The sequence below is a fragment of the Pristis pectinata genome, chromosome 8, assembly GCF_009764475.1.
Source record: "Pristis pectinata isolate sPriPec2 chromosome 8, sPriPec2.1.pri, whole genome shotgun sequence".
In the NCBI taxonomy this organism is placed as follows: Eukaryota; Metazoa; Chordata; class Chondrichthyes; order Rhinopristiformes; family Pristidae; genus Pristis; species Pristis pectinata.
The window spans coordinates 26542552-26662200 of record NC_067412.1 but is presented as its reverse complement, the minus strand read 5'-3'; the positions used below and the strand labels follow the sequence as shown (position 1 = coordinate 26662200).

Here is a 119649-nt window from a genome sequence, read left to right as displayed (position 1 = left end):
CATGTGTTTGCTCCCCGATGTACTTGATGATCCAAACCCTTTACTCTGACCTTACTGCAACATATCCCTTCCCACTCCAACTTAACTGCAGAGGTACATATCTGTCCATCATTGTGCCTGTTTGTATTTCCATCTGAGCATCAATGCTGACATTGTGCCTCTCCCTCGTTGCTGTCACCAGTAAAAGCTGCTCTTCTGTCCAATATATGCTGTACACTCATTAGTCTCTTTTTCTCTTTGCAGAAAAATGTGTAGAGCACCAGGGAGAGTCAGAGCTGGTCATGGCCCTCCAGCCATCTAATAATTGTTGAGCCTGAAAAATACCAGGTAATCAGAATGCATAGCTATTAGGAAATGGGGGATTTCTCACAGCCTACCTAGTGACAAGTGCTATCTCATCTGGACAGCTAATACACAACACATGCCCGAAGTAGATATTGGAAGTGAAAAGTGATCAATTCAACTGTTATAACCTCAAGCATTCATGCTTTCATATAATTCTAAGTGTCCCATTGCACTTGCAACCATACTTGAAGGCAGTGATTACTTTTTAGGGAAATCACTGACTGAGGGTGTATCATTCAGGCTTCCCATCCCTGGGCTGGTATTTGCACTTTGGAACAGTATTGTTTCACATGCTAGAGCCAATGATGGGGCCAGGAATAGCAGAGGAAAAGCCTAAATGAGGGATACTCCAAACTCTAGTCAGTGGGCCACAAGTGCTACATCTCTGGAGCTATCAAACAAAATGATACTTCTGGAACACTGGAGAAAGAAAGTATGAGGCATTTGCATCTGTCCCAGCCATTGTGTTCTTCTAGCAGAGGGAAAAGAAGTCTTTCACAAGCATGAAGGCACGATGTCTTGGGTCTCTGTAGTGATCCCTGGCCTGTGCTGGTTGCATGGCGCATTACCTGCTGCAACCATTTGATGTGTTGCAAGTTATAAATGTTACCTTGAATGGAATGACAAATAATCTTCCCTTGGTTGATTGGCATCAAAGTCACCTGCAGTAGAATGTAAAGCAATTCACTGGTTTTACAGAATGTGGAAGGGATATAAGAGGGATGTTGATAGGCTTCAGAAGTTGGGACTCTGATCAAAGCACTTCTTATCTGGTTTCCCCTATTGTCAGAGCCCTATGTTTTCCAGTGTCCTTATTGCTGAGGCTGCCTCTGTACAACCATAGACGTCATCGGTCAATAGAATTGATCTGAATATCCCAGTTCTGTCTCTGTTGGAGCTTTGAGGAAAAAAGTAAAGAATCGTAATGGTACATTGGATGTAGGAGTTTTACACAATATTAAAGTGCAGAATTTTCCACAATGTGTACACATTAAAAAAACGACACCATTTTCTGGTCTCTGGTAATTGTATCTATTTGAAAAACCATGAGCTTTTATCGTTATGGAATAGGGAGCTCGCGAGCTGATTGTGAGCAATAAGTGTTAAACAAGGTACTTGGATTAACATGAAACTGCTTTTGTTGGTGAAAAGGGACAAGGCACAGAAGAGTTTTCATCCAGTTGTCAACTGCTGCATCCAAATTGAACCTGTCAGCATCACTGTGTGCACTTCAAAAGTGAGTTATACTGAAATCATTCACTCTTCCTCCTCCTCGTTCTGTCACTCTTCATCAGACCAAGTATTTCTGAATATTTGTTGTAAACACTCACTGCAGTGTTCATCAGCATTCTTGATACTTATGCAAACTGAAAGGGCCAGATGGCCTTCAGCTTCCTAATGCTTAAGTCCTTATGTGGATTGGAAGGGGTGAAGTGGCATATGATAATAGTGATGTTGAGGCAAAATATTAACAAACAGAATTGACAAGGCCACTGAAGTACAGAGATGCTGAACAGTAACTGATAAATATCAAAAAGTTGATCTCAATAGGGCTACAACATTTTTTTAAAAAATGTCACCGCTTAGATGTTCTGCATTTTGGAGGTTACTGAAGATGTGGCAGAGGTACTAACTAATTTTACTGTCCCTTGAAAACTTGTGTTTCATTAATGAAAGGGGATGCCAAATGTTATACCCCTATTCAATAAGCAAGAAAACAATAATCTAAATACCTTACAGGCTAACTGCTATAAAATTAAAAGTATTGGTATTAATAATTTAAAATCATAAAATTTGGATGGATGACCAAGAAAAGAATATAAGAAATTCTTGTGCTGGGAAATGTGCATGGAAATGGCCCACACCAGATTCCTGCATGAAGCCCAAGATAAGTATGTAATAGAACGGGTTTTATCCCAGAAGTTCATGCAAAGACCTTCCTCCACTGGTTCCACTATTGTAAATGAATTGGGGAATGAAAAGATGCACCATGGAAGTGGCCAGAGTCAAACAAGCCATCGGGTCATGTTTGGGGGTGATGGGGTTAGTTGGACCGGTAAGCAGAGGTCCTAATGGCATTACTAAGAAATATGTTTCAAGGAGAACTCACTTGCAAGACAACATATACTTTGGGCTTCACAGGAATAGCATTAGTAAGGTTGATCCTTTTTAATGCCAAAGTAGTTAAATAAAATTTAGTCATATAGTGCACAAAAATGTTGAACTGCTCAAAAACAGGGAAATAGTCTGAGGTGATATTTTGTTCTATGCAATAAGGTACTGTCTGAATTAAATGAGGAACCTCATACAATTATGTTCTGAATTGCAATGGCTGTAACATTATAGCCATATGTTTCATAGGTTGAATTGAGGTAATTTCAAAAGCAGTCTGCAAATAGACTTAAGGTAGATTATAAGTTTTTAAAATCATACAAATTAATCTTTGCAAATAACAATTTGTACCATTACTTTTGTATACACAAACAGCAAAAGTGACATTTCTCCTCTTTTGATCTGGCAAATTTTATTAGCTTATTCCTTCTGTGAAGTTGGGGACTTCCCCAAACAAATTCCCCAAATGTGTACAAAACTGTACTCAAGACAGCAAAAATATGGACATTTCACTAACACAGCCAAACTTTCTTTCGTGATTCTCTTCTACAGAATGACTTTTCTCCAAGGGTATAAAACATCTGAGAATCCAGTTTCTCGACAGTGACACTGCATTGGCTGTGCACTTGGATAAAATCCAGATCTTGACCTGGACAAAAGCATGGATTTCATCAGCAGGTTGATTTAAAAGACTGTCCTTCTCTCACACATTTCTGCTGCGACTCTTCCAGAGATCCATTACTACATACATTAAGGAGGAAACATTTCAATTATTTAAGAGATTGTTAGATAAGCATATGGAGGAATTTAAAATAGGGGGATATGTGGGAGGAAGGGGTTAGATGGTCTTAAGTGAGGTTTAAAGGTCGGCACAACATGGTGGGCCAAGGGGCCTGTATTGTTCTATGGTATTCTCTAAAATGTAAAACATGATTTTCACAAGAATATTTGTTGAATTACATACCCATGCAAGTATCTTGTCTTGCAAAGTGGAAATCTTTTAAAGCTGGATTTTAAATGTAATGTTCACAATTGATAATTATTGTTTCTTTAAGAAGTATTTAGGAGGAACAAAACCAGCTAAAGGAGGGAATTGTAATGTCATATGGATTAATGTATTTAACCCTTAACATTTTGTTTGCTTTTGTCACTCCCCACTAAGCAACTTGTTTGCAGAAAATACTTTGCAGACCTTGGCAGCAGAAAAAGTTGTGCAACCTGAACCACAAGACCAATCTGGCATTGGGTTCTGGGATGAAGAGGAAACACGCCTGTGACATTCCTGAAGTATGACCAAGCATAACATGAAATCTGTGTCTGTGTTTCAGCAGAGGAATGTGAACCACAGGGTGTAGGCAGGTTTCAAAACTCAGCAGAACCCTACTGTACTGAATCTTGATCAATGCCTCAACAGCTAGTTATTAAGATAGCCATCAATCCAAATTCCTAAACACTTTGATGACTTTTTCTTTTTTTTCCCCCCTGTGCTGTGCTGGAAAGATAAATAGGACTTTTGTTTATTTTTTGACTGTCAAACCATTTTAACAGTACTCCCTTTAATTAGGAGGAAACACTGAGAAAACTTTGACTGAGTGAAATAAAGTAAAAGGAGCATAGATTCATGCAGTCCTGACTCCTTTTTGTTGGACTTGTGTGGATGAGAAGATTAAAGTCAAGGAAGATGCTTTTTCATCTTTGCACTACCCCACTCTCTCAAAAACAAAAGGAGTTTTCTTTATGTCCCTTTCATTAGTCCCCAAAACCTGAGCAGTGGCAGTGAGAAATTCCATCTGAAATGTATAGGAAACCAACTGTGGATCAGTAACTTACACCTTTTGTAAGAAGTTACAAGAATTCTGGTGTCGCACTCAGCTGCTCTGCCAGTTGAGCAGCCAAAGCAGTGGTTCTGGTCAATAGAAACCTTCCAACCAACTCATTAGCATCCTGCCTGCAGTTTGTTCCCCTCTTTCCCCCTTGGTTTTGCTTCCAGCTCAACTCTATAGAGGAGCCACTGTATTTCTCACATGCATCAAGTGCTGGCAACCCATCAGTAAAACTAAAGCTGAAAAAGGTTTGAGCCTTTTGCTGGTACAACCAGACAGTATGATCAGGCAATCATAGTGTCTTTTTCCTGTAAATTCAATGTAATGTAATTTAGAACACTACAGGCCCTTCAGCCCACCATGTTATGCTGACATATTATTCTGCTCTAAGATCTATCTAACCCTTCCCTCCCACATAGCCCTCCATTTTTCTGTCATTCATGTGTCTATCTAAGAGTCTCTTAAATGTCCCTAATGTATCTGCACCCACAACCTCTGCTGGCAGTGCATTCCACGCACCCACCACTCTGTGTAGAAAAAAACTTGCCTCTAACATCCCCCTTATACTTTCCTCCAATCACCTTAAAATTATGCCCCCTCGTGTAAGCCATTTTCACACTGTGGAAAAAGTCTGACTGTCCACTCGATCTATGCCTCTAATCTTGTACACCTCTATCAAATCACCTCTCATCTCTCCAAAGAGAAAAGCCCTAGCTCACTCTACCTATCCTCATAAGACATGCTCTCCAATCCAGGCAGCATCCAGGTACGTCTCCTCTGCACCGTCTCTAAAGCTTCCACATCCTTCCTATAATAAGGCGACCAGAACGGAACACAATACTCTACAAGTCTGGTCTAACCAGAGTTTTATAGAGCTGCAATGTTACCTCACGGCTCTTGAACTCAATACCCTGACTAATGAAGGCCAACACACCATATGCCTTCTTAACAACCCTATCGACCTATGCAGCAACCTTGAGGGATCTATGGATGTGGACCCCAAGATCCCTCTGTTCCTCCACACTGCTAAGAGCCATGCCATTAACCTTGTATTCTGTCTTCAAATTCGATCTCCTGAAGTGTATCACTTCACACTTTTCTGGGTTGAATGCCATCTGCCACTTCTCAGCCCAGGTCTGCATCCTATCAATGTCCTGTTGTAATCTATAACAACCTTCTACATTATCCACAACACCACCAACCTTTGTATCACCAGCAAACTTACAAACCCACCCTTCCACATCCTTATCCAAGTCATTTATAAAAATCACAAAGACCAGGGGTCCCAGAACAGATCCCTGCAGAACACCACTGGTCACTGACCTCCAGGCAGAATATGCTCCATCTACCACCACCCTCTGTCTTCTATGAGCAAGCCAATTCTGAATCTACACAGCCAAGTTTCCCTGGATTCCATGCCTCCTGACTTTCTGCATGAGCCTTCCACGAGGAACCTTATCAAACACCTTACAAAAATCCATGTACACCACATCCACTGCTCTACCTTCATCGATGTGCTTTGTCACATCCTCAAAGAATTCAATCAGGCTTATGAGGCACGACCTGCCCCTCACAAAGCCATGCTGACTGTCCCTAATCAGCCTATGCTTCTCCAAATGCTCATAAAACCTGTCTCTAAGAATCTTCTCCAGTAATTTGCCCACCACTGAAGTAAGACTCACTGGTCTCCAATTCCCAGGGTTATCCCTACTCCCTTTCTTAAACAAAGGAACAACATTTGCCACTCTCCAATCATCTGGCACTACTCCTGTGGCCAGTGAGGACGCAAAGATCATCGCCAAAGACGCAGAAATCTCTTCTCTCACTTTCCGTAATAACCTTGCATATTATTTAGTTTAAAACTGAATTGAATTCAAGTTATTAAAGGTGAAGTTTGTAATGTGGCCATGAAGCATTTAGGTGGCACGTTGCTATAATAAGATACAACTGTGTAGAAATACAAACAAGAAGGAACAGGGCTACTTGTTTTGCACACAAGTACTTAGCTAAGTTTCAAGTCTTGAACCTTCCCTGTTACATTACCAAAAATCACCTGCTTCCATCTCAGCTCCATTGGGGTGTTTCCCCACCTTATGTTTACAGCCGCAAAAATGATGCAGGGTTTCGACCCAAAAATGTCAACAATTCCTTTGCCACCCCATTCCCACCACCACCCCCACCCCCATGCATCCCTTCATTATCACATGGTTTGAAATCTCACTGGCAGACCAAGCTTCACCCTACGCAAGTTCAAATACATTTAAAATAAGCTGTTCATTGAATCTACCAACATATCCTTGCTGGCTTTCATTGTCTCCCTATCTCTTAAGTCCTCCCTGGAATCTCTCAAATCCATCTTTGAAATGACTGTTCCTTCTGCCCTGACTCCTGCAATATAAATTTCTCTTAAATGCTGCCACTAAGGCTGTTATGTGTCCATCTTCAAAATTCATAAATCTGTGTCATCAATTCCACCTTCACCTAATCCTGTAAATTCTCTCCAGCTTCCTGTTTGTGCTCTTCTGCTGATCTCTTGTAACAATCTTCATGATCCTTCATGATATGAAAGGAACTGTGAACCACGTACAATCTTTGAAAGGGGCAATATGCAGAGTGTAGTCTTCACTAAATGCTCCCTAGAATATTGAGATTATGTGGAAACCTTTCAGATCCAATCGTTCAGATTCACTCTGTAACATTACTCTTTCCTGAAGGCATTTGGGAACAATTCTATATAAAAGAAAAACATTTGCATTTATACATTTTCAAAACCACAAGACTTCTCAACGCTTTACAGCAAATTAAGAATTTTTGAAGTTCTGTCCACGTTTAAATGTAAGGAGTGTGGTGGCCAAATTGCAGCAAGTTTCCATAATGTGATACTAACCAGCTAATCTCTCTTTAAATAATGGTTAAATCTTTGGCAGCCCATTAGGAAAAATGCCCTTGCCCTCTTCCAAAAGAGTACTCTGGAATCTTCTACATTTATCTGAGTGATGCGATCTCATCTAACTGCACAAAGACATCCTCCAGCAGTACAGTTCAGTTTCATGTCAGGAGTGGAGTTTGAACTAACGAGGTAATTGCCAGTTTTACATTAGACATAAATAATTCTCATGTTTATCCAAAACACACTTTTATTCATAAAACTTACATATGTACATTGCATTTATGCCATTATTTTGCTTTGCATACATTTCTTGAGCCAAGGACCCATCTGGGGGTTGTCTTTCACAAATTCCTAGTTTAGTTATGTGCAATGGTGTCAGGGCCTTAAACTGTGGCCTTACCCAATTGACCCTTTCTGCCAGCTGCCCCAAGTTTGAATGCTTTCTTCAACATGTCATCCAGGATCGTGGATGTTTGGGTCTGTAACATTCGGTTGTAGACAGCTCCCTGCATGGGTAGGCCAACAAGTTACAGCTAGACCAAAAAGGATCTTCCACTGTTGATGATCTTCCAGCAGTTGACCTTTGTCTCAGGTGTGTAATAATCAAAACGACCCATAGAGTACAATGTTAGTCTTGTTGGGAGGGACCTTGACATAGGCTACTGTGTCTCTTTCCAGATTTCATTGGCAAATGGATACTTCAGATAGAAGGGATGAAGTCTCATCCCCAGTGCACCCACCATGAGAGGTACAAAATTTTAACATTTAATCAGCTGTAAAGAAACCATTTCATTCAAAAACCATTCCTTTCCTCGACCATTGATTGCAGATTCACATTTACAAGAGGATTACAAGAGAAAAATTGAGCTTGAGAATTCACCTCCTATCCATCACACCATCCGCCTCTCTTTAGTCTGACGTTGGTGAAATGCTTCACTTGTATCTGACTAAGGTCATAGCTATGGATTGGATCTGCGACTGGACTCCTGGGCTGTTAGATTCTACAGAATCTCTTTCAAAAAACCATTACGGGAACGATGGGTTGAATGGCCTCTGACCTGTAAGATTCAATGGAACTTGAGAAATATGCAAAACCAGAACAAGTTTTCAGATTACTCATTACTGACAGGTTTAAATGAATCCATTATAGTTTAGATAACCTGTTCTGCAGCCCACAGAGGGTTAATCTATTTACCACAGCTGAACTGCAGACCGGGTCTCCGAAGAGTGGCTGTTGCAGTTGTGTAAAACAAGGAGGGAGGGAGGGAACTCGCAGAGCTTACTGCTGCAGTTAGAGCACTAGCGTGAACGCAGCTGTTGAAAGAGTCAACCGCCCACATCAGGAAGTGGTCGGATCTCTGCGAGAGGAAGGGGAAGTAGGAGAGGGTGAATCAGGCTCTCAGCCTTTTTTTCTCTTACAACTGCACTGCCGTTCATGTTGACGGAACAGAGTCCATGAACAGGGGCAACTCTTCTTCAAAAAGGAAAATTTGAACTTTTTTTTACTGCATCTTTCTACTTTTTTGCAGGTAGGTTCAATTTTTTGGATGTTTCCTTTTTAAAAATAAGTATAACTGGTTACTTTTGTGAATATTTCCGTCAGTGGAGCCTCTCGGTGCTGACTAATAGGGCAGAGCTCGCAATGGGTCATTACAACTTTTTAAACTAATGATGTAATTTGTTCCAAGAAATCACCCCAAATTATCTCAGTAGAAACAATATCTTGCTTAGTTCAGTCCTTGGAAAATGCCATATCACGAGAGAAAATGAGGCAGTTTTCGGGAGCTCTCTGTACAATTGGTATTGTAGGAATCTAATTAGATGCAAGAGAGCATGATATTGTCCTCCATAACCAGGACAGTGTCTCATAGAAACCCTTGAATCAATAATGGGTGAGGAACACACAATCATCTGAAGCACAATGACCCATTGACAATTGATAATCTTTTACTTTGTTCTGCTCAATGTGCTGTGCTCAACCAGCTGAGAAATATGCCTGTCCTAACTCATTGTATGCTGAGTGCGATATCAGCCCCAGATTTCGTATGGAAGTTCCAGAAAGGTAGTTAAATCTATCATTGTGACTTTATTTTTTGGTTAAAGCCATTTTATTTTTGAGCTCATCTTTGGGCAGGTGAATGTTGAGTTTCAATGACATGCCAGTGCAGGATGATTAACCAGTATTATCAACCTGGCGAAGATTTCTTTGAAAAATACGGTAGAAAGTGGAATGAAGAAGGAACAAGGTTTAATTTGCTGTAACAAGATGTTTTAGAAATGCTATTTATGGTGAGCAGTGGGTGATGCAAGTAGAAAATATTAGTCAGCAAGTAAATTTTCTGTTCCTAATGTGTGTTTCTGTTCAACATTACTTTGCAGTACAGTCAGTTGGTAACATATTTACCACTCAAGTCGGAAGGCTGTGGGTTCTGATTGCACGCCAGAGACTAAAACATTAAACCTAGGCTGACACTAAGGGAATGCTGGACTCCTGGCGCCCCTGTCTCTTTTTGAAAGCTTGTACTTCTCCTCTCAAAAGATTCTGTGGCACCATTTCAAAGAAAAGCAAGGGACTTGTCTTGGTTATCTTCCTCTTTGGGGACTAGTGGGGAATTTTAACTGACCTATTATTAAGTTGGGTTACAGTGTAAAAGGTATGCAGGGCTTAGAATACATAAATTACATTTGGGAGAAAGCGCTACCCAGAATGTAACAAGCCCAGGAAGGTGGCAGGATGTTGGGCGGGGGTGGGGGCTGCAGTACAGGATTTGGTTTTGGAGAATGGGGCTGGACAAGTGGAAAGAGTACCAGTGGAGATACAAGAAGTAGTTGCCAGATCAGTGGCAATCAGAGAACATTTTTGAGTGATGATCATAATTCAGTCAGATTTAGCATATTTTGGGAAAAGACAAAGTTAAAATGGGTGTAAAAAAATTCTAAATTGTGATAAGGCCAAGTTTACTCAGCAGAGAAGTAATTTAGTTAAAGTGATTGGAGTTGGCTATTAGATGGTAAATTAGTCAAGGAGGAATGAAAGGCATTCCAGAGATGGATCCATGAAATTAATGGTAACCATGTTCCCACAACGATGAAGGGCAACATTCCCAAATCTAGACGGAGGGTAGAGCAAGGCAACGAAGTAAAGTTTGTATCAGATACTGAGAACTTAATTCCACAGAAAGCCTAGAGGAATATAGAAAGTGAAGAGATGAAATTAGAAGGGAGATTTATAAATGCACAGAGAGGGTATGGAAAAATACTAGCTGGTAAAAATCAAAGAAAAATAAACTAAGCATATTTTTTGTAATACAGAAGAAGGTAACTAAGCAAAGCAAGTGAGGCCCATTAAGTGTCAAAAGGGTACCCTGTATATGGAGGCAGAAGAAGTGGATAAGGTTTTAATGAAGATTCTGCTGCTTTCTTTACAGACTCGGGGATGATCCCAGTGTTCTAATTAAAGAGCAAGTGTGTGAAATATTAAACAGAATAAGCATAGTTTAAAAAAGAGTTTAGAATCTTTGTAAGTGAATAGATTTCTGGACTCAAATGAAATGCACTCTCAACTGTTAAATGAAGCAAAGAAGGAAATTGCAAAGTCTTTGACCATCATGCTTCAATTATCTCTGGCTACAGAATGGGCTGCAGTTAGATGAGAGGATGACTAATCTTGTACCCTTTGTTTAAAAAGGCAGGAAGGGATAAACTGAATAATTATAAACCAGTTAGTTTAACTTCAGCCATACCCAAAAAATTCTGGAGGAACTCAGCAGGTCAGGCAGCATCCATGGAGGAAAATAAACAGTTGACATTTTGGGCTGAGACCCTTCATCAGGACCAGAAAGGAAGAGGGCAGAAGCCAGAACAAGAAGGTGGGGGGAGGGGGAGGAGCACACGCAGGAAGGTGATAGGCGAGTCCAGGTGAGAGGGGGAAGGTAGGTAGGTGGGGGTGGGGGAGAAGATGTAATAAGCTGAGGGGAAGGGAGCCATAGGAATAAGGGAAGGCATGAGTTAGTGGGGGGGGAGGGGGGTGGAAAGGGAAGAAAAAGAAGGGGTGGAGTTACCGGAAGTTAGAGAAGTCGATGTTGAGGCCATCAAGTTGGAGACTCCCAAGGCGGAATATGAGGTGTTGTTCCTCCAACCCGCATCTGGCCTCAATGTGGCAGTAGAGAAGGCCATGGATAGACATGTCAGTATGGGAGTGGGATGTGGAATCGAAGTGGTTGGCCACCGGGAGGTCCTGGCTGTTGCAGCGGATGGAGTGAAGGTGTTCAATGAAACGCTGTCTCACCTGGAAGGATTGTCTGGGACCCTGAATGGTGGTGAGGGAGGTGGTGTAGGGACAGGTGTTGCACTTGGTGCAGCTGCAGGCATAAGTGCCAGGGGGTTTATCAGTGGGGAGGGATGAGTGGACAAAGGAGTCACGGAGAGAGAAATGTCGACTGTTTATTTCCCTCCATGGATGCTGCCTCACCTGCTGAGTTCCTCCAGCACTTTTTGTGTATTGCTCCAGATTCCAGCATCTGCAGAACTTTTTGTCTCCAGTTTAACTTCAGCAGTGGCCAAATTATTGAAATCAATTTTGAGCAACAGTAAAAGCCCTCATCTGGAAAGACATGGATTAATCAATGACAGTCAGCAAGAATTTATTAAGGGAACATTATGTCTGACCAACTTGATTAAATTTTTAAGGAGGTAACAAAGGTTGATGAGAATGGTGCCTTTGATATCTTAACCCTTTGGCACAGAGAAGAAAAGCTTTAGACCCAAGAAAGATATGGCTGGTTTGGTCAGCTGGGCACATAAGTGTGAGGTATTCCTTTTGAGGAAGTGTGGCAAAGCAAGTGTGTGAGAACAGATGGAACTTGAAGTGTACATCCACAGATCCTTTCACTTTTACCCTACGCTGATGAACTTGGTTTGTGGGAAAAATGACACACTTTTTATATATTTTAAAAAAAAGGTACATTCGGTAGAAGTGGGTATCACCAGCATGGACAGCATTTATTATAATCCCTAATTGTCCTTGAATATTGGTGAGCAGCCATCTTTTTGAATACTGCAGTCCATTTGGTGAAAGTCTCCCTCAGTGCCTTTGGATCAAAAAATCCTGGAACACCACACCCTGATGTAATGCTAGAGCGACAATATCCAAGTCAAATGTCAGTGACATTCTTGGAAATTTGAAGGTGTTAATACTCCTGTGTACCTCATAGAGGTATTGGGAGGTATTGTCATTGAAGCCATGGACTTTAATTGGAATTCAAGCTCAAACCTTCACTCAAATACCAAGTATACTTTTTTTTTTGAAACTGTTGAACGACCTACTGCATTTTTAAATTAAATATAACTCTTGCGTAGAATAGCATTCAATTCAATTTTTGCAAAGTATGCCCTACTATACTTCAATGAGGAGGTTTCATTCTGTTTTTAACACAGGAGTAGGAGTAGGCCATTTGTAGCTTGATGTGAAAACGTAGTATTTTATTTTGTGCTAGTCAAGTGTAGCAGGCTTCAGAGAACTGATCTACATTCTCTGGTAATTATGTGGAAGGTGTTTTGTTTCTTTGTTATCTACTAGGTATTATGAATCCAAACCAGCTGAGATTTTAATTCTCAAATTGTCAGGCCAACCTGGTCAACAGAGGAGAGTGGCATCTAAAGCAGTAACAAATAGCATAACTTGCGCGCCTGAGCAATTCATAAATTCCATTTAACTGAACTAGTGGCTGCAACATACTCTCACAAAATGTCAAAGTCTCCAGCAGGAAATTGGTGCAAAATATTTATAGTACTTGTCTATGGGGGCCATGGTGAAAGAACAATGAAATAAGAATAATTAGACATCTTTCTCGAAGAGCATGTTCACATATGAGTGTAATAGCCCTGTGTCTGTGCAATGATGCATAAAAATTAGTGAAATATTAATATGTAGTAGTGAATCCATTTATCCCTGCAAGCTCACTAGAGATTGATGATTGATGCAGATGTAAATGCTGAAGTAGCTTTCAAGTCTAAAATACTATGTTCAGTTTAGCTCACTGTTGAGGTGAGACTAATACAGGATACAACCACTAGTACGGAAAATAACATCTGAGGTAACAACGGTCTAGATGGCATAAAAGGGAAGACTATGGCTGCCATTGTCCAATGCAAGACCAGTGTTATTATACACTCTCACTCTTTACACATTGTTCTATTTGAATTCAACATCTAGAATCAGAATGAGTTCTCTTGGAATCACCAGCTTGTAAAATATTCACTCATGGCTCATTGAAGGTGTGGGTCAAAGACATCATAGGCAGAGGATTAAGCATGGGAGGAATGAAAATAAAAGATTAACCCGTGGTAAATGTTAACTAAACATGTCACATATTTGTAACCAGAAGCTTATGAAAAATGCTTGAGAAATTTTAGGAGGTGAAGTGAATTTTCTGTGGGTGTTCAGAGGCTGCAGTCCTTCCCTGCTCCCCATGTGCTCTTATTAGCAGGATACAGTGATTTTTTTAAATATAATTATATAAGCTGGATATAAATGTGTTTTCTCTGATGCTGTGAGAAGGCCATCAGTACATGCGTCAGATGTGCAGCAACCAATTGTTTCAAGCTGCTCTGCATCTGTATCAGTGGTTGACTCTGCTGGCAGTTAATTGTCTCCATTTGCTTTAGTTCCAGAAAAACCGCCATGTCTTACCACAGTTTCCTGCTTGAACCAATCAGCTGTCATGCGTGGAATAAAGACAGGACCCGTGAGTACTTCAAACACAAAGCAGATCAAATAGTCCTACCTCCCCAGAAGTTTAGCAATTGCAGGCAAATGGTCTTCGTGTCAACTGATAACCAACTTCAGAGATTTTTAAGTTGATGCACATCTTTGGAACTTAATAACGTAATGCCTTTTATTGAGTTTCCACAGAAGGTACTTGTAAAGGAATATGTCTAACTGTGTTGGAAAGGCAGAGTGTAATCATACCCAATCTAAAAGAGACTGGGTGATGGATAATTAGTGATAAAGATGTTAACTTGGGTACTATTTTGCCAGAGGAAGTGGGTGAGGCAGGTACAATAACAACACTGGGGCAGGTCCATGGATGGGAAAGGCTTAGAGGGATATGGGCCAAACACAGGCAAATGGGACCACCGTGGATGGGCATCTTGGTCGGCATGGACCAGTTGGGCCGAAGGGCCTGTTTCCCTGATGTGTGACTCTATGACTCTATTTCCCCACAGACCACAAATAAGAAATCAGTTTGCCTGTCTCAAAACTTGAAAATTTTACCAAATCCATTAGCCTAGGAATTTGATCACATAGTGTATGTTTTCTATGAGCTGTGGATCCCAACACAAGTACAAAATTGATTGTGCTTTATGATTAGTAGATTACAGTGCTCCTTGCACATGCTGAAAGATTTGATTTGATGGTCTCATGTTATGTGTACATCTTCAAGGCAAGTGGTATATGCCAGCACGTTAATCAAAGTTGATCACTAAGCAACATACGTTGGACACTTGTCTTGTAAAATCAGTTTGTGTAAGCAGCCAACATACAGTGTGCCTATTCACAGGAAGTCAGATCTGAACAGCAGAAAACAGTCTGTGCTATTTAAAAGGATTATGAATAACTTGCAGGTTTATTGAGGACTTAGCTGGAAAAGAGCTCATTGGGGTTAGCTGGGCTATAATTTGTAATTGTTGTCTCTCTGCTGAGATGGAACCTGTTTTATTTCCCTTAAGTGTGTGCCTTAGTAATGGTCCCAGTGAGTTTCCACCAAAGACGACTACCTCTTCAATATGGTGAAATGGCACACAGGCCACTTAAAACAAAACAGAGAATGATCTAATCAACTTTGTGGAATGGACATGTTCTGGTCATATGGAAGAGAAGGGAGGTTCTGTCAGTGCCAAGGGCATTGCTGTGGGATTGATTTAACTTCAAACAATAAATTTCAATATGCACTATTGTGAGTTTGCAAATAACAGTTTGTTATTTTCCTCAAGCTCTGCGTCACTTGTTAAATCTGGCGAGGTGAAAGCAGGTACTCAAATAGCCAGGTTCCTGATCCTGGTGATGAGCAGTCAAGGTCAGGCAGCAGGAACCTTTCTGCCAAGTGACCAACTTGGCACTGCAGCACACAATCAAAGTAGATGGGACAGCCTTACCAAGGGGGAAGTCAGCTGGACTGAGGTGGGTGAATGATGGATCACTGGCCTCCATCTATATTGATGCTTCCATTCCTCTGCTGCTGCTCCCACCATGAGACTGCTGCTGCCTTGAAGTGTTGCCCACCATAGGGTTGGGTAGGGATGGTCTAGATCAAATAGTAATGTGTGATTATTCACTTCTGTTAGTCAGAGCAAATAATGAGAGTGTCCTCTGATGCTGTTCTGTATAGAACTTTGTTTCCTAATGAACTCACTTGAGTTTTCCTGGTATGATTGTCCAAAGCTCTGCAGGCAAGATTACAATCAGGGTTGAGGAAAAGGGGAATATCAACAGTTACAGATAGTTGGAATTGAGAGGTTTGGAGAAATCAGCAGAGTTTTGGATTTTCATGCATGGAGTTGAGTATATCAGTGCTAATTATTGGTTTGGCAAGTGGTGAGGTGTGTTCAGAGGACTGGAGCCTCAGACTTGGGAACAATCAGGCAGTAGATTGACGGTTAGAGGCCATGAAAATGGATTGTGGAGCAGCAGATTTTGGGGCTGGAGCCTTGGGTTTGGGGAATCATGGGGCAGTGGATCAGAAGGATTGTGTTGTAGAGCTCAAGAGATTAAGATCTTGGGAACTGTGTGGCGTAAGATCGAGGGATCGGGACATTGAACTCGGCACTGTGCAGCAGCAGATTAGCATTTAACTAGGCTTGAGATAGGGCTGCGGTCAGGCGGGTGATCCAAAGAGTGGATCTAATTATTGACTGTCCTGGCATGTCTCCCAATCTGCCCCTGTGCTGACCAGATTGTCCTAGGAATGCCCAACAATGTCACTGTCAGGACTAGATGATCCACATTTCTCTGCATGTTCCAGAACAGGAATGATGTCATTCCATGCAGTCAAGATAGAATAGTATCAGGGTTGCAAGGATAGCTGACATTCAGAAGCACCCAGTTGAATTTTCAGAGTAACACAAACTATCCAGAAATGGGTATTATCAACTTTCACTCAGGGAGGGGGGAAGAATTGATTTATAATTGTGTAAGGCTGGAAATAGCATTTGGCAGTTTAGTTTCTAGGCACAAATGTATAATAGATAACCATTTACATTCAATCTTTCCCTTCCTACAACACTGCATAAAATATTTATGAATCTCAACATATCCACTGCAGCCTGTTTGAAAAAGTGTTCTTGTTGGCTTCCTGCTGTACATTCCAACATAATAAGAACAGCACTGACTAATCAAGTGTCCTCGTGGGATTGTAACTGACTCTGTCAATACCAGTGCCCTGAATTGGTGATTTATACATTATAGTGCAGCAGCTTGCACTGTTTTCAAAGACCTGCTTTGTTCAATTACTGGCGACTATTTGACAAGTCCTAACAAAAAGAACCTATAGAGGAAGCCAGTTATAATTCACAGACCTAGGAATGTATGTATTTAGCTAAAATTCATTGAAACTGACTGCACAGTGATGTAGAATCCAGATGGGCAAAAGATGAGAGAGGTTTTACAGAGCATCAGTGAATCAAATACAGATGGATCAAGGTCCACTTTGGCACTCAATGTTATTCACTGTTTGTACCATCAAATTCTGCTTCCTCTTAGTCCAGAATGACTTATTTCAGCAGTTGCACAAAACCTAAAACTTTTACCTTTTCCAGTCCACAAACCTTGATGAATCCCATGTCCTTGATTGCAGAGATCACTGCAGCATTTCTAATTAGTGTGGTGAGGCACCCTTCATGTGGACAAGGGAAGATACCATGTTGCTTTCCAAGCATCTTTGGTGAACATCTTTTCAAAGTGATATATAAATAAAGAACATAAAAAATATAAGGACGTGCAGACTAGTTGGTTCCTCATGCCTGCACCACCATTAAAGAAGATAATGGCTGATATTCTAGAACAGGAACAGGGCCTTTGGCTTACAATGTTGTGCCAAACTAATTAAACTAGCCCCTTCTGCCTACGTGCCCATATCCCCCCATTTTCTGCATATTCACGTGCCTATCTAAGAGCCTCTTAAACAGCTCTATCATATTTGCTTCAACTACCACCCCTGGCAGGGCTTGCTGGGCACCCACTCTCTGTGGTGGGGGGGGGGGGGCAGAAATCACCCCGCACTGCTCCTTTGAATTTACCCCCTCTCGCCTTTATTAAAAAAACTACATCATTCTCTTGTCCTATCCTCATATCCATTGATTCCTCCAATATCCAGAAATCTTTCACTCTCTGTGATGAATGCAATCAATGACTGAACTCCATGCCTTCTGAGGTAGAGAATTTTGAAAATTCATCACTGAGTAAAGAGATTTCTTCTCATTTCAATCCTAAGTGGTTGACCCTTTATTTTGAGGTACTGACCCCTAGTTTGAGATTCCTTGGCAAAGATAATACTTTGATACAAGAGTGTGTTCATAATTTTAATAAAAAACTTGTCTCAATATGGCTTTTAAAGAGAAATGAAAAGAAACATCGTCAAGGTCTTCTACACTGGGTTGTTTTATTCTACACATTCCATCATTTCAATGCAAATTGACTTAAAAATTGGTGTTGTTGGGGCTTGTTTGGAAGCAGACTGCTGTTCAAGGCACTGGTATGGCCTAAAGGATTGTTCAATTACTAGCACTTGTTCTAGCCTAGTCTTGTATGGCTTATGCAATGCTGTTTCACAAGAACAAATATTTGGCAGTTAGTTTGGGCATGTTCAGATCGGGATCATTTAAAGTTCCATTCTGATCCTCCTTTTCTCTTTTCCCCACCCTTAATGTTTTACTTTCTTATCTTTCACTTTTCATAATGTAAACAACATAGACTGGACTACCTAATATTAGCATTGCAACTGTGGTTGAGTGCATTCCTGTAAGTTTCATCACATGACCACCTGTCTACAACAACCAATATAGATCCGAGTGTAACAAATCTTTATCTCCCTTCAGTGCTTTTGTAACTCAATAATAAATAAAGCGGTCAAAGAAAATAGTAAAAACACTGTTAGTGGCCCCAAGGATTCTCTTCTGGGTTACTTTCAGCAGTGTCAGAGAATATGATTATCCAGAATCTTTACAAAGTAATAATCCTGGAGAGAAAGCAACTCTATTTTAATAGAGTTGATGCAGCTGTATAAAACTTTGGTTAGGCCACATTTGGAGTGGTTCTGGTCACTCTATTATAGGAAGGATGTGGAGGCTTTGGAGAGGGTGCAGAAGGGATTCACCAGGATATTGCTTGGATTGGACTGTATTGGCTACAAAGAGAGGTTGAACAAGCTTGGATTGTTTTCTCTGGAACATCAGAGGCTGAGGGGCAACCTGATAGAAGTACATAAAATTAAGAGTGCCATAGATAGAATAGAGTATTTTTTCCCAGGGTGGAAATGTTAAATACTGGAGAGCATAGGTGTGAGGTGATCAGGGGAAAGTTTCAAGGAGATTTGCGAGGCAATTTTTTTTTTAAAGCACATAGAATGGTAGGTAGCTGGAACATGCTGCCAAGGGAGATGATAGAAGCAGCTATGATTGCAATGTCTGAGGCAATTAGGTAGACACAAGAACATGCAGGGAATAGAGGGGTATGTATAATGTGCAGGAAAATGGGATTAATTAGATTGACATCATGGTTGGTGCAGACATGGTGGGCTGAAGGGCCTGTTCCTGTGCTTTTCTGTGTTCTGTATTTTTGTTCTATTAGTATGTTTCATGTATGCCACCCGTATTGCAAGTGTAGACAGCAAATCAGCCACCTATTTTAACTTCCTTGCACTCTTCCTCAACAGAGAGCAAGAGATCAGGAGATTATCTCTGAGGGTAGCAACAAATGTGCAAGCCTTCATTTCTCCTGGTGGGAAGCGGTGCCTCACTTTGTTTTGTTACATCATCAGCTTTCATATTATAATTGGACGTAATCATCAATTAATTTGCCAGGGTTGGCCCAAAAAATGTTTCATAGGTGTGAGTGGCATTATTATTGTTAGTGAATATATATGCATTATCATCTCTCACTATAGTGTTAGTGAGAGATGATAATGCATATGTATGAAATTCTACTGAAACATGTTGCAAATTACTAAAATACATTTCTATGTTGTTTTTCATGACCTTGGAATGTTCAGTGTGCTTTATAATAATTGTATGCACTGCTGTAATGCAGGAAGTCAATTAGTACACAGGAAATCCCCACAAACAACAATGTGATCATAACCAAGTAATCAATTTTTATGATGTTGATTAAGGAAAAAGTATTGGCAACCTCAACCATTCTTCTTTACATCAGGGCCAGAGGGTCTTTTCCATCCACCCTGAGATTGGGTGAACACCTTTTCCAAATGATTAAAGTAGTACATGTGCCATTTTTTAAAAAAAAAAACAGGATGTAACCTGGCCAGCTTTTGTGGGTGGTCTGGTTAAGGCCCCAGCCATCTGATGGTTTATGGCGTAGGAAGCCCTGTCGATGCCCACGACTTTGTCACAAGATATTGAGCTGGCTCCTGACTGTCACTCTTTTAGAAAGTACTACTTTTTATTTTTACAGAGAACTTCTTGTTTTTCTCTCCATGTTGTTTGAAGCTGGTGGGTGTGGAAGGAATTGGCGGCATGGGTAGGTCCTGCTGACCTTCTCCCACTCTATTTTGCTCCACCACTATAAATACACTATTACAGCCTGCTTCCACTACTGTTAGTTCTGACCATAACCAACCCATAGCCAACTATATATACTCCCAAATATCTACTTGTATTTCTTATCTCTACTCACATATAGTGAGAAAATATCTGTTGTGCTGTAGATAAGACCACAATTATGACTTTAATTTGTATCTGTTTTAAACATATGCAAAATATATACTGTGGCTGCTGTATCTGATACACCTATTGCAATGTTAATTTGGGTTGACTGAACTTGCTGAACACATATGGGAGGCCCAGCCAGTCCCTATATTGGATTTAGAGAGTCTGAAATTGACAATGAGTGTTTCAGCAGACAAGCTCACATGGGCCATGTTAGAGGCAGACGTGTATGGTCTTTATGGTGGAAAGGATATATGATTGGAAACACAGTTTGGAGTTACAAGCAGAAAGTTATCTCCACCGGAGAGGCAGACAAACAAGATTCTTGTGTCTTGCATTCAGTTATGGTGTTGACATACAGCTTCTACTTGCCTTAAAATTTCTCTATTTCAACATTAAATCCAAAACAATTTAAAAGAAAATTACACTAATGTTGTTGGGGCAGCTGATTACAATATAAATCCTTTACAGCAAAATGTTATTTTGGAAGTAACCACAGCATTGTCTCCACTAACCACTGCATTTGTTGATTTTCTTTATAGATTGTAACTGTTTCATTGAATTTAAATGGTTGTGTGCAAAATTGAAAATGGTCATTTAAATATCTGTCCGTGGAGTTTATCAGTTGATTCAATGCAACGGCTAAATGAGGTAATACTAAGCTATTAGAGAGCTGTGTCATCCATTGCTAAGTCACTGGTAGTCCCCATATCCTGGATCACCAGTGATACCTCAACACAGTCTATTATTTCCAGATCGTGATGAGAAGTGCAAAGTAATCTCCAACAGCCCCCATTCCTCTCCACAAATGATCTCATTCACGATTCTGTTCTCCTGTCCTGAAGTACATCCTATTGTTCATCATTCACCCCTGTGATGGTTGATCAATATTGGTTCCTGGATTGAAAAAGCCTCTTTTTTTTTTCTTCTTCTTCCTTACACTTCCATTGGTCCCCATCCCCATCTCTAACCTCCTCCAAACATAAAACACTGAGATATCTCTACTCCTCCAATTCTGGCCTCGGGTGCATTCAGTTTTCACTGCTCTGCTACCATCTGACCCAAAGTTCTGGAATTTCTCTTCATCACCCTCTTTACCCTTCCTTCCTTCCTTCTAAAATGTTCCTTAAAACCTACTTGTCTTCCTATCACCTTCTGTGCCTCAGCATCAAATTTTATTTGATAACTCTCCTGGTGAAGCATCTTAGTGAGAAGATTTTACTTTTTATAGGTACTGGTCAGAGAGCTGAGGAAGTAACTGCAGTCAATCTTAACATGTAGTAGTCTAAAAATAAACTCTTGAGTGTGGAACACTATCTGCAGTCCATCTGGAGAATGATATGATGTGTGCATCTTTTGTCTTTTGTTTCTGGCCAGTTATACTTGAACATGAACCAAACTAAACACACAGAAGGTTTCCCTTCAGAGGGGATCAGCTGTGGCTCAGTTACAATCCTGTGACTGATTCAGAGGCTATTGATTCAACTCTCACACCAGGAAACGATCCACGCTCTTTTTTTATTTCTTCCTTGCACTTCCATTCTTCCATTGGCCCCATTCCTTCCCATTTGCAGCCTCCTCCAATCATAAAACCCTTGAGATAACTCCACTCCTCCAATTCTGGCCTCTGGTGCATTCAGTTTTCATTGCTCTGCTGTAACTGACCAGAGTTCTGGAATTTCTCTTCATCAATCTGTCTTTCCTTCCTTCCTTTTAAAGATGTGACGTGCTGGGGTTACAGTGTCTGAAATGGTGTCTATTGTCTTTGGGATGTTGAACTAAGATTCAGTCTGTCTCCTCAAGCAGAAGGGAAGAATCACAAGGAACAATTCAGAATATTTATTCAATCAACATCACGATGACACTAGTAGAGCTGCTGCCCCACCAGACCAGAGACGCAGATTCAATCCTGACCTTTGGTTCTATATGCATGGAGTTTGCCTGTTCTCCTGGTGACTGTGTAGGTTTCTTCTCAGTGCTCCAGTTTGCTCCCACATCTCAAAGACAGGAATTGGTAGGTTAATTGCCCAGTGCAAGTTGCCCCTAGTGTGTAGGTGAGTTGTAGAATCTCTGGGGAGAATTTAAAAATAATGAGGTTAGTGTTAATGGGTTGGTTGGTGGTCAGCACAAACTTTTTGGGCCAAATTGCCTGTTTCCATGCTACAGTCTATGACTAAAACCAATTACCTGCTCAGTTGTCTTATTGTTGTTTGTGGGACTTTGCTGTGACCATCTTTAGCAATGTTTCCTGTAATAAGAACCGTGCCTATAGGCCTCTGCAGACAGCAGGTTGCAGCAGTTAAGAGGATGTTGAGCAAATTTTGTTTCTGCTGAAACCACAGAATGATGATATACGGCAACGGTCTAGGTCTCGGGGCTGCCTGGCTAGGGCAGAGGAAGCTGCAGAGCCAGCTTTCTGCATGCATAAGTTTGCTGAGCCAACACAACTATTTTTATTCTAGTTAGAGCTTTGCACAAATCAGAAAGATCTCATTGTGATGAGCTGCCTTTTACTTGAAATGACTTTACTTTTCCTCTTGGTTTCTAGCCTATCATCCACTCTGGGATTTAATATATCCTACCACTGTTTTCAAATGGCTCCACACTGTTGCCCCTTCGTGCCTCCATAAATCCAACCAGCCACAGAGCCACTTAGATCTCTACAATGGTTTAGTAATTTGCCAATTATTTCATCAGTTCAAATGGCTTTCTCTGGTTTGGACCGATGTTCCACAATCAGGCTAAAAGTTGATAAAACTGCTGGTGTTATTTCAGCATTAAATCTTTTGCTTGTGATAATTTTCTTTGAAGTTTCATTTATCAGAAGAGATGATAACCAAGGTACTGTCCAAGCAAATGTAAATAGTTTGATGGCACTGTTTAGTAGAGCAGGCAAGTTAGCTCTTGTGTCTTGGCCAATATACATTGCTCAATCAAAATCTTTAAGAGGCAGATTATTTAGTTAATTATGTTAGAGGGAGCTTGCTGTGTGGAAAATTGGCTGTATATTTGCTGCATTACAACTGGGGCTACATTTCAAAAAGTGCAATGTTTTGGGATATCTATAAGTTATGAAAATCATTAGATAAATTCAAGTCCTTTTTTTTAAAATAGCCTTGCTGTTTAATCTTTCCTCTCTGCTCAGGCATGCATTCTCCTTTTAGGGTTAATTATTTGGCTGTATTGGAAATGATCGACTGAATTTCCAGTTCTCTTTCGAAGATGACATCACAATCATATCCACCGCTTTTTACATGTTCCTTTATTTGTTTTCTCTCACTTTAACTTTCCGCAGTAAGTTATCAATCAAGTGGTTTCATCAACGATTTTTCACCTCCACAACCCAGGCCTCGCCCTTTCAGAGATGTTCCCTTTGTCTCAATTTATCGCTTCCCCACCCTCTCTGCAATTTAAAACTAACCTGTCTTTTCTATTTCCTAGTTCTGACAAACGGTCTTTGACCTGAAACATTAACTCTTTCTTTTCACAGATGCTGCCTGACCTGCTGAGTGTTTCCAGCAATTTTTGTTTTTATTTCAGATTTCCAATACCTGCAATTATTTGATTTTCATTCTTAATTATATTGTTCCATACTGTTCTTGTGTAACACACTAAATGAGTTTTCGAAGATGAAGAGTGCTTGCTAGATAGGACAGCCACTTTCTTTCTTGCTATATAGCTGCCAATGTACCCAAGCAATAAATGGAAACACCAAGGTCATAAGTCCAAGCTAACGCTCAATGACAAAAATCGGGCAGATAGACATCTTGTTTCACTTCCTTTGAATGAACTTTGCAATAGAGACATACAGCACGGAAACAGGCCCTTTGGCCCAACTGGTCCATGCCGACCAAGGTGCCCCATCCAAGCTAGTCCCATTTTCCAGCACTTGGCCCATAACCTTCTAAACCTTTCCAGTCCATGTACCTGTCCAATTGTGTTTTAAAAGTTGTTATTGTACCTGCCTCAACCACTTCCTTTGGCAGCTCATTCCACGTAGATACCACCCTTTTCTACTAGTGCAATGCAATCCAATGGCTTTCAGCATTGCCCTTGGCTAGAATGAACTGAGTAAAACAAAACTGAAGTGACATTCAAAATCGCACTGATGTACAGTTGTGGAAGTTGTTCATTCCTAATACCTCCTTCCACAGAAATCTATGACTCATTCAACACAGCGTAGGTTAATCTTGCACTGAATTATACCTGACCTTTTGCTTGCGCTATCCTCATCCTGAAAGAATCACTGCGTGAAGAAGTAGTGTGTAAAATTAATCTTGAACTTCCCTTTAGCAGTTGCACCTGAATCCTGCTGTGTGGTTCAGTTTATAAACCTGGAGGCAACAACTTTAATCTGAAGCAGGTTCTGCACAGACCAGGTGTTATAACTTATTTAACTTCATTTAGCTGCTGCTGGTGTAGTTCCACCTGGAGCAGTGTGAAGATTTGGTCTCCCACATTTTCCAGCTATTTATAATTCTCAGTTTAATTTTAACGCTACTTTCTCTTTGGCCTACACCAAAGCATGGCAGCCAAAGCAGCAGCGACGGTTTCAATCAAATGCGGGGCTGAGGGTGTGAAGTGGCAGACAGGTTGTCCGCCATGACCCAGCCACAGGGTGAGAAGAAAACAAACAAAGGTAGAGAAAAACCATAGAACCATACAACACAAAACAGGCCCTTCGGCCCACCATGTTATGCCGTCCATCAAACCACCCTCACACTATCTAACCCTTTCCTCCCACGTATCCCTCTATCCCACATTCCTCCATATGCCTATCCAACAAACTCTTGAACCTGTCCAATGTATCTGCCTCCACTACCACCCCAGGCAATGCATTCCATGCACCAACCACTCTCTGGGTGAAAAACATCCCCCTGACATCTCCCCTGAACCTCCCATCCATAACCTTAAAGCCATGCCCTCTTGTCTTGAGCACTGGTGCCCTGGGAAGGAGGTGCTGACTGTCAGAGTAGACAGTCTATATCTATATTTTATATACCTCTATCATATCTCCACTTATCCTCCTCCTTTCCAGTGAATAAAGCCCTAGCACCTTAAGCCTCTCCTCATATTCCATATGCTGTAATCCAGGCAGCATCCTGGTAAATCTCCTCTGCACCCTCTCCAACGCCTCCACATCCTTCCTATAATGCGGCGACCAGAACTGAACACAGTACTCTAAGTGTGGCCTAACTAGAGTTTTGTAAAGCCGCATCATCACTTTGCGGCTCTTAAACTCAATCCCACGATTTATGAAAGCTAACATCCCATAGGCCTTCTTAACTGCTCTATCCACCTGTGAGGCAACTTTCAGTGAATTGTGAATATGAACCCCCAGATCCCTCTGCTCCTCTACACTGCCAAGTACTTTGCCATTTACCGTGTACTCTGCCCTGGAGTTTGTCCTTCCAAAGTGTACCACCTCACACTTCTCCAGATTGAACTCCATCTGCCACTTGTCAGCCCAGCTCTGCATCCTATCAATATCCCTCTGTAAGCTCCGACAGCCCTCCACACTATCCACAACACTGCCGATCTTAGTGTCGTCTGCAAACTTACTAACCCAGCCTTCCACCCCCTCATCTAAGTCATTTATAAATATCACAAAAAGTAGAGGTCCCAGAACCAATTCCTGCGGGACACCACTAGTCACTGCCCTCCAATCTGAGGGCACTCCCTCCACCACAACCCTCTGCTTTCTACAGGCAAGCCAATTCCTAATCCACACAGCCAAGCTTCCCTGGATCCCTTGGCCTCTGACCTTCTGAAGAAGCCTACCATGAGGAACCTTATCAAACGCCTTACTAAAATCCATATAGACCACATCCACCGCACTACCCTCATCAATCTTCCTCGTTACCTCCTCAAAGAACTCTATCAGGCTTGTGAGGCAAGATCTTCCCTTCACAAAGGCATGCCGGCTGTCCCTAATCAGTCCATGATTCTCTAGGTGTTCATAGATCCTATCCCTTAGAATCCTTTCTAACAGCTTACCCACCACAGACGTGAGACTCACCTGTCTGTAATTCCCTGGACTATCCCTACTACCTTTTTTGAACAAGGGGACAACATTCGCCACCCTCCAATCCTCCGGCACCATCCCCATGGACAACGAGGACTCAAAGATCCTTACCAGCGGTTCAACAATCTCCTCCCTTACCTCAATAAAGCATTCTCAATTTTTGGGAGAGAATAAATGTATTTAAAAAGTAAAAAGCAGAATCCATGGGAAGAGGAGGGGTGTTAGGGTGGAGTTGATGACTTTCCTTGCTGGGAGTAGACAAGCTCTCCTGCTCCTTCTGTCCCCATTGAGGAAGTCGTACACTTACCATGGAGGACTTCTTCTGCCTGCAGAGTTTTCTCTGGTTAAGCCCCATTAAAACACAATAGTTATTATTGATATTACAAGTTGTGAAGCCCGCACCTATTATAAGTGGGATCCCCATCCCTCCCTGTAGGTTAAGTGCGGATCCAGGCCAGAAAGGTTGTGTTCCAAGTGGGTAGATAAGCAGCTGATTTTTTTTTAATTAACTATCCAACCAGTTTCTGACAGACAGCAAGGTTTGCAGTCAATGTCATGTTCTCAGTTGACCATTGCATATTCTGCTGTTGTATTTATCTCGGGAAGATCTTCTCTTATTCTCCTCCTTTAAGCACTAAGCAATACTTTCCTTCATAACTTGGTCACTGGGATCAGCCCTGAGGTCTCGGATCTTTCCCTCGTACATCACAAGGCCAACGAGGTAGTGATACACTCCAGTCTTTGGTTGGAATAGGAATGTCAGTATTGTACATGATTTGTCTAATTGCAACTGCATTCGGATTCAAATTCCTTCATTCTGGTCCTTTGCCAGTTTAGCACTCTCTAAAACTGGCTTTGGCTATCATTGAAGAACGGTTGTTATAAATACAAACTGGTCTTCTGCTGCCAAGTTTGTACAATGTAAAATGTTTCTGTGGGTGCATACTTTGAACTTGAGAGTTCCACTAAGTGCTTGCTCGCAACACAGAAGGAGGCCATTTGGCCCATTGTGTCCGGTGCAGCTTTCAGCAGAGAAATACCATAAGCCCCATTCCCCTTTTACCTTATTTCCCTATAACTTGTTCTGTCTCTCATGCCCAACACTCCCTTTTACTGTGAGACACAGAGACTACAGATGCAGGAATCTGGAGCAACAATTTGCTGCAGGAATAACACGGCTTGACCTGTTGAGTTCCTGCAGCAGATTGTTTGTTATTCCCCTTTAATTCTTTTGCCAGTTGCCAATACTGAGGGGTAATTTACAGTAGTCAGTTAATCAACTCAGATGTTTTGTGAGGAAAACAATGCAACCAGCAGAAATTTGTGCAGTCACGGGAAGAACATGCAAACTCCACACAGACAGCACCTGAAGTCAGAATCAAACCTGGGTTCCTGGAGTTGAGGCAATGTTTCAGAACGCTGTGTAATGAGAAAGACAGGGATACAATATACACTGGGTGTGGGAACAGGGCAGAGATATGGGATGATTAATGGGACGGGAAGGGACTTCGGGAGGAGTAAAAGGAGAAGTGACAAGTGAGTATAGTAGGAACTGGGTTGAGTCCTGCAGTGTGCAGGAGCAGATAAAGAAAAGAAACATTGTGCTAAAAGCAGAGGGTGTGTGCAGAGTCACATGGCCAGAAGACATCACCTCATTCAGATTGTAAAAAGCTAGGGGAATATTTCAAAATGACAAGAGTTCTGAAATCAATAAATCAGCAAAAAAAGGGAGCAGATGATGTAAAAGGAATGAATAATGAATGAGGACATAACACAGAACCAATCTAGCACTGACGCCCTGGAATTCTCTCTCCATATAGTCTGGTGTTGTGTTGGTTCCTAGAGGATAAACCTTCAGTATTGCTCTTGGAGTTGGTTTTTGCTGCTTTTTTTTTCCATTTCTCCTGCAAATAATGACCCATTGCATGGCTCCTCCAAGCCTTCATGTAGCTTGGCTGAATGGTGGCTCTTTGCACCAGACCAGGCTGTGGCGGTCACAGGGCAAGTGATCAGGGGAGGGAACCGTCCTTATCCAAAGGACGTTGTGGCCATGTAGTCTCATCACTGCCACACATCTCCGTATCGGCTACTTTTTGGGATTGAGTTTAGAATGAAACAAAATAGTACTGGAAATGAACAGCAAACTTTGGGACACTTCTATAAAGAAAGTTTCGGTTCATATTTTGGATGTACACACAATTAGAGGTTGGGATTGTTCTCTGTTTTGTAGCTATGATGGTGCATGAACTCATTGTAAAATGCATGTTCACTTCCAACACGAGTCACTCGATAGTCGTTGGTTTGGGAAGACTGATTGCCTTCTGTTATTCCAACATAAACCCTCCATCCCTGATTTGAAGATCAGAGTCTAATTCCTGCAGTCCTTCATTTACCCCGGCTTGCACAATTTATTTTCAGGAAATCTGATAAGAAACTAACATTGCTGAACACATCACAGAATTTTCCACAGCATAAGCTGTTAGCAAAATTATTGTAATACTTGTAAGTTTTTACATGTTCTGTAGAATAAAGTAAACACTCAACATTTTTAAGCCTAGTATCAAAATTGTATTGTACTGTTCTAATAAATCATTACTCAGCACTCATTGGGATGTTAGATTGGGGAAAAACAGGACAGACTCCCGTCACTGGTCATTATCTAGAATGGACAGTGCTGCATCTTGACTTTTGATCACCTGTGATCCTTTCCACACATGATGATAAGAAACCTTGTGCTTCCAGTGACATTGAAAATCTTTAAGTATTTAAATATCCAGTTCCCCACTTGGGAGGTGAAAAATTAAATTCTATTCTGGATCCAGATGTTTATGTACCTGATGATGTCTGTTAGATCATGATAGCATCAGCATTCTCTTGTCCATGGAAACTTTTGATGTTTAATAATATTTGTTAGATGTAGAATAACATAAAGTAACACTCCCAACCAACGCAGAGGGCATGGAATTGTTTTGGGAAGGCTGTTTGAACCTGCCTTCTAACTCAAAATTAGGGACAGCACTATTTACAATAAGTGCATTTTATTTGTAATTGGAGGGTGATTAATGAAGAGTCCAAGATGGTACAACTCGTATCATCAGCCAACAACTATGAATGCATTACTTAACACCTGCACTTACCTTAGCACCTTCAGAAGTGAAACACTGTCAGTTCTTTGGAGAAGTAACAGGTGCTGTAGATAGAGATGAAGTGGATGTACTAAGATTTCCAGAAGGCACATGATAAGTTGCTGCATCAAAGCTGATCGTTAAAATTGAAAACCTGTGTAGAAGATTGGCTGGTTAATGCAAAATAGTTGCCATAAATGGATCTTTTTTTCTAGTCGGCAAATTATAACAAAATGGCGTGCCACAGGGATCAGTGCTTGGGGCCTCAACTTTTTACATGGGTGAAGGCACTAAAGCTATGGTTGCTAAATGTGCTGATGACACAAAAATAAGTAGGAAATTAAATTGTGAAGAGGAACTTGTCCAAATCACGTTGGAGCTTCTCTGCATCCTCCTCACAGCTCACACTCCCCACCCAGCTTTGTGTCAACTGTGAACTTGGTGATATTAATATCATTAATATATATTGTCAATGTCAAATATATATCACAGAACTGTCAGTACCCCACCACTCATTGCCTGCCACTGGAAAAGGATCTGTTTATTCCTACCCATTGTTTCCTGTCTGCCAACCAGTTTTCTATCCATGTCAGTACCTTACCCCCAATCCCACGCGCTTCCATTTTGTACATTAATCTCTTATGTGGGACCGTTTGGAATTCCAAATACCCAACCTCACAATCTACCTCGTTATGACCTTGCACCTTATTGTCTACCTGCACTGCACTTTCTCTGTAACTGTAACACTTTATTCTGCATTCTGTTATTGTTTTACCTTATATCTCCATGCACTGTTGTAATGAATTGATCTGTATGAACGGTATACAAGACAAGTTTTTCACTGTACCTTGTCACATGTGACAATAATAAGCCAATTACCAATTTACATCTGGTTCATCCCCATCCACTTTTCCAGTTACATCCTCCAAAAAAAAATTATTTCCTTTTTATAAATCCATGCTGACTTGACTAACCATTCACTATTTTCCTATTTTCCAATTTTCCAAATATCTTTAATGCATTTTCCCCACCATGCTAACAGAAGATTGACAGATTACTAGATTAATAGGTATAAGATCTGAGGAATCTCGACAGGGCGGATGTGGAGGGGATGTTTCCTGTTGTGGGAGCATCTAGAATTAGGATTCATTGTTTAACAATAGAGGATTGTCCATTTAAGATGGAAATAAGGTGATTTTTTTTCTCTCCAAGGGTTGACATTCTTTGGAATTCTCTTTCTCCATGGACAGTAGAAGCTGAATCCTTGTACCGTGGTAGATAGATTCTTGAGAAGCAAGGGAATGTGGACCTATGGTTACAATCAGATCAACCAGGTTCTTATTAAACATGGAGCGGCCTACTCCAGTTCTTAATCCGTATGTTTTATGTAAAATCCTTCTCTCCATTACAGTGAATGAAGAGTGTGTGCAAACTAATGGACTGTGCACCACGTTGTTGCACCTGAGAACTTTTTTCTACCGTTAACTGACCCTGAGATTTTTTCAGCCAACTTGGTGCACACATGTGGCTCTGGGGGTGACCATGACCCAGAGTTTGTTCCAATATCTTCAGCGCCCTGGTAATTTTACTAAGTTACTGGAGATGTCTTACCAACTCTGGAGAGTTCCCCAGCTTCCACATTGTATTTCAAACAGGTGGAAATCATTAGTACTATTGCCAGAGAAAAGGTTATTCCAAATTTGTGCATTGGCATAAAAAACATTAATGACAGCAATAGAAGAGGAAGTTGTCTGGCTGAATAGGCTGAGTTAATGTGCCTGAGAGTGCACTTTCTTCTTATTGAAGGCTGGTTATGAATCTTTATCTACAAATGCGGTGCACAGGGGAATGTATAACAGGAAATGAAGAACAGCAAAACCACATCCTCTGCTCAGAGTTAAGATCACGTAATTTCTTCTTTAAAATGGAAGAATGCCTGATTCCTTGACCATTAACAACTAATTAATGGCATCAAACTAACACAGGGATTTAAAAATATATTTTGTTTAGCAGGTCATTATATACAGTCAAAATGGAATGTTGCATTAAGGAGGTTTATTCATATCCTTTTTTTTTATCCACTTAGAATCCTGGGTCCTTTCCAATTTTTTTTCTAAGAAAGCGATTAACTGCCAGTATTTTATATATAAAAAAAATCAGCAAGGTTTTTACATGGTTGTGTGTTGTCTGGTGGGGGGGGGGGGGAGCGGGTGGGGAAGCCGCGAATCACTGAAATTTTCAAAACTGCATTGAGGTAATGCCCTGTAGTCTCTAGGGATTGAAGGTGAATCCCTTGTACACCCCTTATACACCCCTGTGCTTAGAAGACAAACCTTTGGACAACTGAGAGGGTATTTTTCATTTCATCTGAATACAATTACTTTTAGTTGTAAAATATTGCAGATGGAGCCAACAGGTAGTTTGACTGGCTGGAGCATTTGGGTGTGGGTAATCATGTGATAAAACCTCCTGAAATATGTCCAGCTACAGCTGGCAACCCTACATTGAGGGAGCTGGTGCTTTGAATTTAGGTGTTTTAACCCTCTTTGCCATTTGTTGCTTAATTTCATTCATATTTGTTTGTGAAGAAATAAGTAATACAGTGAAAAATATCAAAGCTAGGTCTGAAATCTTGCTGCCTCAAAATTTCCAAATTCCCTACTGTTCTTCCATTTCCCTATTCCTCAAATGTCTCCATTCCACAAATCCCTGTTCCTCACAATTTCCCCCATTCTTCACCATGCCCTCTTCCTCACTAATAATCTAATTCTCCATTCCTCAGCATTGCTCGTCCTTCATGCCCTCTATTATGAAGGGTTTTACGCTTAACAAGCTGGGCCCATTTTGGAACATTAAGCAACAGTCTCATCGCACAGTTTCTTTTTCAGAAGTAGATATTTTGATGAATCTTTTGATCCCACGATTTGTATTCTACGCCCTTTCCTGTTAACTTGTCACCTTTTGTGTAATAAATATTCTCTTCTCACTTTAACTTCCTGGTTTTTGAGCAGTTTGCCCATGTTTTTAAACTCTTCGTGTATGGTTCCTGAATTTGGTTTCTAGCTTAGTCATGCGGTTTATACATTCTAATTGTTTCCTCAGAAATTGCGCTATGTCCCAACAACCACGAGGTTCACATTTACAAGAAAGAAGGATCCAAGTGGACTAGGATTCATGAGCTGAAGGAGCATAGTGGACATGTGACAGGTGAGAGACAATGCATGTTACTTTGTATGCCAAGAAATGGTGCATGAGCGTGACGCTCTCTATTTTGGGGGCAGAAACACATCTTAATAGATCATCATGTATAAAGTATGTTCCTATGGAGACATACATTTCCAGATGCAAAAGGCATCGTGGGGTATCTGGAGAGGGTGGAAATGTGGTTTGTGATAAATGATCAGCCATGATAGCATTGAATGTCAGAAGGTCCAAATAGTCTACTCCTGTTCCTATCTTCTGTATAAATGCCAACTAAGTCCATTGCAAGTGGCTTTCTTGCGGCTATGATGACTTAAAAATATTTATTAAAGTAAATTATGTACAGTTTTATCCAGTAAGAATGAACATGCATATGCAGAGTCTTGTTCACAGCCTCAGGATGTGCTATAGCATCTCACTTCTTGTGTGTAGTTATTGGTTGGAATGGTAGAAAAGAAAGAAAATACCAAAGTACAAAATATGTTTTTAGGATAATTTTCTGAAGTCTGGCAATAAGCAGAGAATTTTGGTCAGCAATTCTACCTACTCCAGCCTTTATTTTAGATAAAGCATATCAGTGTTTTTGAATCATTACTGCCAATACTTGTGTTCAATAATTCTTTAATTTAGTGCTTGCATAGAATAAATATGTACCAGAGATATACAGCAATGTAATATATATGCAGGGATCCTCTGGTATAATATACTCCAATGCAGCACACACTTGACAAGGCATAACAAGTGCAAGTTTAACAAGTGCAGAACTTACTTCAAGATGAAGGAATTTACTACAACAAACAGACAATTCTTTATTATAAAGGTACATACACAAATGTATAATGTGCAGAGTAAACTGCAAAATGTAGCAGATTTTCAATAGGCACTTTCTGATTATACTACAGTGAACCATGTAAATATAATACAATAGCTTCAATAAACCGCAAAGTCAGGGGGCTCAGTAATCTAACTTGAGTCTAGCTACATACTTATTGGATATAGATTGAGAACATGCTCTTCTTTTCAGGTGCTCAGGATTATGCAGAATTGTATTTTCACCATAAAGTCAATTAGTTGTCCAAACTGTGGTGGTTTTATGTTCCACACAAGATAATTGACAAACCTTTGTATTTCGATCTAGCTTCACCTTGAAGGTATATGTGCAACTTGTCTTAACCACTCCTTGTAGTAGCATGTTCTGCAGTGTCATCACTGTTTGATGAAGAAATTTCTCCTGAATTTGTTACTGGATTTATTGGTGGCTTTCTTATTTGTACAGCCATTATTGTCATTGTCTGCAGGAGGCTCTGGTTACAGTTTACAAATTCCCCTTGGTTGCAGATATTAGGAAGTACTATGAGACACTTTGAAGATTCTCGTATTCTTTCTAAATTATGGTCAATTCAGTCCATTGACCTTGCTCTTGATTTAGGGATTAGCTGGGCCCCGGAGAGCAATCGAATCGTGACCTGTGGAACTGATCGTAATGCCTACGTCTGGTCCCTGAAGGGCAATGTTTGGAAGCCAACTCTTGTCATCCTAAGAATCAATCGTGCTGCCAGATGTGTGAAGTGGTCACCAAAGGAGAATAAGTTTGCGGTGGGCAGTGGGTCCCGGCTGATTTCAATCTGCTACTTTGAGAAGGAGAATGACTGGTGAGTCTGCAGTGAGAGGAGTAGGAAGCGCACCCAGAAATGCAGTCGGGTAGCCCATGGTACATAATATAAAACAGTTCACATTGACAGTAAATTAACAGTACTGAGAAATTAGAGAATGATGGATGTGTAAAATGGATAATATTACACCCAAGACCAGTATTTATTTAACATTTTTCACTCCCCCATTATGCCCTAATAGATTTCACTAACGATGTAGGCACTTCTGATTTGTAGACACTGATGTAATGCAGCAAAATCTGCACTTGTTTTTTCTACGGCAAGGTCCCACATCAACAAGAAGAATCAAATGGCCAAGATATTCTAGTGCACGCAGATGGCGAAGGGTGCAAATAACCATTTCTGTCATGATTCTCCTGCTGGAAACTTCAGTTACTCCTATGGGATGTGGTCCATTAGGATGCACTGGAATTTCCAAGACATTATCTCTGACAGAGCAACTCTCCTTTCAGCGCGAGGAAAATATGCCAAAGTTTCTGGAGTGATCCCTTTCCCTGAGCCAATTCTCCCTGATTCTGGATTATTTTGTCTCAAAATCAACCACTTGACATCTACTTTGTCAATCCATCCCAAAATCGTGCATGTTCAAATGAGATTCCCCTCTCGTATTTCTCATCTCCAGTGAGTACAGGCCAATCTTTCTTGATCTCCCTTCACATGACAATCCCTCACCCCAGGTAAAAACCTGAAACTGCAGCACACTACCTCCAGGGCCAGTTTATCATTCTTTAAGTACAGAGACCAAAGTGCACCAAGTACTCCAGGTGGATTCTCATAAAAAAGAAAACCTGTACAATTGCTGCAAGACTCCCTTTCTTCAACCCCCTTGCAATAAAGGCCGACATGGAATGTGGTTTCCTGACTGCTTACGTTGTTTACTTTATGAATTTCAGGAACCAGCACACACACATCTGCTCACCAACATTTACTACTTCCTCACCATTTAAAACAAAATATTTTTTTCTATTTCTCCAAAAGCTAAAGATCCTAATGTCTTTAGATGTTATAGGCCACTTGCCAACTTCTCACCCACTTATTTAGATTTCCATTGCTACTTTAATTCCTTATACCACCCTTTCCTACCCGGCTCTGATACATTACACCATCTATCTAATTCATGAATGTGAATTGCTAAAGGAAATATAGAGCAGAAAAGTGGAATTGCTTATATAGATTCAGCCAGGATTTTACTAAATGGTGGGATAGGCTGAACAACCTGCTTCTATTTCTTATAATCTTGTGTCTCACTCAGAACAGCCACAGTGATGCCTGGTGGGTAAAATGGAAAACAACACAGTGCTTCAGTAATTGGTATTGAGTCACCTTGAAGAGGCAGAGGAGGAGGAACCTCATCTAGCATCATGCTCCACCAAACCAAACCTGGCAATGATTGCTGAAATAGAAAACGCTCCATTTTGTTGATGAACAGAAGATATTTTTACAACCTAAAATACATTGATCCTGACTGTGAGAGTTTGTATTAAGGCAAAGCCTATAAACCCATACAGATTTCACTTTGAGGTGTAGTCAGGAAGGGAAGCAGAGAATTACATGTGAAAAGTTAGACTGCATAGCACATCACCACGGTTTAATCTTGCATATGTATTTTGTAGGTGGGTTTGCAAACATATTAAGAAACCCATTCGCTCCACTATACTGAGTCTGGACTGGCATCCCAATAACATCCTGCTAGCTGCTGGATCTTCTGACTTCAAGTGCAGGTAAGATGCACAGGATTTGATCAATTGATCATTTCTGATGTGCAAAAATTAACTTTGTCCCCACAAATTGATTTCTAATTGTAACTCAATTGTTTGTTTAATGCTTTTCACTGCACAGACTCAATATTACCACATCTCCTTTCATGTTATGTACATGGGGATTATGCACCTGCATCAGTGATACCCGTAAACTTGTACATATCTACTTATTATTACACACTAGGCAATTCCACCCATTAAGTCCATGGCAGTTCCCAGCAGAGCAATCTTATCAGTCCCATTCCCCCTCTCATTTCCTGTATCTCTGCAACTTATTCTCTCATATGCTCATCATCTCCCCTTTGATTTTTATTTTGCCACTTACCCATACTAAGGGTAATTTGTCCTCTGGAGAGTTGTTTTGTGAGACATGCCTTCAATCCCATGATATCTATAGTTTCATCCAAGGCATTGTTGGTGTCATTAAATTTGGTTTAAGAGGCTTTAGAGTAAGTTGATGGGTGACAAGGCCAGTCCAGGTTACCCACTCCTGATCAGGCCTTCAATGATTTCTGCTGGCCAATAACATACCTGCATGCCTTTGGGATGTGTGGGAGGAACTGGAGCACCCAGATGAAATCCACACAGTCACAGGGAGAACAATGCAAACTCCACACAGACAGTACCTGAAGTCAAGCTCAAACCCCAGGTCACTGTGACGCTGCAACACTGCTGTGCACCATGCCACTCCCTACCAGGCACAGCTGGTTAACTTGAAACACAGATGTAGCTAATCCATTTATGATTGGTGGTAAAATTAACAGACTCTCTCTCACTGCACATCTGATCTCATACTCACATGGTGCAGGGATGTGGCCTGTAAACCTTGTGTTTGGTGGTAAAGTAGTGAGGCAGAAAATATTATGCCAGTGTTTTTAATTTTTTTTGTATGTTTTACTGCCAATTATTGAGCAGATGTACACATTGAATGTTTGCAAACTGATCTCTACTATAATTTGTGGATATAGCTTATAGATTCACTTGTGATCATGATTTCTGTTTGACAACATTGCCCTACTTTCTTTGTATGTACCTTTGTATTTTGAATGAAAAAAAACAACTCTATAAACATGCTGGAGTGTGATGTCTGTGCACAAGGCAGGCATTCTGTAACTCCATTATAGTGGTACTTGCACAGAGAAGGGAGTACTGACTGATCTAGATGCAGAGGTATACTCTAGATTTGCTTTCTGGGCTTCTTTTCCTCTGCTCTCTAACTCCTGGTTTCCAGTTTTCCCCTTTCCCTGCCTTCTAGTGTCAACTCACCTCTTGTCAGATCTTTTTCTCCCAAGCATCTGGTCATTCAGTTACATCACCCTCCCTTCAATATACCTTTTTTTCCCTCGGGCTGCAACCTGTTGTAGACAAGTTTTGTTGATTAAAAATTACAACATAGTCAATGACCAGCAGCTGCACTGAAACAGCATGCTTCATGTTTTGACCAAGTTAATATTGTTTCATCAAGGCATAATTAGCATCACAGAAATGGTTGCCTAAATCAGTCAAGGTTGCCTGCTCCTGATTAGGCCTGCAATTCTTTCAATGTCAATTGTAGATGTCCCTGGATGGGTTTTCGCTATTTCACGTTACTTGCTAAAAGCGTCTGATTCAGTATTGTTTTGTTGGGTCTGCAAGCTCCTGTGAATCTGTGGTCAAGCCCAATATTAGCAAAGGGTAAGAGAAGTTGAGAAAAAGTACTTCCCTTTCACTTTAGGCAAGATGTGAGTAATACTGTCCTCCTGGCCTGAGCTTGGGTTTAAGGACTAGAAAGTTAGAATCTCACAAAATGCCTGGTTCAAGTGTGCAGCTTTTCTGTTAAGATGGTTTAATTGTAAGTGGTCTAATTGTACCTTTGCACTCTCGTTGCCAGGGTTTTCTCTGCCTACATCAAGGAAGTGGAGGAGAAACCCTCACCCACCCCATGGGGCTCGAAGATGCCATTTGGAGAGCTGATGTTTGAGTCGAGTGGGACTGGAGGTTGGGTTCATGGGGTCTGTTTCTCTGACAGTGGGGACCGTGTGGGCTGGGTCAGCCATGACAGCACTGTGTGTGTCACTGACGCCAACAAGAAGACAGTGTAAGTGTCCACTCTACCTCACCTGAATTTTCAGTTGTTAAATGGACAAGTAAATTTGCATTCACACTATTCCTTTCATAACCTCAATATCTTAAAGCACTTGACTGCCAAAGAAATACTTGAAGTGTGATCACTGTTATTATATAGCAGTAAATTGGCACACAAGATTCCCACAAACAGCAATGTGAAAATGAACCAATATTCTGTTTTAGTGATGTTGAGGAATAAATATGGCCCTGGAGCCACACAGAATCTCCCAGTGCCCCTTAAAAATAACCTGTAAGAGGTTTTTTTATGCCTATGAGTGTGCAGACAGGGCCTTTGTTTGATGTCTCACCTGTAATACCCCCAAACGTGCAGCATTCTCACACTGTGGCCTAGATTTTTAAACCAGCATAGGACTTGTACTCCTAGGTCTCTGTTCCATTGCACTCCCTAGTCCCCTACCATACATAGTGCATAGTTCATTGAAAGCAGTGTCACGGGTAGACACGGTGGTGAAAAAGGCATTTAGCACTCTAGCCTTCATCAGTCAGGGCAGTGAGTTGCAGTTGTACAAGTTGTTGTTGAGGCCGCACTTGGAATACTGTGTACAGTTTTGGTCACCCTGTTATAGGAAAGATGTGGTTAAACTGGAAAAAGTGCAGAAAAGATTTACATGGACTTCAGTAAGGGTCCCATGTGAGAAACTGGTCCAAAAGGTTAGAGCCCATGGGATCCACGACAAGTTGGATCCAAAATTGGTTTCGTGATGGGAGTCAGAGGGTGATGGTGGAGGCTTGCTTTTGTGGTTGGAAGCCTGTGACCAATAGTGTTTCACAGGGATTTGTGCTGGGACTCATACTGTCTGTCATATAGATATTAGGATTAGGGTGTGAAATTGGTAAATTAGCAGAGTTGTTGGGTACTTGCAGAGTTGCAAATTCATTAGGGGCTTTTAAGAGGGGCTTGGATGGGCGCATGAATGAGAGGAAAATAGAGGAATATGGGCAATCTGTAGGTAGGAGGGAATAGCTATGTCGGCACAACATTGTGGGCCGGAGGGCCTGTTCTGTGCTATACTGTTCTATGAGGAAGTTGGTCTTGATAAATTGCTAAGATAGACAGAGCAATGGCAGATAGAATTCAGTTCTGGTAAGTGTGAGGTGATGTTGTTTGGGAGGACTAAAAGATTAGAACAGACACAATGAATGGTGGCACCCAACAGAGAATTGAGGAACAGAGGGACCTTGCTGCACAAATAGAAGGATCGCTGAAGGTGGCAACACAGAGACATAGTGGTGAAAAGGCATATGGGATCCTTGTCTTCATAAGCTGTGACCAATAGTGGTCATGGTACAACTTCATAAAACATTGTTCAGGCCACAACCAAGTACTATGTGCAGTTGTGGTCACTGCACCATAGGAAGGACATAATTGCACTGGATAGGGTATGGAGAAGATGTTACCTGGGTGGACTACTTCAGTTGTGAGGAGAGATTAGGTTTGTTTTCCTTGGAGTGGAGGAGGCTGATTGATTGAGGTATACAAAATTGTAAGGGGCATAGACTTTCCCCATAACGGGGTGTCCAAAACTAAAGGGCACAGGTTTCAAGGTCAGGCAGGTGGTGTAGTGAGGATCAGAGGAAGATATTTTTCACCCAAAGATGGTTGGAATCTGGGACAGACTGCCCAAGGGCTGGTGGAGGCAGAGACTCTCACAACATTTAAGCAGTATCTGGAAGAGCTCTTGAAATCAGCAAGGCATTGAAGTCTATGGACCAAGTGCTGGTAAATAGAATGAGTACTTGATGGTCAGCATGGCCAAGGTGAGCTTGTTACCGAGCTGTATGGCTCTAATTCAGTCTTTAAACCTGTTAACAGGATCCTTGGGTGTTTTGTGGAGCTATGCTGTATGTAACTAGAGGGTTTCAAGTTTGATTTTTTTTTCCCAAAAAAAATTGCTTCCAGTTTAGATCCATATCACCATTTTCAATCTAAGTGGAAACTCAGCAGTTTATTTTCAAGGGAACAGGGTGTGGTCGGAGCAGAGAAAAATCTCTCTTAAGAACGCAGCATTGTATCACCTAGAAGTTCCTAGAAATTTCAGCCTTTCTATTGACAAAAGTTTTTTTTTCCCCCTCTTGCTTTTTTCCTTACAGGACTGCTTCCCTCAACACAGAGTCTCTACCTCTCCTGACTGTTACCTTTATCACAGAGAACAGTTTAGTGGCAGCGGTGAGTAAGCTAATAGAAAGACACTGCTATCCCTTAGCCAGTACCTGATCCTGTGTCTCTGTGCTTACTTGTCAGGAGTTTGAAGAAAAGTGCCTTTCACAGAAGAAAAGGTTCTTTATAAGCTTTGTGCCAAAATCCTGTACATAAGAATGTATTAGAACTAAACCAGAGATGAGGATATTAAGTGATGCGGGAAAATGAGAAGCTGGAATTCTTCTCCTTGGAGCAGAGAGGGTTGAGCAAGATTTAATAAAGACTTTCAAAATTGTGTTGAGTTTTGACAGAGCAAATAAATTGTGACTGGCAATCAGAAACAGATAGGCAATAGAGAAAACTCTTTGAAGCAAGTTATACTGGTCTGGAAAACACCTGAAAAGTTGATAGAAGCAGATTTAATATCAATGTTAAAAGAAATTGACAAAAAAATTGAAGGGCAGTGGAGAAATCAGAGTGGGACTAACTCATTCAGAGAGCCAGCAGAGCACGCTGATCAGAAAGGCCTCTTATTCTGTAAGATTTTATGAATCTACAGTCAGTTCTGCTGGATCTGCCTCCTAATTTCACGCTTCCCAAGGCTGCTAAAGACAGATGTGCATAGCACCAGCACTCAGCAGGAATAAGTGCATCTTGTGCTAACTAATACCAGTGTTCTATCTGTGCGGAGTTAAATGGAACAGGAGCTCAGCTGGGGAAGAGGGTAATATCAATCAGACTGCTCACTCTCTGGCTGTCTGGTGATTCCAGCTGTACATGTGATCATCAAATTTCACTGGCAGGCATGGCTGCTCATGAACTACTAAAGGTTTGTAGAACCCTGGGAGCCCCAACACAGCTTGAAGCAATGACTTTATAAGGAGGAGAAATCTTGTTTCAATTTTTATATTGGATTTTGAAAATGCACAACAGCGATCTATAATGCTATAAAGTATTTCCCTACTACCTAGATAAAAGTAAATAGCAATTTTAGGGGACAGAGAATTTATGCCTATCTTGTTCTCACAGGGTCATGACTGTTACCCAGCACTGTTTACTTATGACAGTACTCAAGACAAGGTAACATTTAGCAAGAAGCTGGATGTTCCCAAGCAGAATGTGCAACGCGGAATGACAGCTCTGGCAAAGTTCAGGAACTTGGATAAAAATGCCATGGCTGATGACAACAATGCCACCCTGGATACTCTCCACAAGAATAGCATCAGGTACAGAGTTTGGCACCCATCCCTCAAGTGTGTCCTCACCAAATACAGCAAAGTGTCGTAGTGTTTCAGAGAATGGTGCTCAGTGTCACAAGGTGGGAACCTCTTCAGCATCATCAAGCAATTGAAGCCAATCCAGGAGGCACTTGCCTTCTGCTTGATGTGACCCTCTCCCTATCAAGAACCAGTGCAGCAGCTTCTTGAGGGGCTTTACAGTTAACACCCACTACATCATGTGGCAATGCATTCCCAAGACTCGCTCTTCCCTGGGAAAGAACAACAACAAAAAAAATTCTCTTTATTCCATTGTAGGCAAAAGTTTAGATTTTCATCCACTGGCCCTTCCAACTTGCCTCAGATAATCAATCTAAGACCAAAGAATGAGAGAGGGGTCTTCCTTTCCCCCTCCTGTTAATTAACTACGAAGGAAGTTGCAGCTGACATTTCTCAGTTGCTGAAATCATAATCTTTCTGGATCTTTGAAATAATGGTCATGCTTGGTCCCACAGCCCCATTTTTTTTATTTGTCTGTAACCCACCAGGTTGTTCATCTTCAATACCTGTCCAAATTCATTTTAATATGATTTATGTCTTTCCAGGTAGTGCAGTCTTGGTCTTGACAAGTTGTGGGATGAAAATTTTCTCAGTCCTCTCTATTGTGCTATTGTTCTTGAATCCATGATCTTCAGTTGTTTTTATTCACTCCCATAGGGAATTTTCCTTGATCTACTCAAACCCTTCATCATAAACCACCATTAGATTTCCTCTCAACCATCCTACCACAAAGAGCAAATATTAACTTTTCCACCCTCTACTCAAATGAATTACCCAATTCCTGGTTAAAAAAAATCCTCGTAAGTGTCATCTTTATCCTTTCTAATGCAAATATGATGCTATCAAATTCCAGTTGTGGTCCAACCAGCAATTAGCATGATTTTTTTTAGTATTCTACTTGTTAATCTAAGTAGCCTATATTTACCTTAATTATATTTCATCATATTGCCCTGTATTCTTTAAGGATCTCCCTCTAGACACCATGGTTTGTCTATTCATTTATACTTTGAGATTGCACCATTATAACATTGCTATTTATTTATTTCAGTCCTCCAGAGTCCATCACATCATTTTTTTTTCACCACCTCATGCCACACTTCTGCTCATTTCACCATCCTGTCCTTGAATTCCTGAAAGCCATTATTATCCTCATCACTTTCTGCTACTTTGCCAAACACCACCTAACTATACAGAGTTCCTCCAGGTGCTCAGGTTATAAAATTTACCAGTTGAAGTGGACTGCAAACTAACCCTTTGGGAGTGGTTTAGGTGAAAGGCATGGATGCAGAGTGAAGAAAAAAATTTGCTTACAATCTTCTCTCAATGAAAAGCATGCGGGCTCCCAAACTTGAATTCCAACACAAGATCACAAGACAAAGGAGCAGAAGTAGGCCATTCAGCCCATTGAGTCTGCTCCATGAGCTAAACTAAAACTATTCCTATCTAGCCCCAATTTCCAGCCTTATCCCCATATCCCTTGATACCTTGACTAATTAGATACCGATCAATCTCCTCCTTAAACGCCCCCAATGATTGGGCCTCCATAGCTGTATGTGGCAAAGAATTCCATAAATTCACTACCTTCTGGCTAAGGAAATTTCTCCTCATTTCTGTTTCAAACCAGTACCCTCTAATTCTAAGACAGTGCCCTCTCTCTAGTCCTGGACTCACCCACCAAGGGAAACAGCTTAGCCACATCTACTCTGTCCAGTCCTTTCAACATTCTAAATATTTCTGAGGTCCCCTCTCAGTCTTCTGTACTCCAGTGAGTACAGTCCAAGTGCTGACAAACGCTCATCATATGTAAGCCCTTTCATTCCAGGAATCATCCTCGTAAATCTTTTCTGAACCCTCTCCAACATCAGTACATCCTTCCTAAGATAAGGGGCCCAAAACTGCACACACTATTCCAAATGAGGCCTCACCAGTGCCTCATAGAGCCTCATCAACACTTCCTTACTTTTATACGTTATATCTCTCAAAATGAATGCCAACGTAGCATTCACTTTCTTTTTTACCACCGATCCAACCTGGTGGTTAACCTTTAGGGTATCCTGCACAAGGACCCCCAAGTCCCTTGGCACTTCTGTACTTTGTTATCTAGACGGGAAGAAAATTCAATCTGCCCGTTTATTTCTTTTTCCAAAGTGTACAACCACACATTTCTCAACATTGAATCTCATCTGCCATTTCTTTGCCCATGCTCCTAAAATGTCTAAGTCTCTCTGCAACATTCCTGCTTCTTCAAAACTCCCTACTCTTCCACCTATCTTGGTATCGTCTGCAAACTTAGCCACAAAACCATTAACTCCATAATCCAAATCATTGATGTACAATGTAAAAAGAAGTGGCCCCAACAACAACCCCTGTGGAGCACCACTGGTAACTGGTAGCCAACCAGAACAGGATCCCTTTATTCCCACTCTTTCCTTTCTGCCTTCCAGCCAATGTTCCAGCCATTCTAATATCCTACCTGTAATTCCATGAGCTCTCATCTTATTAATCAGCCTCTTGTGCAGCACTTTGTTGAAGGCCTTTTGAAAGTCTAAATACACAACATCCACAGCCTCTCCCTTATCCACCCTACCTGAGATTTCATCAAAAAAACTCCAATAGGTTGGTCAAGCAGGATCTTCCCTTCATGAAACCTTGCTGGCTTGGACCTATCTTGCCTTGCACCTCTAGGTATTCCATAACCTCATCCTTGAGGATCAATTCCAATAACCTTCCCACCACCGATGTCAGACTAATAGGTCTGTAATTTCCTTTATGCTGCCTCCCACCTTTCTTATACAGCGGAACTACATTTGCGACCCTCCAGTCCTCTGGAACCATGCCGGAGTCTATTGATACCTGGAAAATTATCACCAATGCCTCCGCTATCTCTAAAGCCACCTCCTTCAGAACCCGAGGGTGCACTTCATCCGGTCCGGGAGACTTATCTGTCTTTAGTCCATTTAGCTTCCCGAGCACCTTCTCTCTAGTAATCTTGACTGAACTCAGTTCTATCCCGAGACCCCTGACTTTCAGGTATATTGCTGATGTCCTCCACAGTGAAGACCGATGGAAAATACTCATTTAGTTCCTCTGCCATCTCTTTGTTGTCCATTATAATCTCTCCCGCACTGTTTTCAATTGGTCCTATATCAACCCGTGTCTCTCTTTTACTCTTCATATATTTTAAAAAAAACTCTTAGTATCCTTTTGAATGTTATCTGCCAACTTTCTTTAATAATTCATCTTTTCTTTCCTAATGACCTTTAGTTTCTTTCTGTAAGTTTTTAAAAGTTTCCCAGTCTTCTGTTTTCCTACTAATTTTTGCTTCCTTGTATGCCCTCCCTTTTGTTTTTATTTTAGCCTTCACTTCTCTCGTTATCCACATTTGTGCCATTTTTCCTCATTCATAACCTTTTTTCTTGGAATACATCTATCCTGCATTTTCCTTATTTCTTGTAGGAATTCCATCCAGTTCTGCTCTGCCATCCCTCCAACTAGCTTACTTTTCCAAACAATTTGGGCCAGTTCCTCTCTCATGTCACTGTAATTTCCTATAATATTGAAGCACCTGCTATCAGCTTCTCCTTTTCAAATTTGAAACTGAACTCTATCGTATTGTGATCGCTAGTTCCTAATGGTTCCTTTACCTTTAGTTCCCTAATCACCTCCGGTTCGTTACACAGCATCCAATCCAAAACAGCCGATCCCCTGGTGGACCCATAAAGTTGCTCCAAAAAGCCATCCCATAGACATTCCACAAACTCACTCTCCTGAGATCCACTGCCTTCCTGGCTTTCCCAATCCACCTTCATGTTTAAAATCCCCCATAATTATCTTGATGTTGTCTCTCTGACACACTTTTTCTATTTCTAACTGTAAGCTGCTGTTAGGGGGCCTATATATAACTGATATTATTTGTCCTTTTACCCTTGCCATTTCTTAGCTCCACCCATAAGGATTCCACTTCTGACCCTATGTCCCTTCTTTCTATTGATTTTGTATCATTAGTAATCATCAGGACCACACCACCTCCTCTGCCTTACCTGCCTATCTTTCCTATACACTGTGTACCCCTGGACATTCAGTTCCCAATCACATCCATCATTAAGCCATGACTCGGTGATTGCCACAATGTCATATTTTTTAATCTGTAGCTGTGCCACTAGGTCATCCACTTTATTTCTAATGCTACATGCATTTAAATATAGCACATTTAAATACAGTACATTGTTCAGCAAATTATCCTGTCTTTTCACCTGCCTGTCCTTCTCACCATCTTCACTGCACACTGTCTTGGACTTGTTCCTATATACCCCTTCCTCTATCCTAAGATTCTGGTTTCCTTCCCCCTGCCAAATTAGTTTAAACCCTCCCCAACAGCTATATTAAACATTCCCACCAGGATACTGGATGCCTTGGAGTTCAGGTGTAACCCATCCTTTGTTAATAGGTCATACCTCTCCCAAAAAAGGTCCTAATGATCCAAGAATTTGAAGCCCTGCTCCCTGCACCAGTTACTCAGCTATGCATTCATCTGCCTGATCTTGCCATTCTTGCTTTCATTAGCACGTGGCACAGGTAGTAATCCTGAGATTCCTACCCTGGAGGTCCTGCTTCTCAACCTTTTTCCTAGCTCCTTGTACTCTTCCTTCAGGACCTCCTCTCTTTCTACCTATGTCATTGGTATCTACATGTACCAAGACTTCTGGCTTATCACCCTCTCTCCTCAGAATATTCTGGACCCGGTCCGAGACATCCTGTACCCTGGCACCAGGGAGGCAACACACCATCCGGGTATTGTTGTCAGGTTCACAGAATCTCTTATCTGTTCCCCTCACTATAGAATCCCCAATAACCTCTGCATTTCTCCTTACCCGCTGGACCACAGCACCAGGCAGGGTGCCAAAGTCCTGTTTGCCGTGGTCTTCCTCTGCCAGGTCATCCTCTCCAACAGAATCTAAAATGAGATACCGATTTTTGAGGGGGACTGCTGCAGGGGTATTCTCTACAAATTCTTTATAGCTTCTGTCTATCTCTTCCTCACTCTTCCTAATCACCTGGCCTGGAATAGCAACTCACTGAAAGAGCTTCCTTCAATCACCCTTTGTCCCCATACTTTTAACTGTTCCCCTATGGGGGTGGGGGGGGAGCTGAATATCAATGGGATTGACTAGTTCTGGATACTGCAGCTATCCTGTGATGGGAGAGAAGGATGCTAGTGATAGCTGTCTATTACCATAAGTAGTTCTGAGGAAAATTTCAGCTGCCTTTTGAGCTGTGTGGTGTTATCTTCTATTCTAAATGGTCATGAAAAGCAAAGACCATTGCAATTTGCACATAATATTTGGATCTGGACACCCTTCTGTGTAAGCCCAAAACTTGATCCAGTAATGATGCAGCCTGTGCACTATTCTATACCAGAACAATGTTCTGCATTGCTTTTGCACTCACTCCCAGCTTCCAAAGAATATCAACTGAAGGAAACCTGCCCTTCTCTGCTTTAAAAGGTGTCGGTGGTATAAAACTTCCAGTATTGGTAGTTTTTACTTTTGAATTTTAACACACATTGTGTAGGAAGTATAGCCTTCATGACCAGCTACAATACTGATGCAGTTCACCCACTTGTCTGCATAAATGGGTAAGTTTCTAGCTTTCAGTTCAGAGCCATCAGAACTACCTACAATGTCTTAGGTCCTACAACTGGTGCACAAATCTAATCCCTGGACTCCTCCCTTTAGTCCTCCGCTAGATTTATTTCATCACTGCTGGGTGCACTGATTTACCAGCCACAGCTGGTGTTACAGCCAGTGAGTGCTTGAACAAAATCAGACCCAAAACCTTACTTGAATCCTGCTATCCTTCACACTCAATCCATCCTGGAACCAGTTGTTAGTAATGTGACCAGGAATCTTCTAATGTGCAAGATCTGGATCAAGTGATTTGGTATCACTTGGCTATCCTTTGGAGTGGACTGTTTCATTCACTTTGCACAAGTTGCAATGTTTGCGCTGCATGAGCACTGAACAACACTGGCGGTTTGTAGTTTCAGAAATGGAAGAGGAAAATACAGATTTTCCATAACTCTCTTTTCATTACAGCCAAATATCCAATCTTGAGGGTGGAAAGAAGAATTGCACTAAGTTTTGTACCACTGGCATGGATGGCGGAATGGCAATCTGGGATTTAAAGGTAAAACCAAGCGCTTCTAATAGTTACACGGAACTTTCTAAACCCATGCCCCTCTCCACTTCCATCTTCCCCAATAGATGAAGTTCAAGAACACCTTCCTTACTGTAAAATCATTGCAGCAAATTGCAAGTGCACTCCCCAGCGTGGCAGTAGGACAAGTTGACCAGCAGGTTCTTAATGCAGGGGAAGGACAACCCAAGGCAGTAGCTCTCATCTAAGGAAACTGTTGGTGTTCGCTATTAATTGCTTCACCAGCAATAGTCTAGAAAGATGGAAGAACATAAAGGCAGAATGAGCACACGTGAATGTAGGTGGAGGACACTAAGTACATATCGTAAATTGTTGATTGTTATGCCGGCTATATATTTAATTTTCTAGTTCATTTACGGTAGGTTTAGTTGAGGGAAATCCATATGATTCATTTCTCCCGAATACCAACCCTGCAACCTCCCAATTAAGGCACAGCTATTCTTTCCAGAGTACTGATTTCAGCCATCTGGTCACCAGGAGGTGTCAAGAGACTTTCATCCTTCCAACAGAAAGCAAAATCTCCACCCACTATCAGTTTTAATGGCTCCATCTGGCATAGATTAATTATTGGGAATGAATCCACACCTCAAACTTATGAATTAGGAGCCGGCTACTTGGCCCTTCAAGTATGCTCCACCATTCACCAAGATTGTGGCAAATCTGATTATAATCTCAACTCTGTATTCCTACCTACCCCTGGTAACTAGCCTTTTGCCAATAGCTTGCTGAAATCAAAGACCAAAAATGTTAATGTGAATACAAAGTACAGAAAAATGTATGTTGCTTTGGAGTTGAAGCATTTCCTCACTGGGGTTGGCTTCATTCAGTGACATCCTTCATTACAAAAACCTCACAACAGATCTTTGTTTTTAAACATTTACCAACGTGTTTGTTTTTCCATAGACCCTGGAGGCTGATCTGAAAGGTTTGAAGATTGCCTGAATCATGGGACCAGTCTCTTTGAAATCTGCAACTCCTTTAATTGCCCTGCCAATCTTTGCCACACATTCGCTTAAAGCAATATGATTTCAACTAATCTCAGTTATGGCAAATGTTGAAATGATTATCATACTTTTATAATAATCATGTACCTAACAATATTACATAGTACTGCCTGGTACTCTTATAAAGGTACAGGAGCCTCACATTCAGCAAATTGCTTTGCAATGACTCCGTGCTCTAGTATTTGAATGCTGCATAAGGTGCCTTGGGCAAGTCCCAGTTCCTATCCTCAGGGGTTTGTCAGTTTCAACTCAAGATTATTCTTTTAACTGAAAAACAAAAAATGAAGCAAGAATATGCGCTATTTAGTCATTTTCAAGCTATCTTTGCTGGTCATAAGATGAAACCTGTTTCAAAGCTCTTGGAATAATAAAATGAACTGTTAAACAAAAATTTAGTTTTTTTCTTTTAAGTAGGATCGTTACATACCAGCAACAATAGAAACACAACGAGCCAAGTGTTAGAAACTATTTTATTAATAACTACTTGTGATAATAAGAAAAGTAAAAATGTTAGATATCAAACATGATCCCCAAAACTAATAAATTCAAAGTGTGTGTGTGGCAAATTCCCAAACTCCAAGTCTAGGAATAGTTCTCAAAGTTCAGTTCAGCAAGTCATAAGATGAAACATGAGCAAAGGCTTTTGCAAAACCACCATTGACTGAAGAAAATATGTAAAGAGAATTTATGAAATCCACATGTTCCACAATGGAACCCAGACGACACCTCAATCTCAGATGATCTCCATTGCTTTGTTCTTAAGTATCTGCCACCCCGAAGGCATTTGATACATGGCCGCCCACAGAAATACCAGTTTCCCACTACAGGTTAAACGACAAAGTGGACTCTACTTGTTTGCTCCAAAAATCCATACATGGATTGTAGTGACAGAGACAGCTATTGTTCTTCATCCATTGTTACAGAGACCAGCAGTCAATGTCCCTCTCTCTCTCGCTCCTCAGAGCAAAACAGAGACCAGCAGTCAATATCCCTCTCTCTCTCGCTCCTCAGAGCAAAACAGCCAACACATTGTTATTAGTCTTGCTGTCTTGATGACACCACACACACACACTACTACTCAACTGTCCAGGTGCCGTAAAAGGGACATTCACCAAATAGTAACCTGACTCGTAACAGGATTTAAAAACATTTGACCAATCATGACTTTCAGATTAGACAAAAGCAAAATATCACATTATCTGTGGTGAGAACTGGAAATTAAGTACGACCAAGTACCAAGAACACTTAAGTCTATTTTCTGTGGTGTCAGCCCAGCCCACCCCACTGAGGGTTAACAGTACCTTCGGACTAATTCACACAGCTTTGAAGGCTTTTTGATTGTGGAAACTGTTGTTTTTTCATTAAACATTTTTAAACACTCTCCCAACATTAGAGAAAGACATCTATCCATAGGCAGAATGTACAAAGACAGTGGGACATTTAATAGAAGAGAATTTTCTTAATGTAATGACTATTATCTGGAATGCATTGTCCAGAGCAGTGGAAGCAGATTCAGCAGTAAAGTACTTTGTTTCCCCACAGAGAAACTGCAGGTCCATGGGGGAAAAAAAAACAAGGGTTTGGATTAGTTGTCTAGTTCACTCAAAGAACAACCAATGTTCTATTGAGTCTATTAGCCCCCCTGCTGATTTTCTTGTCAGACCTTTTAGAGTTATTTATTGATCCTACCTAGTAGGTTTCACTAATTTTCTTTTCATTCATTAGCAAATTGTAATTATGCATAACCTATGGCTTTTAGTGCCACCTCGTGGTGTTAGTGAGAACTGTAATGTACAGAGGAAAGCAACACAGAAACACACTGCTTTGGCCCACTGAGTCTGTATCAACCACCAAGCACCCATTTATGCTTAATCCTAGATTTATCCCATTTTATCCCATAAACTTCCCCCAAATTCTGCCACTCACCTACATGCTAGGGGCAATTTACAATGGCTGTACATCTTTGAAACCAGAGCAGCTGGAGAAAACTGTCACAGGGAGGATGTGCAAAGTTCACAAAGTATCAGAAGTCATGATGGAACCTGGGTTGTGAGGCAGCAGCGCTGCTAGCTGTGCCTCTCCTAATCCATTAAATAAAGCACTTTTCATGTTATCCATAACATCAGATAGCCTAGAGACTGTAGTGTGCCCTAAAATTTCCTTTTCATCATTGCAATGATAGAGGACCATTTGCAAACAAACCTTAAGGATGAGAATGTGCCAGCCTTGACTGAGGCTTGCTGGGCAGCGAGGCAGGTGAAGATGGGGGTTCAAACAGCAAGGGAGAAACAGTGGTCCCGAGTCCAAATGAGTGCTTTGGGATCTGGAGTCAGATATTTGTATGGGGGTTGGCTACTGGGAATGTGCAAGGGCAACAAAATATTAAGTGACAGTTGCTGAACAGGTGAGTGGCTGGAGATGGATCATAGAATTGTACAGCACTAAGATGGGGCCCTTCAGCCCACCACATCCATGCCACATTATACCCATCTACACTAATCCCAATTACTCACATTAGGTCTGGAGCCTTTCATGCCAGCAGTTCAGATACTTGTCTAGATGTTTCTTAAAATGTCGTAAGATTATCTGCTAATATCACCTTTTCCAGACATTGCATTTGGACTCCACTCACATCAAAGTTATTAATGTACATCACAAACATCAAAGGTCCCAAAACTGATCCTTATGGTATGTCACTGGTCACAGACTTCCGATCAGAAAAACAACCCTCCACCACCACCCTCTGCCTCCCAATACCAAGCCAATTTTGGATCCAATTTGCCAGCCTGTCTTGGATCCCATGGGCTCCAACTTTCTGGACCAGCCCATCATGCATGACCTTGTCAACGGCCTCACCAAAGTCAATGTAGGTCCACGATCTACTACACTCCCATCATCAATTAAGTACCACCACAAAAAACTTCAATCAAATTTGTTAGACAAGATTTCCCATAAACAAACCCCTGCTGGCTATCCCTAAACAATCCCTGTGTTTGCAAAGCAACGTAAATCCTGTCCCTTAGAACCCTCTCCCTTCTCCTCCCCTACTCCCATAGTTTCCCTACCAACAATACAAGAAGATGGTGCTACATTGGGCCTGCCACTGGAATCATATGTGCCCTCCTCCTCCCATCAAATGCACACACTTACTCAGGAAGCTGATGTCTGACCTCACTACATCCAGGAACCAGACAACAAAAGTCAAGCTGGCAACCAGATATCAGGTGGTTTACTGCTGAGGTATCAGTCTCAAAATACCTGGACAGAAAAGTCAGAGGCAATTAAAAACAAAAATTATTGAAAGAATATTAAAAAAACATTAAAATTAAATCAAAAATTCCCTTGCATAATGCTGGAATCGCTGGCCCCAGCCAGCAAAATTTAACCCAATGTCAGTGAACCAATTTGTTTCCAATTGTTTTGAAGGGGCTGGTATCTGACAGTCACAACAATTTCTATGCAATCCAAAGTACCAGGTTAAATTCATGGTTGCTCTCACTGTAGCTGAAGGAATTCTGCCATCTTTCCCAATACCCCAGACCCACCAATATGATTGACTCTTACCTGTGCTCTGAAGGCCCGAGTCCAATAAATGCTGCCTTTGGCATCCTCATCCTGGGAATGAACAAATAAAAAGTTAGGAGCATGTGTATTATCATAGTGGAGAAAAAAAAAGCACCAGAATTGGCAACATGCATTATTTTTCCACCGCAACCGTCAATCCTCTTGGATGAAGCAATGCAAGATGTGAAGTAGTATCATTTTAATTAAAAAATGTAGAACTTTCAGAGCCCAATACACTTATCTTCCAGCCTATGAAGGGTGCTCCTTAACCACTTCTGTTGCTCTGTTGCACAGCCTTATTGCTTTCATCTGTATGTGACAGTCAAACAAAGGTGCCCGCAAACTTCAGATTCAGGAACTTGACAGAATGAGGGATTCCAGTGTGTGCCGTTGTAAAAGGAGGGAAGCACATACGTACAAGCAATTTTTACCAGCTGTTTTAATGATAGGTAGATAAATTCTACTGCCATCTCAATCTTCGTTCCCACCCATCAACAAAACACTCAAGTGAAAGTGTCACTTTCTGGGTTGTTTTCTGGAATGCTGGCCTTCCAACCCACACACAGAGGCAAGTATTCAGACTACTCGTTGCATCACAACCTTGGCCCCAAATAAAGAACCTTAGAAAATTAAGGATCAGTCACTGGCTCCAAGTGCTGGTCATTTGAAAATCGATATGGGCATTCACATATACAAATCCCTCCTGCCTATCGTGGAGTTGCCAAGTTATTGTTCACTGTCCGTGCCCTGGAGATGTGTTGCTTGAAAATACTTTCAAGTTCAGCAGCAGGTACTTTGTTTCAATTATCACTGTGTAAAATTGGATAGAAAAAGGTTTGATACAGTAACAAAGTAGGCCATTCAACCCCTCAAGCCTGTTCTTCCCTTCTATAAATCATGTTTGATCAGAACATCAGCTCCATTTAATTACCTTTGTTGCAATCCCCTTGACCCTCAACAAAAATAATTTATTTTAACAATCTATTTTGTTCCATTGACTAAAGGCAACATTGTTAATTCCAAGAATCCTTTATCGTCTTGATGGAATATTATACAAGGGGAAAGATAAAACATTCAAAACTTCCTGATGAATTTTATTTCCTTATCACCAGTTGGGATCTCCTGAACCAGCTTCACTAACTGCTGAAGTATTTGTGGCAGGCGCTCGTTCAGGATGGTTTGGAAACCTTCAGGTCACCAGTTCCAATGAGTGCATATACAGCCTGCCAATGTCATGAGCACTCTTACCAACTGGAAACTGCAACTCGGAAGGCTCAATTTTGGGCATGGGCCTCAGTGCAAGACCAAGAATTCACGACATCTCAAGAGATCTGGAAATTTTCAAATCCAGAAATCTTCCCAATTCATTATGTTACTGTCTTCCACTTGGACCATTCCCTATTCATCTATAGACTGGAGACAAGTAATTATGTGCTTGTCAATGTACACGTAGCAAGTCCACAGAAAGTCACCAAATCTACTCCTAATTGTCAAAATTTGGGAAAAATAATTTTTTAAATTTCTCTGTATGCTTATATCTGCTTGACCCCATTCAAAAACCTCTAACAAATAGTGCTATCAAACTAATCAGTGACATTGATACATCATTACTTAACATAATCCAAAATTAACCATGTGCTGTCTTTAACTTTCTCACCACAGTTGAGGCCAAATAACCACTGGCACTGATGTGGTATTAGAGCAGAAACAGGCCCACCAAGCCAACACTGACCATCAAGCATCAATTTACATTAGTCCTACACTTGTCGCATTTGATTCTCCCCACATTCTCATCAATTCCCCTCACCCCACATGCTACCACCCAGCCACACATTAGGGTCAATTTACAGCAGTTCTTCCAGCCCACATGGCTTTGGGACGAGAGAGGCAACCAGGAGCAAACCAACGCACTTGCAGGGAGAATGAGCAAACCCCACACAGACAACAACCAGGGGTCAAGATTGAAACTGGGTCACTGGAACTGAGTCAGTAGCTCTAACTAGCTGCGCCACTGTGTGCCCTTAGTTAACTAACATCTCACCCACCCCTGCCTTTAATATTCTCAAAGGTCAACAGGATTGTGATTGGACCTGTCTTCCCCCCCCCACCCACCCCACCCCCAAGATGTGTGGGTTGGAAGGTTAATTGTCTGCTGTAAATTGACCCTGTGTGGCAGTATGTGGCGAGAATAAAATGGGACAAGTGTAGGCCGAGTGTAAATTGATGTTTGATGGTCCTCTTATTATTTCTCCTCATTATTTCTGAGTCTCCTAACAGTTCAAATGCCATTAAGAATTTGTCTTTCTCATCAACATATAATTAAAATTAATGATATTTATATAATTCAAATGGAAATATCATTTGAAGCAGCTGGATAACCATTGCTCTCAGATCACTAGCTATCTCACTCAATTCATGGACCTAAGCATGTTAATTCTTCACTATGCCAACATCATATCTTCACCAGCACAACTTTCTAAATAGCTACATCAGTTTTTGGCTCAGCAGTATTCATGTGTATGCTTATACCATCCGGTGGCCAAAACAGATGACTCTTTGAGGTCTTATGGTCAGAGTATCCAAGGTCTGTTTCTGATAATTTAATTTTATTTGGTCTGTACTGTCTGCTGACAGCTGAAACAATCAAGTTTTATTTCATTCCAGTTTACTGGTAAACTGGTGACATAAGCAGGGTACCTTTAGGCAATCTTCATTCAAAACCCATACGGGCTATCTTGCCCAGGGTTAAAAATTACCCCCAATTTCATTATGATGCTTGCTAGACAATACATAGGATGACCCGTCTATACATTCCCAGAAGCAACAGATTAATTTCAGGAAATTATGCAGAGTAAGGGGAGACAAGGTTATGTGGGTGACTATTCAGACACCTTTAAAATAATGGAGTTTACAAAAGGAACAGACAAAGAGAAAGTGCTTCTACTTTAGGGATGGCAGTGGTGGGATGACCAGAATTACACACTATAAATACAATGAAGAAAAATTGTGCTTAAAGAAATTCTACCCAAAGCATGGCAAGATGCAGAACCCGTGGCCACAAGTAATGAAAGCATGCAAGGAGAAACTAGGAGAAAGGAACAGAAAAGTATGCTGGAAAAAAGAGATAAGGAAGTTTGTCCAAAGCAAACGCCAGCACTGATGAGTTGGCCTGAAATGCGTGTAATTTTATACAATTCTATCATGTAGTCAAATCTGTTTTGGGTTAACAATACAAAATTAGATATTAATAATGATCAAACTTACACAATTTATAAAGTTTCCATTATTTTGTGGCATATTTAAAGTGATAATTTCTGTTAGGGATTACAGGAGTTTGCTTCCAGAGTTCCTATTCATTTTCTACATCAAGATTATGTGCAGAATGTCTGAATTCCAAGGGTCATGAGGCATTAACACTTTTCAAGATCAAATCATTTATCAACAGCCAGATTTTAAACACTTGAGTGGAATTGGTTTATTTGATGGAAAACAAACCAGAATTGATTAATTCTGATTCAAAGGCTTACTGGACTACTATCCTGTTACACCATGTATAGCAGTGTCAAACTAACACTATGACTACTGTACACAGAGGGGCTGCACAGATACATCAACCTATATTGTTGTTCAATGATAGGGCTATAATCCTAATTACAAAACGATATGAAGCAGATATCTTAATTTCCACATTACAGGGCAAATAAAAGGCTACCATTGTCTTCTTTAGTATGGAGACCTCCTCAGTTCAGTCAGCTAAACAAAATTTGCAGTTACTTTGGGCGGAATAGAACTGGCTATAGCCGAATGGTTCCCAAGGGAACTGCCAGCATTCAGCCATTTTAAGATAATGTCACAGACTTACATAGCCTCATAAGCTCAAAGCCCAGGAGACCATTGCTGAGACACCATTGCTGGACTCCACATGGAGACCTATAATGGAGCCTGGGAATCCCTAGCAGATCTGGCATGGGAAGGTAATACCTATTTGAATGAGGATTCCTGACCGTAAAGTTAGAAAGGAACAGCAAACTCAGTCTTTTTTTTTTTGTTTTGCTCATTTTACTTTAAAAGTATTAAGAACATTGAATTTGAATCACGTTAATAATTTAAACAATTAAAGTTTTTAAATGTGTGCACCTTGTGGACGTAAATATTCTTACAAAGTCTCAGTCTTTTATAAGAGGCTATACTCTACCTCAAGACTTATCTCCTGACAAAGGTCATCAGTATGTTTCAGGGGCAAGGTCTCAGCAGTATGATGGATGAGATCTTGTTGCCACTGAGGCCTCCCTACATCTTTTCACCCAATTTTGTTATTAGGAGGCTCAGGATGATTTGACCATCTATCCATACCAAATTAGTGTGGGCATGAGGAGTGCAATGGATGGGGGAGGGGTAGGGGGCAGGGAAGTAAAAATGTCTGCACAACAGGTGTGTGTCAATTTTCTATAGAAGTTACATTGAACAACTAAAAAAAACGTGAGTTACAAAGATATCATTCTAAGATGCTGCACAGCATTGAGGTGGAAATGTATTTTGCTTAATTAAAAAGGTCAGCAGTGAGTAGAATTTGTTAAGGATAAGAAAATAAACAGAAGCTGGGTTCATCCATCTTTTGTTATGATCCTGATTGGTCTTAAATTCATGTCAAATTTCCTGCTTGATCCCATAATTCACAACTTTTTCACTCAAAAATCCTTTTCAGCCTTTATTATATTCAAATGCCTCCATAGCTCCCTGGGGTAGAGAATTTCACATTTTCCCAACCTTTTGAGGGGAAAAAGTGTCCTCAACTCCACCTTAAAAAGGCAAATCGCTTATTTTGATGTTCTTCCCCTAGACTGTTGAACCCACTCAGAATCTAACACTTCATTAAGATTAGCTTTCATTCGTTTAAACTGTATAGTCCTCCAGGTCTGGCCTCACCAATCCCTACAGAGGAAGAGCTCCCCCCCACTTTTGTACTCTATCCCCTTTGCAATAAAGGTGAACATTCTATTTGCCTTCCTAATTACTTCATGTATCAGCATGCTAATGTGCTTTAAATATGTGAATACAGAGACTTTTCTGTGCAGCAGAATGATAGTCTTTATTTAAACAATTTTTTTTCTCTACCAAAGTGAATGATTCTCAAATTTACTCTACACATCAAGAACTTCCCACTTACTTAACCTATTTATCTCTTTGCAGACTCTCTTCCCTCCTCACAACTTGCTTTCCCAAATTTGGTTAAAATACACTTGGTCATTTCATCTTTGTCATTAATATAGAATTTCAATAATAAAGAGCCTGGTACCAATCTAAAATAACCCATTTATCCCAACTATTTTGGATAGACAATCCTCCACCCATGCTAATGAATAACCCCCAGTCCGATGAGTTCCTGTTCATACAACAGTGGATAATGATTCCACTTCAACAAAATGACCCTGCAAGTCTTTGAACCAAAATAGGACCGTGTAAAGTGGCAAAAAGAGCCATAGAGGGAAACATCGGTTTGCCAAAACAGTTGATTCAGATTAAGCTCATATGAAGGCCTTAAAATCTTCCATTAGTCTAAATCAGTTCTTGCAGATGAAACTGGGGTGCACTGAACCAAGTCTACAGTAAACTGCTGAAGTTTCAATAATATGCACTCTCTACCAAATCAAAATCTGAAAGCATAAAAGCTCCCACAACAAACACAAATGAGAAAAATTTGTAGTTTACCCAAAATAGCATCAATACATGTTATTCTCACAAAACATACTGGCAGATCTGGATAGCAAGTCCAACTGGTAAACAGTTGGATTTCCATTCAAAAAGCTCTTTGGCTAAACCCATCTATCAATCCCTGGTTGAGTGTTTCCATTCTTTACAGGAGTAAGCATGCTATCAGTTGTTACCATTCCTTATTTGTATCCCTGAATAAGTGACAAAGGAACTGCATCACACCCAGGCCTCACCTGGCATCCACCTTAACAGTTGTTAAAGCACTTTGTAATATCCTGAGGTCATGAGATAAACAGAGACCCTTTTTTTTCTTGTGAAGGGATGAACATTACATTGGTCTACATTTCCATTAGCTCACTGCAGAAGACTAAGATCAATTGTTTTGCATCCACTGAAACTCAGCTACAGCCAAACATCCTGGTATCAGAAAACAAACAGGTGAATTTCTTTAATGATGGAAAATGCTGTAAATAGTTCGCAAGTCAGGCATCATCTACAGAGAGAAACAGGGTTAGCATTTCAGCTCAATGATTTTTCATTACAACTGATGAATCTCGAATTCTTTGTTGATTGCTGCCTTCAACTCCAAAGGTATATGGTGTATTTATTCATTGACTGGTGGTAAACTTCAAGATTCTGTAGGATAATTAGCTTCACAGCCATAAGATGTTCAGTGGTATACTCACTACACAACCTTGTATCTATCTGCAGAGAGGCAACTTAAAAGGGTAGGAAAGCAGAAGTGGATAAAATCTAGCACTTTTTGTTAATTATTTTTAATAATTTTCTGTTGAAAACGTTTCTTCATTACAGATCCATCAGTGCTAAAATGTGCAAGTTCATTGTCTTCACATTGTAAAACATAATATTCAATTTATCACGTCAAATTTTACCAAGCTAATTTTTAAAGACATTAAAAACTGATGTTGTAACTTTAATCCGAGTCAGGTGAAGAGAAAATCAGAAACGAGGCAGACCTCTTCCATAGGGAGACAGATCTGTTTCCAGGTTATATTTCCTACTTTTTTCAAAATCCAACTTACTCCAAGTTTAAAAACCTTCTGTGCCTAAGAATTTTGTCTTCCAAATTAGAAAACAAATGCTTCACCACAAACGTTTTTGCTGTCAGGAAGAGGTTATTGCATCAATGCTAAAATATATTTTTGGGGATAACAATGGTGCATAACCAGTCTCAAACAATTAATGCCAAAAAGCATATTACACCTAAGTTCATACTTGTAGATCGTAAAATACCTGGGTGTATAATAAACTAAAGAAAATGTCAGTGTCCAAAAACCAATAAAAACATACAAATATATTACTGTGCCATACGTCATTTGCTTACAATATATAGACCTTAATGTGCAAACAGAATTTGCAAATCATTACATCTCTGCCTCTTCCAACATTTCTTGCTCTTTTCTATACCATCTCACCATCCCCCTGACCCTCCACTCCTGAATTATGGTTAACACAGACAGGAACTAGTTTTCCTGCAGCACAACCAACTGGCCATTTTTACTTGTGGTGAACTGTTAGGCTTTTAGAACCACACAGCAACATTGCTCTGCCAAATATTCTCATGCTATATCTAAAAAACAAAATTTTAACCAGAGTTTTTTCTGGATTGTATCAGAACCAGGAAAATTTAATTTCAATTTTCCTTGCCTTGCCCAAGGGCATTGTATCCAACTAAATTACTTGAATACAACTATTAGGTAATTTAGTCCAATCAAACAAGAACCTTTTCAGGTCTAAACACCTCAGCTGTATGCATCTCTTCCAACACCTCCAAATGATGAAGTTCTGCAGTTCACTATTCTTTCAATGGCAGTACCAGATCTTAAATTTACTACAGAAAAAGAAGCTCCACAGATAAGCACAGGATGTGCAACGGATGCTGCTTTTGTTCTCATCGCAATTTGACTAAAATTGGCCTTTCTCCCCCAACCCAAAGCACTGCCAAGAATTACACAATTCCATTAAAACAATAAAAGCATTCAACAAGTCTAGTTTCTTAAAGGGGGGTTTTCTGCCCCCCTCCAAAAAAAATGTTTCAATATCCCACATTTGTTGCTGAGGGAAAAGCAATTACACAGTAGCGGTTACATCTGCTGTGGTACCAACTTCTGAAAAAAAAAATCAATTTTCTGCATTGCTCCAACTGTCTTAAAAAAACCTTCATTTAAAGTGGAACATTTCAGCAACTGACATCAAAATAGTAGAATATTTTATCAATCACATTATTGTACAAGTCTTATTACAATATCAGTAAAAAGGTCATGCAAAGCACCTTCCAGGACTTTTGCGTTACAGTGGTTACCGGGTAGAACAATTAAGCACACTGGGCTAACTCTGGGTAGGTGCACACTTCTAAGCATGATCACAGAAGCAAAATCTAAAGGAAGTTTTGGCTGAAAAGCTGTGGTACAGTTACTTATTTTTCTCAATGCCTTCATTTAAATTTCTATTATTCACTATCTCAGAAATATTATGATTGGCACTTAACCAACAGATCCACATTGTTACCAGAAGAGTAATGACGAACCTTCTCTAACCACCACAGAGATAACCAAGGAAAACCTGGTGTGAATGCCATACTTTGAGTAGTTGTTGATTGCATCAATTCAGATCATGATACAAACTGAAGAATTACAACTCATATGATGTGTACTATAAGCCAGTTTTTTTTCTTCCATCTCAAACAGATGGGTTTTGTATTTTTGAGATGATCCAGTTATCTGCTACCAATTTTTTAAAACAGGTCTCTCCCATGTCATTTAATAATGAAAGTGGCCAAATTCCAGCAAACCAGTAGCTGTAAACTGCATTTCTTGGCAATTCTTGAAAATTTATATTGCAGTGTGACATACAGTCACAACACATTTCCAATAGAAACACTGAAGTTTCAACTTACATTTTCAAGATGAAGCATTCATTCCATGGTCCCATCTACTTATCGAATTTTAATAAGTAACATTTGAAATGTATTCTGTAGCAGCAACTGTCAAAATAAAGAATCAACTATTGCAAGAATTCCACTCACTACAGGAATTTCTAAAACAATTTGCTGATGAGAGCCATCTGTATCAGCTGGGCACTGGGTAGCTGAAGTTTGGCCATTGAGACAGGTAATGCAAACTCAAACATCAGAATACCAAATCATTCTAGAATTATGTAGATTCAAAGTAGCAACCCCTCCCCAGCTGATGAAATTTTAACTGTACCTATAGAAATGTAAGGGAGTCAGGTGTGGTAGAGAATTAATGACTGATATAATCACTTCTCTGGAAAGAATCTATCATAATCACAAGATTCAAAAAAAAACACATGGGATACCAGCTTTTATTTTCAGAGTAATTTACAAATATCCACTCAATATTTAAACCCTTTGGATTAAGATTCATTCTTAGTGTCACACTCAATGAACCGTCTCTTTTGGAGCAAGTTTTAAAGTAAAATTCATAGTTGTTCCCCCAAAGGAATGAAATTCAAAGGACCACAACTTCATACTGCTGAGTCTAATTTAAGCGGATGGACAAAACCTTATAGGAAATTCCAGGTACAGGAGGCTGGAAGTGATTTTTAATTTTAAAAATGGGTTGGGATGGGGTTGCTACCTTATAGCTTTGGAAACCAGTGTCCCTGAATGGAGGAACAAAAAAGTGTCCTTGGGAAAACAACCAGACTGGCAATATTAAAGTGGCTCCTAAATTCTTAAATCTTGGCACATGTAAACATGCAAAGCTAGTGGACTCCAAGGCTGCATGAGGCGGCAGTTTTTGGCCAAAAAAAGGGGGAAAAAAATACATATTTACTCAAATTCTTCACAGGAATTAAAAGCCACTGGGGGAAAAAAACAATATATTTTGTTTTCAGTATTATAGAACTAAGCTACAGCTACAATTTTTCCATTCTTTAAAATGTTCCTTCCATATTTTTCTTCACTCTCTGTCCTGCAACAATAAAAGTCTGCAGCAGCATCACAATTCAGTCTATTGTAAGTGTTCTCTGCCAGCATGTGCCAGTTCACAAGTCAACGGTCACTCGCTCTTAAGAATCAGGGGAGGAGTCTCATTGTCCTCATCCATTCGCAGTGTGCCAATATTCAAATCATCATCTGGGTCAATTCCGCCCACTGCTCCTTGGTCCTCTGGGTAGGCTGCATTGAACAGATAATATTAAAATACAAGTTCCAGTTATTTCAGCAACACATGCCTGTTGGTATACATTGGAAGAAAGTCATTGCCAAAAAGTTCTATTTGATATGCTTAAGTTCACATCACTCAATCTTGGAAGAGTTAACAAATCAGATTTCAGAGAGCTAATGAACTTTGAAGACTTAGTGAAAGGAGGACAGAAGTGGCAACTCAACATTCCAAAGGTACAGAATCTTCAGGCATAATAGAGAGCGGGTAGAGTGGGGAATGCAAGAGGAGATGGCATTGTAATATTGATTAAAAGGTAGAACTCAGGAACAAAGAACAGAGGGGGTAATCATTTTGCTGGGGATAGACTACAGGCTCCCAGCAGACAGCAGGAAATAGAGCAAATATGTAGGCAAACAGAAAAAAGTGTCATAGTAGGAGGGAATTTCAACTTCCCCAATATTAACTAGGAATGCCTTAGGGCAAAGGCTGAGTAGCAGTGGAAACTTTAGCATGCATTCAGAAGCGCTTTTGTGCTGGAATATAATAGAGATTAGATCCAGTACTGCCCAATCTTAGTGAATGCAAGAGGCAGCAGAGGGAGTATCAGTAGGACAGCATTTTGAAGACAGGGCAAAACCTATATGTTTCAAGGCAGTTGTAAAAAGGGATAAAGTAAAGATGGACCAGAAATTATGGTCCTAAATCTGGGGAGGGTGGAGGAAGGTTAATACAATCACAGGACAGGAGCTACAAAAGGAAGCAGCTACTTTAGAATAACTCTACATCCAACAAGAGGGAGGCATTTAAAAGAAATAGTAAGAGAACTGAAAATGGTGGTGGTGGTGGGGGTCCTTCAGGACAGCAGAAATTGGAGGGGGAGAAACTTAAAATTAGGAGGAATGAAACACCACAGTGAGACATGATTAAGGGAAATCCCAAGGCATGGTATAAGTTTATTAAAGAGGATAACCTGGGAAAGAGAAGGGCCCATTAGGGACCAAATGGGCAATGTTGTATGGAGCCAGAGAGGACAGTCTCAGTGAACATAGATGAGAGGTATTCGTTTAAGAAGGGCATTGAAGTTGGAGAATTCAGGGAGAGTGATGGTGAAAATCTAGAACATGTTAAAAAGGTATTAGGTGTCATAGCAGATTTAAAGATGAAAAATCCTCAAGGCCAGATGAAATGTATCCCAGGCTGGTATGGGAGACAAGGGTGGAGATCATTGGGGTCCTTACACAGACTTAAATCTTCAGAATAAGCCAGGCAATCGCAGGCTTGCGAGTCTATCAATGGTAGGGAAGTTATTGGAAAAAATCCTGGAGGGACAAGAATAATCTACACTTCCAAGTTTAAACAAAGATAGTCAGCAGGGCTTTGTTAGGGGAAAATCCTCTCCAACCAATTTGATTGAATTTTTCAAAGAGGGAACAAAATGTATTGATGAGGGCAGTGCAGTTAATATAGTTGACATGGGCTTTAGCAAGGCCTTTGACAAAGTCTCACATGGGAAACTGGTCCGAAAGATTAGATCCCATGGAATCCAAGGCAAGAAGGAAAATTGGATCCAAAATTGGCTTGGTAACAGGAGATTTGATGGTGGATTTGATTGAAAGCCTGTGACGTAGCATAGGGGTCGGTCTTTGGACCTTTACTATTTGTTATATACATTATTTGGTTATGAATGTAGGAGGCAAGATTAATACTTTCACAAATGAAATGAAAATTGGTGGTGTTGTTGACGGTAGTCTTAGGCTATAGGACAATATTGAGCAGTTGGTAAGAGGGTCAGAAAATTGGCAGTTGGAATTCAATCCTGAAAAATGTAAAGTAATGCACTACAAGAGGACTAATAAAGGTTGGACATACACAATAAACGGTAGAGTCCGACAGAGTACCAAGGAACAGAGGGACCTACATAACACTTTTTTCAACATTACATGATAGAATTAAGGCTATCCAGCTTTGTGTATATAGACATAAATATGTACATGTAGAATTTTAAGCTCTCCCTTCAAATACCCACTGCCCAAATTATTACAGTTAGTAAATGGTGACTGATATTACAACTGACATTTCCAACTTTAGGCCAAACAAGAACCTGTTTGGCTTTGGAGCTCATGGCTATTAAAAGCTGGGCTGAATCTTACATTTATTTCAATTGCTTCTGATTTTAAACAAAAGTGCCTCCATTGCCAATTATAGCAGAATCTCTGCATTACCCTTATCAATTACATCAATGGATAAATATTTTCCACTGACCTTAGCATTTCAGCTCTACAATTTGAATAGCCTGAGCAATAAGGGCTTGCAAAGACTGGCATTGTTTCTTGCTTCATCACTCCACTTTGCATAATCTAGGGAGCTTTTGGTATGAACAGGATCATACACGTCGTAAAACCTATCAGCACCTGGCTTCATCTTAGTAGTGGCACAGCACTACTTGGACAAGGCACCATCTTTATGACATGACTCTGAATGGCAAGATTATTAGCAATACCAGATTGGCAGCAGATCATTCCTGAACACATTCACCTTTACTAGAAAGTAGGCATATTTCCAAGTTTCCAACCTCCCACCTGACAGTCCACTTTTGCATTTGCTTATGAATACCCTGGAACATCAAGCTAATATTTTGGATGCTCATTTCCTAATTATCAACAGAGATACTAGTGGAATTTCCTTGGGTAACTAAATGGGTTGGGTGAATTTCAGGATAAATGAACTTTGTGCACAATCTATAGATGGAATAGGGTTATTTGGTCAAGTAACATTTTACCAATCCACACGCCTGTAAACAAAATTATTAGTTACACCCTAACTTTAAATTCTCTACTGAGAACATTGCAGCACCAACATTATAATGGACTATAAATGGCTGCTGTTTTACCTGTGCATTTCATATCATGCATCTGTCTTCCTTAATTTTTCTACCAGGTGATATTACTGAACTATAGTTTCTCTCACCAATAGAATCAATGATGATTCACACCAAGACCAATTTAGAATCAACTCTAGTTAAAATGTGCAATCTCTAAAACAAAAAAATATTTGAGAGTATTACAAGAGTAACACAATATATCCCCAGCTACAATCAAATTCAAGATTAAAGTCACACATAGTTATAGCCATACAGGTATTTATCATCAGCTTCACGGTTGCTGAAATGTCCAAAGACTTGTGGACTAAAGCTACTGTGGTTGTGGATATTTTTTCTTTTGTTGTTAATTCTTTCAAAAGGTTAAAATTAGAGCACAAAGATAAAACAGTTAATGCAGATCATTAGATTAGCAAATAGCATTGCCCTTTTACTGTTCCTTTTAGCTCTAAAGTAATAAATTTCCCTGAATAATAATATTCCAAATACAATCTGCATTGACTAAGATGAAAAAGTTTAGTCTTCCAATTAAATGCTGATGGGGAGCTTTATAAACCTAGACTTTGGAGAAAATTGCCCACAAAGACCTAGTGGTCTCTGTGGCATGGACTCTCCCTTTTCTACTATTGGTTATCATTATGCATTTGCTCAAAAATCTGTGTCATTAAAATGGCAAGATCTTAGCTACAGAATTTATAGCACAGAAACAGGCCATTCTGCTGTAATGATGTTCATGCTTCAAACGAGTCTTCTTTCAAACAAATCCTCCTTCATCCAATCCTGTTGTTACATTCTCCTATTCTTTTATCCATCATATTCATGTAGTTTCCCCTTTAAATATAATAAATATGATTAGGTGCAACTACTGCAATTCCTTACCATGCCGTGTTGGTGATGAAGGAGTATAACTAACTTTGGCAGCAGGTGAACTATACGTCTGAGACACTAATGGCCGATCGTGCGGTGAAGGCTCCAGAATCTCATTGGCTGGCTCTACACTACCATCTAACCTGTGAAGAGAAGCAGAGAAATCAAGAGTCTTTAAAAAAAAACTGATTTGAAAATAATTCCCTTACATTTCTTCAACAGCACCTCCCAAAACTGTAACATGTACCATCTAAACTACTGGAATAGGTTCACCGAACAGTACCACCCGAGAGTTTCTCTTCAAGTCACAACATTCTGATCTTCAATGCTTTTATGCTCAATTCCTATTTATATTCTTCCTTTTCACCAATCATTGAGACACCACCTCCTAAACTGCATTTCCCTAATCCCATACAGCATACACCAAAATCATCGGAGTCTAAAAATTGGGCATGTATTCCATTTTGTTTTATGTGCATAAAATCAATTTAACTTGATTAACCTGAACATTGCCATTTGAAATTGTATCCACTGGGAAAATGACCTAGCCACATCTATACACAATTCATACAAGCCCAGTTGATGTTTTTCCTGCCATCAGCCATGCACTAAATGATGTCACAAGTCATGCATTGCTTGATTACAACATACATTGGTAATAGAAGATTTGTTTACAACAATTTGGAGATTTAGGTTGCAACCTAAGATCTTCATAGAATAGTCACTGTACATCTTAAACATCACTGCATTTATATCCATCTAAAGTGGCACTGTACACATTGGGAAACTTGGCTGGGCAACATCGGTACACCTCAGGCCCCATATCCAAGTTATTAATACTAATTGCAAATAGGTGAAATCCCAACACATATGCCAGTGGCACCCCATTAGTTAATGATTAACAACATGAAAATGACCCATTTATCTTGATTGGCAAACAAAACAATCTGTTACCCATGCCAAACTATTACCCACAATCCCATGTGTTCTGTTCTTGTGCAGTAATCTTATTAAATGCCATCGAGAAATCCAAATACACTATATCAGCTGGCTTGCCTTTATCCACTCTGTACGTTACATCCTCAAAAGAACTCTAGCAAATTTGTCAAACACAATTTCCCTTGCATAAGACCATATTGAGTTTGTTTAAGATTTCTAAACGTCCTACTATTACCTCCTTCATTATTGATTCTGGTAATTTCCCAATGATGGATACTGGGCTAACCATCCTACAAGTTCCCTAACTTTGTCTTTTTTTCTTGAATAGTAACATTACCTTTGCAGTTTTCCAATCCCCTGTGGCCCCTCCAGAATCTACTAAATTTTGATCAATTACAACTAACACATCCACTATCTCTGCAACCACTTCCTTTAAGACACCAGAAAACAAGGCATTTGATCCAGGGATGCATCAGCCTTTACCTTATTAGTTAGAACTATTTTTACTTTTCTAAAGATAAAAATAGTTTAAGGCTCCTTCCTCCCTATAGCTCCTTGATTATTTTATTGGTTTTTTTTTAAAAAGTGTCTTTACCATGATGATTGATTCAATTATTTAGAATCTATTTTTGTTTCTCATTGTTAACCACCCCCATTCTCATCCTCTAAGGGACCAATGTTACTTTGGTTACCCTCTTCTTTTACTTGTGTATGTGTGTATACACACATGTATATACACACACACACACACATATATATATATATATATATACCTGTAGCAGCTCTGATTTAACATTCTTTGCTGGTTTACTCCTCCTATTCTCCTTCTTTACATTTCTTTGCCATCTTTTGTTGGTTGCTAAAGATTTCTCAATTCTTTGGCGTACCACTAACCTTTACAACATTGTATGCTTTCTTTGTCAATCTGATACCATTCTTAACTTTGAAGTTAGCCATGGATGGTGCATCCTTCCATAAAGCCTCTCACTAGAACCTGCCTTTGCTGAGATTTATGAAATATCTCAGTAAATATCTGCTTCTGATCTATCTTACCCCTCAATCTATTTTCCCAGTCCAGAGTGTGTTGTAGAATGTGCTACAACAGCAAATGCTTACTCCAGCATTTAGTTACTGACATGCTCATTCAATGGGCATCTCAATGGCAACTCTGTAAGCAGAACCCCATTACAGAGGCATCACTATGGCAATGACTATCCAGTAGGGCAAGCTGAGAACTTTAAGGCAGGCAACAAAGACATGTCCATCTGCAAAAAGCCACAAAATCTTATCTAGACCACTCTGGCAAACAATATATTCACAAGCTCAGTTTCTCCAAGGCTGTAAGCAGAGATAGCACGAGATGACCTTCAGTCATGCTCTTTTGCCCAGACTTTGTGTGGAGGTCAAGATTACAATGACTTTCCATTTTCTTCCTGCAGGTTCTTTTCAAGTGGCTGCAACAAATTTCTGCAATGTCTCACAATTTTCTGCTCATTACAGCATCAGAGCACTGAACACGTGGAGATATTCATATATTTTATAACTGATAGCATCTCAGGCACTGGGATTTGCCAGCTTAGTTGCCCACAATCGTAGATAGGCATTGTTTACATTCAGGTGCCCACATAAATAACCCAGACCTTTGCTTCAACAGGGAAGATTTTCACTTCCTTAGTGTCCTGCTGTTTCTGAACCATCACAAGGATTTCCTTACGGGAAATGCCATGTTACTGCGAAGAACGTGACATGTTCATCCTCTGGCAGACCAAAATGGCTGACATTTTTAATGGTCAGCACTGCCCCGAGGAATAAATCCCAGGGAACAAGGTTTATCTTTTACTTCCCTGCTCCTTGATAATAATTCACATTAATATACACTGCTATAAAGGACCACAGGTACCAGAACCATTATCAAAATACCAACAGGTGCAAAGACTATATTGTCACATGCTGCATACTGTACAACCTAGGAATCCAAAGATAGCAACTAGTTCAAGTGAAGACCGGAATCAGAGAGGTGTGAAGTGCAACCTGAAGAGCAGCGAGAGCAACAGCAGCATAAGTATGAGAAAGGCCACCAAACAAAAACCTCAGCAGAACAGCATTGGAATCAACCTTCAGCAGAGTGAAGCACAAAGGTTTCATAAGAAACTTGTTAAATAATTGTGTCAAATCCACACTCCAATGGTTGATAATGGTTCAACAATAGTTAGTCAAGAGTTGCTGGTGCTTCTCCTGCCAGGCTCTTCCTGTGGTGGCCCCAACCACCCTGGCACACAGGACAGCCCTCCTGAGATTTCTCACTAGTGTGAATGTCAGGTCTCTTTCATCAAAGCCAGGATCGCCTCTGTTCCATTCCTGCCCATTTCCTCCATGGGAGCCATTATGAGTGTTGCCGTTGTCTGGTTGCCCTGGGAGTTTGCCTTTAAGGATGCAATTCTTCTCAGATGGTTAAAGTCAGAGTTATACAGCATGGAATCAGACCCTTCAGCCCAACTCGTCCATGCCACCAAGATGCCCACTTAAGCTAATCCCACTTACCTGTGTTTGGCCCATAACCCTCTAAACCTTTCCTATCCATGTACCTGCCAAAGTTGTGCAGCAAATTGTCAAAAGCTGCATTCAATTGAGCTTGGCCCTGCCAAGAATTACACAGGTCCCATTTTAGCAGAGGAATCTAAGTACAAACCATCAGAATGCTATTTTTCTTCTTTTTGTTAGCCAATTTCATAATTTTATTGTGGGTTATCTAATTGTGTGTTAGTGCTATATATCACAAACTTAACCCAATTCCAGGTATACAGATTCAGTGTGGGAGATCTGCTCCCAACCATATGATACCTCATTATCAATAGGACATCATATCCCTTGGTGCATGTATATTTTAAAATGCAAGTGAGAGTTTGAAACTTGCCACATATTCCCACTTCTGCCTACATTAACTGTTCAGATTGATTTGGCAGCTCATAATACATTTAACTCGAATGATTTCCTGAGTACTGATAGCAAATAAAGCTGTAAAAACCCACAAGAGGGGTTGACATGTGTAGTAAATTGCAACATATTATCAACATTAGATATCTAAATGAATAGAATTCTGTGGGCACGGTAGCATTCCTGGAGAGCTAACAAGTCATGTCCTGTTATTTAAGCATTAATTATACTACTTGTGCAATAAAAAGAGAATTTTACCATTGCAATTCAATCTGCTTCTAGTACAAAATAACCGATAACTTCGAACATGGTTCACCTTTGAAGATCAACATTCAACTCTGGAAAAGCTATCAAAAATGCTGCCAAAAATATCAAATTATTCAGGCAATGTGCAACCAATGGCTTTACACAGTTGACCATGATTCCCAATCTAGAACTAGTGATTTGTTTTTCCAAATGTTTCTTCACTTTCTCACTGCCAATCTAGAAATTTTTAAATTAGTATTTTGTTTACTTTAAATGCAGAAAGTTGCTGAGTGTATAGGCAGCATATTGCAAAGCTGCATTCTGCATAGTTATTCCAAGGAAGATGCTTCAAGTGTCAAAAAGCAAGAGTGGGAAAATATTTGCACTGGATTTGAAATGCAGTTACATCATTTCTCAGTCACACAAATTTTGGCCTAGAAAGTCAATGCTTAGAAATTGGACCACCTAGTACCATTTATCTCTGAACCACTCGATTTAATTTAAATGAAAAATTAAATGTGGTGGAAAATGGGGACTTAAAGAGTGTTGCAGTGTCTTTGATTTTCTTTTGGGATCAGATATACTCGTGCACTGAAGAGCCTGGCACGTGCACCACTCACATAATTTTCAATCACACAAGTGATCCATGGACCACAGTTGCAAAAGCAAGCCTTCCCAGTACTTGTAATTCCTACTACAGAATTATTTTAAGGGTGCCTCCCTGTGAAGTCCACTCCAGCATACCACCACCAGTGGTCCCTGTTTAAGTAAATACCTGGCCCTTATGGCAGTTCTCTTGGGTTCCTCACCACCATCACCCAGTCTCAATGAATCTGTTACTCTATTGCGACTAATTTGGTGATACGCCCACCAATCTCTTGAAATTCTCTTCCAATTACCAATCCAATAGCTGCCCAACTACCAACCATAACTGCACTGACCTAATTGGCTACCAATCTCCAATATCCTCTAACAACCCTTTGTGTTAACCCTGATTACAGATTTGCCTACTGATCCCATGACCCCAAACTCTGACCCTCTTTCCCTTACGCCCAACAAACTCCCCAACCTCTACCGCAACCCAAACATACCTGATTTTCTTCACGTGATTTATAATGTTGAAACTTATCTGAACCAAAGGCCAGTGATTCCACTAAGCCTGCTCAGTCGTTTACGGTTCCTTGACTGCTGAACTATGAGGAGACACAAGGGACTGAGGGACTGCAGATGCTGGAAATCTGAAGCAACACACAAAATGCTGGAGGAAATCAGCAGGTCAGGCAGCATCTACGGAGGGAAATGGACAGTCGACGTTTTGTCTCGAGATCCTTCATCAGGAAATGCTGCTGCTGAACTGTGAATTGTACAGTGGTAGGCATTCCACAAAAAAAACATGCATTGGCCATTGCTGTCTACCGATCAACCTCTAGGGACTAGATTAATCTTAGAGCTAAAAGGTCCAAGTAATTATTTCATACTTCTATTTCTGGAGTGCACTTCCAACCTGCTAGTGCTATTTTGCTTACTTGTGCTGTTTCATTAGTGTGCACTCGCCTCCTTCCTGTGGGTCCAGGTTATACATGTAGAGATAACCATCCGCCGCTGCTACCAGTAGCCGAGGAATCTTCTGAATTCTGGAAGATCAGAACTAAATGAGCAATTGTCATAATAGGAGATACTGTTCATTATTCTGCTTCCAAAGGGGGGAAGATCATAACATCATTTTGCTGTTCAAATAAAATGTCTCTTAATCTTTCCTTATAAAAAGCACCAGTTTCTTTCTCTCAATTTTTTTCTATTCCTGGCTTCTCCTACCCCTCCTAAAATATCCCATTCCTTCCTTTCAGGTTGTTTTTTTTATTTTCTTCTGCTAATTGATTTCTTTTGCTCAGTTCTTTATTTTTTTGACTTTTTAATCTTATCTGAGATCAGCAAGCAACATATTATACCAAGAGTAAGAACTTCTTAAATTTTAAGAGTGAAAAATTACAGCTTACTCTCTATTCAATGTACTTAAACCATCAATATTTTTAAAGTTAAATGTTTAGTTTGACTGTCTATTACTGCCTGTGCACTTTTTTTTATTAAGTAAAACAATGTCTGATTGGATACTTTCACCCTTAGTATATTTAGTTTTTACCAACAGAACACTCACGTTGCCAACGCACAGATGTTTCTGTGTCCTGAGAAGGGCAATCTGACTGTTGCAAATGCCCTGCCCTGATTGAACATCTCTGTGACCTGTGAAGGCAGGTAGCTAGTGGAAGCCATGAGCACCTTCCCAAAGTACCCAGTCCACGTGGTTGGTTCTTCCTGTGGTCTGAACAAAGAAAGATGTTTAAAGACAGAAACACAATTGAATCTTTCTCCTCCTTGCCCTCTCTTTCCCACCCCTTTCAAAGACCAGGATTGTGTTGTTACATAAAGAATTTTCTTCAAGTCCCACAGCAACATACTTTGCTTTTGAAGAAGAATGCATTCTCTTCCCACAATGTTCTTCATGTACTAACCAAGGCAATTAGGCAAAATGACATCAAAACCTTTTCAGAGTCAGTTGCTGCAAGGAATACCACAAGGTGGGATGTCCACCTTTTATTTTTATTGTAATTGATACAAGTCTTCTGATTTCCTGCCCCAACCAACAAAGAAGTTCACATAAGCACACAGGCCTTAGAGTTCAAAGTGCCACATACAGGATGCGCACAGATAAAACCATCATAAACTTAAAATTGATCACCCAAAGCACAAGTTATAAATTAATGAACACGTGTTGGAAAAAGGTTTTAAAGTAGTATGCAGAACACAACACTATTATGATGGTACTTCATGGAGAATCTTTCAATTAGGAGGCTTATCAATTTTATCTATTGACAATTATTTCAGCATTGACCTACTTTTCTTTTTGTGTCTCCAGTTTGAAGATATGTACCGTCTCTGTGTTACTGGAGGCAGACAGAAACATTCCGTCCATACTGAATGCTAGTGAACAGATACTCACACACCTAAATGACAAGAAACAAGTCCTACTAAGGAAATGGGTAAAGAATTTGCTTATTCAACTCACTCAAAATTAATATCAGTTAAGAAACAAAGACAAGAAATTAATTGCTAAATTCCATTTCCAATACAATAGCAGAAAAGTTGTGTGGAACTTCATTCCATTAGTTAATTCAACTTTATATAACCCTAATGTTGTACTCATGCTGGCTCGATCACTAGCTTCCTCGTCTCCAGGTCAGAGGGTTGTGGATTCAAGGCTGATTTCAGCAAAATCAAGATTAATATTCCAATACAGTACCAGGAAAGTAATGTCTTTCAAATGACTCTTGCTTTAAAGACCATATCTACCTCCTCAGGTAGTCCCAAAAGATTCTACAAAACTTTAAGGAAAAGCAGAGAAGGTATGGTGCTGTCCCAATCAATTTGTATACCTCCATCAAAAAAAAATCACAAAAATAGATCAATTAATCATTATCATGCTGTTGTGAGTGGAAGCTTGCCATGCTTAAACCAGCTGCTGCAGTTCCTCTATTACAATCAATATACTTTGACAATACTTCCTTGGCTATAAATTGCCTTGGAACAATCAGAGACCATGAAAGGTGCTACACAAATGCAAGTCATTGTTTCACCTTTCCAGAGTAGACAAAAACTTTTTATCCAGTTTGAACTTGTGCCATTTATTCCTGTTCTCTTAATTTAATAGTAATGTTCGAAATTTATTTTTCCCCTACCTCTCCCATTTGTTTTACAACCTTAAATAACTTAATCTTTCAGATGTCTCCTTTTAAAAGGTTAAAATGTTCAAAATTTGATTTTTCTCCCACCTCATTTTTGTGATCTCAAGCACAAGAATATTGCATCTACCACTTGGTGACCAGAATGGACAAAATATTCAAGGCATTTTGCAACTAGTTTGTAGAGCTTAATCCCAACTATCTGACCTGCAGTTTAATGCTTTGGCCATTCAATTCTTTGGTTGCTCTGCATAGCTTGGACACATTGAGCATTGATCTACTGAGACTCCCAAGTATCTTTCACTTTTCTCCTTAACTTTTTCTAATACTATTCATGAAGCACATACATCACCCAATACACTTCCCCTACTGCAATATCTTTTACATGATTATTTTTACATTTCATCACCTGCATTTTTCTTCCCAATTCAGAACACAATTTGAGCTTTCTTCCTCCAATATATTGCCCCCTTATTTTATTAATTTGCATGAGGTAAAGAAAATACAATTACCCATTAAGACAGCTCATATTGGCTCTTCACAACTCAAAATTATTTCTTTAAAAGAATAAAAAAAAAGTTTATCAATGTACAATATTTGGGTCAAAGCCTTACAGTTTTGATCATTTATTGTTGCTTATATCAAACATTATGAAGTGCGCTTTTTGAAAGACTATGTTTCCTAAAGTCAAATTGAGCTGTTAACTTCTTATAGAAATCTGGCAGATCTCAGACTAGATTGTGATTTACTAAAGCTACAGTGACAGCTTCCCCCAGTATTTTTTTAAACAAATAGATAATCAAGTTTAACTCTACCCTCTCGTTTACCTTTTAACACCCCTCCGGAATTCAAAGAGTTTCTGCCCCTCGGGAATGGAGAATACTCGAATTACTGTTCCCTGTAGAATCAAGGTGAAAGAATGAAACACAAAATCAAATGTTACTCTAAGCAATACTGATATAGATAAGGAGATTATTACTATTGTGCAGTATTTATAAATGAAGTACAAAATACTATTAAAAAGGAGGCAAAATTCTCTGACAAAGCAGATTTCATTAATAGTATGATTACAAAGTGCTTTGACCACAGTGCATTGCCCACAATGCATTGCAGAGTGGCACCCAATCAGCATGCAATTACAATCATTTGTGGCAACTTTTAGGTCTTGAAGCAGCTGCCAAAAGGCAAGGTACTTTTCCAAAATGAAGGAAAGTATACTAACAGGATGATCACAATGGGCCATTACCGTACATCACACAATTTCTCAAGATCTGATCTTTAGGCTAAAGAATAGCAAGACAATTCCAGGTGCTGGTACAACCATGTAGTGACATAGCAACCCTGAAGTTGAAACTTCATAATTTCATTGTTCCATGCCATGAAACAAGATTAAATGAATCAATTAAAGCTGACGAATTTTCATAGCAATCTATCTAGTTCATTGATGTCCTTAAGAAAGAGTACCAAGTAGCCTACCTAGGAGGCCACATAGAACTTGAGACACCTAATACGTGGTCGACTTTCAAAAATCACCTGAAAGGGGTCTAGGAAGTTGCCCATTTACTTGTGAAAACATTTACTAGATTTAGTAGATGGTCTATTAGCATCTTGACGAGGGACAATAAATGCTGCTATGCTAGCATTACTGATCAACATTGCAAGAATAATTCTTTGAATTCATTTATGGACTGTGGTAGAGAATCAACCAATGTATTCCATGAGATCTATGTAATCTAGGATGCATCAGAACAATAACACAGAACACAAACAGCCTGATACAACTTGGATAAAGTGTCTTGCCTCTAAATTTGTTAACTAAAATTGGTCAATGCAAAAAAAAAGTCACTGCATGTGCATACACACACATATACATGATTACTCTTTGCAACTCTTCAAGATTGCAATTCCATTTCTGGTCTCGACTCTATGACTTTGGCTGCCTAGGTCCAAAGCTCCTGAAACTTCTGTACCCTCATCTAATAACACTTAAAATTTGCCGCTTTGGCCAACTTTAGTTATTCAAATATCTCCTTGAGATTTGGTGCCAAATTTTATCTTGTAACTTTCCTGCAAAGGGCTGCGGGAGTTTTACTACATTATAGATTCTACATTGTTGTTGATTACGATGAATGCTTAGCCTATCAAGAAAGGCAATATTTGTGTTTCTAATTTTTGTGTTGAAATGATAAAACTCATGACAAAACATGTTGTACATTCAACTCAAATGGCTTACCTTTTCAGAGGCTGTTGCCAGTTTTGTACCACTTGAATCAAATGCCAAAGCAGCAAGGGGACTGTCATGTGCTGGGATCATATTGGCAGCTCTCTTTAATACAAAAGTAAATAAAACAAAAATGCTTTGCAAATTCATTCTATTTATTGATCACCAAGAATCCATCCTTTGGGCATACTATCCAAAGGTATGACAGCTTAAAATCAAACAGGATTTACAAAGGAAGGAAATTAATAATTCAAAAGTCTCATACTGCTAAAAATCAAACCACATAATGCATATAAAATCAATAGCAAGATTAGATTACAAAAGACTTCAGCTCATTGCCATCATATTGGAAGAACTTTAAAAGAGATCTTTAAATTCCATACTTAAAAATATTATGTCACACATTATTGTCAAAAATATGTAGTGCAAGGAAAGACTAACTGAAGAGGATGTTTATCCCAAACTTTACATGGTTATCCAAAGTCAATGATTATGCAACTGACTGAAATTCAACCCTCATTCATCTCAAACTGCAAGTGCACTATAACAGCATGCTTAGGATCCTTTATAGCTAGCATTTGTGGTTGTTTTTTTAAAAAACTATGACAACATACAGAACGGTCAATTGGATCAAAGTTTGATTGAAATATAACAAAAATAACCCCATACACAGTTTGTTGAGTATTAGAGGTGTACTGCATAGCAGACAGGCCCTTTGGCCTACCACATCTATGTTGACCATCATTCCTATCTATACTAATCCCATTTGCCTGCATTAATTCCATATCCCTCTATGCACTGCTCATTCAAGTGCCTGTCATGATGCCTCTTGAATGTTATTACTGTTCCAACTTTCACCACCACGTCTGGCAGCTCATTCCAGATATTGTACTGTGTGTGGAAAACTTTGCCCCTTAGATCCTTTTTAAACCTTGTTACGGACTCAGTGAAAGTCCCTTTAAGATAGAGAGTGTGTGTGTATGTGTGTGTGGGGCGTGCTTACGTCAATAGAAGATAAAGGACGTAATGATGTTGTTGAAGAAGTTAGAAGGAGAGAGAGAGAGAGAGAGAGAGAGAGAGAGAGAAGGGAGAGAGACACCAGCCTGCTAGTTTTCTCTATCGATGGATGAGAAACAATAACTGTGTCTGCCACTGAAATCCATGTATGGAAGTTGGAAGTAATCCGGTGGAGTTCACTTTGTTGCTGACCTGTAGAAGGAAACAGGTATTTGTGTGTGTGGACGACCACGATTCGGATGCTTTTCGGGGTGAGGAAGTCACTACCGAGTAAACACTGAAGTGTCACTGGGGTTCCATCATGGAACATTTGGATTTCGTATTTACTCTCTCTATGTTTCTCTACGTCTACATCTTATCTTCAGACAACGGTGGTTGTTGAAGAAGCCCTTGCTCATGTTTCACCTTATGGCTTGCGGAACTGAACTTTAAGAACCATTCCGGAACTTGGAGTTTGGGACTTTGTCACACACACACACACACACGAAGAGTTTAGTTTTGGGGTTAACGTTCAAGGTTTAACATTTTTGAATTCTAACATACTAACATTTTTACTTTTATTTTACGTATTATCATAAGTAGTGATTAATAAAATAGTTTTTAACACTGAATCATGCTCAGTGTGGTTCTTTTGTTGCTGGTTCGTGACAACCTCTTCCCTCTCTCCTTAAATCTATGCCTTCTAGTTTTAGAGCCCCCTACCTTGGGAAACAGACTGGCTCTCTACCCTATCCATGCCTCTCATAATTTTACATACCTCTATCATATCACCTCTCAGCTCCTTTGCTCCAGGGGAAACAGACCCAACTTATCCAATCTCTCCCTACAACCCAAGCCCTCCAATCCAGGCAACATCCTTGTGAATCTTTTCTGCAACCCCCCAACTAAATCTTTCCCATAGTGTGGCAACCAGAACTGCAAACAATACTCCGAGTGTGGCCTAACCAATGTTTTATATAACTACATCCCAACTCTTGTATTCAATGTCTCAGCCATTAAAGGCAAGCATGCAAAGGACTCTAATAAATTAAACTTTATTTATACCCCCTCCCACAAAGTTATGTTGATTCTATCTAATTAAGTTAAGAGTTTTTAAGTACACCTTTATCACTTAATAATTGACATTTGGTGAACAATAGTTCCCCATTTTCTCTCTTCCTCCATTTGAACTGCAATGCTATTTCGTTTTCCAGAATCTAGATGGCTTTCAAAATTAATCAACCTTCTCTAAGCCACCTCTCATAAAACTCTAAGCAGGCCATCAGTTTCAATGTACTTGCTAGTCCTTTAGTCGATGACTACCTAATACCTTTTCTCTGGTAATAATTTTAAGTTATACTTTGCTGGTTTCTAAAATTGTCACATTACTCAGACTTAACACTATTTTTCCAACTTTACAAGCCTTTTCTTACAAGGTAATACCATCCTTAAATTTTTAGTTAGCCACAAATGGATCACTTTTCCTGTGATCAAATGGATCACTACCCCTCAATGAAATTTACTGAGAATCATGAAATATTTATTTAAATGTCTCCTTCTACTGCCCTGCCTTTTAAGCTGATTTCCCAATTTACTTTAGCCAACTCACTCTCATACTCACGTAATTAGCCTAGAGTTAAGACTCTAGCTTCAGACTTAAATTTTGTCATTCTCAAACTGAATGCGAAAGTCAAATATATTGCCACGTCTTTGTCCATAGGATCCTTTTCTATTAGTTTACTAATTAATCCTGTCTCATTACTCTTGACTAGATCTAAAATAGTCTGTCCTTTGGTTGAGTCCATATAGCATGTTCTAGGAAAACTGTCTTTAATGTATTTTATGAATTCATCCTCAGGACTTGCTTTTCAATTTTGACTTTTTAAAATACCACTTGAAGTCTCCCATGATTTAATACATTAAACTTTCTTAGAACCACCCCCTCTTCCTATTTCTCCCAATTGGTTGTCTGTCTAGCAGTATGGCTAATATGAAGTTGGCCCTTTCGACAACTCCCACATGTTTTGTCTTTTATTCCTTCCCAAACCAACACTACTTTCTAATCTTCTGAGCCAATATCCTTTCACACTACTGCTCTAATATCATTCTTTAAAAGCAGAGCCATTCTCACCCTCTTCCAAAGCATCAAGTATCCTGGAATGTTCAGTTCGCAGACATGATCACCTTGCAACCACACCTCTGTAATGGCTGTTAGATTAATCCCATTTCCCTCTGTGTCACTAATTCATCTACCTTAAGTATACTTTGTACATTCAAATAAATTCCCTTTATTTATGACATTTTTTGTTAAACCATATTGTGTTGTCCTATTACAGTTTATATGCTCTGTCCTTTCCTGTTACAAATCACTTGTCACCACAGTATTACCCGGTGTCCTCCTTTACCTTACTTGGGGTTAGTGTAGCCCCAGATCAAATATGTTATCTTGATTACTGTAATTACTTAAGATAGAGATAGATAATTTTAAACTATGTCTGGAGCTTTTATTTAAGGCAGGTTTGTTTTTAAAAAGAGGCTTAAAAAGCAAGCCTACAAAATCGTTATGCTCACTTTTGTGTACTAAACATGTGCTTCAAATGTGCTGAATAGGAAGTGCGTGCCCCAATATGAAACTGAAGTGCGACACTTACCACATTTGTGAAGGCAAAAAAGTGGTCTCATAGACTTATGCCGAAATAAGCAATGGGCCTCATATTTGCATTGTGATAGACCCTACGTCTAAAATGTTGTTTGTACCAACGCAGTTGGTGTCAATTAAGAACACCTGCAGGCTACCACTAAGTTAGCTAAATTAAAAAACGTTTACATGGACACGAAGCTGGAAGCAGGATTGCTCTGTATTTGGAAGCTGGCCACCATTCTATTCATCTTGTGAATCATGAATTCAAACCCTCCCGATTACCATTTTGCCTAATCACAGGTACAGGACGTGCCCATCTCCTGGCCCCGAAGTTGCACAACTACCAATATACAAAGTACTGGGGATATACAGCAGGTGCTCACAGTTCAGTATTTCAATGACAGAAGACCTAAAAGCAATACTAGCTGCATACAGCCTATTTACTCATTTCATGAAAACTCTCCAATCAGGATCCAACTACGTTGAGTTACTTGTTCAGGTCCTTCAAATATTAAACATTTAAAAATTAGCAGATATCCAGTAGATCTTCAAAAGCTGCTACTGGAATCAAGCTATATGATACATAAGTGTCAGAGATAAACTAAGCTAACACACAATTGAAATTAGAACATTTCATTTTTGTTAACTCTAATAAGATATCTCTGGGATCAAGAATAAACGTGCACATTTGTGTCACATCGGCAAATCCTCTTCCCCAATCATTCTATCTTAAAAGCCCACCAAACAAAAAAAAAACATTTCTTGTTATTCCTCCAAATTCCTGCTCTTTTGACCATGCATTTGGTCACCTCGTTAATCTTTTTCCAATTCCTGTTCATACATGGCCCATCCCATCCTCTACAACAGCTCTAAAAGATTTAATTAGCCGCTCCTCATTAAAAATTTCTTGCATAAACTGTTGCATGCCAAGAGCCAGGTAATTTGTAAATTATCAATTTAGGATAACATATCACATCAATTTTCTGCAATGTTAAAAGTAAACCTTTTGTTGGCTGAGAATAATAATTTTTTTTTAAATCTTTCAAATATCAAAAGTTAAAAGTACACAGTTTATACATTACTTATGTACTCAATTGTTAACTTCTTACCAGGTTGATAGTATCGAATACCTGTACTTCCCCAATTGTTGCACTACCAGGTAGCAAGATAGCAATTATCATTATTAATGGAAAGTGCACACAACCCTGAAAGCAAGATAAACTAGTATCAGTCAAGTTTCATAAATACTTCAGAACTAAATGTGCAATGAAAGCAGCAGTTGCCTGTAGGTTTGAAATTATGCACACTCTGTTTTTTTTTGCAACTTTCTGTACTGTCTGGAGCTGCTGATTAGTAGCTCTTAACTGTTTGTAAAATAATCAGTAGTGATCTAATGTACTGTTATGAATCAGTCAGTCAGTCAGTAAAGACAGACAATCTCCCCACACTTTGTAGGTGCATGCAGGATACAATTTTTAATTAAATAAAATATTCTCTGATGGCTTTATAAATAATCTCGTACAAAAGTCACTTGCCAATCACTTCATTCCATTACTGGCGTTTACTGCAAGAGATGCTATAGGAATTACCTGTGGGGTTTGGTGGCGTTTCCCTGATGGTATGCAGCACTTTCATATCTCGGATATTGTGAATGTACAAACTCTCCTCCAGACATACTATCAATCTCTACATTTGGGGAAGAGAGTCAATTTTAACCTTAGAGGACCAGAACAATACATTGTTATAAAGAGAAAAAGGAAAAAAACTACTTGTTTTTATTAAAAACCTTTATGCCATAATATATTTTGGACACAGCATGAAATGTTCTCCAATTAACCACTTTAAAAGCCACAATACTTAAACAAAACCACTGTTAAATTCCATGCAAACAAAATAATGACCCAATAAATGCCCCACAGAATACATTTTCATTACAAAAGAGTCTCTATTAGCAGTTCTTAGATGGAATCTATTATATGAATTGTGACAGTATCACTTTACAATTCTGTAACATAGTAACTTCAAGGTGACAGAGCAACACTGGATCCCTTTACCAAACTTTTAAAGATTTCTGACAATCAACAGAAAATTAGCAAACTAATGTCACGTGAATATTATCATCAATATATGGATCATCAGTACACAACACTGGTAGACCACACGTGCAGAAGGGATGTTGCCTGGCATGGAGGACCAGCGAGCGAGAGTGAGATTTGTTTTCCCTGGAGTGAAGGACACAAAGGGTTGACCTGGTAAAGCTATGTAACATAAGAGGTATAGATAGGGTAGATGGTCAGAATCCTTTTTCCCATGGGAGGGGGTATCAAAAACAAGAGGGCCTAGGTTTAACATGAGAGGAAAGAGTTTTAAAGGGGAACTTTTTTTTTGGGAAAAAAAGCACAAAGAGTGGTTGACATCTGGAACTCACTGCCAGAGGAGGCAGTGGAGTCAGATGCAATCACTACATTTAAGAGACAGTTAGTGGGCAAGGAATAAGATATGGCTCTAATAGAGGCAAAAGGGATTAGCATAGATGGGCAAAAAGGTTGCCATGGACACGGTAGGCCAAAGGGCCCAACTCTGTGCTGTACAACTCTAATACACTACTGCTGAAAGTAGAAGAACATCAAAAATTCCAGAAACTCTATAGTCAATATATAAAATGGAAATCAAATAGATAAGTAAGATCATTCTGGTTCCCAATTCGCACGATGATGGTTCAAGGAGATCACAACCTTAAACCTCTGGCTGGAACCTAATACATAGGATCAGTCCATTATGCAGGACTGTACTTTATATAGTGCATGGAATTCCATAGGGAAAGGGAAAAATGACAATAATCGGCTGCAGAGGGCAGGTCAGGAATCAACTGTAGGCTATGACAGAGTGACAAAAAACACAGTGAAATCAACCAGCTTCAGTCTATAATATCACTACAATCCAAGACAACTCAATAATGGGAGAGCACATCTTGTGGTGCAAGCATAGGGAAAGAGGATCATCACTGGATCACAGCGAGGAGAATAGTCCCCAAGTATCTGAGGAAAAAGTCTGCAAGGAATTGGGAGAGAAGACATAAATCACTATGCCACCATTCCTCACCTGTCTATTTAGTTTGACAGCCAGAATAGTATTGGAATAACTGTAGTTGCAGATCTCTGTTCCTTTTTTAAAGTGACAAACCTTCAATTTTCTGGGTGCTTTAAGGCTCACAATAGCTACTAGACTGCTGGAAAATAGCCGTTCCACAATGCATACATCCTCTGTGTCAGCTGTTTATAAACATTAGAGAAAAACAAGTTAACAATTTCCAATAAATTAAACATCCAACTGGGTCAATTTAACCGTAGGTCAACCAGCTTGCATGAAATAACTGTCTTTTTCATGACTCATTATTCCAACAATTTTATTTTTAAAATCGGGGCATTCACCACAAGCAGTTAAAACAAATGCTTGAGGCACATACTGAAATCCAGCCCAAACTAATTTTATGAACCTTATAGATCATACAGGAGCCTGGCCATTGCCTGGACTTGCTGCCTGCAGACCCCACCACCTGCTCTTTTCCTGGATGTGAAAGTCCAGGAGAGCCAAGCCTCCACATCCAAGAGGCATCCAGCGAAGCTCCAAACATTTAGTCAGCCTCAGGCATCATATCCCAACGTCCTATCCCAGGAATGCAGTCAGCCCACACACAGTCAGAAAGTTTTGAAGATTGAGTTTTGAGTCATAGACATTTAAACATTATTCCAAAGATTTAGTAATTTAAAAATATTTGAAACAAAACAATAATTTAATTGAAATTACACTAAAATAACAACAAATAATTGAAGTGATCAAGCACTTGCCTTTTTCCATTGGGCTGATGATCTCATTCAAATGAGCAGGGCTGCTATTGGCACAGCAGCCCTCCATTTTGAAAAGCTGAGGGCTGATGTACAGTGGAAAGGTGTATTCAGTGAAGAAAGATACAGAAGGATGCACTGGCATATGACCACCAGCTCATCTCAGACTTTTGTCTTTCACCATACACACAATGAAGTCTGAGCATAGTCACCACTACTGGGCTATTATAATTCATTCAGGTCAATGCAGCCACAATCTTATATTCAGCTGCCTATTATTCTGAATACGTGTTGAGGTGCAAACAAACAATTTTTTCCTTATATATTTTACTTACCAATATTACATAGAGAATGTGTTTTCAAAATTTTTATGCAGGTAAAATATTGTACCAGCACATGATTAATGCATTTTCTTACAGATGAGAAATAGCATCTTATCCTGGGTTTTCTAACTAGGAGACTGACATTTACAATTTATCAATTTCCAAAAGTAGCTGAAGAATTTTCACAGCAAGTCCTTACATACTATAAAAGGGGCAGGCCAGATTATCAACTCAACACAAGTCATTCTCCAGAGCCCTAATATTATTACTGGGAACTTGTTATAAGCATTCCCTCCATTTGCTGAATTCAACATTCTAAAGTAAATTAGGAGATACAGTTAGAAGCATGCCTGAATTCAAGTGGCATCCACAACTTAAGCTGGATACTTTTCAGACTTAATTTAACAGGCCAGAGGGAAGTTTATTGTAAGCAGAAATGCAAGACTCATCAAAAAGTGCCTTGCAGACTGGGCATAGCTTTTATTTACTTCACACAGAGAAAATTGTTTTCAATTATGCAACCTGAAAAACTGTTGTGATGGTATTTGAAGGCCAATTTGTTTTGCTATTCTATTCCACATTATTCTGCATCTGCCACCTTCCTTCGCATTCTCATAATCTGCCCATGTATCTTTGCACTCACTCTATCATCCCTGCAGTATCTTTATTTACAGAAAATGACATTCACCCATCACCGCAGTGCTTGCTGACCTCCATTGGCTCCTGGCCCAACTAATCCCTCAAATTTAAAACTTACCTTTGTATTAAATTCCCACCAGGTGCTGCTATTCCCCACATCTATAGCCTTCTTCAGTCCTACGATCCTCAGATCTCCATATTCATCCAAATCTAATCTGTCCATACATTAACAATTTCCTTTACTTCACCTTCTGCCAAGGTGTCAAAGCTCTGAAACTGCCTACGTGGATGCCGCTCTCTCTCTCTTTAACTAAACTTTTAAATTCCTATCCTCACACTTCTCAATCTAGCCCAGTGTAAAATTCTGTCTGATTATGCTCTGTGAGGGACTGCTAGATATCTTACATTAAAGATGCAAGAAATTTTTGTTTTAGTTGTTTATAGGATTGGAGAGTTTACAGAGATAGGCAGTGGTGACTGGGCAACACAACGGTGCAACATGTATTGCTGTTGCCTCACAGCTCCAGCAAACCAGGCTTAATCTTGACTTATGGTGCTCAGTGTGGAGTTTACACATTCTCCCTGTGACAACGTGGGTTCTCCCCCAGTTGATCCGGTTTCCTTCCACATGCTGGGCAGTAGGTTAGTTAGCACCTGATGTGGTAGGAGACGACAGGGAGATAATGTGCATGTAAGAGAGAATAAGAATCTCATTTGAATGAGATCATCAGCCCAATGGAAAAAGGCAAGTGCTTGATCACTTCAATTATTTGTTGTTATTTTAGTGTAATTTCAATTAAATTTATTGTTTTGTTTCAAATATTTTTAAATTACTTAAATCTTTTGGAATAATGTTTAAATGTTACAGGGAAATAAGAAGTTGAATGGCATCCTTCCAAGTTACAATAAAAGGATTAAATCCAATATTTTTACACAGGGATGAGAACAAGGGATCTGGAAGCTGTTGAGTAGATCTGTGATGAGATGGGGAAATGGGACAATAGTTATCAGGACAAACTTTAACAAAACTTTGCTGAATGTAGATGGGCAAACTGATGAACACAAAGAAAGCAGATTTAATTCACCCTCACACAACCATATGTAATATGCAAGGGTTGCAGCTAGCACAAAAGAACTCTTTTGTAGAGGTGCAGTTCAATTAGGGACACTTACTGCATTCATAGATCTGTTCTAATTTATCTACTGAAGAAAGAGAAAAAAACTTGTAGCCAGATTTGGTGCCAACCGCAAGGGACCTGCATTAAAAATGAAAAATAGAAATGATTACTTTTAAAATAGAGAATAAAGACCAGGTTAAATCTGCTTAGTTGTATGATATTAATTGAAAAACAGCTGCTTTAATTTAACTGAAAGTTACATAATAGTCTTTGCTACAGTTTGTGCACAACTCCAATAACTTAGTTCACTCTCATAGCAACCTTTGAGAATACATCAGGCTTGATATCCACGGTAGCTCTCTGCAACTTGCCCAGAATAAACAGAATGTTTTCATTAATTATTTCAATTTCTGAAAGTATCCTTTGCCTTCATAAAATTCCCTTTCTACCTTGTATTGTTGCACCATTTAACATCAGATCTTACATAATAAAAGAGCAATTACCAAATATAAAGAAACTAAATGAAGGAACTTTAGTAATTAAAATCCAAAAGAAAAAGTACTGGTAGAGTCTGCTGGTCTTACATTGGGCTCAATCACCTCAGAACCCACAGATGCCTCAAGTCATCCTCAATTCCAAGCAACTGTGCAAGAAGAAGGTTCTTCAAAAGGTGTAATCAGTAGAATAGATAAGCAGAACCAGTGGATGTCAAATATCTGGATTATCAAATGGCATTTGACAAAAGTATCATCCAAAGGCTATTACAAAGGGATCATGGTGGTGGGGTAATATATTTAGAAGATTGGTTAAAAGGACAGAAAACAAGGAGAAGATTGACAGTGGTGTTACCAATGGAGTACCACATGGATCCAAACTTAGTGCTTGGATGAAAAGCATTCAATTATTTCAAGTTTTGTGATTCAAAGCTAGTTGGAAAAGGGAGGATGTAAAAAAAGTAAACTGCAAAAAGGGAAACAAAAGGGAAAGCAAAAGGCCAAAAAGGTGACAGATGGCGTATAAAGGGCAATTATTCCCTTTAAAAGAATAGAAAAATAAGGTCATTTTAAATGGTGGGAAATTAGTGATCTTTGGTGTATGAAAGGATGCTGGTGTACTGCTCCATGTGAGAAGTTAAGGTGCATATACAAGCTTTTAGGAAGGGAAATGCCAACTGGCCTTTATTGTGGGGAGATAAAACAGAAAATGTTGGATATCAGTCAGCATCTGTGGAGAGAGAAACAGATTAAACTTAAGTGAATGACCTTCCATCAGACCTGGAAAAATTTAGAAATCAAACTTGTTTTCAGTTGCAGAGAAGTGGCAAAAACAAAGGGAATGTCTGTGATAGGATGGAGACTGAGAGAATGAATAACACAAAAGGTGGTGATGTTAGCTGAAAGAGGGTACTGAAGGCTCGTTAAATCACAGCTGATGTGTCAGCAGGAGATGTAACAAGGAGATAAACGAGGACAGAGGAGGCGCACACAAATCCAAGTTAGTTCCATCTATTTATGGAATATATAGAAGAGGTTATTTCAGTCCTACTCAGATCCCTTCTCTCAGTTTTCCTAGTATAATGATGACATTATTGGTCCTGCTTTCTGGACTTAAAGAACTAGAGTTTTGTCATCTTTACTGCCAATTTCTACTTCGTTCTCACTTCTACATGGTCCATCTCTTACCTTTCCCAACTTCTCCATCTCCAATGCAGGGTGTAAGTTAACAATCCATATTCATCACAAGCCCACAAAATCCCATACCTACTTTGACTACACCTTCTCCCACCTTGCTTCCTGCAAGGACTCCATTCCCTCCTCTGGCTCAGTCCTATCCATCATGATGACGACACTTTCCACACCAGTGCTCAAGATATTTGCCCCCCCACCATCCACATCCACCCCACTTATGGTCACATCTCCTCTCCACCCATCCACAGCAAGGTTCCTCTTATCCCAACCTTCCACCCCACCACCCTCCACAATCAGCAGACCATCCTCTGTAATTTTACGACCTTTAATCCAATGCCACCCCCATACACATCTTCCCCTTCCGATATCTCAAAGGGATCGGTCCCTCTGCAGAACAATTTCAGACAACCAGTCTTTCCAGTTTGTCCAAATTGACCAGGTTTGATTAAAGGTCATCTGTGATTAAAGTGTCAATCTCCATAGATGCTGCCTGGTCTGATAAGCATTTCCACCATCCTCTTATTTCAACAGCAGCGTTTTATGTCTCAAAGTTCCAACATTTTTTTTGCCCCCTCTTTCCTCATTTTTCTTCTGTTTGCATATTAAACAGATTGGTGATTGACAAGACCTCACCATCCTCCCTCAGCCAGCACTACCACATTCTGCACCAGTTTCTCAGTCACCACCTTATCACAGGCATTCTCTGTTCACTCCATCCCAGTCCTCTTCACTGCAACTTTGATTTCTAATTTTTCCTAGTTCTGATGAAAGGTTATCAATTTGATATAACTTTGTTTCACTCTCCACAAATGCTAGCTGACCTGCTAAGTATCTCTAGCATTTCCTGTTTTTCATCTCAGATTTCTAGAACCTGCAGTTTTTGCTTGCTGTTTACAATGAGGGATTTGGATTACAAACACAGAACCCCTGCTGGAATTATACCAGGAGCTTTGGTCTCCATACCCAAGGGAAGACGACATTTGTCTTGGAGTTGGTGCAGCCCAGATTCACGAGATTGATTTCTTACAATAACGGGATAATGTTGCTGGATAAAATGGAGTAAAACTAGCCTATAATCACCAAATCTTGAAGGAGATAATCTCATTGAGAGGATAGACTGATAGATATATCCTCTGACTGGAAAGTCTAGAACGAAGTCTCAGGATAAGGAGCTGCTCTAGAATTCTCTCTCCATGAAGTTGTAAATGACCTACTACTGAGTACATACAAAGCTGGCACAGTTGAATTTTCACTATGAGAATCATGAAAAAATAATCAATTAGGTTCAATTAGGAAAATGGACAAAGTAATGAATTACTCATCTAACCCAATGGCAGTGCTGGCTTGAGGAGCCGCGTGACCTACTTCTGCTTCCATTTCTGAAGTTCTTATACTTACTTCAGAGATGGACACAAGAGAATATGTTGTAAGGCTACAGAGAAATAAACCGGGGGGTGGAGGGCGGGAATTGGGACTAGGGATTGCTCTGTTGGGACCTGATGGCCTCCTATGTGGTCATAGGTAAGTGAGTTAAGTTTTTCTATCCAGTTAATTGATACATTAAACATAAAAAGTTCTCCAAGGTAAACGATCAAGATAGTCCTTTCCAAGTAATCTTTATGCATATGGCACAACTTGTATTTTAAATGTGCAAGATGTATACCACATAGTTCTGTATTTAGCAATCTTCAAGCTGAATTGTGCGCCCCCCCCCAACCCCCACCGAAATTAAGCAGACAGCTTTCTAAATATCATCCCAAAAGCTAGTAGGTCTTTCTGGATTGGAAAAAAAATGGTCAGACATTACTATGACTAAGCAAATCCCAAATTCTGCATTTGCTTGAAAATAGAATCTCCTACCCAGTTTTGTAGATATCTGATGATTTTGCAATATTCATATCTAATTAAACATTGGTAATTTTTTTTGTATTCAGATAGATCTTGGTGTGCATGTCCAGAGATGCAGAAAGTTAACACGTAAGTATATCCAGCAGGAAGGAAATGGCATTTTGGCCTTTATTGAGAGGAAATTGGAGTCCTATGTACAGTTTTGTCCTCTGAACCCAAGGGAAAATATGTCTTATAGTCAGCGCAACCTAGCTTCAGTAGATTCATTCCAGGGAACGAATGTTTATCTTATCAAACACTGTATGAATAAAAATACCTCCGAGACTAAAAGGGAATGTAATTCTTTCATTTTGTCACATGCTCCAAAATGAAAATATTGTAAAAGTAAAAGTGATATAGTGTTCAAATTTTTGGAACTTCCTCCTTCATCCCTAGTTTAGTCATAAAGGCACAACCAAGTGTTGGTCTGAATCATGCTCCATTCAGCCTGCCATCTACAGTTGCTCTTCAATTTCCACCCTACCCACCAGAACATAACTGTGCTCTCCTTATGCCCATAACCTGGTATAGATGCACATGTCTCATCATCCTGAGGTTTTCAATCCTGGAGATTTCAATCCTGGAGTTTGGGGTGGGCAAGGCATAGTGAGGCTCAGGTGGTGACTGGAATTCAGTTTGTACACTACCAAGGCCCTGCCCTTGAAATGACAGGAAGAGAAGAAAATCACTTACATCAAAACTATGGAAGAGGTTTTAAATATTTTGGATTCAGAGACATTTAAAAATCATCAAAATGTTTTAAACAATTTAAAAAAAAGCACATTAATATTTTAAAACACTAAATACATAAAGTAACTTATTTTTCTCCTTTAATCTCCAGGTTAAGTATCCTTATTCAAATGAACCGAGTTCCCATTCCTATACCAGGCAGATTTTCCAATGTAATTCTTGAAAATCCTAGTACATTCAGGCTCTGGTGTGCAAGTTTGGACAAGCACTGAACACTGGTTGTTCCCTTCAGAATTGCTGGCCATAGCCACCTAGATTTTGTCTGCTGTGTTCAACAATGCAAACTGGAAAAATTGAATTCCAAGTCAGTACTGAACAAGCAGATGTCAACTACTGTGACAGCAGAGGTGTAATAATTGATTTTAGTGCCTATAGGTGGGGAGGGGCAAAATAAATAATCAGCTGACTTCCTGATCCTTATTCATCTCCAGGGACACCTCGGCAGTTATTTAGATATCAAACAATCATAGGGTTAGATTGTATGCAAGGTCTCCACAGCAAGTTTACCAACAATTAATCTCACATGTGCACACCAACTAGGGAGTTGTAATGGAGGGACAGCAATTGGGGCATATGGTATATATCATAGCAACATGGTAATTGGAACTGATGGAGAAGGAAAAGCCAAAATCCAGTTAAAACACTGACACTACAGTTTCTAAACAAGTATGAAATAGGACAGAAAAAAGAACTGCAGATCCAAAACAAAAACAGAATGCTGGAAGCACCCAGTGTCATTGAGGGAAGACCAGAACTGATGTTTCAGGTCAAGGGCCCTTCAACAGAACTGGAAAAGTGAAAAGACAAGGGCATTTTACGGTGTAGAGAGGGTAAGTTACAAAGAAGAGGGAATATCTCTGATGAGGTACCAGCCAAATTTGTCAAAGTAACAATTACTTTAAAAACTAGCTATTCAAACAAAATCATATAGGGGATGTGTGTTTTTGTGTTTAGAAGGGCAGGGGATTTACCCAAAAATTGTTCACTCTGCCTTAAGGGTTGTAACTTACTCAGAAGATGTTTTTTTTTTCCATGGGCTTACATTGGGCATCACTGGAGCAACACAGGAAGCTAAAAGACAGAGTGGGATGGAAAATTAAATGTCAGGAAGCTCAGGGTCACCTTTGCAGGCTGAATGGGATGCTTCACCAGCTAGTGCCATTCACGTCCCAGGATGGTGGAGAAGGAAGAGGGAAAAGGGCAGGTGTTTCATATCCTGCACTTGCATTGGAAAATGCCATGAGATGGATCAGGGAGTCAAAGAAGGAAAAGCCCCTTTGGAATGATAAAAGGGGAAGGGAAATGAAGATGTGACTGGTGATGGAAATCCCTTGGGAAGTGGCAGGAAGTATGGAAAATTATCAATTGGATACACAGAATGGTGGTCTGGAAATTGAGGACAAGGGGAACCCTACTGCTGTCCTGGCTGGGATGAGAAATGAGTTTGAGCATACATTCAGGAAATTGGCAAGACACAGTTGAGAACCCCATCGACTATGGTAGAGGGAAAGCCACAGATAAGGAAAGAGAAAAACATCTTAAAGCACTGGTTTGGGAAGTGTGGTCATCAGAGTGGATCCGTCAAAGATTGAGAAACTGGGAAAAGGGAATTCTGCTTCCTGCAAGGATTCTATAAAGGAAGGTGTAGTCAAGATAGCTGAGGGAGGAGTTGGGCTTATAATGGGTGCTGGTAGCTAACTCATCTCCTAAATATATCATGAAAGGTAAGAGTCAGAAAGAGCATGCGAGTGTGAGAGTAGAAAGCAGCACTAATGCAATCATCAATGTAAATGAAAAACAAAATTGAGGGAGACAGTGAAAGAGACTGAAACAAAGACAGACATAGCCATAACCCATAGATTTATGGGCCCATATCAGTTCTCATAGCTGCACCTTTAACTTGGAGGAGTGGAATTGAAGGAAAAGTTATTCAATGTAAAGAGTCTGAAATGGTGTCATTCTCCATACTCAAACACACAAAAAAAGACACCTGGCTTCTCAGATGAATTACAAACAATTTACCAGCCTACTGTAGCTGCTGGTCTATTTCAAGATTTCCTGGCCTCAATCCAGCAGATAGGTATAATCATAATCTCATTTTATCTTTGATAGAAGAAAATGCACACAATTCCACAGCATACAGCTGGAATTATGTGACAGTGCCACTTTCTCCACAGGAGGAAAGAGAAAAACTAGGAATTATCTTATGCTCTTTCAGTTGTCTCACAGTCAGACATGCATAGGATATCATTGGTTACAATCAAACATGGGCCTAATTGCAAAGTCTGCAAGCAAGCACCAAGTCAAATCAATATAGCTACTAAATATTATAAAGATTTATGGATTACTTTTATAATGGACACAAAATAATCTCTCCAAATAAGCATGAAAACTTGAGCAGAAAAGATTACTCATTTTTTTGCATTTAAAAAAAAGCATTTACATTTGCTTGAACACTGTGGCTTATGTGCATTTTGTTCCATCCATCAAGAATGAAATAATCTTAAATTCTAAATCTAACAGATTACAACCAGGAAATCTAGCAACATATCAGCAACCATAGTAGATTGGTTATTTAATACAAATTGCTAGCAAACTATTTATTAATGGACACCTGTTGTTGTGTTTACTTAGAAATGCATTACAGAAACACTGCTAAGAATATCTCTGACCGCACACTGACAAATCATGTGCTTTCAGAATTAAAGTTCTATAGGTTCCTTTGGGAAATCTCTTGGAATCATTTAGGTTCACACAAAGCATGGTTATGCACAATATTATGGTATGGTGTGTATTCAGACTCCCAAATTCAGTTATAGGGAATGCAACCTGGCCTTAAAAAAAATAATCGGAATATACATTAATGCTCAAATACAGAGGACACTTTAAACCATGGCAAAGGACACATGATATTCAATGGCTGAACACCATGTTCCTGAGAAAGTTTTTAAATCTTATTGCTCCATTCTACTTTCCTTGTATCAACAACAGAAAACACAAGTTTATAATCTCTCTACCCCCAAACACAATATTATTCAATACTACACATTTTCTTAATTCAGTTTCTTACCATTTATTTTAATAATGAAAGAATATTCCATTATGTTTAAAATGTTTTCTTGATTTAAAAAATCAGGAGGTACACAAGATTGGGATAAATAACATTTAAAAAATAGAAACAGAAAATAGTTCAATTCAGACAAAATACTAATAATCTACTAGTGCAAGCATAGGAATACAAGCAAAGGACGACACTAGGAAAACTTTACGACTTTGTAGATAGATTAGTTATGTACCAGAAAGCCACATGGAAAACGAATCACAATCCAGGATATGAGATCAGGGAAAATATAAACAAGATCATCTCCCAAGACAAGCTTCAGAATTTATTTGAAAACCAGTGAGTAGCACATTGCAACACTGATGCTTCAGCACAGCATGTTATGAATTATTTGCATGTTTGGAGTTAGATAAATTCAGCCAATTTGATGTTTTGTTAATAATGTGACATTGTCACGTGTTAGTGCAGAGTTCTCACATTGCTAATGGCAACACCCGTGCTTAGATGGCACATTTAATCAGGCCAGCAGCAAAAAGACCAAATAAAAACTGTCCTGTTCTGGACAACAATCTCCAAAGCATCTGGCTAATTTACTTCAGTGATGCCATTAACAAGACTAAACTTCCATCAGCAGCACAGTAGTGTAGCAGTTAGCATAACACTATTACAGTACCAGTGACCTGGATTCAATTCTGCTGCTGTCTGTAAGGAGTTTGTACATTCTCCCCATGTCTGTGTGGGTTTCCTCTGGGTGCTCCAGTTTCCTCCCACATTCCAAAGATGTACAGGTTAGGAGCTGTGGGCATGCTACGTTGGCGCCGGAAGAGTAGTGACACTTGCAGGCTGCCCCCAGCACATTCTCAGTAACACAAAAAGATGCATTTCACTGTGTTTCAATGTACATGTGACTAATAAATCGCATCTTGTATGAGGAAACAACAGTAGTAGAATAACACAAAAGGCAAGAGGGAAAGATAAAAAGGTGGGAAAATGAAAAAAAAATGAAAATATACCATTTTGGATACTGATTACATCTTCAAGAGACACCAAGTACCTAGCTATTAATGGCCTCACACAGGATTTGTTTAATTACATACCAACTAGCCAGCTCAACTATTTGAAAAACGCCTGAAGGAAGTTAACCTTGGTACCATGGATAGCATCATCTGTCAATTTCAACCAAAACAAAAACTAATTGTCAGTCCTCTAACTTTTGGAGAAACATTGCTGTTTCTGAATAGCCATGGCATTTTCTGACTTAATTGGTGCCACTGCACTCTCAGAAATCTAAAATGTACTGATAACACATTGATCCAAATTTTGTAAGACTATCAGAAAAACTCAATTTTTGCCGACTTAATACAGCTTAATGACATTCTTCCTTTAGCTAGGTTACCAGAAATGCACACAATATTCCAAGTGTGGTCTCACTAATATCTTGTACAGATGTAACATGACGTCCCAACTCTTGTACTCAATGCCCTGATGGATGAAGGCAAGAGAGCCAAATGCCTTCCTCACCACCCTGTCTACCCATGTCACCACTTTCAGAAAAGTATGCACTTGTACCCCTAGGTCTCTCTGTTCTACAACACACTCCACTGTGTAAGTCCTGCCCTGGTTTAACTTACCAAAATTCATCACTTTGCACTTGGCCCAGGTTAAATTTCATCTGCCATTCCTTGGCCCACTTTCCCAACTGATCTGGATCCTGTTGTAATCTTTGATAACCTTCCTCACTGCCCACTATAACACTAATGTTGATGTCATCTGCAAACTTACTAACCACGTCAAATGCATTCTCATCCAAGGCATTAATATAGATGACGAACTGTGTTCTCAGCACTGATCTCTGCGGCACACCACTTATAACAGGCCTCCAACCTGAAAAATAACTCTCCACTACCACCCTGACTCCTTCCGCCAAGCCAATTTTGTATCCATTTGGCTAGCTCACCCTGGATTTCATAAGATCTAACCTACAGGACCAGCCTATCATGTGGGACCTTGTCAAAGGTCTTGCTAAGGGCCATGTAGACAACTATCACCCTGCCCTCTTGGTTACTTCTTCGAAATAAAAACTCAAATTCATCAGACACAATTTCCCCATGCACAAAGCCACACTGACTACCCTTAATCAGTCCTTTTTGAAGTAGATCCCATCTCTCAGAATTTGCATGGAGATTATTTCATCTATTTTGACTTTAGTGGGGAACAGGTGGCATCTTAAGCACTAGGATTTGCCAATGCAGGCAGCCATTGATTGCACTTGTGCCCATCAGAGCTCCTTTAATTGTCCTGGAGCTTGGTTTGATAGTTCTGGATGATAAAATTTTCTTTAAGGAAAATGTCATGTTTCCACATAGCATGAATGTAATGTTATTCCTCAGGGTGACAGAGTTGCTAAGCATTTTCCACAGCCAACCGTTCCCAGGCAGATGGATCCTGAGGGATGAGGGCTGTGCTCGGCTTCCCTGGTTTGTGACACCTGTTCACAGTCCTAACATAGTTGTTGAGCACTGGTACAATGACAGCCAAACAGGCACGGGAATTCATGATGGAAAATGCCATTGGTGATCCCGTGGCATCCTGCAGCATGTGCACAATAGATATGAAGAACCATCTTTACATATTGCACAATCCAGCAAACTGAAGATAGCAGCCAGGGCCAGAAAAAGAGCTGCATTCAGATACAGAGCCTGAAAGTTGAGGTGCAGGGTGAAGAACAGCACAAGCAAGAGAATGAGGAAAGTTATCAACAGTAGTTCCAGTAGATCACCACCAGCTACATCACCCCGCAGAGCACATCTTAAGGAACTCAATGATAGACAGAGTTTTTCATTAAGGGCCAACTGAATCTTGGTCCAAAATCCAAAGTGACCTGCTCCACACTCTAATCCTTAATGTCAGTCAACTCAAAGAACTCAGATCACATATATAAATCCCTCACATCCTTCTTTGCATCACCACCTGATTATGAATCAATTGCTGAAATAGCTCACTGCAACTATTCTAGGAAATGTGCAATTAATCCTGACATACCTTGTGAGGACACGTAATGTAATACTGCATTGCTTGAACAAGTGAGAATTCTCACATAGAGGAAAGACTCCACTCCTGTCAGGCTCTTCCTTTGGTGGCCCTAGCAGGTCTCTTGCCCCCACCTCCCCAGCACAATCTCATGGCATTTCCCTAATGAAAATGTTCAGGTGTCTCTCACCAAATCTAGGAACTCTCTCTCTCCCTCTACAACCTCCACTGAAGCCCTAATGTGCACTACTGGTGTTTGGCTGCCTCGGGGAGTATGCATTCAAAGACCCTCACTCTTCAGCCTGGTGCACAGCGAAGAGTTTTAAGCTGCATTCATGCAAGTATGATCCTGTCAGAAACCACACAAGTCACAGTTCAGCATATTCCTGGCTGCAAGTCACCTTGATGTCATGTCAAACATCCTTTTGACCAATTTTACAATTTTTATTTTTGCAGGAGTGGGAGAAAGCAGGCTCAAAATGGATGTTAGCTTTACATAAAATGTAATTTAGAACAAAAGGTGAAATCCAATTTCTATGACTTTGCTTTTGTTTTTTTTAAAAAAGGGTTTTGAATGTTCCTGAAAATCAATTAGTTTCCTTCTTTTTGAGAACAGGATTTGTATGGCCACCCCATACAATGCTCTATCATCATGGATTATTGTTTCACCCTGCAGAGTCGCACCTCCAAGGAATCCACTCATGGTTTCTGGACATTCTGCTGGGATTAATTGCTAAAGGCAAGTATGAATTTTGCTTTCAGCTCCGTGGTAAGCAGCAAGCCTTCAAATCACTCACTGCATATTTTGGGTCATTATACAAATGCAAGCACTTACTTCTTTCAAACAATATAGTTGTAGATTTAATTCCAAATTATAATTTCACAAGCAGTATTTTTAGCTTTTTCTCCAAAACTGACCAAGTCCAAAAAAAGCTCAGTTTTACATCCACAGACAAGAAAAAGTTACCAGGGACAAACAAGAAAGGAGACACAAGAAAACTGAGTGGGTAACTTACAGAAGAATAAACAGCCTTTGTGCTAGTACCTGCAGGACAGCAAAAGACTGAGCAGGTATTTTAAAAAAACTTTAATGAAACAGTCAAGGAAGTAGTACACTTAGAAATACACTCAGCACAAAACAGGCCATTCAGCTGAAACAGTTGTTGCCCAGGTCATACTCCAAACAAAGCTCCTTGCACATCTAACTTGGTTATCACAGGCTTCTTTCCTTCTCCTTCATTTGCTAGTGCAGATTTCCCTTTTGTTTGAACTACTCCTGGTAGAGAGTTCCACTGTCTCACAATTCTATCAGCAAAGAAGTTTCTTCTGAACTCCATTTTTGATTTTTTTTGATAACAAATCTTAAAATGGTGGCCTCTTAGTTTTCTAATATGTGAAGAGAAAAACTTTATTCTACTAAACTTTCACAATTTTTAAAAACCCCTTTAAGGTCACCATCAAGCCCTCTCTGAGGCCCAGCCTCCTTTCTGATGGGCATAATTTCGTAAAAATATTTTTGTGCCATATTATGAATACAAAAGCAATGGAAAGGGTCATGTTTCGTAGTTCAACTGTGCTTCAATCAAGATTCTATACATGTTTAACCTAACTTCACTACTTTCCCATTCTCAGTTTAGAAACTAGTGTCTGATTTGCTTTAATGTAGTTGAGAATGAAAATAAATTATTCACCACCCAAAGAACAGAGCCACAATATTAAATGTTTTATACTACAGATATTATGGATTAAAAAGGTACTAAATACACATTATTTAGGGTTAGGAAATATTAGAACCAAAAACATGTAACATGGTAACAAGAACAGGTTCCTCACATCCAAGGATGATTTAAACTACATTTACTTATATTTTTAAACTCTACGTGAAAGAACACAAGGATAGGTGACCTTGCAGGAAAGATTTTAAAAAACTAAGCAACAGACCAAACAGCAATAATAAAAAAAAAATCAATGCTTGCATTTTAAGTCCTGGATAATAATCACAGCTTTAACTCAAGGCTTTGCATGCAATTTGGGATGTCTAAATAACAGGAATATAAATACAAGATCCTTGACTGGAAAGTTTTGAATAATGACATTAATCAACCCAAGAAACTCAAGTAGCACATTCATGCAGCTTGGAACAAAGCAACACTTCACAATACCACTGTTGAAACTTTCCAAGGAGAAATAAAATTAACATAATCAAAAAGCAAAATAACTATACCAGCTGGATATCTGATGAAAAAATAAATGCTGGAAATACTGAGCAGGTCCAGCAGCATTTGAGGAGACAGAACATAGAACAGTACAGCACAGGAACAGGCCCTTCAGCCCACGATGTTGTGCCAAACTAATTAAACTAGTATTTAAATGCCTAACTAAACTAATCCCTTCTGCCTACACAACGTCCATATCCCTCCATGTGCCTATTTAAGAGCCTCTTGAACACCTCTATCATATGTGCCTATATCACTACCCCTGGCAGCACATTCTAGGCACCCACCACTGCGTAAAACAAAACTTGCCCGCACATCTCCTTTGAACTTGCACCTCTCAATGTAATACCTCTAGTATTAGACATTTTGACCCTGGGAAAAAGATACCAGCTGTCTACTCTATGCCTCTCATAATCCTCAATCAGATCTCCCCTTACCCTCCACCGCTCCAGAGAAAACAACCCAAGTTTGTCCAACCTCTCCTTATAGCATATGCCCTCCAAACCAGGCAGCATCCTGATAAACCTCTTCTGCACCCTCTCCAAAGCCTCCACATCCTTCATAAAATAGGGTGATCAGAATTGATTGCAATACTCCAAATGCAGCCTAACTAGAGTTTTATAAAGCTGCATCATAATGTCCCGACTCTTGAACTTAATGCCTTCTTTATCACCCTATCAACCTGTGCAGCCACCTTCAGGGAGCTATGGACTTGGACTCTAAGATCCCTCTGTACATCAACACTGTTAAGGGTCTTGCCATTAACAATGTACCGTCCCTTCACATTAGATCTCCCGAAGTGCAACACCTCACATTTGAGTGAGAGAAACCGAGTTAACGTCTCAGGTCAAAAGACTTCTACACTGCTATCAGTCTTCCGAATCATTCACCTTTCACACCGTCTTCCGGTGGTGCTGCCACATTCTTGTACTCTTAGTTCCACCTCTCTGTTATTGTCAACTTTAGCATTTCTTTTGCACTACTTCAGATCTGCACTACAATCTCTGCACCATTCTGCTGTTTGCCACACATAGTTGTATTTACTATTACCATGTATACCGCTTACTCCCTGAGCTTCATGCAAGCAAGGAATTTCATTGTACCCTGGTGGATATGACAATAAACTAAGTTTAATCTTCAGATGAAAAGTCATCAGCCTGAAATATTATTTCTGTTTGTCTCCACAGGTGCTGTGTATTTGCAGCATTTTTTAAAATTTGAAAATGTTTGCTGAACTCAACTAGGTGGAGAAGATAATCTTCAAGCCGCATTCTAACCAATGATGTTCAAATAATGGCATTTTGGTGCCAACAGAAAATTATTCCTGCACTGATCAACTTTATATTACCAAATATGCAGTAATAATTTGTGATGAGTATCAAAGGAATAGAGCAATAATAATGACAAGAGAAATTATGTATTGGGACTGTATGGCCTTGAGGCAAACTCAGTCATGCATTTTGCTGGAAACATGAGAGATTTTAAATGGAAAATGGGTGCTGTAACATAATAAGACAATTGAAGTATGGGATGCCAAAATTCTTCAGTATCTTATCCTTCCTTTTTCTTTAGACCAAACCAAAATTTCCTGAGCCCAATCACAATTTACAAACCATAAAGAAATAAGAACACAAAACTACTGTCAACAGGAAAACTGTACTTCACAATTATGCAAAAACTAAATGGCACTGCAGGGACAGTTACACCATATCGTTGCAACAGTGCGAGGTACTTTAACACTAACCTGCAGTCTTTACAGTATAGAAGGAAACCATTTGGCCCAAATAATCTAACATTTATGCTCAAAATTCCTTTCAATTTACTTCACCTAACAGTAAATCTCCTACTGCTTTCCAGCTCTATTTAACTGCATTTGTGCTGTGCAATCCAGCTACTCAAAAGGGTAGCAGGTTCCACATTTTAATCCATTAAATAATTAGATAAGATCTAATTCACCAACTCTCCACCTGAACACATTTATCTGTTCATTCACATTTGCTCCAATGACAAGCAACTTTTCGTTAACTGACAAGAGTCCGTAATAATGCAAGATGGAAAATCTTTTGGCTTGCAGCAGCATCCCTTTCACTTTTGAACTTTTCTGCATTCCGCAGTCAGAGCCCTTTCTTCTCACCATTCCTCAAGTTAAAACCTCTTGCATCTAAAATTTTCCAGTTCTGATGAAAGGTCATTAGCATGAATTCACTCCATAATGTAACTTTATATGCAGTTGGTAGTGTATATGTGATGAAAAATCTGAGGTCAAATCCTGTTCACATGTAAATTTTGCCAAGATAGTTTCAACCCTCTTCAGAAACACTGCAACTGATCCCAGCACAGTTCTTTTTTATCCCAAATCTTTAGTAAAGCTGACTCATTGCATTATCATCAAGCAGCATTAAAACTTAAATAGCATTCCAAATCTGACTAGTTAACCTCTGTGTATAGATGTAAACATTTTTAAGAGATCTTCCCTACCTACTGGTATAATCCAGTGCAAATAGTTTTGCCGAAGGGTTTCCAACCTGCAACTTTAATTGTTTCTCTTTTCACAGATAATGTCCGACTTGTTGAGCATTTTCAGTTTTTAGTTCAGATGGCTCCAAGTTGGTGGAATTCTTAAACTAGTATCTATGATATAATAATGTCATCGTATAACAACAAATTAGTCCGGACTAAACCCAGCCTGTATGAGCACTAACAGCTTCAGCAAAACTGTTGGTAAGAAAAACATCCATCTTCCTCAACAGCAGTTCTTCAGTCAAAACTGTACCCATATAAATCTTAGATTTAGACTTTTCAATGACACAAGTATCTATCATTCACAATTGATTCTCCTCCTCTGCATTGAGTATGTGAATCCATCAGAACTTCCAAATGTGCTGTTATGGTGCCAATAACAATAGCTGGTGCAAATTGTAACAGACTCCAATACATCTCTATAATTAGATTTTAAAAGATAGAATATGAAACATTGCTAACCAGAATTATTTGCTTCTGACATCATCAAAAGAAAACTACTGCATGTTTCTTCTTCCAAAAATCTAAAAATCATTTGGAAATGGGAAACAGGATCTCTTTTTCCACAATCTGATGTATTGCAGGGCTAGTATTCTGGAACCAAAAACAAATGTGTCTACTCAGTACGACAGGCAACACCTGTTCAAATTTCAAACAAAATCATTTTGCTGACTACTCGGTAAGCGTGTTGAAAGCAGCAAATTCACCGTTATTTTCCACATGTACTATTTAGAACAGGTCTTTATTATTTAATAGAGAGCAAGGTGAACATATTTTGATCAGATACAAAAACTGGGGTCCAAATTCAATTATATAATCCAAACTTGTGAAGGAAATCTGAAGTGTGGTTATATATTTGAATGAAACCAAACTAAAATATCAATAGGCAAGACTTATTTCCAGAAAACATCTAATCATTGCCTTCACACTAAGTCTGCTGAAATAGCTTTATTTATGAAATTAAGGAAGTTCCAGTCAAACTGCAACTCGGGTACATGTAGAAATATCTATGATGAATTTTCTATGATTTTGTAGATGCTGATTGTAGAAGTCAACATCTACAAAAGTATGGAAAACTCATCACAGAACCCTATCTGATCAATGGTGCTTGCAGTTGCTCCACATTTAGGAAATCTGACCAAATTTCCCTGCAATCCTGGAAGATTCTTCAAAGTACTTGACTACTTTGCATAGGAAACCCCTAGCAAAAAAAAAGACAAAATTATGTTCAGTCACAATACAATTCGGCTCCTTAGAAAACGATTCTTTCTCTGTTTTTCCTTTTCCCACCCAAACCACGATCATCAATAACAGCTTTAAACCTGCATTTTATCTGGCATGATTATAACAAAAGCAAAAAAAAGATTAGCTGATTTTTTCCCACCCCTTCAGTGTTGCCTGTAGGACACTTTACCCAACTCAAAACAGAGGCTCGACTTTAAGTAGTACATTATTGGAATGCCTAATGGTTGTACAAAGGCTGCATAAATACAAATTCTTTAATTATTCTTTCTGCCCAATCTCTACGAGATCATGAATGTTAAGAACCTTATATTTTAACTATCTTGCCCTCCAGAATTTTTAAGTCAAGATGCTCATAAAAAAAATGCATTCACTGTGAACAGAAAGTATAAATCACAGGTTAGCAGAGTGCCACAATTCCTTATGATCACAATGCAATGGAGTGATAAAACTGAAGAGGCAAACAAGTTATTGTGAAACTGGAGGTGGCTCAAAAGTAACACTGAATCCTAGAATTAAAGCACAGAAGGAGGCATTTGACTTGTTAATTTTTGCTCCCCCAGTACAGCATTTTACAGGAAGTGAATTAGATCGGAACTACTCGAGTAAAAGATTATCTTCACCTGCCCAAAATTTTAATTCTGTGCCCCTCCAGTCCCTTGGATCATCCACTAATAAGAACACCTCTCTATCCTCCCTATCTAACTAAACCAATGCAATCATGTGCACCAAATTTCCTCAAACTTTAATTCCAAAGAATTCAAATTTTCCAGTCTAACTTTGAGTTGAAACTTCTCATTCACAGTCACAGCTGACACTTGTCATTGTTAGAAACATTCAAGTACACCTTTTCTGTGCCCTCTAGGTTCTTCCTAAAGTGTAAGAACTAGATTTTGATGCAATATTCCAATTGTGAACTAACCAGTACTTTGTACAAGTTCATCACAACTTTATACCCCATGCCTCTATTTATGAAGCCCAGGATCCAATACATTTCTCTAATCATTTTCTCAACTAGAAAAGCCTTTTTAAGGACATATGCACATATATCCAGGTCCCTTTGCTCCCGCACACCCTTCAAAACTGTGCCATTTAGTCTATGTTGTCTCACCTTATTCTTTTTGTCAAAACACATCACTTAATTTCAGAAAGTGAAAACAGGTTACCCATGCACTCAATTGGGTAATGGTACATGACAGAGAAAAGACGCAATCTGAATTAAAAAATAAAATAATGGTCTAGATATACAGACAACCCCAGGGTCATGGCCATTGAGGTAATGGAAATTCGCCCTTACAGAATTCACAAATTACTACCCAAAAATTTGAGATACAGAATAAAATATTGCTCTCACAAAATTTAATTGAAAAAGTAAATAAATTAAATTTGTTTTTTTCAACTTGCATCTCTTGATGCATTCACAGATCATGCAGCTTTGCATTGCATCTGTTCTTTTTAGGAATGCACTCCTTCCCATCCCACCACCACCGCCCCCCCCTCTCCACAAATACAGTGGGGGGGGGGGGGGGAAGAAAAAAAAGGAAAGAGTCACCTGTACTAAGTATATAACAAGAGGCTGACTGTCCACCAAACAAAATCATGTAAATGGTCTAGCATATGTTAGAGCCAAATCATAGTGAATTTGTTCTATGACAAGTACATCAGGTCCTAGTTTTTTTTAAACTACTAATCAAATGACAAAGGTAATATGCAAAAGTACCACAGAAGTTTGTCAAAATGCAACAGAAAAAATAAACAATTTGACCAGCTGGATTGGGCATAGCTGCACTGGTATACATGTCAGAGACAGGGATGATACCCATTTGGTTATTGCAACCCATTTAATAATCACAATGTTATTGAATAGTCACCAGTTTATCTGTTCTGTCCAGAGTGTACTATTGACACCAGACTTACAGCAGAAACATTTCAACAAGGATTTGGATCATACATGCACCTTTGTGCACAATATTTTTTATATATACACACAAATCCTTTTCAATTTTTTTTCACCCCAAATTTTAGTTTCTTTTCAGTCCTCGGACCTCCCATGTAATAAGCTATACATGGCTCAAATCTCTGAAAATCCCTGTTCTACACTTTACTACTAGACATGTAACATGGAAAGAATTCAACCCACTGCTTTCTTATACAGATGGCATGGCTTATAAATCTAAATGCCAATTTTCACCCTTAAATCACATGGTCCATCTTTGAACCTTTCCTTTCTTGGTTTCTCCATCTTACAGGACAATCAATAAGTGCCTTCTTTATTTGCATCTTAACACTTTTCATTTTGAAGTTTTTCTATTCCGTTGAAAAAGTCTTCTCTCAAGAGAAAACAGAATTAACAATTTAGATCAATGATCTTTTGTCTTGATTGGTCATTGATCTCAAGTGCTTAGCCTGTTCTTTTTGCATAGATACTGTCCAACCTCCACGGTATTTCCAGCATTATCTGATTTTATCTGAGATATCATCATTTTTGTGCCAGTTGGTCCTGTGTTTCTGGGTGACACTGTTGAAGGTACAAAAAAGTGATTAGAAGGAACCAATGGTTGAAAGCCTGAGACATTTGTTTCTGTACATCATCCTAGAATATACAAGATTACTAGATTTTCTTTGAAAAAAAAACAAGTGCATTATGCTTCTACAAACTTCAAATAAGGATATGAATATACTTCATTGTACATTACTGAAATTGAAGGGAAATGCAGAAGCAATTGTTTCAAATAAAAATATTTACTTTTCCTCTGCCAACCACCAATCCCATGTACCTTGCATGGTACAACACAATACTAATAAAGTATTTTTCTGACACAATGAGTGAGGGCAACTTAGTGCATAAAGTGCACAAAATACATGACTCAAATCACTGTAAAAGAAACAGATTCCACTCACCTGTGCAACTCTATGACAAGAATCCATGATTTGCTCATCCACCATTTCCAACACTTCACCATTGGTGGCCTTACAGCTGCTTAGACCATAGCCTCAAGAGATACCTCTCGATATCTCCTCAGCTTTCTCCTCCAAGATGTCAATAAAACCTCTCTCTTTAACCGAGTTAAAGATTACCTGCCTCCAAGATCTATTTATGTATCTCAGTGACAATTTTTTTTTCATATTTGATGTTTGGCAAATGCTACGATCCTAAAGTTACAATATAAATGTTTGTCGTGGTCATAAACAGTTCATGATGACTGCCCTTTAATTCAAAAGTACATACTAAACCTGCAGCCTTAGAGCAGCATTATTTTTTGAAAGACAGAACTCAGTTATAGTAATACTTAGGCACTGAAAAGTTGGAAGGAAAAAAAATTCAAATCTGTTTCAATCCAGTTTGCAATAAATTCTCTGCCACAACTGGACAGATCCCTTATTAGTAAATAATACCTCATTCAGAAATATAATAAACAGTGAGACTGGTGTTACCTTCTTCAAGAAACATGCCTGAGCAGAACTTATGGAAATGCTGGCACATTTGAATATCAGGGACCATCTCCCAATCCCTGTGTGATTCCACCACCACCCCCTGTCACACTTCAACTTCACCACAGCCACCCTGGTAGGGACTATTGGAATGCAGAGCACCGGTTTGGTTGAAGCAGATGTCAGCAAGAGCCTGCAAATTGTGCATCAGTCTGCTTTTGAACTACACAACATTTAAAAAAAAATCAGGGTTTATTCCCTGAGCATTTCATGCTCCCAAGTTACACACAAGGGAGCAAGCTATTTCTCACCGGTGTTTGCGTCACGAGTACAAAGCTATGTGCTTGCAGATCCGTATATGGCATATCTGGAGACCAAATTTCTTAAGTCCCATGAAAGCTCTAGCCTAGGGCCACAAGGATCCCAGTGTAGAAGCAGGCAAATCAATACTAGAATCGTCCGTTACCTACATCCAATCAAGCTCCACATAAATACTGTCAGCACCACTAGCATTTAGAAACCATTAGTTACTGTGTCACCAGAGAATACACCATGAGAAAAAACAGAAAAATCCTCAAGTGACAGTCTATCAAGTTACATAATACAGAGATTAGGTCACAGGCAATTTTACCTTTGCTACTTCTGAGCTTCCTGATGACTGCTGTATCCTCCTGAGTGATTTAAAAACCCCACCCTGTTGATAATAATCTATCGCTCAGTTTTAAACGTATTCAGAATAAAGCCCTCCCTGATTCACACAATTTTAAATAAATTTAAAGCAAACCTGGCTTTTTGAGAGAAATTGTATTAAATTCACCACCACCTCACTATCCCCAGAATGACCCCTGGTACAAATTAATTGCTGGGAACATATACAAATGCTCATGCTTACAAGTGTATCTGGGTTAGGTTCTACATAATAGGCCTAAATCAGAACAATGTGCTTCATGTTGGAGGTGTTGGATTCAAAACAGTTTCACCAACCAAACCGTTATGATTTGATAATCTAATAACACAAGTGGAGGCCTCAAATGTTGGTCTTAGTGACAGAGGGAAAAAAAATCTATCAGGCACAAAGATTCAAACAGGTGCTAAACAGACCTTCACTCCATTTGGAAGAATGTCCACAATGAAAATACATCACAGTTCTTTTCCAATTCCTGAATCAGACAAACCTATTTGACAGGATGAACTACAAATTAGCACAATATCAAGTCCCTACTATCCCCATTTTTAAAAGTAAATGGTTGCTAACACAAATATAACGCCTGTTTTGCAAGATACCACAGTGAACCCAAAGAAGATTGCCAAAAAAATTAAAGCACGACAGTAACCATTTAAAGTGGATATTGCACACCAAGATCTATAAATTGCATAATAAACTCACAATTGATGCAACTGACTTTAACAATACATCCCAAGGGATCGGCAGTTAACAAATTTATTTTTAAATCAGAATTTGATGAAGGCAAATTTATAAAAGGGACCAGACGCGGCGACATGCTCGGCAGAGGGCCCCTATCTTCACACAGGCCGCACATCCCCGGCCTTTCCCAGCCTCAACCGCGCTCTCTCCGTGCCGCCTATGATCCCGGCCTCGGGGCTTCCTTACGTGGTGTCCTGGTTGAAGTTAGCGAAGAGGAGCTGGCTGCTGCCACCCTCCCCGCTCTGACTGGCCAGGTTCATCGGTCCGGCTTGTTCGCTCCCCCCAGAGGGGGAAGCGGGGGGGAGAGGGAGGGCGGCCCAATCCGCACCGCTTTCTCCTATTGTCCCGATTTTAATCGTCCCGAGCTGTGTTTTGTTTTTCTTAATGAACCAGTCGCCGCATCCCGCGCACCGCAGCCGTCATGGAGCTTGTGCAACGGCATCCGCACTGCGCATGCGCCACGGCTCCCTTTCAACCCCCCCCCCCCTCTCCCTCCCCCCCAAAACACCAACCAAGATTGACATCAATACGTCAACACAGCACGTCTTAAAGCTGCACAAACCCGTAACGTGCTGCCACCAAATTACGTTCCCCACTGGTTGATTCATGAGACAAGAAGAGATCATTCAGAGCTGCACAGATTCCAACAGCACATCTGTATCCTTGCAGATCACCGCTCTTTTAGCTACCATGTCCATGTATTTTTTGTGTATTGGAGGCTTTTGTCACTTTTTTGTGTATTGGAGGCTTTTATCACTTCTAGGCAGTGATTTCCAGACCCCATCACTCTCTGGGTGAACTTGACCTCTCTCTATTGAGTTTACCAATTAGTTTAAATCTGTGACCCTGGTTCTTCGGCTCCTCAGATGAGAAATTGATGTGTTTTGTTATTCACTTTTGGGATCAGGGCAAGGCCAGCATTTACTTCCCATCCCTAATTGCCCTTGAAATGATGGTACTGAGCCACCACCTTGAACAATTGCAGTCCTTCTGGTGAAGGTATTCACACTGTATTGTCAGATTGGGAGTTCCTGGATTTAGATACAGCTCTGATGAAGGACTGACAATATATTTCCAAGTCTGGATGGTTTGCAATTTGGAAGGGAAACTGCAGGTGCTAATGTTCCTGTGGAGTTTGTGGGTTTGGAAGGTGCTGTTGGAGTAGCCTGGAAGAGCAACTGCAGTGCATTTCGTACATTGTACACACTGCAGCCACTGTGCATTGTTGCTAGAAGGAATAGAAGTATGTATTGCTTAAGGGGATGCCAATCAAAGAGTCTGCTCTATTCTGGGTAGTGTCAGGCTTTTTGAAAGTTGTTGGCATTGCATTCATCCAGGCAAATGGAGAATATCTCATCATACTCCTGATATGGGCCTTGCAAATGTTAGAAAGTCCTTGGGGAGTCAGGAGGCAAGTCACTTGCCACAGGGGAGTCCCATCCTCTGAACTGCTCTGTGGTCATAGTGTTTGTGTGGCTAATCCAGTTGAGCTTCTGGTTAATGGTGACCCTCTAGGATATTGATGGTGGGCACTCAGTGATGATAATGCCATTGAATGTCGGGACCATGTAGTTAAACTTGTTTTTACCAAGGATAGTTATTGCCTGACACCTTCTATTGCAATTCTGCAGCAAATGAAGCAGCTCATGACTGCATAAAGCAAGAGAGAAACAGATTATTTGGAATCTAGAATCTTGAACTTGAATAGCAGTTAGGAATGCATTGATTACTTTAGTTTAACAGTGCATAAATAAAGGCCAAAATTGGAAGAAAACCTAAATAAAGAAAGTGATCCATTTGTAGCTAAGGAGCTAAACATTATCATTAGATTTTAAAAAGCTTTATAATATTGCCAAGAAGAGTAATAAGTTTTATTTTGCACTTCATGCCCATCTGAAACCCCTTCCAATGAAAATAAACAACTTTCTACCAGTGTGGCTATATCATCGAGGGAGCACAGTATAGGAGCATTAGAACATGCAAAGGCATGTGGAAGACACATTAAGGGAATGAGTAAAATAGTCAACAACTTGATCTTGATTGGATGTTTGTCAAGCTCATTTGCTGGGTTCTGTATTTCATGATTTGTGCAGAAGGAATGATCAGCTACAGGGATGCCAACATGGGACAATGTTAATACGGTTTCTCTTTATCATTTGTACCTGGGGTAAGCACTGTAAAATAGTCAACATTCAATACTTGTTGTAATCATCATTCAGGGAGGAGAAGTCTTTCTGATCTGCAGTGCTTGTGGTAGAGGAGCTCCAAATTATTTGTGATGAGGCAACTCCAACAAGCTGAATGAATAAGCAGACAGGAAGGGTAAAGTATATTGTCAAATGAGGAAGGGTCACTTTGTAGTGCTAGGATGCCCAGCTGACAACTGCTCTTGACTTTCTAGCTGTATAACACTGAGGCTTTTCCTTGTGGTGGGGAAGAAGCTTTGATGAATTACCTTCATCTATTTGATAGGTACTGAACATTTCATTGTTGGATTGCAGATTATGCTTATGGAGGTGGCTTTCTAATGAATAAGATAAAAATCCTTTCAATATCTTTTAAGCTGCATTCATGGAGGGAAGTAGGGTGATTTCTACAATGTCACTTCAGCTGTGCTTGCAGGTGCAAGTGTTCTTAAGTGTTTGTGGGTAGACAGAACTTTGCTCACAAGCTTTAGATGTTGCATAAATGATGGATAGGCCATGTAAAATAAAGAACTGCCTCCCTCACCACAACATTCATAACCTTTGACATGTTTCTACACCCATTATAGTTAGTTGCTCAGTCCAGGACATTTCCTGGTCAATGGTGATCCCTAGTAAATTGTTGTTCAAGAAAAGGACAATGGCAATGCTGTTGAATGTCATGGGGAAAGCATAAGGTTGCCGCTGGATGTCATGGTCATGTCTAGGTTCTATTGTGATATGGTGATAACATAACTCTTATCATTGCAAATGTGAATGATGCCAAAGTTATGCTGCCAATCTGTGTATTCTCTTTTGGAATATCTAAAAGCAGTGCAGCATAAAATCTCAATGGTCTTACCAAGTCCCCCAGCATAGCACTTACAATTATTTACCACCTCATATTACCTTAAAGTAATTATAAAACATTCAGTAAATGCCTGTGATACTTTGAGATGAACATACACTTCCAGCCAAATTGGAGTGTTCTTTCAAAAAAGAACAGACATCCCAAACCACTTAATAGCCAAGGCAGTATAGTCATTGTTCTTCTCCAGTTCACTCACCAAAGTCATTGCTCTTTCCATTCACAGGTACACAGCAAAGCTCAATCTGGCCTCAGCAAGATCACAAACTATACTGGAGCCATCCTTGAGCAATGAATAACCCAAAATTGTCTGACAGTCACCAGAATCATAGACCTCAGTTACTGTGGTGTACTCCATGTTGACCCTTGATTGGCCAATTTGGGCAAGTAGGTAGTTAGTGGCTACCAGGCATCCATTTCTCCAGCACCTGACAGGAAACCATTTGCTCACTCTTATGAGTATGCTGACCCCACTGCTGAGATCTGCAAGTTGTGCCTGCCACAGTTCTTATGTTGGTTGCAGTGGCAGTATTGGCTACCTCAAATATCATGAGGCAGATCCTGTACAACATCAAGCATTTTTCAGTGGCAGTGTGGCCACGCAGAGAGTGTCTGGTATTCTTTCTTTACTGCTTCCTTTTTTCTTTGATGGTCACAACTCTCCAGGTGTCTGCTGTATTATTCCAGAAAGAATGCATGCTATTACTGTTCATTGTCATGTATCATTTCAGCTGTGACTTGATTTTTTTTCCTCTTTGAATGGGCAGAATGTTCCCATGCTGAGGAAGCTACACTGAATAACAAAGTGAGAATGGAGGTTCTATTTGTGGGTGAGTATGCTCTGCATTTTTAATTTGATGGATTCTAAATGATGTTACTTCATGCATTGATTTTACTTCTCAATGTAAAACTTGTCAGAAAGTGTGTGGCTCAGGGTCACTCCAAGGTAAATTGGTTTTGTGCAATGAGTGAGATAGGCACCATTCCTGTTGATGACAAAGACATCAGATTTCTTTCCCTGAAGAACATTAATGACATCAGATAGGTTTATTGCAATTTGGCAGTTTCATGGTCAGCATTATGATACAAACTTTTTATTCCAAGTAATTATTCAATTACTTGGATTTAAATTTCCCAGCAGCTCTGGTGGGATTCAAACTCACACCACTGTATCATTAGTACCTTTGTCTGGTAACTTAATCACAATGCTACCATACCTAATTTACATCCACCCAAGAGCACAGTCAGGATTTTGCTTTAAAATTTCAATATTCAATACTGCAGCACTTTTTAGTACCACAATGGAATATCAGCCTCTTTTGTACTTAGGAGTGCAGCAACTTGCTGATACGAGTGTACTAATAACCGAGTCACAGAGAGTACTTTGCTCAAATCCACTTACATTGCACATGTTATCAATTCATCTATTGTGACACTTGGATATCACTACATGTTATATTAATAAATGGATAGTCTCATTTCTGCTATCTGATTTACATGAGAAAACAGACAATGACATAGATGAAAGAGCATTTACAGAAGACTAAACATCAGTCCAAATAAGAAATCAGTTCCAAAAATCCTGGGAGTGGAAGTCAAGATTGGGGAAATAGGGAAGCAGATGCTGTAACAATGTTGTTATCAATTTACATGGGACTATATAGAGTATGTAACATAGAAACAGGCCATTGGCCCAACCAGGTGTCAGTTATGGTTCAACAGGTAAAATAGATGATTGCCAGGCCAAATCCAACTTCAGAGATCTAAAGGCATAAATTTAGGCTAACACTCCAGTGCAGTATTGAGTAAGGTACAATCTTCTAGAGGAGATGCTAAATGGAAGGCCTCATCTGCTCTTCCTTGGTGTAAAAGATCCAATGACACCATTTCAAAGAAAGAGCAAGAAAGTCATTCCCAGTGCCAATAATGGTAAATATTTATCCCTCAAACTGCTTTGTTAAAATACATTATCTAGTCATTATTAGAGGTGTTTTGTTTGCTATATTACAGCAGTGACTACTCTTCAGTTGTACTTTGCCAGCTGTACTGTTCTTTGGGATGTTCTGGAAGGAATGTGAAAGATGCTGTATAAATACAGTTTTGTTTATCATTTCCTCTTCTGTGTGCACTGGTGGCTATATCCCAGATAAGAATATTTCCATTCCATCTTTCTTACTTCAGCCACTCTGCCCTTTCTATCATACACCAGTGCCACCAAAGGGTCAAAGAAGTGGTTGTTCATTGACAACATTCTGTTGGTTGTGTGCACTTTGGGATGTTTAGCAGTTCTGAAAGGGGCTATATAAATACACATTTTTTAAAATAATATTCATTTGCCTTATTTGATGCAGCACATGACAAGTGCATGGCATCTCCCTGGCTCACATTGTGAGAAAATAGCAGCAGATAGTAATGTGTGCCAATAGTGTTCACTTACTGGCAAGAAACCAGGTTTGATGTGAAAATGTACACAGCAATTTCCTTTTGACAGTCAGCCACTGTTATTCCTTTATTTTGCTCTCAAAAATAGACACATTGAAAAGAGATTCTATGCAGCTTAGGTGACTTGTGCATCTACAGTAACAGAACCACACTCCCTTGGTGAAACATAGCAAGCAAGGAAACAAAATGTGATGATCTCTATCCTGATCATTCCTATTGCCCAATAAGGGTTAATGGTCTGCAAAACATCTAGGATTATTTTCTCTATAGATTAACAGCATGTTTTCACACTATGATCATACTGTCACTTCAACACAAGAAAGAAGGAAGCATGAGGAAATTCAAGTAACACTGTTCTTTTTAAGAATTTGAATCACAGCTTGCCTTGTGTTAATAAACTTTGCAGCTTATATTTGCAACTAAAGGCTGCTTTGAAGAATCTATTAACTATATCCTTACAGATTGTAGATTTGATAATGCTAATGAACATGATTGATAAGCTTCCTCTTATAGTTATTACTATGCTATCTAATTTTATAGTAGCATTTCCTTAATGATCTAGATCTTAAGTTTGACTGGAGTTTCTTGGAACAAGTTATTATCTAATCACAGCATGTAAATAAGGATTCATATACCTTGATTTAAATCACAAAGCATATCCTTATTAAATGTCTTCATATTAAAATCAATCTTCAGAGGTGCTGAGAAGGATCTTCAGATATTGGTGGTGACTAGAGGTCTGTTTGTATGGTAAGAGTTCCTAACCTTAACTGCAATATTGCAGAGAGGTCAGGATGCTTCCCAAAGTGGGATTGGAAATTAAAAGAGGGTTTTTGGCTTAATGCTGAACCAAAATTTAAGCATTTGTGAGGGACACAAGAACAAGTGTAGCTCTTGATTTAAAAAACTTCTACAGCTCCTTCCTCCACAGTGATTTCCAATGCTAAATTAAAGCAGCTGTTGGTTTTCCTACACCATATTTGTAATCACTTTCACAGATTGTTGAGAAAGTTCCTTTACTTCTGAATTGCCCTTATTTTATGTACTTACTTGCTTCTTTCAAATAGGTAGGGAATATTGGAGAGCCGAGTTGCTCGTTTTTGAATAGACTACATTATTCACATTTGATGAACTAAATGGACTCACTTCTCTGCCTATTGTTCAGGAATTTGTATACAAGATTGAGACTGAGCAACTGCAGTATTCTCTTCCCCTACTGTTATGACCAGACCATAAACCCTCTACTCCCAACCCCCTGAACAGACCCCTCCACCATTCATAGCCCTGCAAAACACAACACCCTTCACCTGCTGATCTCCAGGAATTACTGCTCCACATTTAATCCCTCTATCTTCTGTGAATGAGCTGCTGTCTCTCAGCTTTATTCTCACTGCTTCCTGTAGGAAAAGGAATGGGAAATGTATTTTAATAAGTACTGATGAATAGTAATCTTCAATAATGACAAACAACAGCATTTGCTGGAAGTTGACACTTCCACACCCTAAATATTCACAATAATGCAGTTGCAAATATCAAACATATTATGCAATATGATAAAATGCTCTTGACTGTAGTAAATATGGCAAGATAGAGCTAGCTGTTTGATTATTTTGCTTTGGGCAAATATCATAGATCTGAGATATTAAGGCACAGAAGGATATGGTCCTAATGGGGCCAAATAAGAGTGTAGATGGGTTAAAAAAGGTCAGCATGAATGTGGTAGGCAAAAAGGCTCATTTCTGTGCTGTATAATTCTATGACTACAGTTTTATTAACTGTTTTTCTTATTAGTGATGCTGCCTGGTATTATTAACAAGATGAGTAGTTCCAACATTCTGCTTTGTTGCTGTGCAGAAATTTGTTACTTGCAGCTTGGAAAATAAGTTTAAATCAAGTGATTGCTGCAGAGTAAAAGTTTGATATCATCCACAAGACTATTGCAAGCCACCTGCAGCCCAACTTGTTCCATGCCCACTCTGACCTCTGTACAGTTCTATGAAAAAATAACAAAATTTCAAGGATCAGTCTAATTTCAGTTTCCATAACTCAATAATATTGGTTAGAACTTGGTAAAATGTTATATTTTCCCCTCCTGTATTCTCCTCACTTTATGCCTTGTATATTTGTAGTAATTCAAAAATATCTTGATTATTCTAGCATTATTCCTGTCTGATATCAATATGGCACTGACACCAACAAGTGGCAGAAGGAGGAACTACTGTAATGAGTAATTAAATCAAACTGCTCCTGTCATTAAACATTATTGGCCTTAGCTACTAGAGAAAAAGGAAAAATGAGGGGGACATACATAGAAGTGCAAACCATGAGGAAAGAATGCAGGATATGCAAATAATATCTTAGGTCCCAAACTAATTGAACACTTGGATGAGATTCAATATCCTATAACATTAAATGCAATACAGGCAAGATGATATTTCAAATTTCTTTGAAGATATCCCAAATAAGAAAAGGAATTCAAAGCTTTTAATACATACTTAATGGTCACCCATTTACAGAGATCAAAATAATAGTCACCTGAAAAAAAACCACAGCTATTAGTCATGTACTGTGAGCAGGCCCTTGTAATGCTTGTAATTGGTGGAATAGCCAAAGCCATTGATTAGATCTAAACAGTTTTGAGTTACACATTACAGGAATCCCCATCCAAAAACAAAGTTTATTAATCTGAGTGGGAGGTTAATCACACAGCCTACTGAAATATCAATTTAACACCAGTTTGTTCTGTGACCACTCAGAAAAATTGTGACATAAAATCAAAAGATTTCAAAATTTAGGAAGTGTCCTCAGTATCACAAGCAAGATTCAGAAGAATGACCTCTAGACATGCAGGTTACAGGAAAGATTGGGTAAATGGTAGATGGGGAAGTAGCATTAATTTTATGGATGGAATTAGAGAGGTAGGTAGGCAGAGGAGATTTCATAGGTAGAATAAATAAGAGAAACAGTTTTTAGTGGGAGTTGTGTACAGACTCCCAGTAGTGAATGAGACAAGTCAGAATGCCAACAGCAAAAATTAACAAGCATTGAGTAAAGGCAGTGTTGTTTTAATGGGGGGGGGGCAGGGGGGGGGTGGTGACTAACTTATGCAAATTGGAATAAGCAGAGCAGCTGTATACTCAAAAGGTAGAACATTTCTGGAGTATCTGAGATAGCTTTCTGCAACAATATATCCTAGAACCAACAAGGGAGTAGGCCATATACATCAAATAACATTTATCTAACAATGATTATAAGGTTAATTTAATGTAACATTCTAAAGGGAATAAAATGAAACAACTAGCAAGTTTCTAGATTTTGGTACCTTCACCCATCTAGGCTTGAGGATGCATTAGTCTGGACTCAATATCAAATTCTCCAAATTTAGCTAATTCACATTTTTTGTCTCTGGCCATTTCTGTTGTAAACCATCCATCTGTGATACTGATAGTTTTTCCCCTCTCCCATTAATACACCTGGCCAATATTAAATCAGCAGTAATTTCCCGACTAAATATTAGGAAAACTAAAGCCAATACAATATGGTAGTGTAGTGGTTAGCATAATGCTTTACAGTGCCAGCGACCTGGGTTCAAATCCAGCCACTGTCTGTAAGGAGTCTGTACATTGTGTCTGCGTGGGTTTCCTCCAGGTGCTCTGGTTTCCTCCCACATTCCAAAGACATACAGGTTAGGAAGTTATAGGCATGCTATGTTGGTGCCAGAAGCATGGTGACAATTGCGGGCTGCCCCTAGAACACTATGCAAAAAGATGTATTTCGATGTACATGTGACTAAAGGTATCTTAACAATATCCTTGCTCCTCAAATTTCATAGTTACTGGCTCTGACAACTGCTGGAAACTGCACCAGACTGTTTTTAACATTGTTATATCTAACTTCAAGATGAGCAATGAATCAAATCTTTGATGTTGCTAATACTACCTATATTCACTTCTGTAACATCATTTGACTGTCCTTGCTTCTTGTAATCTGCTGCTGAAACTCTTTCAGACTGGACTATTGCAAACACTTCTGTCCATCCTCTGTCATACTCCTTTCTGTATGAAATTGCTGCAAGTTCCATTCAATCACAGTCAGTGTTCTTGGTGACCTGCAATGGTTCCTGGTTAAGCAACACATTGCTTTTAAAATTCTAATATTTTAGCCTTCGAATATACACAGCTCTAGGGACCCTGGTTCAATCCCAACCTTGGGTACTGTCTGTTTGGAGTTTGTTTCCCCATGACTAGTGATTTTCTTCAGGGTGATCTAGCTTCTGCCCATTCTTAAATTACCCAATGGTGAATATTGACAGCAAATAGAATCAAATGAGAGTTGCTGGGTTGTGTGAGAGAGAATAAGTTGCAGGAGTACAAGGAAAAATGGGACTGATGGGGTTGCCTCCTTGGGACTTGGCATGGACCTGATGGGCCAAATAGCCTCTGACTGCATTGTTATAAGTACAAGAAATCTATCCATGATTTTGCACTATATATATCCTCCAGCCCTTTAATTCTGACGTATTTACTCTCTTCCAGTTCTGGTTTCTTGTTCTTCTGCAGGCTTAATCAATTTCAGCTGACAAAGGCCTAAGCTATGAGGTTCCCTGCTTAAACCCCTCTACCTCAATGCCTCTTTCTCCTTTAAAATCTCCCTCAATCCTGTTTCTTCAACCACTGTCTTACCATTTTCTTGTGTTGCTTGGAGCCAAACCAGTCAGCACATATTCACAAGGATCACCTTAGGATATTATTCCATGTTATAGGCAGTACATAAATACAAGTTATTGCCATTTTTCTCCCCTAGTGAGGCTCACAAATTGTCTAAGTTCAATTATCACATCATTTGTGGTGAGCCTTTCACAACTTAGGTTATAAAAGTTATAATTTTTATAAGTTTATACCAGTCACCTGAGATACTTCTGGTCTAACATCATTCTTAAAATGTTTAACAGAAGCTTGATCCTTGATCCCACTATGCTTTAATGCACATTGTCAGGTTCAAGGTTCATTCCTATGATGCCTCTACAAGATGCCTTTAACAGAGTAAATCACAGAAAATGCTTCAAAGTCAAAGTCCAGTTTATTGTCATATGCACAAGTACAATTTAAAACTTACCTGCAGTAGCATCACAGGTACATATCATAAGCAGCATTCATAAGAAAAACAAATTAAGCATAAATTAGACAATTTTTACAAGAAAGTACACAATTAAAACAAAAAGGCAATTTTAGTGCAAAGCAATCAACATGGTCATGGTGTAGTTAAACTTAGTGATTAGGATTGTGCTGGTTGGTTTGAAAATCAAACAATTGAAGGGAAGTAGTTGTTCTTGAACCTGGTAGTGTGGGACTTCAGGCTTGTGTATCTCCTGCCCGATGGTAGCTTTGAGAAGGTGGCATGGCCTGGATGGTGATGATGGATGTTGCCTTCTTGAGGCAGCACCTCCTGTAAATACTACCTATGGTGGGGAGGGAGTTCCCATGATGTATTAGGCAGAGTCCACTACTCTGCAGTGTTTTACATTCCTACACATTTAAATTGCTGTACCAGACCATGATGCAACCAGTCAGGATACATTCAACAGTACATCTGTAGAAGTTTGTTTGGTGACAAACCAAGCCTCCTTAACCTCCTAAGAAAGCACACCTTCCTTGTAATTGCATCTGTGCTGGGCCTAGGACAGGTCATCTGATATATTTAAAGCTGCTGACTCTCTCCACCACCAATAACCTCATGTAGAATGGTGCAAGTTCACCCTCCTTCCCCTCCCTGAAGTCAACAATCAGCTCTTTAGTTTTACTAGCATTGAGTGAGAGATGGTTGTTGTGACACCACTCAACTAGGTGTCCTACCTCACTCTGGTAAACTGACTCATCACCATCTGTGATTCATCCAACAGTGGTGTTGTCAGTGAATTTGTATATGGCATTGGAGCCGTCTTAGCTACACATTCATGTGTATAGAGAGTAGAGCAGGGGGGCTAAGCATGCAGCCTCAAGCTAAGCACAGCTCCAATGCCACATACAAATTTGCTGATGACACCACTATTGTTGAACAAATCACAGGTGGTCATGAGTCAGCTTACCAGAGTGAGATAGGTCAAACCAGGAAAAAAGTTGTCACCATGCCAAAGGAAGAGATGAAAGTATAAGCAGCCAAAAGCCTGGTCAAAGAGAGATGTTAAAGAGACTCAAAGTGGGTGGATGATTTGAATTTTTTTTTAAAAAGAGGGCTGACTTTCTGATATGTGCCCCTATTAGGGGAACTGTGCTCACAGAGTACATATTAAAGGCAGAGCTATAGCACTGTAACCTCAGCTCCCTACTCCATGTTTACTTGTTTTAACACATTAAAGGTGATACTGAAATGTCATGTCTGCAGACTACCTCTCAGTGCATTAGATCCAGTGTACATTATACATGCATTTCATACATCAATTTAGCTATATCAAAAAATACATCTTACAAATCACATTCTTTTCCCATACAAGAGAACAGTCTCAGATTCAATCCTGAATGTAGTATTGGTAATTCTCTATATCTTGTCTGAAATGAGATTAAAAAGCAAGGTTCTGGTCTGCTAGTCTCTTGAGGAAGAAAACACAAAAGTAGGTGGAGACAAGACTACAGATGGTGGAATTTGGAGCAACAAGCATAATGCTGGAGGAACTCAGAGGGTCAGGCAGCATCTGTGGAGGGAAATGGACAGCCAACACTTCAGGTCGAGACCCTTCATCTCAATGGATGAAGGGTCTCGACCCAAAATGGTGACTGTCTGTTTGCCTCCACGAGTGCTGCCTGACTTGAGTTCCTCCAGCATTTTGCTTGTTGCAAGCAAAAGGTAACATTTTTTGCTTAGCCCAAGTCAATTACAGGGAACTACACAAGAAGTTGAGCTGATTCCATATGCTTCCCAAACATACTCAATCCACACCATATCCAACTCAATCCAAGGATTATGTTAATGAAATATTTTGTGGTTCATTACATTTCTTCTTTTAAAGAGTATCTTCATTCCTTTCCCTCTCACATCCCCTTTGAAGCCCCCTACATCAGTTGCAATCACCAGTTGAGATGAAGTGGTGAAAAGATTGCAGACAGGGAGGGAAGAGTGGGGAAGATAACTAGCTCCTCATATCTGAGGTCCTGCAAATTTTAATTTTCAACTTCTAGTTCACCAAATCAGTGGTATACCACTTGCTTCTGAAACAGAAGGCAGCAGCAATTTGAGTACAAAATTTAGACTGTCATTTAAGTGCTTTACTAAGGGACTACAGAAGTATTATCCTTTAAGCATACTGAGGTCTCAGGCACCTTCTTGGGTGGGTGTTAAATATCCCATGACACTATTTCAAAGAAGTGCAGGACAGTTCTCCCTGATGTCCTGGAGAACATTTGTCTCACAGTAACCATCATTTAATTGGACAATCTGGTCAT

At 39.6% G+C, this 119649-nt stretch overlaps 2 protein-coding genes across 2 annotated transcripts; one reads left to right on the top strand and one right to left on the bottom strand.

Annotated features, from left to right (window-relative positions):
• Positions 1–8527: 8527 nt before the first annotated feature.
• On the top strand, positions 8528–49048 carry LOC127573486 (actin-related protein 2/3 complex subunit 1B-B-like). The gene is made up of 10 exons (XM_052021759.1): positions 8528–8699; positions 13837–13916; positions 32362–32466; positions 33890–34112; positions 35747–35854; positions 37764–37970; positions 40112–40187; positions 41190–41386; positions 47533–47623; positions 48557–49048. Exons 2-10 carry the CDS (start codon positions 13853–13855, stop codon positions 48593–48595), a joined length of 1110 nt encoding a protein of 369 aa, XP_051877719.1. The 5' UTR covers positions 8528–8699; positions 13837–13852; the 3' UTR covers positions 48596–49048.
• Positions 49049–58313: 9265 nt separating this feature from the next.
• Positions 58314–107171, bottom strand: wipi2 (WD repeat domain, phosphoinositide interacting 2). Its single transcript, XM_052021962.1, is given in 13 exon segments — positions 58314–62095; positions 65842–65972; positions 71475–71582; positions 72104–72268; positions 72843–72950; positions 74513–74583; positions 75919–76011; positions 80653–80704; positions 80706–80748; positions 81133–81229; positions 82646–82815; positions 85524–85606; positions 106907–107171. Coding segments are annotated over 13 exon segments (1314 nt in total). The 5' UTR covers positions 106981–107171; the 3' UTR covers positions 58314–61976.
• Positions 107172–119649: the final 12478 nt, after the last annotated feature.

Coding starts and splice junctions, on each gene's coding strand:
- LOC127573486 (XM_052021759.1), top strand. CDS start 13,853: ATGTCTTACCACAGTTTCCTGCTTGAACCAATCAGCTGTCATGCGTGG. Junction 32,467..33,889: donor GCATAGTGGACATGTGACAG/GTGAGAGACAAT, acceptor CTCTTGATTTAG/GGATTAGCTGGGCCCCGGAG. Junction 37,971..40,111: donor GACGCCAACAAGAAGACAGT/GTAAGTGTCCAC, acceptor TTTTCCTTACAG/GACTGCTTCCCTCAACACAG.